Source organism: Drosophila miranda, chromosome XL, assembly GCF_003369915.1.
Source record: "Drosophila miranda strain MSH22 chromosome XL, D.miranda_PacBio2.1, whole genome shotgun sequence".
In the NCBI taxonomy this organism is placed as follows: domain Eukaryota; kingdom Metazoa; phylum Arthropoda; class Insecta; order Diptera; family Drosophilidae; genus Drosophila; species Drosophila miranda.
This window is the reverse complement of record NC_046673.1, coordinates 25,002,578-25,142,289: the sequence shown is the minus strand read 5'-3', so window position 1 is coordinate 25,142,289 and position 139,712 is coordinate 25,002,578. Positions and strand designations below refer to the sequence as shown.

Sequence of the window (139,712 nt, the reverse complement as noted above, 5' to 3'; positions counted from 1 at the left end):
CGGAGCTTCCTTATCAGTAATCCCGCACCCGATAAGCGGAGGGCGGTGCCGACCGCGCCTAAGAGGCGGCAAGGGTTTGCCGCTCTCGCATTCGTAATGAAGCCCAAGTGTCGTGTCTACGTCCAATCGGACAAACTTTCCGCAAGAAGCTACCATGGCATCCACAGGAGCGACAATGGAACTGGTTAAAATAGGAAGTTAATCCGTGACCATAATCGCGGCATAGCGCCACAGCATGCGGCTGCACCATTCCAACGATCCCCTCGCAGAATCTCCATTGAAGTGTCAGCTGTGCCACACATTGCTGCGCTCCCAGTCAGCGCAGGCCTGAGGGTGTTTCTGATGGCTATCGGTCTGGGCGTACTCTACCCCATAGCGACTTCACTTCGCCATATATTATATTCGTTTAAGAAATCGAAAATGGATGATAGCTTGAATCCGTAAATTCTATCTCTGACGGTGTTCCTACATAAATAATGTCAGACGGTGCTTCATGCTTCATGGACAACTGCAGCGATATCCGCTTCAGAAGCAGTCATCTTCATGGGACATTCCCTTTTTCGATCTTCCTGCCGATTAAAGGGTATTCAAAGTACGATCTTGACTTACAGTTGAGTCCCTGTTTCTGGTGGCGACAGTGGCTGTGCAAACAATGCCAATATAAATATTGTATAGTTTTTTAACATTTAACAATAAAAGCAACAACAATAACAATCGATAAGCATGCGATAACCGAGACAGTCAGAGGGACCGAAACCGAGACAGAGACAGATGCAGAAATCCACAATAAACAAACAATTACGGATGCAGTGTCGGACATATACTCGGACTCGCACTGAGAGTCTGTGGATCTGAGAGTCCCCCATCTTGGCCAGCCATCCGAGTCTTCCATCCTCCACCTTCACAGCCAGGGTACGCAGACTGTTGTTGCTGCAGCAGCAGCAGCAATTTTTGTGGCATTTTGCGTGGTGCACCCAGCGGGGAGTCAAAAATGTCCCACGACAAAAGTACCACAATGATAAGAGGTTTTAACAATGGTGGAGTCTAGCTGCAACAGGCAGAGCCAGTGCTACTTTTGGGGGCAGTCATATGAGGCATATCGCTCTTGGCTAAGAATGCCCTCGTCCTCCACTATGCTCTTCTTGTCTAAGGTAAACTAATTGCAGGCGGAGCTGATTAGTCATACGCCCTCATGTCGTCATGCAATGAGGCAGCAGCCACTGCGGCATCACCAACATTCTAGAGAGGAGAACAGGGACAGGTTGTGTGGCAGGGACAGCGGTAGTACAACAATGACATGCGGCAGCAACACGCGAGAAACATGGGGCAAACAAGACAAGAGGCCGCGGCCACTGCCGCTGGGATGCGACCGTTCAAATATTTGTTAAACTTGACACCAAACAAAAGAATTTAACCGAAAGGATTTGAATGAGCCCAAAACAAGGCGAACAATATAAGCTGCGTGGCCCTGGGGCATGGGGGATGGCTGGAATGCGAATGATAGGGAGAGAGAGAGACAACGAGGGCAGGTGCGGGTGGAGTTGCGGCTGGAGTTCCAAAGATAGGCAGCAGGTAGAGGACGCAGGAGGACGAGGAAGACAACGAGGTAGCAAATCAAACACAACAAATCGCCAGGCAAACACCAAAATCAAATTGTACGACAAAAGCAAACGATGGACGGAGCCGAGGCACAGACCCAGACACAGTGTGGCAAGGCCACTAAGAATACTGCCATAGAAACTCAATTTAATATTAGATCAACATTACGGAAATTAAAAAGAAAACAAGACAGAGCATTGCAAACTCAATTCAATTTTAGAACAACTTTACGGAAATGAAAAAGAAAACACAGAAAATACAGTGCATTGCATCTACAACAAATAAATATATCGGATTCGGGGAATTTTAGAAAAACTCTTTCACTACAAGCCATGGAATACCATTGCCTATCCATATTAATTCTCTGGCAACTATATTTTTAGCCACTGTGACTGAGTTGCCAGGGTCCCTCGTACCCAGTCGCCCAAGTGCTGACGCGCGCCGATCCTGGGCCGCAGTCGTACGGATCTGGAATGATCAGATCGGTGGCGAACAGTGTAGCGTGGAGTGGAGAGGAGCGGATCGGAGTCGGGATGGTGCCTAACCTAACGCAGTTATCAAAAGCGTTGAATAATGGCCGCGTTCGGCCTGCCTGCTAAATGAGCAACACGTTGCACGGCAGTCTTCTGAGGCTGCCTCTTCTGATGTCGTTTCTGCTGCTCTGCGGCTGCTGGTGGCTCGTTTTGTGGCGCTATCGCATTTGATCTCGTTTGCCGGTACATGGGATCGACAGCGACCCGCAGGCTCTGGGCACAGGATTATGTTAGGGTTAGGGAAAGAGAATGGGACAGAGACCGAGAAGATGGGTTTTCGGTGTCGAGCTCAGCCGTGTGCCTGTGTGTGAGCTAACAATGCCCATGATATCATTCATTTCTCATTTCGGTTTCATTCATTGAGCGCTTGGCCAAGTGTCGCCGATCGTCGTTGTGTCTGCCCTGTCTCCTGTCCAACCCCTGTTCGTCCGTCCAGTCTAATTTCATAATAAGAAACATCTTCAGGCACATAATAAATGAAAGCAGCCATGGGCAATGGCGCGCACTTCTTATATATTTTTTTGGTATTTTATTTCTTATTTATTTTTTTTTATTAGTCTTTTTTTATAGTTAACTGCCATGGAATTTCGGTGGAATGTCGGCTGTTTCCGGTTAGAGGTGTGCTGGCTCCTTTAACAGCGCGGTAGGTTGCTCGGTCTGGGCCTCAGTTGGATTACATATATTCTAACCAAATCATCAACCGAGGAGAGCAGTTCTCTCAGTTCTCCCTCCCGCAGATGAGGATGTGTGTCTAATCATTTGCATACTCCCTCTTAATTATCATCACCACCATGATCATCATAATCATTAGAATAATCGTCATCGTTTCGAATTCCCTAATTAATGTCTACCCGGATTCATTTCATTCATCATATGCCACATAGATCGATGCCGACGCCGTCCCCTTCGTTTTCGCATGCGAAGAGTTGTCTAAATATTTCCCCGTACAGACAACAGATTTGAATAAAAGGGTCGAGCGAGGTGATGTGGCATGGAATGGACGGCTGCCAAGAGAAAGGAGCACCAGAACGATCAGGCGGCGTCTGTTCACACGACGGCGAAGGCTGACGACGGTTTGATAGCCGTGGCCCTGGCATGGAGAGCAGAACATCCTTAGCTGAGTCCGATCCCAAGACAGAGACTGAGGCATCGTGTTGCTCAATGTGTTGAAACATGAATGAATCTTGTTCACAATTTGGCAACAACACGTTTAGCACGAAACGAAGGACGACAATGGCTCGAACTCTCCGGTCTCCGTTCTCTCTTCTCTCCGGTTTCCTTATTCTGGCCTTATTCCCAGATCCATTGTCAGCGGTCAACGAGAAGGGGCTGAGGCGAGGACTGGGACTGGGGCTGGAGTCTTTCCTTCCCTGGATCGGCGTCATCGCGTATACAAATTATTAGCAGTTGGTCCTCAGTCGTCGGTGTTCGGACCCCGGTTGCCGTTCGCTGGTTAGTAAAACATCATGTCGCTGTTAAGGGTAAAGTACCCGGCACTGGGTCAGACGGGGGCCCCAGAGAAGGAGCCAGCCTCTAAGTTTCAATTTGGAATAGCCGTAGCGTCAGTTTTTGACCCTGTCCCCTGACCGCTGCCCCCTATTCCCAATATTATTGGTGGCTGGTGGCGGCGGTCGAGCTCGGTCCGATCTGCCTAGAAGATTATCTGCTTATCTTGTCTTGTGCTCGTTTTGATCGACTGCTTATTCATGTTCTTGTTTTGGGGGCCCAGGAAAGGGTCAGATAGGGGACTCCGACGGGTGCCGTGCCTCATGAGAGAGTTCGAGTGGGGAACTCTGGCAGATAACTTTCTGTCAGGGCATCCCTCGTTCAGTGTGCTGTAAGGCTCCTGGCTCCTTCCGTTGTGTGTGTTCTATTTATACGCTTGATGTGACACTTGCTATTCAGTCTTCAGTTTCAAGCTTCAGTCGTCAGCTCGTCAGTGCCTGAGGGGTGGAATGGTGGGGCCTTGACATTGGTCATTGGTCGGTAAGTGGTTGCCGGTTAGTGGTTAGTGGTCAGTTCGACCAAGGGCCGTCTAATAAGAGATAGCCACTGCCTGTTAACACTTCGGCGAACCTCAAAATATGAAAACCGAAACCGACACCGAAACTGAAACCACAACCGAAGCGAGCCTGAATCGGAATCGGTGGACCTCACACCGATCCGAGGCTCCTGTCTCTGTCCTCTCCCTTTTGTTCCCCTAACGAGGTGTCCAGGGAATGATGTCGATGACGATGACGATATTCGAGACACTTTCTCTGTCGCTGCGGAGAGGTGATGAGTGAGAGTGAGACAAGGTGATACTCCTTCTTCTGCTCCTGCTCCTGCGCCTGCTGTTCCCCCGCGAAATGGACTCTCAACCTGAGTTGCCGATTGAATTTCACACGTGGCTTAGTGTCCGCCCGCATTAAGCACGCTTCATCGACCCACAGCCAAAGACAGAGACGGAAGCAGCCACAGAGATATAGAGACAGAGAGAGGGAGAGAGAGAGACAGAGAAAGAGTAAGAGTAAGAGAGAGAGAGGGGAGCAAGAGACACTGCGAACTAGGGAGTGTGGGAAGGAGATGGAGATAGTGTGGGCTGTTATGCAAATATGCCCCTAAGAAGACTCCGACTGCGGCCGAAACCGAGACCAAGACCGAGACATCGCCATCTTGGCAGGCTGATGGTTGATCTCGCGCCATCTTGGACGCTCCTCCACCATCACCACCTCCTCTAGCAGTAGTCTGGCAGCATTTGAGAATGGCCATGATGCCATTGTTCTGTGTTTCTGCTCTCTGGCTCATCCGATGGCATTCCACAGATTACGCAGTCAGAGAGAGAGAAAGAGCGAGAGCTTGCTCGAGAGAGGGGCAGGGATATATCCTGGCTTCCAACTTATTTTGGACCTCTGCGTATGAATGAGTTATTTCGGACTTAATCGCACCGTTTGCATCTTGGCCAACGACAAAAATGCCTTCTTCTTCGTTTTGGCCAGGTCTCTGGCTGTGACTCCAGCTTTGCCTCTGACTCTGACTCCGTCTCCAAGTTGGACTCCGTCGGTGTCTCTGGCCACGTTTTGTTTCAGCCTCTGCTGTCCTCCATTTGATTGAACTGCTCAATGAAATATGCAAATTTGTTGCCTCCGCTTAATCAACTGCAAGGCTACCTCAGTCTCAGTCTGAGATTTAACCAAGGCTTCAGCCTCGGCCTGAACATCAGCCTGCCCAAAGGTTTTTTTGTGCATCATCATCATCATCGCCGCCGCCGTCGTCGTCGTCTGCATTCGCCCCAACACATTTGAGGTCTTTTGTGGTCTTAAATATATCCTGCTGGTGGGTAAATTTTTCTCTTCTGCGCTTTGCGCCTTCTTTCCTCTTCACAGCGTGGTTTATCGGATCGCGGCGAGGGTAAGTCACGACTTTACCGCCAAGAAGCTTCAGTTGCACTTTTCTTAGTCCAGGTCCAGTTCCCACTTCGAATCCCAGTTGCAATTTGGCATTTGTACCCAGATGCACATACCTCCTGCCTATTATCCTGCAGAGTGCCAATTCTTAAGTACAACTAGGTAAAGCCGCCGTCGCCTCCGACCCGGAACGGGGCTTAACTCGCAGAACGCCGAGGGTATCAGGTGTTCGCCCCTCTACCGTGCCACCACACTCTAGGCCACCGCTTTAATTGAACTGTTCTTTCTCGCCGGCTAATTACACTTAATTGCCTTTGCTAACAAACGGAAAACTTCGCCACAGTTTGGCAACTCAATCAAGGCGCTATCACAATTGCAGCAGCAGCATTCGATCCATAGTGTCCATGTCCATCAAAAAGTGATTGAAATGCAGATGCTGGCTGAATCTGAATCGGAAACTGCGACTGAAATTGAGAGTGACATGCCATTGGCCTCTGGCCATTATCTAAGCAGCTCCGATCGGAGTCAACCTTGATGGATTCGACGTGGCTATGGACATCGACCCATCCACTCCCTATCTGAGATCCCCTGCCACGCCCCCTGACAAGCAATCCGTTTGAGTTGGGGGCTAGCGCCGGGCCAGGCCAATCCAGGCCCACCCCAGTCTCAGTTCCTAGTGTGTATTTCTTGTTCAATGCGTTCTTGACCAAAAGAGGGAGGACGAAGACTCGAATACCCTGCAGGGTAACAGTGGATATCTTGAGGAAAGTTTGCGGAGTTACTCGTACGGAAATTTCCAAAACAATAAATAAAGCGTTCTATAACTGTTTATATACTTATTTATTTCAAAGGATAAATACTGTGAATAAGGATTAGTTTGGTTGAATCTGCACGTAAATATACTAATGCAACTGTTAAAGACAGAAAGTGATTGCCTCTGTGTGGGACACGTTCTTGGAGAAAGTCGTAATACCCCCGTCCAGGGTATGCTGTGGTTATAGAGATGCAGATGCAGAAACAGATTCCGACAGCTGTAGCAGATTGCTGCTATCGATGCTGGCTTAATATTTGCGTTTGTGGCGTTAATTATGGGTTGAGCCGTTTCTTTGATTGTTTATTTGTTTGCAGGCTTCGACATGGACTTGTATTGAGTGTCGGATTCGTTGTTGCAGTTGTAGTCATACAATTGTGATGGTGCGGCCCCGGCCTGGTCGGTGTAATTCCGGTTCGTGCTATGATAATTATATTAATTTGCCATCGAATGAGCTGCAAGTGAGGTGCTGCCGCCGGAGTGCCAGTGCCAGAGGCAGGAGCTGCAGTTGACGTTGCATTGCTGCTGTTAGTATCAGTCTTGGTTATCAATTTCCAGCTCGTTCGACATGAGACATGGCAGGCAGCCGGCTGCCCAGCCACAGCCCCAGCCCCAGCTCCAACTTCAGTTGCCGTTCCATTACAAAACAATTGCGATTGAGGAAAATCAAATCCAATCAAACTCGGACGCAGAGGCAGCCGCAGAGATTCAGATACAGATGCAGAAATAGATACTGCTGTAGATGCAGATGGAGGTGGAGAGATACATGGCCCACACAGCTGACATGAGTATAATTACGAGAAATCAGACAGCGCCGAAGGAAACGCATATACAGATACATACTCGTGTTTTGTTGGACTGCATCTCCGAGTGCCGTTCTTTCGTTCCATAAATAAGGTAGAGGGGCGAATCAATGCTCGAACCAATTGTCAGGATATTCGATATAGTTATGCAGGATAGCCATGGGAAGTCTTGAGGGAAGCTTCTTAAGCAGTTCCCTATCCCGATTCCGATCCCAGTCCCCAAGACAGTCGAAGGCGCTGTCATAAAGACTTCAATGTGGGTATCAAAACGAGTACAGTGAGCAGCGGAGCATGATACAGATACAGATGCATGGACATAGCTTCAGATACAATACCTGCCAGTCTTCCGCCTGCACTCATGCACTTCTCCACTTCTTCACTCCCCCGGTTTTTCTGTTCCCTGCGTGTAAGACAAATGAGCACTCAATTATCGTATTTCTGCTTTGACTGCTGCTTCATGTGTCTTCGCATCTCAGAGCGTGTGTGTAGCTGTATCTGTAAATGTAGATGCATCTGTATTTGTGCGTACCTATCTCTGAGTGTGTGTGTATATATTGAGGTACAGAGCATGGCTAAAATCTCTAGAATCACATCAAAAGTTCCCATACAAGCTCATAAGGATCACTCAGTCCCAATACTTTTCTAATTTTTTTCGCATTTCGGGTGCAGTCCGTCACTACATGACAAGGGGCTACAGACCTATGATCAGTCGGGTGGTCCGCATTTATCGATAGCCTTGGTCAAGTCTCTGGTTTCTGAGCCTCTTTTTTGTCCCCGTCCTACATTGATGTTTCTGCCGGTCCCGGTCCCGGGCCCGGTTTGTCATTCAACCTCTGTGTGAGGCATCCTCTCTCTCTGTCCAGCAGATCTTCTCTACTCCGCCTCTTCACTCTTTAAGTAGCAAAATGCAGAATTATGAATCGGCATGTTTTAATGCGCGGGAGGTCTTGTAAGAAACTTGTATATGTTTGCACACAGATGCACAAAAGTAGTACGAGTGTGTGTACCTGTCGCTCAATTGTCGAGCCTTGGAGGAACCTGTTCGCCTTAGCCTTCCCCTTCGCCCGATCCGATCCCTCTGCGCCGCCGTTTGGCCACCCGTCAAATTCTGAATTAAATGTTGTGAAATTGTACACTTCACAACGAAAACACATCGTATCTGGGAAGATCGGGCGAGAAAGGAACTATCATTCTACATAATTATCATCTGGCTTGGGGTTTGCTGTCCTTGTTTTTTCTGTTTTGTTCTTTCTGCTGCAGTTAATGTCGTCTCACATTGTGTGGTCTCTTTCTCGTTCTGCCTCTCTGTGGCTCGTAGCTCAGTCACTTTCTCTGCCCCAAAGTGCAGCTGTAAGTGGCAGAAGCAGTGGCAACGCCATTGCTGGGCACAATTAATGGTTACACATTAATAAGAAGCGGCACGGGGGCCATCAACACTTAGAGTGCTTCCTTGTGTTCCATTCAGAGTGGCCCTACCCGTCATCATCCTGTGCCCCTGCCCCCGCCCACTACTTTTGCTGAACACCTCAGAAATGGATGTCATTCGACACTTTCTGCGGTCAAGTCCAATCAAATGTAGGCGCCATCGCCTCTGTCTCTGTATTCAACTCCGACTCCCGACATTAACTCCGGCATCGCATTACTTCCACACCAAATAGTTGAGCTCTGGTGCTGGTTCTGAAGCTAACACTGAGCTCTTGGGACCTCCTTCCCCCTGAGCCTATGAAAAGTAATAACTGTGGGAACTGGCAAGTTGATGGCGGTGGTTCCTCCTCATCATCGACGTCGGTATCGGCATGGGCAGCGACTCGTTCGCGCTTCATTGCCGTTTTATTGGTTGAAAATAAGTTAATAACATGGATGACGCCGAAAGAGGTAGAGTCAGATATCCTTTTGCTTCTGCTGGTGCTGGCGCGGCCCCTTCGGTATAACAATGCAACAATATTGCTTCACAGCTCCACAATTCTAAAGTTCGAAAAGGTTTCTTCAGCGGAAGCCCCTTTTCAGCAGCAAAACCAAACAGCCAAAGTATATCATCATAACCACCTTCCATCTGCAGCTCCAGCTCGAGGTTCAGTTCCCGCTTCTTCAAATGCAGTTCCATCCCCACCTTTAGCTCCTTTCCAATGGGTTAGGCGGTGGCGGTCTTCTACTTCTACTGCCGCCGCCGCCGCCTCGGGGCGATGCTGGGTCCGAGGATGGGGCTGTGGACGCCACAGACGCCGACACCGCCGATAATGATGAAGGTGTTGGCGATGATGATGCTGATGACGCGAATGAACCAAAGCCGAACTCTGCTGTTGCTCCTCCCCGGGTCCAGCTTCAGACCCTGCTCCTCGACTCAAAACCCCCTGTTGAATCTCCATTCCGGTTGAGGCGCCTACCGAATCCGCTACTGCCAAAGTATGTACAAAAGATACCAAGGGAGAGGGAATTGGGAATAAATACTTATTAAAATACTCGAAAAGTCTCCCCTGCTCGGCCGGTGTAGGGCATTCCTCGGGGCTGTGCGACTGGCGCCGGATCACGATGCGCCGCTAAATGGGATCAGTTTTGGTAACGAGTTAACGAGTTGATTTCACTCCAGCGATTGCCAGGCCGGGCCTCAAATGCGAACCGGATTAGCAGTTTGTTGTGTGCATCGTATACCCCTATCCATCCTCCACTCCAATGATTGTCTGAGTCTGCGTCTCTGTGTTTGCGGTGGCCATGGCCAATGTCTACACAACAAGGTGACGGCTTATAATGACGGGCCATGGCCAAGAACGTGAGCATGGCGATGGTATAGCCTGGTATGGGATGGGCTGTGTTGTGCTGGGAGGGCCGAGGATCGAGGATCGAATCGAATCGAGCTGAAGTTGAGGCGTTTGCACCTCCCATGGCAACTCAAACTACAGCTGCAACTCCAGCTTCCTTTTGTGGCTGTTCCTTTGATGCTTGCTCCACATGCATTCATCTTCTCCGTTTTCGGGGCTTTTTTGTTGAGGGGCGTTACCCAGTGATCATCACGCGTTTGCGCTCTCCTCTGTCTCTTCTTAATGGGTGTTATTTTGTTTGGCCGTAAATATTTTTGCAATGGGCGCTAATTAAGTTTGGCTCTTTCGGGGCTCTGATCCGCTGCATCCTTCGCACTTTGTTATGTGTGAAACTTTTAAACTTCGTTCGGTCGGCAAACATAAAAACCGCCGCGAAGTCCTCCGTATTTCAGTCACTCCTTTCCGCGCTTTCCGGCGCGTTCCCCTCCAAATTATCAGGCATTACAGCCCCACAACAGTCGCTTGACTGGCGGGCAGTCCGGCAGCCAGACAAAATCAATATTGGTGAGCTATTAATCTGGCGCTGCAATTGGTAAATGGCAAATTGCTCATCCGTAAAGCGTTCCGTGGCTGGGAATGAACTCTATGACAGCGGAAGAACAGAAACGGAGGCAAAAGCAGCGACAGCAGAGAGACTCCCTCCCAGTGCATGATGATGAGTAAAAAAAGGCTAAAGTCAAACATCGCACTGACACCGCAACAAATTTCATTGGGCGTAAAAAATTTGGTATTTTCGTGCTGCCTTTTATGACTCACTTTCAACGCTTGCCGTGGGTAGAGGTAGAGCCAGATACAGAGACAGAGGCGGTGAGCTTTTTAGTTGCTGTTTCAAATCGATTGGACAATAAATTAGCATTATGCGGTTACAGGCCGAAGACTGCCGTCACGAAAACTCGATCCCGGGACTCCAGCTCATTCGCTGAGCTGGCAGCGCGCGGCGGGTTCAAAGCTCCCTTCCGCTAACCGGGGGAGGTCTAGGCCTTATCAGCGGATAGTAGGTCCACTAGGTTAAACTTCTTATGTAAAGGGAAATGACGTTCACACTCCAAGCTCCTACAGAAACTGTTTCAGACAAGTTATTTGCCCCTTCTGATCAGCTGCAACCGTTTAGAACCGAGTTCCAGTGGAAATATAGGTCAAATGTCTTTTATTTCCGCCGTCGCATATCTTTTTGCCTGGGGGATCACAGGGAACACCTGTGTAACCTTGAACTTATGTCATGGTATACTTAATTCCATTAGCTGAAGCAACTTTCTTTAATTAATGTTTTAAGCGAATAGAACCTCCGATTCAACTGTCAGCACAACTGTCAAATTCAAATATAACTCCGTAATGCTCACATCTTTTAATTGCCATTTTAAGAACCCTATGATTCGTCTTTAGCATCATGTAAACTCCTTTAAACTCCTCCATGTAAACTCCTTTCCTCCAATTCAATGGTGGACTCTATCAACGCTTCCTTCGATTGGTTGCACAAATACTTTGATTTTTCCATGCGGAAAGCCCGTGCATCATTGTCATTGACATTTGAATTCACCCCCCACATGATCGGTATAAGTCTGTCAAAATATTACTCATCCGCCACCTTCATGCATTAGGCATTAGGGCCTTACACTAACCTTACACTGCCGGCATCAACAACAACGATAACGATTACGATAATAAAGTCGACCAACAAAGACGCCTGGCACAAAACCTTTTAAAGTAAATAACACTGCACCCCACCAGCGGAGTCCGGACGGAACTCGCCAATTGGACAAATCAACACGATAAGCGGAAGATCTACAGAAAAGACAATCCGTGCCAGGCCAAGTGATCGACACAATATTTTATAAATAGATTGGCCCAATCATGACAGTGGCTATCCGTCCATCCCACTGATCGGCTGTCCGTCTTCCCCACACATTTGCCATGAGCCGAGTATGGGGGGAGCGACGATGTCTCCGTCTCCGTCAATAGCACCCTCGCCGTCACTGTCTCATAGCCCATGAGTAACGATGAGAGCTCAATAACTATTCGATTGATCATGTTTTTGGCGCGCGGTAAAATTTAGACCAACCGCAAAATGCAGACTCCCCTCCCCAATCCCTCCGTTTTTGCTGCTCGGGCGAGCATCCGCATTCTGAGGCAAAGGTAAGGGCAGAGGCAGAGGCAGCGTGAAACTATTCATGAATGAATCCAAGTCGATTGTATCGGAGCGTGAGAACGAGCTTGTCTACGAGTTGTGTCGTCACTGAAGCAGACGTCGCGTATGAGTAATAATTCTTGTGAAATAACTGAACGGAAATAACTGAAATACATGAGAGCCGAGTGCGTATGTGTATATTCGCTTGTTTTGTGTGTTTGTAGGGGTGCAAAAACTTCGGAAGTGGGACGAACTGAAAATGCACTAGTATTGCTTCCTCTGTCCACGAGTGAAAGTCATACAGCCGGCAATAATTTTGTTTATCTGCGAGTGAGAGACGTTAGTTGAGAGCGAGTAGCAGAGAGCGGAACGACGCTCTCCGAGTAGGCAGACAGCTGTAGAGAGGGGTCTTATCAACAGCTGATCCAAAACACAGCCGGTGATCGATCATATTCGTACGTATACGTATATGTATGTATCTGTCATCGTGCATTTATGATAGTGGGAGAACAATGGAGCGAGAGCTAGAGAGAGGAGCACCAATTACCCTTCATGTTGAAATTGACCAAAACTCCCCCGCATAGGTTGTGTCCCAGTCGGAAGCCACTCAGAAGTGGCTTTTGAGCGCTTTTTATTTTCGCAGAGACTGCACACTCATAGCTAACGCTGTCTTACTCTCACAGAGAGGAGCACGGAGAGAGAGAGAGTGAGAGAGAGCGACTCGGACTGAGTTCTGGAGCCAGCCAGAGCGGTGGGGCCACTCTCCGCCTCCTCATTAGTATGCTCATAGTAACTGAAGAGTTCAGTTCGAAACACGTCCCCCCGTCCGTCTCGGTCTCTGGCGAAAACACAACGCCGACGACGAGAAAGCCACTCTCGGCATCGGTATTGGCATCGGCATCGAGCCATCAACTTCGACATCGAGCCATCGGGCAGTTCGATCGGATCGCCGGGGAATCAAATCAAATCAAAGCAGGCAGTCAAAGGCAGCGCGTCGAAACTTGGTGGCCCATCCACTTGAAGAGTATCTCGCAGATACAGATACAGATCAAAAATTAGGTTCTGCGTGCCGCGTTCCCAGTTACCAGTTACCCGCCTCACCTCTCGAATTACTATAAATACTATCCATTTTTTTTTTTTGGTTTATATTGCTTTGTGTTGACTCAGTTTTGCGTTGCATTCTCGAACTTTCCCCAAAACCACCGAAAAGTGACAAGATTCTGCTAGGGACATTTCTGCAGAATCTCCTTCACATATATATGTGTAAATGGTGAGTACTCGAAGCACAACATTCAGCTTTGCAACTTCTATATCTCTTCGGCTTCGGATTTGCGGAAGAATTTGCAGAAGGTGCAAAAGGAAAATAAAGATATAATCGTACAGGTCAGAGAGAGCGGAACTTGAGGTGCGTGCTTTGCCTTCTGATAAGTGGTGCAGGTGCGGGTGGGGGTGGTAGTGTTGGTGTACGAGCCGGTGAATATAGATGCATGCTGCACACAAATAAAAGGTCTTCCGAGTGCTGTGCTGTAATACAACGACTACGTGATGAAATGGCGGAAGTCGTGAGGGGAGTCGCGAAAGGGTCAACGAATATCTCCTTGTCAGGGTGTCCGCTTAAGACAGATTTCATTATGCATATGAATGTACATGCCTATGTACATGTGTATGGATGAATGACTAAATATACTTATCAAATGTTGCTGCTACCATAGATCGATCGCTGTGTTTGGTTTAATTATAACCGTTTTGTGTGAAATTCATTTAAACGTTCGGGAGGGGGTAGGAATTGTGGACTGTGGATTTGGCTTGATGAATGGGGGTTGGTGGTTGGGGGGCGATGCGTCAGTATCAAACGACAACGTTTAGGCTTGGATAGGGAAAGGGACAGCCACAAGCAAAAGCACCGAACGAGAGGGTGAGCGAATTTCACAAATGTTTGCAAAAGAATCGAAAGACAAAAAACGAAACCAAGTTCGTTGACCATGTAGCGTAGTGTAGATACAGGCACTGGGGTGTGTTTATGAGTGTGCGTATCGGAGTGTACATATGTATATGTATATGCCGACTGGGCCTACCCCACCACAGGCAATGATTCAGCCAGAAATTGTTTTTAATTTTAAATAATTATGTCAGCCAGATAAAGACAGCAACAAAAACGCCAATAGCAATAGCAAACACCACCAGTATTATTCACAAAGGCAAGCACGCTTCGGGTCACTAACAAATTTCGATTGTGTCTACCAGGGATTCCCAAACTCTGACAATCATGGCTAACTCTCTTTTCCTCTCTCCCCCTCTCGCTCTTATCTCTCCCTTTTCTCACCGCACCACTCTTCCAACACCCACAGACGACAGCTGCTTGCCCAATCGACCTCAGCAGCAGCAGCGATAGCCGAAAGAGCAAAACGGCCAACACGCGTGAAAGAGAAACAACGCTCGGGGAGAGCAGAAGTCGTCTCCACAGAATCGGCTCGCTGCTGACACTCGCCGTGCTCATGTACCAGTTGCAGCAGTTCGCCCACCCCGGCAGCGGTGGCATCGCAGCCGCCCCAACCCCTTCGCCATCGCTCAATGCCACATACCTTGCCCCACCACCAGACCTGCTAAAGCGCCTCCGAAAGCGGCACAATCTTGGCAATTTTCGGCAGCGCTTCCAGAGGGAGCTCAACGGCAGCATCACCCGTGTGGACTGGGAAAACACGTGCGGGGGCAACTGGACGGGACCTGAGGACTGGGTCCGTCCGGCCAAACGCTGCAAAAAGCGGCAGTTGGTGAGTTGAAGATCAGAATATTCCTGCATATTGAATGGACAAATTTTCAGTAGATCTTGTGAAAAATGTATTGGAACGATTTTGAATATCCAGAAACCAATTTAGTCATATTATAAAAATTAGTGATCCGAGTCCACTTAATTATATATATGTACATATATATAAATATACGAGAATATAGCATTGTAGTATTTTCTTCCATTATATAATTTCCGATCATACCCAGACGATTCATACTTGTGTAGTCATTGCCAATTGATTTGTTCCTTTTGGTTATAATAATGATCCGATCTGATCTAGATTCGGCAATCTGGTAGATATGGTCTCTCGCACACACTCTTTGTCGTTCAATGTTAGCGCCGTCTGACGGAGGAGAGACATACAGACTAGGTATCGGATATAAATGTAGAATCGCGGCCGTAGCAGCAACTCACAACGTTGCCCCTCGTTTTACTCTTAATTTGAGACAGAAGTATTAAGCTCGCTTCTCAAACTAATTATGGTATCCTTGCTCTCTTTAAGGTTATCCACGCTCTGCAGAACCATACGAGGAGCGAGCTGCGAAGCCTGCGGGCAGAGAACAAGGACACGGCCACCACTAAGGCCATCGATATCTCGCAGCAACGCAAGTGGGCTCTGCACAGTGGAACCTACAAGTTTCTGCCACGGCTCAACGCTAGTAGTCCCCAGGTAAGCTCGCACCATCATCATCAACAGTTGCCAGGGGCATTGATAAACCATTTAGGCCATTGGAATGAGAGGGGGAGGGGGAGAAGAAATGGTCACGTGAGAGCGGCCATTTCCCCGGGCTCGAGGCAGTGGCCAGCGGCAATTCCCGTGCGTAGGTGCAAACAGATCGTCACAAGTTCACGCGCGCTGCTGATCATATGAGTGGCATGAGAGGAATCGTGCGAAAGCTTCGACTGAACGGGCGAGGGGTGCTCTAATAGTTCGCCCCACCTCATGGATTTCCGTTTCATGGATTTTACTTGCTTTTCTACACCTGTATTTCCCACAACTCTTTGTGCAGAAAACTTTTCATCCTCACACATCGCACATCTCGTAAGTATTAGACAACGATTCGGCACGCCTCATTAACTTCCGATTTGCATTGGCAAACAACAACAGCACGACACCGATACACGGGCCAAAGATCTGCGAAAAAAAGGCAACAGTCCGAGCAATAACCACACCACACGAAGATTAAGAGAAAATTGAAGGCGTGCGCGCGATTTCGGCGATTGTTTATATGGTTGTATAAACACATCCGTCGTCCCGTACACATCCGTTATTCTATACGAGTATTCATATGTGAGTACTCATATGTGCATACATGCATACATATGTATATTTGTACATCCAATCCGGCCTTGATGAAGCGATCGCTCCTCACGTTTTATTAGAGCTCCCGGACTGACAGCCGGGGGACTGTAGATGGCACTGAGGCTGCGACTGCGTATGGGGCTCATTTCAAAGCGGCTAATTTCATGCACAAACAAAATAAAATAAAGCGGCATATCTTATTTACACTTTTGATAAGTCAACAACAACCTTAAGCGAAGACCATAGAAATTTTAAATCGGAATGGAAATCGATATCTGAATTGAAGCTCTACACGCAAGGAAGTTAAACAGAAATTATACATATGTATCTATTTATGTAACATAGCGGTAGAGGGGTAAGGGAAATATAAGTGTACAAACTGATGTAAGCCCCAAAATAAGAGTACTTTCCAAGAATACCCTGCTAGAGAAATCAAGACCGAAGGAATTTTCTCACTTATTGTGTATGGCTTAAAGTTATGGTATGAAATATCTAGTGTTCCAAATGCTTTGGAAATACTTCCAGCGATAAGCTTGTGAATAATAATTTCTCGGGATATATCGCGCCCTATGGGGGCCCCGTTATCAGAGAACTCCCAGCTCCCAAGGGCTGGGCGGAACGGGAGGCAGATCCATGTGAGATTGGCTCGGTTGCTGGGCCACGGTTCAAAGTGCTAATTTGGAGGAGGCTGTGCAAGACGGAATAATCTGCAGAGAACCAGATACGCGCAGTTCGCTTTGGCAGTTCCAATAAGATTTTATGACAGTCAGCGGGAGTAGAACCTTTGCCTACTGAACTTTGTCTCTGGGAGAGTTGGGCAGACTGCCACAAAAAAAGCGAGATCGCCGACTCATCTTAAGTCAGCGAAAAAGCTCAATTCAAGCCAGTTCAGGGTACAAAAAGCGACTCATTCAAGCTCACTCATCGTCCCAAAGTTGCCGCCTAAGCTTAGCCGCCAGCCTCTCGTTGTTCATTCATTGATTCATCGATCTCCTCATTCATTCATTTCCAGCTATGAGCAGGGTTTGCTTTCGCTGAAATTTCTCAATTGTCGTCACGGAAAGGGAAAAATAACCAAAATCTGTGCAACTTTACCCGACTTGAGTAAATAATTATCCAGAATTAATCTACAATTTACAACTGGCCTGCGTCAATGACTGAGTGGCCGCTCAATTGTGCCGACTAATTGTTGACAGTGGCGGCGGCCCAACCAAAGCCAAAACACAGGCCAACGCCGAACCCGAAACCAATCCAAACGGAAGGGAATGGAACCCGAAACGATGACGAAGGTGTCATGACTGATTGCAAAACTCTATTTATAGGCACCCTGCCCCAGTCCCATTCCCAGCAGGGGAAATACTCGCACACCCGTCGTAATATGAGTCTTATGACACTTGTATGCAGATATTACCAAGAAACGTACGACGGACGGCCTTTTGTCGTCACAAACTAGCGCGCGCGACTCACAGATATATTCGCACATACATATGTATGTATGTTTTCTGCTGATAGCAGAGCGTGATCAAGATCGGCGAACGTCAGCGCGGGGAGGAGGAAAAAGCTAACGATAATATGTACTGTAAATGACACACTCTTACAGGCAGCGTGTGTGGAAGATTGAGCGCGAGAGGGGCTGGAGAGCAAGACCGAGCGTACTGTGATTCATGCCAGCGAAGACCAGTCGTGTGGATTCCCCGAAACACGAGCGAGCGCGCACATGAATGAAACGAACGAGAGACGCCAGTCGAGCCGACGAGAGCGAAGTTAGTTAGCTGGCTGAGTTCAATCAACCCCGAGCTTTTATCAGGAATGCCTAAGGGGCGGGGTGGGGGCGGCAGCGATATTTTATCGGTATAAGAGATTTTCCTACCCATACTAACCTCCCTCTCCCCACCTCTTCTCTTGCAGCTCAACCTGCGCCACGTGCACCGAGATCTGCAGTTCTACGTGGGGGCCTTCAGCTACCTGCGCCACGCCCAGCTCCACTGGGACTATTCCAACACCCAGACCGAGAGTGTCATGTCCGCAGAACTGGGGCGCCTGCGCAAAAGCGCCCGCCGCGTACTTTGCAGTGTTGAGGTGGCCATCAACGCCACCAACCGTCTGTACGCCAGTAAGGGCAAAAAAAACAGCCGGCGGGCCGTGCCTCTTCTACACAGTAAGATCTTGAGCCGAGAGCTCATGGAGAAGCGCCTGCAACAATTTAAGACGCCACTCGTCCAGCTGCACCACGAGGCGGCACTGGCAGCCCGCTCCCTGCCCGCCGAGCAGCCCATCCAGTCCGTGCAGCTTGCCGTGGACGCACGCTTCGTCAAATTCGAGTACGTACAGTACTTGAACAACGCCTGGAAGATCCTTGCCAGACAGCGCAAGCAGCTCTGCCGGAATCAGAGACAAAGACAAGGCACCGCCCCTAGGCGGAGGCAGCCCAACCAGGGTCGGGGAAGGACACAGTCGAATTGAAGACCAAAGGAAGGAGAGAGCAGACAGAAAAAAACAGAACCAGAGAAAGAGAGGGAGCAACCAGAGAAACCTCCGCTCCATAACGAGGCTCATTCCACCATCCCAAGACATTTTTATTTATTTACCATTCGCTATTTATTAAATCAAAGTCACGAGTCACCAGTCACGAATCACAAATCACAAACGATCCAGTCACAGGCTATGAAAACTTGAATATGGAAAACCTAAGTCCCCGATCAAACAGAGACAACCATAGAGAGAAATATATACCTCCCTCCTCTACCACCTACGATTCTACTTACATATACATATACATATACATATACATATACATATACATATACATATACATATACATATACATATACATATACATATATGTACATATACATATATGTACATATACATATATGTACATATACATATATGTACATATACATATAGTATATCTAGATATATTGCATGCTTTTCCTTTTTTTTAATAGATCTAAGCCTCTTTGTATTATTTATTATGACAACTCCTAAGATCACCTTTTATCGATTACCAACCGTTTCCTTGTATTACGATGCTGTGATAATAGATGTAAAGCTCCATTCCAATGCAATATAACCGAACACATGCTGGCACTTACTTATGTACACCAATCAAAGCAATTAAATCCAACGGAACTTGTACGTCTCCCCTCTATATACGGACTAAATATCCGAAGAATGTATAGGCTATGTATTGTAAAGGATAGGATTTTTTTAAAATCATATTCAAATACAAGAAAAAATTAAAGTACAAAAACCGAAGCAGTTTTCCTGATAGGGATCCATCTTCCTCTTCATCGCCCCGTGTGGGCCCTCCTTCCAACTAATTGTCTGGCGCCATATCAATTACAGCGCTCACAAAGTAAGGGAATCCGTAATCCATTCCCGACACATTGCTCATACGCCGTGGAGCTGGACCATGGTCTCTCTACCTCTATGTTCTCGCTCTTGATCTAAGCGAAAGGGAGACATAAAAGTGTCCAAACAATTTCCTTTTACGACCATCTCCCCTCTGCGGCGGCTTTAATTGCAGTCGCAGTTACAGCCGAAGAAGGGAATTACGCGGCTTTTATAGACTTGTTCAAATATTTTATGAGACATATAATAATTCTTCGGCGTGGGTCATCCTAACTCACCTTTGTTTGGCCACAGCAACAGGCAAAAAGGGGGAAGGGAGGGGAAACACAATACCATTTTACGACAAGAAATTTTTGTCGCTTCTCTTGATACCTCACTCCTTACCAGTCCCTGTCCCTGTTCCTATTCCCATTCTCCATCTCCATTTAAAAATCCAGTCCTTATCACCAGGCAGAGATCTACTTGCGCACCTTCACTCGACTCTTGGCTCTCAGTTCTGGATATGATGTTTCCCTCCTCCACCTCCTTCTGCTGCTGCTGGGTCGCGGTTTCCCCGAGTACCCGAATCGGGCTTATCGCACACAATCAGCAATTGTCATTAATTTCGGACTCTGTGTACGTGCTCCGATTTGTCTGCTCAGCGCTTATTTTCCGTGTTCTTCCCCAGTGACTGATTCAACAATTTAATATGCCACAGATAGAGAGAGAGAGAGAGAGATCATTCTCAGCCTGGGCCCCCATTAAAGATGGTTATCGCCTTGATTTTATTGTGTCCTCTCCCTGCTGCAGCCTCTTTCACTCTGATCTCTGCCCTGATCTTGGCCAGGTCCAAGGCGCACATGCAACTATGCGCGATCCCATTCATGGCCTGGCATCTCCCTCGCTCCTGTGAAACTTTGCATGCAGCCAGCGTGCACATGGAATTCCCTTCCCGTTCGCTCCCTGGTGCAACCCTTCCGTTTGGTGGCTGCTCCATTCAGGTGCACGTAGCGCGCATCTATCTTGAGTTTAAATAGGTTTTTATTGGCCTGACCTTTATTAAATTGAAAATTATGTCTTTCTATGAGAAATGTTGAAATTTCTTCATCTCCAGCTTCGTTCTCCTTCTGCGCCGGCCATATTCGTTCAGGGGTTCATTTGGCTTTGCATAATTTGTAATTTTTTGGAAGGAGTAGAAACACGCAATATTAAATGTATGAAACTTTGAACATTCCTTAAATTATTTACTTTCTTTTTAAGAATATGCTGATATGTAGTTTTTTTGTATTATTTTCGGCTCCATAATTGTATATAATATTCAAAATATTCACAAAGGTACAGGCACTGTGATAGCTTAACCGTGCTGGGTATCCCACAAGTCGAGGCTGTTCGTGCTGTTCCGACTCAGTTCTCTGCCCCACCTGCCTCCTGCTGAATGAACTTTTGCGCCTGCCTCTGATCTAATCTAAATGTTCATTTTGTTTTTGTTTCGCATTTCAGTCTCCTCACTCTGCTCGTGGCGTGGCCGGTCACGTGCAGGGAGCTGTCCCCATAGAACGGTTTTTTGGTTCGGCTGCCTCCTCGTTCCTGGCCCCGGTCTAACTCGCCGACAATTAATTTAAAATATCTTATTTCATTTATGTTTTTCTTGTTTTCCCCCTGTATTTTTTATTCGTTTTTGTTTTTTTTAACTTGTATAAAAATACACACGGCAAGTATTTTTGAGTTATGTTTTCCGCTACAGATTTCTTTAGATAATGGCGTTACATTTATGTTCCCTGAGTGATCCCAAAAAAAAACTGTCAAAGAGCGAGGGCTTGTGCAATGAGCTGCCCGCCCACCAAGGAGGTGTTTCGTGTGGTTCCCCAGCATCAGCATTATCATTATTATCGCCTCATCATCATCGCGATTGCAAAACGATTTTCAGTGTCGTCTCCCCTTCTGCTGGGTTTTAGAGTTGGACTCTCCATTTCTCTCCGATTCTCCCACGGAGCTGGAACTGCTGGCTCAGCCATCCACAAGCAGCTTATGGGAATCGGCACCCCAAGGGGGGTGGATGGCTCTACTTAGGTGCTAAAATCTCTGTCGGTTCTTGCCCAAGCCTCAAGTCTCAGCAGTTTCTCCATTCACGGAATCGAGCACTCTATTTTCTGCTGCTTCTGCAGCTGCTCTTTTCCAATCCCCCACCTCTCTTGGATCCCCTCTCAGGGAATTAATATAATTGTTGAGATGCAAAATCCGAGGTTGATCTCGATCTTGCACTCGATTTGCTGACGCCATCGAAACGGCGATGGACGCAGGGAGAGGAAATTTCCAGCGAAAATAAAAACTTAGAGGAATATTTACCCTTGAGAGGAAGTAGGCTACCCCAAAATCCATTCCATAACCCCTGTATTATGAAATTTATTTTCTCGAGCTTAAGTATAGTTTTTCAAAGTAATGTTATTTTTATCTAGCTGTTAGTTGGAATGATTTCTCATATGAGCATAGCTACCATTTCTGCAATATTTTCAAATTACTTTCCCTAAAATTTAGCCTTTCATTGAACATCTGACCAAGGTCCGATTGGCCTGGAATCGGCACTGAAGTCAGCACCCGTCAAGGCGGCGCCTTGACCCAAATAAATTACGCTCACTTAACAATGAGCCAGCCCTTGTCCGGGTTTTGGCGTTTTCACACACCTCTCCCTCATCCCATTTGGCAGCGTTTTCCGCTTAATAAGGTCAAAAGGTGTTTTCAATTGCAAAATGGGAATCAATTGTACAGCGGGGGAATAGAAAAACTGCACTCGAAAACCGAGAAACAAAAAGTGAAAAAAATATGAAAGAGTCCCTTCGCACACAGATCAAAGAAGACGCGCCCACTTTACAATGCTAAACAAATAACGAACGACAATTGTATTTAATTCAGTAGGACAAAAGGGATATTGGGATAGGAGTATTTGCTACTTGGTATATGGTATATGAAGTGGTTGTGGATAGGGGCAGCTGGCCAGGACAATAAAGTGATCAGAGCCAGGACAATAAAGCATTTTTAATTGTCAATGAATTCTGTGGCAACGGCAGCGGCACTCTTGACCTTTTGCGGCTATTTGGGAAACAGTTGCCCCTTCCTTCCACTCTGTCTCCTGTCCTCCAGCGGCTGTGCGAAAAAGGTGGACACCACCCAAGTGAGAAGTCTATACGAAGCACACAATACGAGTGTTTCATCCGATTCTGGCGCGGCTTCTGGGTCTCAGTATGCGCAACAATGGAATCGTTATAATTAATGGCCATCCTGGCGCCAGACTATTGGGACACAGACTCCAGAGAGAGGGAGCAGTCAGAATGCAGGAGGCAGAAAAGAGAAGCCTCTCTGCGAGAACCAACACAGAAACATCGCAAGGAAAGAAACTTTGTATCTGATTCGGAGTCCCGTTCAGAGTCAGTCAGCGAGATAAAGCGATAGAGAGAGACACAGCAGAGAATTGCCGGAAAATTTATGAACGTGTGCCTGCTGTATCCTTACCAACCAGTGGACGGGGGCCCTTATCAGGCACCACGATCGGGGAGGCAAACAGAACAGAAGAGGGGAAGGAGAAGCAAGTCAATCAGTCAAACATGAAAGCAATCACTCAATGGGCACACACACGTAGCGGAGGGGTGGGGGTGAGAGTCTCCCGAGAGATGGAGAAGGAGAGAGAGAATCACAAGTGGCCCGACAAATATTGACCGAACCCCTTTAGGTCACAACAAGGACCCCGAGAGTCAAGAACTTCACAAAGGAGTGTGATGCACAAATATTTGGATATCAACTTTTCGTGCGGGATTATGGGCCATTGAAGACCATTCCTAACCGATCGGAACCGATCTGAACCGATCCGAATAATGAAGAATGCGGTATAGTTCTTGTGAACGTTTTTAGCCAGAGTGTCAGAGTGCCAGTGCCAATGCCAGTTATAGTCACAATGTCAAAGTCGTCTTTCTGTACATATGTAATCCTTGGCAGTTCATTAAACTGATGTTGACTCGACTCGAGTTAATTGGTTGCCCATTATGGGCCTGAGACTGGAGATGGAGTAAGAGATTCAGTTGGCCCTGGATCTGGTACGGACTGCAGCTGCACCTGACCGAGGCAAAGCACAGGCACAACTCTCCTCCGGCAATATTTGATTAACAAATCCCCACGACTGGCTAAGGCGAGGACCACAACTGGGGATGGGTTGGTATGGCCAAGTGTGGCGATCCCTGGCTAGCTGACGGACGGCAAAGACTAATTGTTGCTGACTAATATGACAAGGTTCTCATTCAATTAAAATATCCATATCTAGTGCAATTAGATGGCTGGACAAAAGTCCACATTGCGGCGACTCATTAAACTTGCACGAATTATTGCACGCACTTTGTCATACATTTTAATTTCCCTTTGCTGCAGCGGTAGCTCTGTCGTCGTACCCCAAGATCCTCAAGATCACGATTCAGTTTGAGCTTGCTTTTGGCCTGAAAAGGGGCTGCTTTGTAGCTACAACTAAATCGCAGACGCACCGTCAAACAGAGATCTTCGGAGATCTGTGCTATGTGGGCTCCACACACATTAGCAATTACGCTCATTACACTTAATTACAGAAAACTAGGAGTGCATGAAGATTTCCAGATGTGGACGGACGACTGGACTCCACTCCGAATGCGAATGCGAACATGAACCACAGCGAGAGCCAGAGCCGAGTCACAGCCCGAAAAAGACTTGGAAGCGGACCTGCCTCTGTTGGCATAACAGTGCCTGTGCTTGGATCTGGGCCCCTGTCTGGACCTCCGTCTCCGTCTGCGTTTGCGTCCGAGCTGTTGTCTTCATACAAGAGAGAGGATCACGAGCATGCAGAGCAAGTGAATTATTGCAGTCTCATTATGTGCGATGAGTTATGTATGGCGTATTGCTTTCGTCGTTGGAGTAGTCGTCGTCGTCAGCTCGTCAGCCCGTCAGCGTACCCATCGCCGCGTCTTGGAAAGTGCTCGTGTATCTGCATTGTAACATCCGAAACATTCGAGCCAGCAGACATACGACCGGCCATCTGTCAGGCCAGGCTCCGTACTGATCTGTGCTGTAGTACCGTCCCGTCCTCGGCGAAGAATGTAGTGTGATGGTCGCCTAAATCAAGCGTACTTAGCGAATGATTTACATTCCGAAAAACAGCAAACACACTGCTTTACGGTATGTGATGTTATGCGAGCAGCAACATCTACAACAGCAACCACACCTATGTGTGTGCGTATGCCCCACAACGCTGCAAGCAGTAGAGACAGCCACAGCAAGTGGTTAGAGCTCCACGAATCACGAGACCCACTACAGCTATAAAATTAGATACGCATTTCATTTGGCAACATTTAATATTATACGATTTATCTTGCAACTTTTATTCCACACAAAAACTATGACGCTCAAGTGAAAATTATATTGACAAGATACAAAAACAACGACTTTTTTCTATTAAAACTAGCAGTTTTTCCTCCACATAAGCGTTGCAGGCCCAGCGACCTTCCTCTGAGCAGCGATATACCACAGCGAACACACTGTGAGGCAAGCGATAATAAGCAGCAACGTCACGCGGGATGCGGAAAATGACAGAGGATGGTGGAAAACGGTGGAAGACGCACCGCTTAAGTCGGGGACGGGACGCTTCCTCGCATAAATATCACCAGCAATTACTCAGTCATAAGTCTGCCGCTCGCTCGTTTGCTGTCATGACATGAGTAACTCTGCTCTGGCAATGCCCGCTCTATAAGGCCAGCGCCGAGATCTCTCCTTTAATGCTCCTGCATCAACACACCCCAGACCTCCGCGCAAGCCCACCAGCCAGCCTTCCTCCTTGGAGTGTGCGCCCAACTTTGCCTCTGGGCGCTGCGAAACGGACATCGAGTCGGTGCTGAAGATGTGGCTAACGTTGAAGATGAAGATGAAGCTGGGTGATGTCGATGGCGATGGGGACTGCTCTTCGCTGTTCTGGTGTTGGTTTGGTAAATTTTTACAACTTTTATAAACAGTTTGGTGTGAGAGGCGGTAATTTGTTAAAGCTTCCTTACTTTTCAACACTCCAAAAAAAAGATAAAGAGGTAGAGGGATAGGGATAGGGAGAGAGAGAGAGGGAGAGTGAGAGAAAGAAAAATAGGAGCTTCATCTGCTTCTACTCATTTTGTTTGTGCTCTTGAGTGGTAGTCTGTTTTAAATCCTTGCGACTACTTTGTCTTGTTGATAAATCTGCATGGCCATCCATCTAGACGCATGCCAGTTCCACTAGGCAGTTCATCTTGATCATCTAACCATGTTGGGGATGATCATGAAAGAGCTGCCGTCTTAAGTAGATCTAACGTCATTCATAGCCAGGACTCGAGCACTTGCTTCCTCAAGACAAATCATACAAGGGTGACAGAATCTGACAGCGGGATAGACAATGGGGTTGGGGCTGGGGCTAAGGCTGAGGATCCTTCTTGTCCTGACTGCCGCGGGCCTTCCATCCATCCACCATCCTCTGCCCAGCCAAGGCTAAATAAAAAGGTTAAGCATCTTGAACAAATTTTAATTCGTATTTATTTATAGCCCGACTTCCGTTCCAGTTATTTATGTATTTGCAGAGTCCTGCTCTGTCTGACGTCATTGACTAGTGGGGAAGATGGAGCTGTGGAGGAGCCTATCAGAGCCAAAGTCCAGCTCCCATTCTCACTCATAAACAGTTGTGATAAGCCGAGCCCCAATCCCCGGCTGGCTCTGAGTCTGCCACGTACTCCTACCCTATGGGGCATAAGTGTCGTCATCGAGCTTGTTGTAGCTGTGGCTGCTGCCATAGAGTCAATAACCAGACAGCACCACGGCAACAAGTTGTTGTTTTTCGCGTCGTCAGCGTCTCCGTCATCGGTATTTGTACCCTTTCTGAGGGTATTTTTATGTAGTCCAGTTATGTATAGTACATAGTCTGTCTTCTTCAATGCTCCTCCTTTAATTTTAAATTTAGTGGAGGACGCTAAAATCGGAGGGGTATATCATACTGCTGTTATATTTTTTTCGATATTGTCGGATTGGATTATATCCCAAACCCTAATCAAAATCAGGTGCTTTCGAAGCCATCGGTCTGCAAGGGTATCTGACGAGTCGACCCCGAAGCGAACCTTCGTTTTCATGCTTTCTTTGATTTTCATGATCTTTATTTTTACTTTTTTGGCGCAAGAAACGACAAAATTTCAATGAATTTATCATACAATTTTGAGAAACTCTGGTGTTTTTCTCCGAAAAATTAAATGTGCAACTTGAGCTTGGGACGCAGTAGCTCATACCCTGAAGATGTGGCTGCTCTTGGTGGTGGAGATGGGCATATGGGGATGGAGATGGGCGCCTCCCGATGGCTAGAAAACGCCCGATAAAGATTGCCTTCCCAAGAGGTTTCTCAACCTGAATGGAATTTCCTCGGTACAAGCATAAATATACATATCCATGAAGCTGGGAATTTGCCAATTCGATAGGTCTAGAGAAAAAAATCACGTTTTTCCCCCGATCTGATTAATCAGTAGCGAACTAAGGTCTTAAAAAAGTCCCCATCCGCTAAGGGCATTTCCAATCTGAAAATAGTTGCCCTGGGGAACAGCTTTTTTAACCCAATCCTCTGAACGGTTTTTAGTTTCGTTTGATTTTTCTGAAGACTTTTTCAGTAATTCAGTTTTTCTTTTCGAGCAGTGGACTCTTGGACCTGAAATAGGTCCAAGACGAATACGAAGCTATGAACGTACGAATACGTAGCGTCTCCGGCTGAAGCTGGAGTTTTTTTATGATGGGAAACATTTTGTGTGGCGTTGCTGCCTAAATCATGTGAATGTGGCAACAACAAGTCTCGGACACATTTCCAATGTTAACTTTGTTGGTAGGCAAACATCATAAGCACCACCATCACCGTCCTCACACAATCATCATCGCGTACGTTGGGATCGCGGGATGGAGGGTAACCCATTCATGTACTCTGTCGTACTCTTCTGCGATCTTTTCTCTCGTCTTTTTGTTTTGCCTAATGACAAAAACTAATATTTTCTTCCTGTGACATATCTCTTTCGTGCATTGAAATTTACTTTTGTTTCGACTCGCTTTGCTTTGCTGAGAGTCTATTGCTGTTGTCGCTCCATTTAGCCCGGCCGCCGCTGCCGCTTCTTTGGGAGACACTCTGTCCGTTCCCGTTCTGTCTGGCCAGCAGAGCGAGGGAGAGCAGAAGAGAACGACGGCGCAGCATTTTATGGAAATTATTTGTTGCATTGCGCTGCTAATGTGTTAAAACAATATCTGGCCTGTCCGGGACGCGGGACGGGACGGAATGGTTCGGACTACGGCGGCCACGGCGGGGGCTGTCCGTAGTGTCCACTGTCCGCCTGCACATTTGCTTGCTTCTTTTGTGTGTGTTGTGTGAGAAAATATTTACACAAGCGGTGAGGCAGGGGCATGAGGCATGCCAGGGCAGTGCAGCGCAGCGCAAGGCGGCGGCCAGCTGTGTCATGGCACGCCCCTGCTGCCGCCCCGAGGGTTGCCTCTATCTACCTCTCCTATATCGCTCTCCTGCTTTGCAATTTGCGAGGCAACGACAACATGTCTAAAGTGTCTCAGGTCTTCATCTGCATCTCCGGCAGCGAGTGTAGGAGGATGACGTTGTAGTAGGACGGACCACCCAGCCGCAGACGCTGTGGCAGCCACCGACGGAGTCATACCGGCAGTTTGTCAGTTGTTCAATGCATCAATTAGCTCCTACTGAGCGAGGCTCATCCCAACTCATGGCCGTCAACTCTCAGATCTCGACTCTCGGATCTCACCTGCCCGCGCACCAGGTCTTTGCTTGTTTGGTCAACCGTCAGTGGTCAATCGTTCCCGTTGCTGCTGCTGTTGCTTTTGTTGTAATTGTTGCAGTTAAGGCTGCTGGAAATGCCATACAACATTGCAAATTGGGGGTAAACAATTTAAATTTGTTCCACAGGGCCCCACATATCGTATACGCAACGGTAAAAGGTCCTGAGTTTGTCTGATGAAATTGTGGTTTCCAGCCTGTTTTTGTTATGGGTTCCGTTTTTGGATTTTATTGCGACTGCAGGTTCGCGACTTTGGAAGTGATCGAAAATTTTAGATTCTTTCTGAAACGCATCAGAATAACCACACAACTTGTTCTCCATCCTAAAGAAAGTTTCCTGATTCTGATTCCTTTTCAAAATCAGATCCTGTCCCCCAAGTGACAAGAATCCTCCCAAGCAAAAGAAGCCCGAAATAAAACACCGTTAACACTTCCGTTGCTGGATCAACTCCGTGCTCGACAGCGACAGCGACACTGACACCGACAACGACTCCCTCCCATTGTCGATCAGGTGTTGTGTCCTCGTTGACATTGTTCTGCCCATTGTTGCTGGAGGAGCGAAACAAATATCAGGAAATGTCCTCATTTGTAAAAGAAGCAATGCTAGGTCAGAGCAATTGAATTGAATCGGTTCGGTTCGGCTTGGAAAGGATCGAGAATAGGGCAGAACATTGCCACACATGGCGTGAGAGCCAGCTGAACAGCACGGTAGAGCGATATAGTGCGAGGCAGGGAGAGGCCAGAGAGACACACAGCCGGAGAGAGAGTGAGAAATTGTCACTGCCAGCTGCGTTGCGTTCTTTCTTCCAATTTCTGTCTTCCTTTCTATCTTTGCGTGCTTCTTTTCCAGCGTTTTGTACTCCACCTTCTTCTCCTTCTCCAACCTACCCCTACCCCTACCCCTACCCCCACACAGCTCTTCCACGACCCATCTTGGCCTGGCTTGTTGTCTCAGTATTTGGCTTTGACTCTTGTCTTGTTTGCATTGTTCTTGCCATACAGATTTGATCAGTTTTTAATGAACTTCATTCATGTTTGAATGACTTTGATCAGTTCCGCTCCGCTCTGGCCTCACCTCTGTTCCGATCTCTCTCACTTGTTCTCTCACTGGTTCTCTCTTTCGTTGGCATCGTCTCGATTGACCTGCCAAACAACAGAAAAAACACGAACCTTTTGAACGCGTGCGGTGTGATCTTCCTCTGCTCCCTTCTTCTTGTTGTAAAAGGGAGGAGTAGGAGTAACAGTTGTAGGAGGAAGAGGAGCAGAATCAGCAGGCGCAGAAAATATATGAAGCAGATGTACATAACTCCAGGAATGGTAGAACCACCAAATCCATTTCGGTAGCGTATACGTAACATAGATAAAAAGCACACCGAAATCTATCGAAATGTATATATTGATTCTATATAGTATGTATATAAACACTGTATGCAGATGTCCCCCATTGATCAAGCAGCAGCTAATTCTCCCAGGAAACCGCATTTTAACGGCTTCCCCTCCATCAATTCTACGACGGACTCTTAAATCGCTTGTCCACGGATCAACGAGGCGTACTACAAAAACTATTTTCACCAAGAGCCGACAGTTCTTCCTCTTTCTCTTTAGAGAAGAAGAACAGCCACTTTAAGAGAGAGATAGGCACAGAGAGAGAGAGACAGAGAGAGATAGAAAGAGGTTGGGTTGATTGAGGGTCCTTCAAAGAGGGTACCAAAAACAAAAAGTCTGAGCCCAGAAAATTAAATGTGTCCCACATTATAGCAAAGGAGATGGAGAGAGGGCAGCAGCATAGAGGGGAAAATTATTCCGTATCCGATATGATATAGAAAAATTTATTATTTTACTTGTCAGAATTTGTGCAGCTCTGGCGATCGGACGATCAGGGGATCGGGGGATCGGGGCGATTCTGGAGGGTCGGAGATCTGTTAAGACGACAGTCGCTCATCATGATCGCTGCGATGATAATCGTTATTGAGGCACTCTTGCTTTGATCTGCAACAGAGTTGCGCCCAAGTCTAGGTCCGCTTAGGGCTCTTTTCATCTCATCTCATCGCGGACCTCTTCTATGAGGCCGCGGCTGCTCTATCTCTGGATCCCGTCCATGGACGAAGCAAGTGCAGTGTATTGTTGCCGCCAAAGTTGACGCTTTGTGTCATTGTTAAGTGTTGCGCCTTGTTTGTGCACCCTCAGAACAGAACCGAGGTGTGGGACCATGAAGAAAAAAAAATCAGCATCAGCATCGGAGTCCGAGTCCGAGTTATACTCCTCTGCTCTATTTCTATTTCTTTGATTTGTGATTAACGTCTCCCTGCTTGCGTGCGTGACTTTTATATGCATGTTCATGGAGAAGAGGAATCGGTTAAAGTAAGCGTCATGGGGCTTGGGGCATGAAGCATCCTTACCTAAAGACAAGAGGAGAGTAAATGTACGAAATGTACGGAAAATAAATGTACGAGTACACAGAAGACCAGTGATATAAAAGGTAATCCCAAAATTACCTAAAACTCGGAAATCTAGCTCAGACAGTATTTTAATATTTCATAAACAACGGAATCTTTCTACAAAATGCTCTTAAAGGCACGCTATCCCATGAATTACAAATTGCAATTCTGATTTGGATTTTAAAAACCTCAGAACAGAGAATCTTACCCGACGTTTTACGATATATTTTTACATGAAATATGCTACAAATTCTCCATGGCAATGTTCTTGGAACGAAATAACTTTAGATATTCATATGTATGCACATATATTTTTTAAGCCAACGGAATGCACACTCAAATGGCAAGACTTCATGTGAAGATATTGATGTACATAAACGAGAATACATGATTCTATCAATACTTAGCCCGTAAGATGAAGGGCAGGACTGCTCCCCATCCCATAAGTGTCTGGTAATTTTTCAAAACGAATTAAAGGCAATCCCGCTATGTCTAATACAAATATTCAAACCTTGACCGATCCAGGGGGGACGAAAAACATATATAGATGATGAATGAGAGAGGGTATTCCACTGGCGAGTCACGTTCTCAAGGTTGCATAAATCAAGTGACAGCGGTCGACGGTGTCTCTTCGCGGCTATGAGTTGAGTGTGTCACTGGCGCACCGAACACTGAACGGACTGAGCAGCGGACAGTGGGAAAAGGGCAAGATGCTGTGCCGGTGATTATGACGACAAACCATAAAATGCAGCGCAGGATGAGGAATAGCGTACGCGTCGCGAGTTATTCCGTGGCTTCCTGGAACAAGCCATGGGCCGTTCGGTCCTAGACCTAATCCATCCACATGCAGACTGCACCATGCAGCACCATCAACCGACCCGTCGTCAAGGAGTCCTGTGTACGAAATGCAAAACAATACCACCATAAAAAGGCCAGCAGCGCAAGTCGCCCATGTCCATGTCCGTGTCCGTGGCCAGGTCCGTGTTGGTCCGTGCGGAGAGAAAACGCAATAACCAAAACCGAAAACCGACAACCGAAAACCAAAACCAAGAAACCGAAGAGCAGGCCATATTGCATAGTCCATAGGCCATAGGCCATAGTCCCGTCCAGTCGCCGTCGTCACTCGTGACCGCTATAAATCGATGAAGTCATTGTGTGCGTGTGCAATCCTGTTCGCCAGTAGAGCGACAGAGAGAGGCTGAGTCTTCACCTTTTCCATTTCGAGTTTTATTTTTATTTTCGTACTTGGTTCGATTTTATTGCCACCTCATAAAAGTAGCATAAACATGTTAGTAGCCTTTTGCTACCGCTACTTAAGTTAGTTGCCAAACGCTGCTACCTCCCCTGGCCTGTACCTCTCCCTGTCACAGTCCCTATGCTCTTATTATTGTTTGTGCTGCTGAGAGATTTACGAATTTGTTGCACATTTTATTATGTGATTTGTGCCCTGTTGATTCGGCGTTTGTGATTTTTCCTCAGAAACAGCGTATAATACCCATGCGGAACTGCTCCCTGATCTGATTCTGAATCTGATGATCGTGTGTGTGCCCAGCGAACTCTGCTCCCCGCAGAACCAGAGCTCTGAAGTGTTCCACACCCACAGCTTCAGTACTTATCTATGACATTCTCGTATGTATCATAGGCGATCGTGCCACATAGAGATAAGATAAGAGACTTAAGGGTATTTCCAGTTCGACTTGAGTTCTAACCTTCCCCCTTCTCCAGCGCCAAATCCAGCTCCAGTTCCATCTTTCTCAGCTTTCTGGTTTGTATATGTTTTTTCTTGCTCTTTTCTCCCACCTCATCCGTGGTGGTTCGGTTCTCGTGAAGTTTTCATTCAGTGTCAAAGTGTAATAAAATATTACTCATGGCAATTAAAATTTTGTGCTGTGCTGTTCGCTCTGCACTGTTTTTATTTCCTCGCCTCTCCTCGGCTCGGCTCAAGTTCAATGTGCACAGAAGCCGCAGAGGTTTGTGGAGCCGCAAAGAGGGGCCAGGGCCCATTGCAGAGGGAAACAATTTTAAAAAATTAAAAAGTGTTTGTCGAGGTGCTCCACGAAAAACGAAATAAAATATAAGTTCAGAGCGAAACTCAGAGCGGTCACAGAGGAACTGGAGCTGGAGTTGGTACTGGAATGGAGTGCCGCTGCCAGCGACAGTTCAACGACATGTTTATTAAGTCATACGCAAAATTTGTTAGGCATGCCTTTGAGCAGACCGGAGTACGGACCGCAGACCAGACCGCTGCTTTTGAATGTCTGAGAACCCGCTGGCGAGATTTATGTAGCCGCACTCTATGAGATTACATAAATGCTCATTAAAATGTATGCTAATAAAAACAAGATATGTCCCACCGACAAGCACACAAATTATATAATTAAGAGGCTCCACGAAAAACGACAGCAGCCGTACCAGTGGCAGCAGCAGCGGCAGCGGAAAAAGTGATTTGCTAATTTCAAGTAGAACACGCACAAAAAATGAGCAGAGAGGCTCGATCAAAGTACTTACCGCACTCTCCAAATAATTACATACGTTACATATGTATTTTTCAGTAAATTAAGCACAATTCATTTAGAATAGCTCCCATATTTGATTGGTTTTATCGGCACTGCAAATTGAATTATCGTTGGCAGCACAAGTATCTATTTATATTATCTTAGAAATCCGAGATATTAGGTTCGCAATAGCCCGGCCATAGATGTGTTGTTTGTTTTGGTTCTGTCGCGCCGTGGCGGCTGCTGATAAGCTTAGATCATTTCCCATCTAACATCCATGCTCAAATTCTCGTCGGCTGCATTCAATCTTCAAAGAAGAGATCAGGCACTTATCGTGTAAATAACCATAGCCATTGAATCCGTGTGGGAGCCGGCCGAACCAGAGCCCTAGACAAAGCGCCGCCCGGTGCTATCGATACGTCAATATAAATAATAACAAATAATAGCCACAGCAAAAAATTTAAGTAACGAGGGGAACGTTGTGAGTTCCTGCTGCGACCGCAACTCTACATTTTACCCGGTACTTAGTCACTATGACTCTGTGTTCCTTTTGGATCCAGATTCGGCAATCTGGTTGCAATAGTCATACTCTATGATTGTGGGATTTTAATATTTTCGTATCTTCAAAATTGTGGCTGCCCCAGATTTTCGTCCTTTGTGGGGGCGGAAATTTTGAAAAAAAGACGTAACAGTGAGATCTAACAGAAGTGTGAATACCAAATCGGTTGCTCTAGCTTTAATAGTCTCTGAGATCTGTGGATGCCACCGATTTTCGTCCTTGGTAGGGACGGATGGGGGCGGGGCAAAGTTTTGAAATACACTTCGAACAGTGACATATCACAGAAGTGTGGATACATACATACATTTCGTTGCTCTAGATCTTATAGTCTCGTTGCACTATTCGCTCATAGGGACGTACAGACGGACGGACAGGCATAGCTCAATCAACTTGGCAATTGATGCTGATATATACTTCATGGCGTCGGAAACGCTTCCTTCGGGACGTTACACACATCCATTTTCACCAAAAATGTAATATACCCCTTTACTCATTTTGCGTAGCGGGTGTTATAAAAAGCCGAAACAGCACCAGCGGGAACAACAGCAATCACTGAAGTGTTTGTATAGGCAAATTGGATCACACGCGCAATTTGATAAATTAATTGAGCTGCTGTGCTCGAATTTCCTCGGCTGAGAGCTACTCGTATTTAATGGAATGTGTGATGGGATGTTGAGCGAGCAAGACATTAAAATTGCAGTGGGAGTGGAAGTGGAACTGGAGTTAGAATGAGAAATGGCAACGGAAATCAGGCCTGGCAAAGGGCAGAGCAAATTATTATCAATTAAGAGCCGTGTGAATGAAAATCGAATCGAAATGAAGATTGACAAATGTCGTGTCGCGCTAATTGATGCCAGCCCTTATATATAAATGCATACCAATTATGAATACGTTTAAAAGTAAGCTAATTGAAAGATAATTTAAGTGCTAATGATTTCATTAACTTTTGCTACTACATGGATAAAACAATAGTTAATTGCATTGAAATTAATTGAAAGCAAAGTTAGTTTAGATATCCTAGCCTTCAATGATCCAGTCTCTGGCGACTCTTATTGATCATCATTGGGTAATCGAACGTAATCGAACCGATGAGCTGTGAAAAGTAACTCCGTAATTGAGTTCCCACTTGACAGTCGCTCGATCGGGTAAAAAAAAGGAAACAGATACAGATAATATCCCGTTAATATACAGCACAGACAGACTCTGTTCTAAGCAGAGCACAGCGGCGAAGCGCAGGACGACCACAGGCTGGAAAGAGCACGGGATTCCAAGAAGCACAGGAAGGATAATAAAAATATAAAAAAAGATTGGGAATTTGTGAAATAAAAAGAAAGAAAGGAGCGCAAATGGCCAGACAATGGCAAAAAGTGGCACAGAATAAAGATACAAAATGCAGTTATCTTGCGAAAACCGTTCACGTCCACGCACACAAAGGTAGATCTTACGAAGCACACGAGAGATCCGACGAAATGATGGGTTATTAAATGTTGTTAATCTTTCGGCCATTCCAAGATCCGACACATATTCAAATTTCAGCCCAGGAGAAGAATGGAAAGAAGAGGTATAAGACAGGTAGAAGATGCAGGACTCTCTCACACACAGAACACACTCAGAAAGAGGCCTGTGTGTTACCACTATGGCAACCACCGTTATGACCAGGCCTAAACAATAGATCGCCGAACGCTGGAGAACGGCGAGTAGAGAACTCCGAACCCAAATACCGAACCCGAACATCGAACAACTTGAATATCGAGCCTCTTGGCATTTGCCTTTATTGTGAACGCTGTTTAAATATTTACCAAGTTTTACAGTATTTATGACAGCTAAAAATATAACAACACCTACTTACCCAAAAGGGCTCAAAGGTATGGCAGCCCACGGTCCATGTCCAGATCTCGGTACCAAGCCAGGAAGGGGACACTTGACACTAGACAGAGACAGAGCCAGAGCCTGAAACCTGGGCAAGGCCTTTTCTGGCAGGTCAGATTTAGCTTAGACTCTCTAAGCCAGACAACACCCAGACCGACATAAACCGTGAGCCAGCGACAGAGCCAGAAGGAGAGTTGAACTGCCTTTAGATCGATTGCAATCAATAAACGGCTTAGGCGGCATTATAATATTCGAGAAATGTTTTTGCACTACGGGTCCGTGCTAATCCATTGGCATGTCAACAGCATGCGGAAAACCGAGGGACAGGACCGTCCACTCCACAGTATGCCATGGACAACGGACAGCATACAGTACAGTGTACAGACTGCTTCCGATTGAGCTGAGCCAAGTAATCCGACTAGCCTGGCTATAAGCTGCCACTGAGCGCCCTAACCGGAGCTTGGCAATAAGCCAAGGCATTATAAAGTAAATTTGCCTAAATCCGCTTAAAACAAAGCGGGGACTTAACTGCCACCGAACTCGAATTCAAACTGGGACTCGGAATGCGACTTGTGACAAGTGTAGCTGTAGCAGTAGCCGTGTTTTAGTTAACCCTACGGATAAGCAGCTGCTTATCCTCGTCGATTAGCCTAAGACTCGCTGATGATGATGGTGACGTTAATGACAATGGTGCCAGTTGCTGCAGTTGGGCAAAAGTTTGATCAGCACAATGCCAACACCATATTCATTGACTAACTGCAGCTGATAGTAGAGTGGAAGAGTGGCAAGGCTGCCAGGTAAACAGGTGGTGGGGCTCGGAGCAGCTGCTCTTTAGCATTTCGCGTGCAATGGCTGCTTCCCAGCGAAGGGACTGAGGCGGATATAAAGATCCCAGAAGGGAGCATAGTTTGAAGTGCTAATACTTTAACGGCGCCGCTGGATATCATAAAAGTCAGTTCCAAAGGCGACCAAGGAGCGAAGCCGTAGGTAAAAACGATCACAGCTGACAGCTGACGGAACACATACCTCATATGTATTTATTAGCGTCAACAACAAAAGAATTTTCGTGTAAAATTATCGAGTTGATATAAATGAGATGAAAATTATTAATTATTCTATTATATTAAAATTCACTTGAAGAAAAATATATATTTATAGAAGTAACCAGTAGAAGTAGAAGTAGACAGTGGCCAGGATCCAGAGATATACCTAGGTGATTAAAATTACTTGTTTGTGCCTTCTAGGACCGATTAAAAGGGGAAATATCAACCAGCCCCACCAATACCATATATCCCTTGTCTAATATAGTACGATCACGTATAGTATGATCAAGTTTTCCACGAAAACTTTCACGTTTGCAGTGAGCTTGGCAAGTAAACTCATTCATCATTACCGAGGCGATCATCGTCCTTCAGCTGTGGTATTGAAATCTTCAGTAAGCCCGTTTCCCATTTCCCATTCAAAGAGTTATTCTTTAAGTTCAGATTTCATTCGTTTTATTGATCGATTTATTACGCTGCAAGCTTAGTCATAGCAGGGAGGTGGAGTTGTTCTATAAATATGAAAATCGATTTCAATATGTACTTACTTACGAAACATGCGTATATACGATCTATATATATACAATAAGGCAAGAGTAAAGGTAATGGGGGGATGAGGGCAAATAAGAACTAGTTAAGCAAAATGCGTACTATCAACACTCACGACTATATCACAGATGTCACACAAACTTAGCTACCAAAAAAAAATGGTTCCATATATCTATGCCTCTCTTCTAAAACTTTATGCCTAAACCTTTCACTATATATGTGTGCACACATATATATATATTATATCGCCTTATAATCTACGGGGTTACATAATTTAGAGCTTAGAACGATGCCACAAATAATGCAATTATAAATAGAGTCAAATAATACTTTCCAGTTAGGATGCCGAAAAAGATCTCAATGAGGAGAGGCTCTCTGGGGGTAAGGGATCTAGCGGTTGCTCCTTTGTGACTAGAACGGCAACTGCGGTATGTTTCCTATGGTATTTCTCCTACGAACTGCTTCGAAAAGTCCTCAAATCAAGCTGCAATTCTGGTTTCCGTTATTGCTTCACTAAATACTCAACGATGATGTATACAATATTTTCGGAATGGTCGGATGCTCAATACGGGCAGTTCGCGATGAAGAAAAGAGGTAGAGTGCCATAGGATGACATTCAAATACTTTACTATACTATACCATCTATAGATTTCGGTTGTGGTCGAAGTTTGAAATGGTGTTTAATTGGAGGATTGGTATCGGGGTATGGGTATGCTTCACGTGCGCTGCACGCGTCGCTGCGTCTGCTGTCTGCCTGCTGTCGCCGACTGCCGTTTACCGCGTCTGCCTCCAATGCTGGCGCTGCCGGTGCTGGTGCTGCTAGTGGACTCGGACTCCATCGTAGGCTTGGAGACTTCGTTGAAGTCCCTGCTATTGGAGTTTGAATTGGAGCTGGAACTGGTTCCACTCCATGATTGGCTGAAACTGCGACTTGCAGGCTGCTGTCTACTGGCTTGGCTCTGGCGCTCCCTCTGCTGTTTACGGGGCTGCTGCTTCTGGTGGGGCCGGTGGAGACGTTTCTTCTCTCGCTTGCCGTCGCGCCTGAGCAGCTGCCACATGGTGCGCAGGAACTCGTAGTAGTGGTACTTCACGAACCGCATGTCAATAGAGTCCGCCTCGTTGGCTGTTTTCATGGAACCGGTGATGGCTTCTGAAATGGGCCCAGGACCCCCAGCGCCCTTGCTGCGCAGTTTAAGGCGCTTGTTCATCTCAGTCCGTGAGATTTGCGGCAGCTGCACGCCAATGGATATGGATCCATTGGGGCTACTGCGCCGATGCTTCCGACGGGGGCTAGTCTGATTCACGGCCGTCTCTAGCTCGCAGAGAATGCGCCGGGAGCTGAGGAGCAGCTCCCTTAGCTCCCGTGCAGTGGTGGATTCGCGGGTTATAAAGCGCTGGTCCCAGCGGATCTGGAGTCGCCGCAGATAGGCGAAGCTGGCCACGTACGTTTGCATGTTGCGGTACCATCGCTTCAGGGCAATCTGCATGGAAGAAAGAGAAAGCAAAAGTAGAACGTCAGTCACAGATGGTCACAGCAGGAGAAGGAGCTAGGGGACAGATTGAACACTAGATTCTGCAGAATGGACACTACAAAATTGACTTACCGTGGAGTTGGACTTGAGCTTGGGCAGGAACTTGTAGTTTTGAGTGTGCAGTGACCACATGGTCATGTTCCGGATATCGATCACCGAGTCCTGGCTGCTGTTGAGTCCACGGTACTCCCGGAAGGCGTGGCGCTTCAGCTGATTGAAGCTCTACGGAAAAGAGAGGAGAGGAAAGGAGAATAATGTATTAGCTGGGAATGCAAGGGGATAATCTTGGCTACTAACTCACCTGCCTGGGTCGTAGGCGGCTAAAGCGATCCCCAGCCGAGGGATGGTAGGATCCTCCGCAGGGGTTGACCCACTCCAGAGCCGTGGTGCTCTCGTTGAAGTTTCGATAGTCAATCCAATTACTATTCCTCTTTCTGTGCCGCTTGCGCTGCGGCGAGGAAAAGCCGGATGAGCCAGAACCCACGGAGGTGGAACTGAGGTTGGGACTGAGACTGAGGCTGGGAGTGGCCATGCTGCTGGTGGTGGTGGTGCGGAGACGGGTGGCATCGATCACCGTGAGGCCGCCGCTGGCCGTCTGCATCGCCATGGTGTGGGCGGGTGCCGCGAGGAGCACGTTGAGCGCAAGAAGGAGGAGCAGGGAGATAAAGTGCGGCAGTTGGGAGCACATATCCGCATTGTCCTGCCGCACGGCTCTTGGACCTCGATAGACTCCGATCCTCGTCCTGGGTCCGTTGCTTTTCCAGTTCCCGTTCCGGGCCGTCGTGATGTCCTTAGCTGTGGTTGCAGCGCACTGCCAACCAACTGTGGGTGGATCCGAATCCGTTATTGTGATTAGGTCCGTGTTCGTGTCCGTATCGATCGTTGGCAGGCAGCACGACGGAGGAATTAGGTGAGAGCGGGAGGAAAAGAAAAAATACGCAAAATGAGTTTCGGGAATGCAATAAACTTCAGCCAGGGCCTGAGCGCCCAGCTGACGATCAGCCATCGGCGATCTGCGATCGACTCCGATTCGAGTCCTATTCCGACTACAAAAATCCTTCCAGAATGGGCTTCCTTCAGGGGAAGTGCAAATGCAACCTTTCGAGAACGTTAAGAATTTTGTTCGGCTTTTTTGACATTTTCTTTATTATTTTAAATTTTTGGCGCCTTTTATGGATTTGTTAGCTTTTCCAGGGCGAAATCTGGTCGAGAATAGGGGCAAACTTGTTAATTTAGACAACTAAATCGAGTGGAGTCTGATCGGGAGATCGGAGAACGGGGACCTGTAGCGAAAAACAGAGCGATGACCAAACGATAAGGAAGCTCGCTGGCGGGAAGCAAGGAAACAAAATCCCACCATTTATTTTTATTGAACACATTTCAAAACAGTTTTTTCCCAATATATTTTCTAGTCTGTCCGAAATAATGTTCAATATTTCTCAAATTGCCTTTTTATTCAACTGATTGGTCCTTTAGTATTTGCTGAATTATAATAAGAAAAACCTCGCAAAAAAATACCCAGTAAAATTGGATTATTATTAATTCGCATTGTGTTGCAGTTTAATAAAATGTAAATTTAAACTCTTCTATAGTTTCGAAGAAATCTGTCTAAACTAATATATTCTTGTTGCCAAATAATTGATAAACATAGTTTGAATTATTGATGTAATCAGAAAAAAATACACACACCGCATTATAGTTGAAACGTTTTTTTCAGTAAGGATTCCCGTTGATCCCTTGCAAATGTGCTCCGTTCTAGAATCAAAATCCGTTGGTAATCGTTTTCAATGTGGGGAGCACTGGCACTTGCAACACAACACTCAAAAAAATTAATCTCACACACCACTGCTGTGGAGGATGGTGTCAGTGTCTTGTTCTGGGACTGTTTCTTGACTGCTGGAGCTGATGAGCATCTGATCACTTCGCGGACACTTCTGATCACGTCCGAGTATGAAACCGAACTGAACCCAAAGTCGAGCTGAATTCGACCAGCTTTCTTTGTTGAGAGGCAGAGGCTGCTGCTGCGGCTGGGGCCGCTTCGAAGACAGCTTCGACCAACTCCAAAAGACCGAAACTGAAACTGAATTTGAAACTGAAGCGAACTGAGCGCTCAGTCGACGTCGATAGCTCTGTCGGCGTCGCAGTTGGTGTTTATGTGAAAAATGGACAAAAAGAAAAACGAACGGTACGCTGTTGTTGTGTCTCTGTCGCTCTGCCTGGCTAAGATCTGAGATCGAAAGATCCTCTGGCTTGGCCTGCCTGTGGTCCCCACCTGCACGATTGTCCGTGGCTGTGTGTGCATTTGTGTCTACCTGATCACTAGTTCGCTCGATCTGTCCCTTTCCCGCCGCCTGTCTGCCTTCTCTTTTGCTGGCCATATTGTCGCCATTACTACTCAGTTTTCCTACTCGTCCAATCCGGGCCACGGCCACTCACTCAAAGAGAGCGGGAGAGGGAAAGGCCTACCTGCTGCATATTCTGTGCCTTCCCCAAAGGATCTGTTTATACATATATCTCTTTCACACCGCTGTCCGTTAAGAGTCCTGAAAAGGACCGAATTTGAAAAGGAAGCAGTGGAGAATATAACTCAAAATATTCTAAAACTTTACGGCACATAATTTGTCTTCAAATCTATAAAACTGCGCTTTAACAGATATTATTCCTATTCGTGCTAAAAAAAAAATGAGAGCCCCCATATGTGTACATATACATATGTAATAGCATACAAATCAGAGAAGTAATTTCCATGCGATATCGCTTTTATACCAATCAATCAAAATTCTATACTTCTAGAGAAAAGATTATTCGTCTTTTATAGATAATTTCTTATAAAAATCTCTCTAATATAGTAACTATCAAGGAATTTCAGTCTTTTATAGAAGTGTTCAATAAATTAAGAAGTTTCGAGAACACTTCAGTTGTAATCTTTATTTGGGAACACTGATACTCCTCGACTGTTGTCTTGACCGAATCGAGAAATACCTATAAGACTGTCCTCCTGGCTGCCTTGGCCAGAAACTTTACAGAGAACGCCACCGCTCTATCAGAGCCAGAATTGTTGCACAGCTGGCGACTAGGTATGAGGGTCATTTATGGGTTGGTCTGCTGCTACCTAGGCCTCCCCCTTGTCAGACTCCGGACTCGGATCACTCCGCCTCCCCCTCCCCCGCCCCTGGCTTAAACAATTGACGGACTAATTAAATTGATTTTTCCCGCTTTGTTGGATGGCAGCACGGAATAATGGCAACATTGTCTTAGGCTCGAACAGCTGTTGGCTAAATCTGAGGCTGAAGTTGAGGCAGAAGAGACCTCGCAGATACTCGTAGCAGATATCAGACGGAGGAATGGATTGGCTTTGCGTCTAACCGTAAGTGGAAACGCTGGCAGCAGGAAGCAGCCGTATCTCGCAGCGGGGCCACTCGCCTTGATTTCGCCGCGCGCCACCGGCGCAGAACCCGGACAGGACTCACAGCGAGGGAAACGCATATATCAAGGTGGCAGCCACCTTTTGTGTGACTATGTCCTTTGGGAACTGCTTCGGTCGGGGCGGCAGCACAAACAGAAACAATTCGCACCCAAAAAAACAACTTCATCCGGGAATGTTGTTGGGAATGGGGTGTAGGTAGGGCTGTGGGTATGAGTTTGGTCAGAGGGGATCGTATCTCTATCGATGGACATGATTATTGCATTGATGAGCTCCTGCTGCTCCTGTCGGAACACACTCACACACACAGAGAAGACGCAGAGAACACGGAGAACACCGCAGGATGTCCTTTCTGTTTTACTTGCGATTCGTTCTGGACAACAAAAATATTTTGCTACAAAATTGAGTTGTTCGGTAAGGTCTGCGATCTCTCTATCTCTCTCTTTCTCTCTCTGAATGCATTGTGTCTTGTCATGGTGTAATTTTTTAGCGGCGTATCGAATGCTAAGGGTACGCTTTAATTGCCACAACGAACACCTCAGTCTCGATCTCGGTCTTAGGCTCGAACTCGGACAGCGAGCATCGATACGGCCGACTCTCAGTTGGCATCATTACATGCTGCTTAGCTCCTGTCCCTTTACCTCTGCCCCTACCCTGCCTTCCAATTGCATTGTTTTTGTGGGTGTGTGCAACAGACGGCAGCGTTGACTCAGTGGACGAGAAGGAGTGCGAGGTGTTAGTTTTTTCAGGGTAAGTTGTTGTGATGTTTTTTGATTATGCGTAAAATTGTTCGCTTTATCACGATTCCCCCTGTAAGTCCCTGTGTGTCGTATCTTTTCTTAGGCTAACGGTTAGTTAGTCGATTTGTTCGGTCGTTTATTTGCTTGTTTGTTTTCCGTACTCCTTTATCCTTTCATTGCTGCCGACCGTACTACCAAAATGCCCATGCAATTTCCATTCGTTATGGGCTTTATTAGAACAACAGTGTAGGGAGGAAAATGATCTTTGGGAAAGGAATCCTGAGGTATTTGGCAACCAAAAATGATCAGTATCTATATCCAAGTATATACAGATAGCCATAGGAAAAGGTGATTGAAGAATTCATCCGCTCTCCTTGATGAAAAATCAATCAAACTGATACACAAGTATGATCGTTCTAAAAATAGATCCATATTTCTGAACATCACAGCAATTTTGAATTCAAAACTAAGAACCTATAAACTGCCCAAAATAGGATCTTTGATTTTCAACAATGAAACTTTAAATCTTTAATCATTCTAAAATGTTTCGTGTTATAAAAGTCCATGCCCTCTAAGAATGTATCATCATAGATTTAAGTAAATATGTATATATATACATATGTATATATTGAGGAACAGTACCATTTTTTCGGCAAGGAGGGTACATTTGTTAAACCGGCAGGGAGCAGAAATACAGTTTTATTAATGCCGTTCACTATACAACAATTGGGTACATATACTTACATATATATATATACATATATGTATATACATATACAACAATACTTACATATGTACATAGGCGGCCTGACTGGGCACGCGCTCTGGAATCAACCCGGACGTGGCCAAGATATGTACTCTGATCTCTACAGGGTCAGACAGACTGGGAACAGAGTAGGAGGTCCCCAGCGTAAAAGTACGTTCTAATTTCTACCAAGATACCTTATCCCCGCGCGGGCAGTGCTTCTATACCTATCCCCTTCAATACCGTGTAAAATTCACCAGACGTGGCATCATTCATCGTAGGTATCTATATGTATAGAAATTTCTTGTAAGAGATCCCAGGCGAGCACTAAGTTATCACATCGTCCAGAGAAACTACTTAACATCCCACCTACATACAGCCTCTAATTAAGTCTATCAATGCTCCAGAAAGAAACTGATGGAAGGGCCTTTTTAAGGACCGCTCTTTAACTGCTCTGGGGCCTAGCTCCACTCCCCAGGAAAACGCTCAAAAGAAGAGCCCTGTCAGTTGTGAAGCCCATAATCCGAGTCTGTAGTCTGCTGGCGGGGAGCCCAAAGGGGCGGTGCACCGAGCTCTCCCAGAGCATATATTCGGGCCACCGTACATCCGAGTGCGTGTGTGAGCGGACGTGGGTTGGGGAGAGTGTATATGTGTGTGGTGTAACGATTGGCTCTGGGCCAATTGACCGACACGAACAGGTTCGACCAATCCGTGAGCCTCTCGCACGCTCGGCGAGAGCGTACATCGGTTGAGTGAAAGAGAGCAAGAGAGCGGCTGGTGGATTGAGTGAAGTGTTTGAGGGCACGAGGCAAGTGAGAGAACAGGTTCGGCTCGCGGAGCAAAGTCTTTTTATACCCGGTACCCAAAGAGTAAAGGGGTATATTAGGCTCCGTATGTACAATTGAGTTTATAAGGAGAAAGAGCTCGTGGCACTTCGAATGGCGCCTTCTGGCAAAGTGAACGAGATACATACATATAACCGAATGGAAATAGTTCGCATTTATTTGGCATTAAGTAGAAATAGAATGGAGGTGTGAAGATATACATATGTATATCGATAAGTTACATAATCCATTGCATACATACAATCTAAGTACTGGGTAGTATAGTGTCGCAGCACTTGTGCGGCGACTCTCAACGTTTCGACTGGTTTCATTCATAAATTTGTTGGCGGCTGCCACTGTCGCTGCTTCTGGTGCTGCCGCTGTTGCTGATGCCTCTGCTGAATGCTGACTCAATGGTGGGATTTTACAGTTAAGACCGCTTCAGCGGACTGACGCCATTGCCACGCGCATTGATCGCTCCTAACTGATCCGGTACGTTCCCCGATCCCCCACCCATCTATCTCATTTGAGACGATCCGATTACTTACCCCTTCAGCCGAAGCCTCCGAAGTGTGTGCAACGGTAAATGCGAGACAGCCCCAAGAATGGGAATATAATACCCCAGAACACGTATACACACAAATATGCTCACTCTCCCCCGCAGATCACGCGACAAGTACTCGACACTTGGCCCCACCGGCAATGACTCACCTAGGGCGAGCGGAACGTGCTCGAGTGAGTGCCCCGCTTGCACCGGCCTGGGGTGGGTCAGGGTTCCGTAGTTTTCCCGTTCTTACCGGGAGATTCCATGCCTAAGGTCTACGATAAGGTCTACGTAGTATGTGGGCGTGGGAAAAAGCGGGGACCTTCCCTTTGAGCTTTTGGGCATAAGGAGTTTCAACTAGTCGGACTTAAGTCCGAATCTCATGGGGTCTAGAGACCGACTTAGGCGATCGAGGTGCAGTCAGAGCCACATCCTGTAAAATGGGAGCTTCACAGATGTACGATTAAATAGTTTCATTTATTTGTATACTATTTATAAAAAAAAGCAGTAATATAACTAAGTATGCATAGTTGATCGAGCCTGCGAGGCTAAGATTATTTGTGTGTGCATGTGTGAGTGGGTGGCGTGTATAATATGTATATAAATAGAGCGATATAAATACGAATGGACATGCTGGGATTGAAATAAGACATAATTTAAATAAAATAAATAACTACGTAGGAGAAGATTGGATTTAAGTAGCTCCTTTTTAGCAGCTTTAAATAGACTTATATGGCATACTGGTAGGGGGCGTTTGTTGGTGCGGTTGTCGCTGCAGACGATTGATGGTGGCGGTTGCTTTTTGGTATTCTTGCTTCTTGGAACTTGAAGGAGGTCGATCCGACGGGAGGCCTGCTAAAATGCCTCCCGGATTTTAATGGAGGTCCTCTTCGTCACGCTGCTTTTCCAGCAGCACCTTGTATTTCTGCTGGACGACGGTCAGCAGCTTGATAGCCTCCAAGGTGACCCCGAATTTATGGTCTGGGTATGAGCTTGTGTAGGTATAGCTGGACATACTGCAAAGCTGGTTATTCATGGCTGTTTCTGCCATATAAAGGTTGTGGCTTAGCTTTTCTATGATATGCACGAAGGTGCAGTTGTAGCTGCTGTGCCCCTTGGTGACGTTCAACATCAGGTGGCGCACAATCATCAGGGCATCGGCAATCTTGGGCAGCTCCTCGCTGGCCTCCCCTACCTCAGCCTGATTCTCGTAGATAAACCTCTTAGTGTCATTGTCGAACTTGACTTTTTTGGTCTCCTCGTGCAACGGATGCGTTAGGTTAAGGCTGTGTAAGGAGTAGCCGTATATCGCACCGTTCAGCGTGACGCCATCCTCATTCCAATAGTAGTCCAACTATAAAGAGCAGGTATGTTAGCTTTCGCTCGCAGCACCGCATAGTCCTCCACTTACCCACTGGCTGAACAAACAGATGATGGCATCCATAGTCCTCTCGGCCACCTTCTTGGCATTGTCCAGACTTATCATCGTTGACATGGCGCTCTTGTGATACTGGCAGAGCAAAGTCGATGTTGGCTCGGGCGTCACTATGGTGATGTTCTTCCTATGCTCCAATGATTGTCGGTCCGCCGAGCGCTGGTGCACGTGGTGGCGGTGGGGCAGTATAAGGTGGCGACCGCTAAGACGGCGCGGCGCTGCCGATGTCCCCGTGGGCCAGCTCGCGGCAACTGTGAGCAGTAGAAGGACACCCAGGAGCCAGCACTTGACAAGAGCTGCAATCGAAATGAAAACAAAATCAGTTAGGCAAGGAATATAAATAAATTTTAGTTTAAAATTGTTATGAAATGTTCTAATTAGAGTTTTGTTAGGAGTCGCCTTTTGTAGGATCGCCTTTTAAGACATGACGATTTTTCCATTTAATTTCCATAGAATATTGTGAAACAAATTTATCTACATACATACATGCAGTTAAAGATAGAAGCACAGGTATACTACGGATATACACCCGCAGATACAGACTGGGCTGCGGATGTGTACAGTCTGGCGGGTTTTATGACGATCGTGATTCAGAAGTGATGAGGGAACACTTACACACTCTGCCAAATCGCACTGAACTTGACCCCGCATTGTGGACGGGCTTATTTGAGGACTGCTGGGGCTGGGGACTGTCCTGTGACAACAGTCTATCCTCGACATGGCTTACACTGGCACTGGGACTGTAGCTAGATCTGGACATTTTAGCGCACACACGGAGGGAAGCAAACACAATAAACAAGTGGCAGACAGTGGTATTGGCTATGCCGATGCACTGGGTCTCGAACTGAGTTGAATAGCACTGAGTTTGGATTGAGTAAGGTAGCGTTAGCTTGCACTTCGACTAAGAGTTGATGCTGATCTGAGGGTCGGGCTTCGATCTTATGTACTTGGCTCGACGAAATCTTTGAGTTAATGAAGAATTTAAGGCACATTGGCATTTTATATACCAGGCAAATTAGTATTATCGTCGCACGAAGTCAGCCGAGCGCGTGGCCGAGCGCGTGGCCGAGCCGCACGCACACACACTCACCGATCACTCGGCGCACAGCGTCCAGCAGCAACGTCTTCCCCAGATGACGGCAAAGCTTTCGCGCTTGCGCTTGTAATCGCCAGCCAATGGCGAGGCGCACAAGCAATTGCTTTCACACACATACACACTTCCCATGCAAGCACACACAGAGAAAAACATCGACATAACGCAGAATGTAAAACTTTTCGGCGATCGATCTTCTCCAGCAGCAGGTCAGTTTTCCCACATAATTCATTTCGAGACTGACTCACGAATCGCTGGAATCATAATCGCAATTCCCCGGATAGTTGCATATATTCCCCTTAATGTTGTGCGTGGTGCGGTTTTTCTCTTCTCTGTTTTCTTCCTGTCTTGCTGACCAGTGTGGCGAGTGCCGAGTGAAGACTGAAGGACGGAAAGGGAGAGTGGGAGTGGGAGCCAGAGAGTGTTTGTGTGGGACAGTAATGTATGCACGCAAGCTTCTTGGCCCTAACGGATGTCAAATTGAATTCTTGTCCCCCAATAACCTAGCCGACAAATCGGAAGTGAGGGCTTATGTGATGGGTTTAAGCCGAAAGCAATGCCTATCTAATTAAAATGCCTCGTATGTAGCTGTTTCGGGAATCACCTATTAGAACACAACCGATTTGTGGGTGATCTGACGCGCAACCGATGCAATCCATGTTTTAGTGGATCGAACTGGGGCTGCTTCCAAAGAATCACTATTACCAATTCGACTTGGCAATCATTAGCCCATCAACAGGGCTCAAGCAAAAGGCGGCCTCCGCTGTGCAGTGGACAATAACTTGAGCGTAAATATACATATGTAGGCTAGTGGAATATCAAAAAACTTTGGGAATTGTGGCACTTGTTGCTAATATTGTTGGTTTTTCTGTTGCTGCTCGTGTTGAATGTTACTGAATGTTGGTGTTTCTTGCCTTGACCGCGACGCGTCGTTCCGTAGGCATTTCCGATCGGATCGCTTAGAACGTGAGCGCAATGGAAACTGAAAGCCACCGAACAGGCAGCAGACAAAGAGCCAGACATTGGCCAAGGAAAATAGAGAGGCAGCAGTATAAATATAAGAGACATTCATTCCCCCACATCAGAGAGTCGCAAGCTGTCTCTTTCACTGCCCGCACTCTTCCACAATTACACACATGGACATGGACATGGACTAATGCAGACACTGAATGAGTTACTCATACGCATCGGTGACACGCGTCGATACAGTATTTGCGAAAAACCACTTGCAAGCAACGGCGGTGGCCCCCAGGGAGCAGTAACCATTGACGGGGGCAAAGCTTGATGCCAGAGACTTCCCTGTCGAATTGCGTACTTGACTCGCGGCTCCGACCTATGTATGCTGGCGACTTCCGTTTCATATAGCGGGGTGAATTCCTCGTCCCAGCTCTTATGAGCCCAGCTCAAGTTCCAAGTGCAGCAGCTGACGCAAGGGAGGCCCTCAGCGGGACATTTGGGCAGATCCAGAATCCAGATTTTTGGAATTGGGGATATTCTTAGTTGGGTTGGGAATATTTTTCGAGGGTTTTTCTCGCCCTGCTTGCCTGGGTATTTCATAATGGGTCCTTTTACAGATTACTGGAACGCGAGTAACCGTTTCATGGCAATTCTACTTCAAGTGCCTCTCTACAATACATGTTTTAATCGACTTGATATATTCTTTCCAAAGGAAGTACATAAATACATAAGGAAATATACCAGTATATAAGTGATAGCATAGGTGTCATGAGAGTTATGGTACTCTATTCATAGAGATGGCGGAAAGAACAGTGTTAAAGCCTTCGTATTCTTTTCTTTTGCAAGTGGGACAATCGGCGGCAATTTAAGGCAATTATAATCATCGGCTCACTATTTTCTGGATGTCTGTTATTTTTCATTTTCATAGAAGGTGCGAACCTTAGCTATGCACAAACCGCTCTCAATGCAAATCTGCAACGTCAGCAGAGCCGAGGGAGCTCCGTCTAACCCTAGTGGGTCTCCATTTAGAAATGAGCACCAATGGACGAGTGACGTGTCACGCATCCGCATCTCTCAGTATCAATAAAAACAAAAATAGCAGCAGCAGAACGGCGTGGAGCTGAACGGAAACCTCACTGAGGTTTATCTCAAGCAGGAACGGGGTTGTAATAGCTCATTCATCGCTCCGAGCCGAGCCAGACTACGGGTCGTCATCACGCCGAAGCTACTGCACCGATGCCACCGATGCAACCCCAACGCAAGAGGAAATGACGTGTGCCACAGCGGCGGATCTGTAGAGTGCCAGTTAGTCCCACAACCTACTGCTCCACATGCAACCGGCAATGATGACGGAACAGGAATCTACTACTACTACATCTACTTAAAAAAAATAATAATCCGAAATGGTGTTCACTTAACAAGAATTGGCTTGCGAAATATTGTTTCAATGGCTATGATGATCAGATTCTGATGATTGCAACATTTATGCGGCATACAAAACGCTGATACCATTTTCAATGTTTATCTTGAAACGTCACGGGCCAAGTTCCCCAGGCTTTTCTGAACCCAGTCGCCGCTGATTGTATGAAAATAAGCTATGACGCCATGGCACATAGTCGTAAAGCTTTGATTCTCGCTGTGAGAAAGTACACCGTGCAAAGAGCAGATTTCAATTGTCGTCACCTGAGGTCCCGGTCCCGCCCAACCAGTCTAACTGACCACAGACACTTGATTCTGGCTGTATGTCGAGTATTAGGCAGGGTAAATCACCGAGCAGCTTGCAAAGCCTCCTTTTGTTTGCCTTTCAGTTTAGATGCTCTCTCTCCGACGGATGAACGGTGGCCCCACTGCGTCATCGTCCATTCATGGGCAGCGATTAGGCTGAATCGAATGAAGGGGCATACTTATTTGTTTGGGCAGCGTATTATGAATGAATGGTACTGGGAAGCACCTGTGCCTTTTGCTGGGCCTGCAGCCGGGTTTGGGCCAAGATGAGGGCAGTGCTATTTTTGGCACTGCCGATCCCATTCTCCCGAGTCATCATGGAGACGCCGTAAACCCAACACCGAACACCGAAAAAAGAAGTGCGGCGCCCGCAAGCAAACATTCGACGCGGTGGACGAATTGGAGATAGACATGGGGTTCGAGGTGCGATGTTTGGTGTGACGCACTTAGGCTTCCACCGAACCGTGGTATAATCGTTTTCAGTTCCTGTTCACACTAAGCATACGCCACGTGGTACAGAGGTCAGGTCTGTACAGGTGCAGCAAATTGGGGTTTAAACTCACCTCAGGGAAGGCAATCGACGACGTCACCAAGCGGGCGATGCCACAGGCCCAAAGCAAAAGCTGAAAGAAAAAAGGGAATATCCGGGGTCTTAGTTAGCAGTCGTTGCTATCTATTAGCTATCTATTAGCATCGCATTAGCTATTCTATAACTACGGGCGATCGCAGCCAATTTCCAGGCTAAGTCTTTGATTTCAGTGGACTCTGTTTCCTATGTTATTTGCCGAAAATGTATTCCAATCGATCGAGGAAATTCTGTTTTGATCACAAACAGGTGCCACGTCCCGAATATATTTCTATATACAACGCAAAAAACTAGTCCCATATAGGGCCCATATAGCATTTATACACAAAGGTTACATGCATTTAGCCTGAAAGTATGCTAAAAACTTTCTCCTACGCACAGAGCTTTGGTTGAGCTTTTTTTCCCAAGGCACATTTCTGAGGCTTTGATTTATTTGTAGAGCTCTGCAAGATATGGAATCGCATATTTGTCAGCAGCATTGGCATGCCGACCGAAGTGGCACAACAACAACAGTCATCGACAACAACAGTGTGCCGGCACCTGTCGCTGTGAGGTGTTCCGAAAAACGTTCATTCTGAAGGCTTTTTATTGTGGCTTATTAGCGCCAGAGCTCTTGTATAACTGGGTCAATTCTGATTAATTAAGAGATAATCCGACGCAATACATCATAAGCGATATACAGCTGCAGGGCATTCTTGCTTATTCAGTCACAAGCATTAGTATGAAATTATGTACATATGTATGTACATATGCGTTACCAAAAATGCGCCTGGAATGCCAATCCTCCACTTAAGCAGGTCGTTGACCTTTCCTTTTCTACTTTGGAAGCTCTATAGAATGTTATCTGTAGACAATCCCGATTTTCGAAACGGACCAATTTGCTCTAGACAATGCATGGAACACCCCACGCAAAACTTTTCGGTTTCTCTCTATCTATCGCCGTGCACCACTTACTCTCATACGCTCTCTCTTCATCTGGCCGTCTCTGACTTTTGCTTATTTAAACACTTGGCTAGCCGGTGCTGCCGCCGGCATCGGCGTTTGTGGCACATGTTTACTCACCTTGACAGCTGGTGCGTTGTGTACAATCGCGTCACTCAATAGACGCCTTACCTGTGTAAGCAACAGGTATACCCACGGTAATTAAAAGCCGAAAGAAAATCACGAAAAATCCCCGAACGCAGAGGCCTTTTCAGCTTGAAATTGGTACGAGGCGGCGGCAAAAGCGAGGTGTCCAACCCAACCGGCGAGGTCGAGCGATGAAACAATAATGAACCCAGACAATCGCGGGCCGCTTCTCTATCTACTCTACAAGCCCATTAATATTCGCGTGCGATGGAATAATCGTTAATTCAGTAATAGAAAAGGACAAAAGGGAAGCAGAACAATGTCATCTTCAAAAAAATTCTTTTCTTTTTCTTTCGTTATAACTTATAAGTAATTAGTAAAACTATTAGTTTATCAATATTATGTGACTTTAAAATTATAAAAAAAACTCATGAAAATATACTAAAATCAAATGAAAAACTCTTCAATCGGCTTCTCCTTTGCCGACTCTTAGCAGCGCTTCTCTGTGGGGACGACCCAGAGGTTATGGCGAGCACAGGTTATGCAATTAGAGAATTGCAGCAAGGTACTGGGGCCCGGCGTCCACTGGGAATATAATCTTCGTGAAGAGTTCTCAAAGTCTCGCTCACCGCGGTATTTATGATGTGGTTATAATCACGACTTTTCGGTTTCAGGTGGAAGATAAACTTTCACACCATGAGAGCGCTGCTACTACCAGCGCCACTACAATTTTCTGCAGGCCATGTCGGCACAAGAAATATTTTACATGGTACTTGCCTGGTGGAAGTATCGGCTGCGGTGTGTGCTTTGGCTACCAAGCTGTGGGTGCGTGTCTCCGCTGTCCTACGGATGGTCCTATGTAAGGTCTACGCTCTAAAAACGAAGCTAAAAGCTGTTTAAAATAAGGTAAGGTTAATCAGGTTCGATGTCCAATCTGGATATGGTTCAGGCAGCCCCAGTCAGCGTTGCTACTCTAAAATTACCGAATCATATCGAAATCAACACGAGATCATATGGACTGGATGATGATGGCAGCAGCTGCAGGAAAAGACCAATACGACCAATAACGATAACATCGTCTAGAATGTGGCCTTGGTGGTTTTAGTTATTTAATAATGCTTAAACTTTTGGTAGGTTCAATTTTAGATTTGAATGAATTCATTGTTCCAATGATCCCGCTCTGAATTGTGTAATTAAGGTCATCTACATCTTTATTCTTAGCCGATAAAATTGCTCGCTCACTCATTCATTATTTTTGTAGTTGGAAATTATGTTTTGGAATACTCGTCTTTTGTTATGACAAAGTTACAGAATATATGAGGAAATAAAATCAATCCACTCAATTCGTCAACAGGTACTCGACCATTACCAATAGTCAGCAATTGCTCTAAGAAATCTTCAATTTTGCAATGCAACTCTCATGTTTGTTGTCAGCTGTACACTATAAATAGTGTATATGTAATTATAGATATAGATAGATAGATAGAAATATAGAATGATATAGACGATGAATGAATGATATATAGATATAAGAATTTTATTTATAATGGATAATTCATTTAAGTTTCTTAAATACTGACTTAACGAGGGGGAACGTTGTGAGTTGCCTCGGACTCCGCAACTCTACAGTTATACCCGATACTAAGTCAGTATGGATCTCCTCCGGCAGACGCCGCTAATATTAAACGACACGACAAAGAGTGCGTGCGAGAGAGACAGAAAATCAGTCTGAGCGTGACGTCGGGCGCTGCGTAGCCACTGCAAATTGATTTGTTCCTTTTGGCTATAAAAATTATCTGATCTGATCCAGATTCAGCAATCTGGTAGATATGGTCGTTATGATGATTCTGCGTTTTGGATGTAACAGATTTTCGTCCTTTGTGTGGGCGGAAGGGGGTGGGGCGAAATTCTGAGATATACGTTTTATAGTGAGATCTAACAGAAAGGCGGATACCAAATTTGGTTACTCTAGCCTTAATAGTCTCTGAGATTTGTGGATGCCCCAGATTTTCGTCCTTTGCGGGGGCGGAAGGGGGTGTGGCGAGATTTTGACACGAAACGGTCAAGGTCCGATATCACAGGAGTGTGGACACCAAATTTGGTTGCTCAAGCTTTTATGGGTTCTGAGATCCTTGAACTCATATTTTGCAATTGGCAAAAACCGACCATGAAACCTGTGTGTTAGAGAGAGACAGAGCGAGAAAGAATGAAATTGTTTTCTTGATTCTGGCTATAATAATTATACGATCTGGTTCAGATTTTGCACTCTAGAAGATATAGTCATCTTCTACGATTCTGCGTTTTTGGTTTTCTCGTATCTTTAAAATTGTGGATGCCACAGATTTTTGTCTTTTGTGGGGGCGGAAGTGGGCGGGGCGAAGTTTTGAAATACTTTTGTAGCAGTGACATATCACAGAAGTCTGGATCCAAAACATCGTTGCTCTAGCTCTTATAGTCTTTGAGCACTAAGCGCTGAAGGGGACGGACAGACGGACGGACAGACAGACAGGGCTCAATCGACTCGGCTATTGATGCTGATCAAGAATATATATTCTTTATGGGGTCGGAAACGATTCCTTCTGGACGTTACACACATCCACTTTTACCACAAATCTAATATACCCCAATACTCATTTTGAGTATCGGGTATAAAAACTGCTTTATTGCTTTGCTATTTGTTGTCTTTGTGGTAAAGCAATTTCTTTGGGCGTTCCCTTCTTGGAAATCCCACGAGTGCATTTTCCTCTGACATCTGCAATTCTTGCATGATTAGTTTCCGCCGAGCTCTTCTTGCTCGTCGCCAATCAACCCCTGGCAATAAGAGCCTGGTAGCTGATTAGCAAGCAACAGGACCCAGGTTCAGGTCTAGGACCAACGTCAAACTTGAGATGGGACTGGCCCAATGTGCGCCAATCGAAGCGTTAGAATTTCACGCTTGATATGCAGACTGGATTTTTGCCCTTCCTCAACGGCCCCCGGCCCGACGGCTCCTGGCCAGGTGAAAGTGGAAGTAGACGTGAATGTGCATGCGGATGTTCATGTGGCCGTCGCTGGCTGTCTGTCTGTTGTGGCCAGTCAAGCGTTGCATAAAGCGCATTAACATTTAATGCCTCTGTTATTGCCACTCGTAGGAAGCCCGGCCCGGCTGGATGGGTCTCGATAGCGACTGCTTAAATCGCTTTGCATGTTCAAGGCTGGGCTGGGAATGGGGTTGATGGATGGTTCATATATGACTCGCTTACAAAGACCGCCAGGCATGTGAAACTCTCTGCATTTGGCATGATTTAGTGACTAGACATGCCAGAGTCGGGTCATGGCAACGCACTCGCACTCGCACTCGAAGACAGAGCTAGAAATAAGACCAGCTTCAATCTGTACACATAAACTATTTATTTCAATATATATCAATACATATGTATGTATATAAGTGTATACATAGGTGTATATTCTTGGTATTGTTGGTGTGGTAAAGTACTCTCTCGCCTGGTTCACCACTTCCACCTTCTGCTTCTCACACTCCTTTTTCTGATGTCCTTCTCGATCCGCTGCCGCGAGATGCCTTCGGCCGTGGGGTGGGGTTACTGGGAGTTATATAACTTCTGCATGCACTATCTACAGAATATACAGAATATGTACATAAAATATTAGTGGTTGATTAGGTTAGCTTCGATTCAAAGATTTTCTTCGTGCCTTTTTTTCTATTGTTCCTTAGCTTGACATCCTTATGTGTCTTCAAATGATTGTTAGTCGTACAGTCGGTTGCATTTTGAAATTTTGACTTTTCCAAAAAAATCGACTACACTTAATCTCGACTCTCGATCTCCTTTGTTATCCTCCTGTCCTCTCTCGCTGCATTCTATGTACAGACGTGTTCCAGGAATTGGGGATTCCTGGGCTCTCCTCCGGTATTTACACAAGATATATTCATATCTCTCGATATATGTGGATATACATAGCTACTTTTATATAAGTATGTCTATAGATGTATATGCTTAGTACATGCATTCCTATACATCTCCTGTCCTGCATATAATCACTAGATTATGCGTGCCCACTTTTATCCCTAGACGACAAGCCAAAATAAAATTTAGTTAAGTCAAACATCCTGCTACCTTACTCGACTCATAGCATTGTATCTCAGTATCTCATAAAACTAATAATGCTCTTACGACAAACCATACAATCTTTCCTCTGACTCAACCGCACACAGAAGTTTGTGTGGAAATATTTAGGTATCTTTGGAATTTTCCTTTTCGTTTCGATTTTGTGTGGAATTCTGTGGACTCCAAATAACACTACTAAAGTACTTTAGTCGGTGGTAACCGCTCTCTTGGGTGTAGTCTTGGGCTTCACACACAAACGTACTGTGGATAAACATTATTAACAATTGAACAACGGTAATTACAATTGCACGACATCAACAACAGCAACAGATCACCAGCAACAATATCACCGAACACCGGAGGTGGAGAAGTGGAAACAGGGACGAGGGAGTAATAAAATTGCATAGCTGACTCCACCACGGCCCTGTTCCACTTCAATGCGTTTTCTAGCTGTGCCAGTCCGTTCCATTCATGCCAGTCCATGCCAGTGCATGCCAGTACGTTCCGTTGCATTCAGTTGGATTTAGTTCCACTCCAACCCGTTCCCGTTTAAGTTCCTTTCCGTTCCGTTCCTGTGGTATTACTGCTGATTTTGATGAACTTGGACTTAATGTATATTGTATAATGCATTATTATCTTGATACGATTACGAGTATTGTAGATACACATATACTGGTTTTCATATATATATCTATGCACATTCAATGCTAAATCAATCGAAAAAAATTGCACCCATATGGTGCTATCGAACATAGAGTATATGGTATATATAGTATACATATATACAACTATCAAAAATAGGACAAAAAGAACTGGAGTATTGCTTTGGCTTGACATTCAATTCTTTAGTTTTCTTTTAGTTGTTATTTTTTGATTAGCTCTGCACATCTGCAGAGTTAGTTTTAGTTTTCCCGAAGACAACCTCAGCCATCCTCCTTTTTGTTTTTTTTTTTTATTTATTATTTTTGGTTTTTTTTTTTTTTAATTTTGTTGTTTCTACGAGTATACACATTTATTGTAACACAAGTATAATGCAGATTGGATAGAGCAACGCGAACAACAGTTAGGAAGATGAGCAAAAAACATGGACTGCGACCAAGAAGAATCGCACTGACTTGTAAATAGTTTGAGATACTTCCATATGTCCGTGTATAATATATAAATATATGTATGTATATATACATATCTATGTATGTACATATATGTTTAGATATCTGTATATTCATGCTTTGTATAGATATAGATCGGTAAATATATCTGTATATGTATGTATATTCTGTTACTGTTCTCTCAACACACATTGAAAGTGAAAGTTAACTTTGGGTTACCGCATTGAGACACACACATGGAAATTGAAGTCTAAAATACATTCTGGGCACATCGAGATACATTTTGTTCAATATATTTTTTGTATATGCATATCTTTAAACATGTATGTATATGTATATATTGGTATGTGTATATTCATATGTACGTAGTTGCAACCCGATTCGAGCGCTTGCAATGTGGAAGATAACCTCTATATAACATTCATCTCTATCATTTCTTTATCATCCTGTGGGATGCCATTGACCAAATTGACAAGGCCAAATGCCATATATAGAAACACACTTGATTGATTGCAATATTGACTGATTGTTTGTTTGTTCATTCGTCTGTCCGTCCTTCCCATTCCATCCCCAAACTCTGTTTGGCAATGGGTACAATTGCAAATTTTCAATTTGAGTTTCTTCGTTAACTCATTTTCCAACTTCTTCTGGTGAAGATGTTTTGCCTCTCCTACTTCCTCTTATTCTGCATATTTTTTAGCTGCTGCTTCTGATTTGGTGTTAGCTTTAACTTTGCTTTGATATAGTAAATTTGTATAATTTTACATTAAATATTCAACCCGAACATTAACATTTAACTTCGATTTTCGTTTCGATTCGATTGGATTTAGTTGGGTATTTGTTGTTATTTGCCTTTGTGTAAGCTCAGATTGTACATACAAATTACATTTATTGTGTGGTTTACATTGACTAAAACTTTTGAGTCTGTAGACACTTATTCCTTATTCACTGCGGATATACATATCATATGCTTGAGTATATTCTGAATATGTGTGGGCATGTGTAGATATTTGTGTTATTGTTGTGTTATTGAGGGTACTGTTGGATTGCCTGCCAATCAGATGAGTTTTTATAGTTTTGTCTCTGGTTCCCTTGATTGTGTGTGATGCTTGTCTCGATTACAGCCGATTACGACCAACAAATGTGTGGCACAATAAATTTCTCGGTTGCAACCTGGACCCCAAATGGGGCTACTACAAAGAAAAGGGCATAATTCCCGAATACCAATGCATCGGTACAAAAAAAGACGACTCCTTATGCATATAAGAAAATATGTACATATGGGTGTCTGTTTCGTCTCAACGACTGCCGCTTCTGTCCTCCTTTGAATCGGTGGATCCCTCTTAAATTCCCTTTTCGTAAAAAAATATTTTGACATTCTCTGTTACTCTGTCACCTCCTCTTCATCTTTACCTTCCTCTAGCTCTGGACTTGAGTCCATGAAAAAATTTTCATTCTAGTTTCCGATTCTAGTTTCTCAAACTTCAATTGTATGCAAATATGTGAGAATAAATAAATATATTATCTTCTTTTTTGTCTTTATCTTTATGAGGGTTGTACTACAGTTATGCTTGTCTTGTCGGTTGTCCGATGAGGTCTGTCGTGTGTCGCATTCGATTGCGCTCCTTCCCTGTTGCTATCGCCATCCCTATTTCCTTATTTCAGTACTACTTTTCGTAGTGCTTATGAGTCCTTCATCCTGCTCCCTGATTTTTCGTGGTACTCACAAAACTCCCCTGCAGCGTTGCTTATTAGCTGCTTGTGACCGATTTCCTAACTGTGTATCGATCACTAATTGCCGGCTATCGCTATACTCTCGCTTCTCGTAAATCCTACCAATACCGATATCGTTAAAGTTACTTGTACCGTTAAAGTTACTTGTACTCTTATTGTTCACCATTATACTCTGTTACCGCTAGGACTAATGTTAATGGGTTTGAGCAGAAGTGTTACTGGATTGATGTGTGGGTGGGTACTGTACTGTACTGTGCTGTATGCAGTTACTGTTACTTTAAGTGTTTAAGTGTCTATTTTCTGTGTGTGTGTCATTGTCATTGCCGTTATTATCCCTGCTTGTATTACAATGAATCGCTTCTCTTACTCGTTACTCTTTACTCGTTACTCATTTGTGTGACTGTAAGTAATTCAGTTGCAACCAGTGCGAGTGCTATTCTAAGTGGGCACTGCTTGTGTTACTGTTATTGTTAGTTTTAGTGTTAGTGTTACTATTGCTTCATTTACTATTACTTGTACTATGCTTTTCAGTTAGTTATACTTTTACCGTTTTGGCATTATTTGCTACTTTGCTTAGTGTTAGTGTCAATGTTCGTGTGACTGAGTTTGTATCAGTTGTAATTAGTGTTAGAGGCACGGTTATTGTTCCAATACTCATTATTACTGTTCCACTTGCTGCACTTACTGTTAGGCATTCGTTTGTCTCACATATCTAGGTTCTCGTTCAGTTACTGTAAGTGATCTGTAAATATGTTTGACTGTCAGCTTATACAACTATGCTATTGTGACTGTTTGTCTATTACGATGAATGATTGGGTCGGGTCGTCACTGTCTCAATGGCTCGTGTTGGTTGGTATGTGAGTGATATACTTATGCACTTATACTAGTAACTAGTATGAACATAAATATTTTTCTGAAGAGATCTGTTATTAGAACTCTGCAGTGCCAATATGGCTGCTTCAGCTGCCGTAAATGTTAATCTTGATTATAAACTGTTCCAACTAGTATTGCATCTAATAAACTGTTCAATATAGTGTTTCAATTATTATTTACTCATCGAAAGAGTGTTCCATTTGCTGTAAATGATGTTCAAAATAGTAGTACGGCTCTCTGCCAAAACATTTAGATTGACGGTGACGGTGACAATGAAATTTGCGGGTACTCTTTTTGTTCGCTGCCTAACTGGTGTCTGGTGTTGAAGTTCGCTTTACCTGTCGGCTTCTTCCAATGGTTAACAAATGATACGAATATTTCCGGATCTCAGAGATACAAGTAGCTCGCTTCAAGAGAAAAATAGAGCAGAAGGAAAGAGGAAAACACGGAAAGAGGGAAAGACAGAGAGAGGTGAGTGCCATGCCCCACCAAATGGCTCCACACTCACCCTTTGCTGAAGGGCCAGGATCTGTTGGTGGGTCAGTCCCAGAGCTTTACTTGCCTCTGCGTCCCCCGACCTATTTCACGAATAGGTCCTTGAGTGTCGAACACAGCGACGCATCGCACGTGTCCTTCGAGTCATCCTCCTCGCCCTTGCTGAACCAGTTGAGAGTGGAGCGCATTGCCCGCCCGGCCTGCGACTGGGCGCCACTGCCCGCGGACCCCCGGCTGCGACGGGCTCCGGCCGGACTGCCGGTGGCGCTGTTTGACTCCTTGGGAACAGCCCCGCGGACCGCCGCCGATGTGGACGGTCCGCTAGAACCTCCGGCTCCGGCCATCCCGGCATTGGAGCTCTTGCGTAGGAAACCCTCGATCGCCGTGCCCAGCATGGTCGCGTCCACGATGTTCGCCTTGGTGGTGTCGGCCCAGCTCTTCTGCTTGCTGCGCGGCTTGAGCTTCGGTTTTCCGGAGTCTCCGCCGAGCGGGTCCTTCTTCTGCAGTCGCTCCAACATGTCCTTTGAGAGGGCCATGGCCGTGCTCTTGCTGCGCACACTTTTCTTGCGGGCCATCGGCTGGGGACGACTTGCCGGCTTGCCGAACCACCCGGATATGGCGGCAGAGCTGTTGTCCTGCGCCTCGCTCACCAACTGCTTGGCGTTGTTCAGGATCGAGACGTCGAAGCTGTTGGATCGTGTGGAGCGGCCTGCATTTGGATCTAGCAGTGAGCTGCTGCTTGCTGCGGCCGCCTGCCCCCCAGTGTGGGCCGTGGGCGTAGGCGTGGCACTAGTAGCGCGACCCCGGGCGGCGTTTTGGAACGTCTGGCTGAGAAACGGGCTGCTTCCAGCGGTGGCCGCTGAAGAGCTGGCACTGGCACTGGAGCTCCCCTCCGGCTCTGAGCGGTGCATGTCCATGGCAGAGCTGGTCAAAGAGCTGAAGATCCCAGCGATGTCCGTGCGGCTTCCAAGCAGGCCTACGCCACTGCCCGACTTCTTGCGGCGTGTCGAGGCCCTGGCCGACAACGGCGGCTGGGGCGAGATGCTCTTCTGCGATGAAGGCGCGTGCCCATGTCCGTGTGTTTGTGCCTGCGGATGCGGCTGCGGCGGTGGATGCGGATATTCAGAGGCCCGGCGAAAGCTGCTGGCCGGCTGCGGCTGGGGGCACTCCGAAAAGCGGCGGTTGGTGTAGCGCCTACCCGGGGCCGCGGTCCCGGCCTCGTCAACGGTCTGTACCTCACAGACCTTCTCATTGCTGGAGGTCCATAGCTTTAAACGGGCCTTTCGTGACTGCAAATATATGTCGTCCATAATGTCCAGCTGCAAGTTATGGATGCTGCCGATGGGGTCTGTAGAGGGAGGGCCCGTGTTGCTCTCCCGCCGTGAGTTGAGCACACGGCTGCTGCTGCAAAGAAACGAAACGAAATGTGGCAGCGTTAAAACTCAAATGATTGGGAAGCCTAACACGAAAATCGTGAAAACCCTCATTCATTCATAATCGGAATCGGAATCGAAATCCCCACAACACTAGATTACTGGAAGCACGTGTTATAGCTGAGAGACTTACCCATTGCTGCTCGGATAGGCGGCTACCGATTCACGGCGCGAACGTCCAAAGAGGGTGGTGGGCACCTTGGAGATGGTGACCACTGAGTGGCGACGTCCAGATGGGGCCGGCGCTTGTGAGAGGGTGGCGAGGAAGGCGGCCTCCTTGGGCGATGGACCGGATCCCTCGCCGCCGCGCTCGGACAGACGCCTCACCTGACTGGCGGTGATTCCATCGGTCACCTGCTGTGAGGGCAGCGAGTGCTTACGGGCCTCGCGCGGGTCCCGCCAAGGGGAGAGCAAATAGGGGTTCACGGGCGAGTCAATGTCCAGACTGGCGCGATTCGAAAAGGTTGTCTCTGAGCTGTCCTCCAGTTCCTCCGGCAAGTTGGACTCCTCCACTACAATCAAAGGCTCCGGCTTGCTGTGCACCTGCGGTGGCGGAGGCTGGTTCGGGTTGTTGCCGCCTGACCCTGAGCTGCCTCCATAACGATTGAATTGCGAACCACGTAAGCGCAGCGCATCTAAGGATAGCCGATAGCAGATCGTAGAGCGTATTTTGTTGATTAAAGGATCACTTACCCATTTTATACAATTTCTAAATTGACAGCCAGTGGAAAAACGTCTTCTGATGTCCTACCTGCAATTGAGAAAAAATGGTCATAGGATTAAGCATAGGATGATTGGATTGGATTGGATTCGAATTCTCGTCGAAGACCACAAATTTGACTAACATTTTCGTCTGCGTAGACCAGATATCCTGCTTTAGACAAAGTTGGGCTTTCTATTTCGATGCTCCGACGCACCGTCCGCGGTATGGAGCGTTAACCACGCAGTGAGAAATAAGAAGAGGTCTTACGCGTGTGTGGGTGTGTGTGCGTGGGAGATACATATGTAGGTGGAACACCGCTGGCGCCTCTCCTCCTGCTACTTATTGTTTTGGCCTACGAAATGGAAATGGCAGCAAAACCATGCATCAAAGTAATTAAAGTCACTGTCCAGGGACTTTTTGCTTCGTTAAGGATGACTTCCCCCATCGTCTGTCTGCCTGCCAGCTGCTGGGGACAGCACAACCATAATGAGCAAACAATTATGCAAAAGTTGAAATGAAATTTCACCATAACTCAGCTGCCACAAGAGGTTGTACTTTGCTGCTGGGTGGTTTGTTGTGGAGAGGAGGGGCGACCAGATGAAACCACAACGGCGGTGTGCAACGTCAACCACCACCGCAGTACAGCAGCGGAACTTTTCCTTTGAACGGAATCCTGCGGCATATCAGAGGTCTACTAACGATGACGGTGGCTACCTACACGTAGTTTGAATCTTGTCTACGATGTCTTGTCTTCGGATCACTGTGGCATCACTGGCCGGCTTAAGCTAGATGAAGAGAACCACTGAACTAGATCAAGATGCGGGTCTGAAATGTCATGCCGCCTATTTTATTGCCTAGAAACGAACGTTAAGGGTTAAGGGCGGAGTCCCACCGTTCAGTCGCGAAGTGGCAATGTTATGGCATTTAACAAGTGCTTATTGCATAAGGAGCGAAGAAAGCAGAAGTTTCGGAGTCTGAACGGAAGCCCCATTTGATCTGATTAGGCAGCCTGTGACATCAACAGGACTTGCATCGCTCCGTCCCCCGGCAATCGCCACTCGGCTGCATCTGAGGCCGGTCCGTGTCCGTTGACGAGGCAAGTTGTTGTCCCAAAGTCCCGAGCCGCAAGTCGCAAGTTCATTAAGCTTGTAAATTGGCAATCAACACCAAAGTTGTGGCTTTGTGTTGGAGTTAATTAGCCTTTCTATGCCACTGACAGGACAGCCACGGCGGATGGTTAGATGCGGTCCATGCCCTCGCATCGTTATCTTCTGGTCTCTGATCTGCGGTCGCCCTGGCCGCTGCTTCCTGTCCCCAAGAAAAATTTTAAGACTCAAGCTATTCAATTTGAAAGCCACATACATTTTTTAGCAATACGCGACTGCATATTGTAACTGTTATAACTATTTTAACAGTTTGTGGTTTTGAATGACAGTCGAACAGGGCTTTAAAGTATTTTGGTCAGTTAATTGCTGCATTTTGTCCACTGCAACCACTGCTGTTCACCTTTGAGAGGACCTGTCGCGTCCTATCGCGTCCTGCTTTGCACACGGAGCCGCCTTACTTGGATTTCTCGACGCTGCTTTATTAAAAATGTAGGCTCCTTTTCTGAGGAAACCCGAAACGAGTGGGTGGCCTGCTTTCCCTTGCTCAGAACTTTCAGAACTCTTTTCCTAGAAAAATTGAAAGAGCTGCCGTGGTCTGACAGACGGCAAACGAGCCTGATATGGGGATATGGGCGGACCGATAGTCCCGTTAACCAGAAACGTTTGCCAAAAATTTCAGTTTCAGCTGCCATTTCTGTCTCAATTCTGTCTCTGTCCGACTTTACGTGAGAGCAATTGAAGCCGAAACGAATCGGAACCAATCGAATCCTCTATTTTTGACCAATCAAATCGAGTTTGGAACTTTGACGAAATTATGGCAGCAAACGTGTGCCGCTCTAATGGAGAGATATTGAAAAATAGTAAAACGAGATGTACCCTTTCCTTTCTCCTCCGCTCTCTCTTGCTTGATTAGGGCAAGCTTTTTCCCCGACCACCCAAACCATATTGTGGCACTGCAAATACAGCCAGTTATATGGAAAATGTCAAAGAAATGTGCATTGAAAAGTACTCTTTTCCTCACATGGATGTTGATGGAAAATCGTATTGGATTAAGACTTGCTTGAAGCACGGGGGACATCACCAAACCAACATGTGGTTGAACTGAACAACATGAACAGCATGCAACATTTCTCTCTTGAACATATTTAGGAAAAATCAAATGACTTTTCAATTGGTGCCAAAACCGCTTGAAAACCTTTCCTCTCCCTCTCTTTTTGCGATGTGTGTATTTGGTTAGATGATTTGAGTATGTTCTTTTTCCAGCCCACCCCTCCTGTCCACCTCCCCCAATTTTGTGTGTGATTGATTGACTCAGTCTGGCCGTACAGACAGACGTGCATCCGCATCCTTAAATGAGAGTGGGAATGAAGTGGAGCAGACAGTCGATTGACAGATTGACTCTGTGTCTCACTGTGCATTCCCTGTCCCTGTCTCTGTTCATATCCTTTCATCAAGGACTAGCTCAATTTCAGTTAAGCTTTGTTTAATGGACTTTCACAAAAAGTTTACAAAGCACTTTGGCCAGAGAGCGAAATGGATGAACAAGAACAGGAACAGAACAGGAGCTCAAATCGGGAATTGGATGGAAGGTGCGCCTTAAAGTGTCCTCTTTCACAAGGAGCAACATCAACATCAGAATGTCACGCCTGATCCAAAAAAATCTAAAAAAACGAAAATCGGATGTGTAATTTTCACCGAACAACAAATAAGGCGCAAAGCAGCTTTGCCTTTGCCTTTTTCTGCGTAGCCCCGGTGCCATTTCCGCGCAGAACAAACCCATTTGGGCTCCATTAAACCGGTTTCCCACCAAAAGATTAAGCTGTCCTTTAGCTGCCAACCACAAATTTGGCTTTCTCTTCTTGGTACGAATGCAAAAAGCAAAGCTAATTGAAGCAGTTTTTTGATAAAGAAAATGTCAAGGGCTAACCGCACATTCAGCATTCAGTATTCATCCATCCACCATCAATGTCCAAATTCATATTTCGATTTGAATATGCTCCATATTTAAAAGTTGCTCGTTCAGACAAACTTTTTCGCTTTTCTCGTGCGACATCCTGACTAGAGACATAACAGCTTTTGCTAATGATTGCCATTGACAGGATTTACTTCGATATTTCGAGAACTCTCTCGCTTTCCCATCCTAACTATCGTGGCGAATGACTCTATCTTGTAGACTGCGGAATTTGAACCAGATCGTATAATTATTATAGCCAGAATGATGAAAACAATTTCGTTCTCTCTCGCTCTGTCTCTCTCTAACACACACGTATCATTGTCGGCTGTGCCTATTGCAAAAAGTGAGCGCCTAAATCTCAGAGACTATAAGAGCTAGAGCAACCAAATTTGGTATCCACACTTCTGTAATATCGAACCTGCACAAGTGCATTTGAAAATTTCGCTCCACCCTTTTCCGCCTCCACAAAAAACGAACATTTGTGGCATCCATAATATTGCAGATACGACAAAACTAAAAACGCACAATCATAAAGAATAACCATATCTACCAGATTGTCGAATTTGGATCAGATCGCATCATTATTATAGCCGAAAGTAACAAATCAATTTTCAGTGGCTACGCAGTGCCCGACGACATGTTCAGACACGTTTTCTGTCTTTCCCGCACGCACACATTTTCGCTCAATGTAGCCATACTGACTATGTATCGGGTATAAATGTAGAGTTGCGGTCGCAGCAGCAACTCACAACGTTCCCCTCGTTGATATCTAGAAGCAGGCGAAAGCGCATTTAAGCCCGACAGATGTGCACTTCTGTACGTGGCACAAAGAGAAATGGCGGCATGATTGTTGCTTTCATAGCTGACTTTGGCATCCAGTTTTGGAGTAAGCAGCAGCTGCATCTTGGCAACACAAGTGCCTGCAACACAGGCCGATGCCAGGAGATCAAAGCGCTCCAGGTGGAACTATTCAGAAAAATGAAACAAAAGCAGCGGGAGAACCAGTTGATCAGACCACAAGAGCAGGAGCAGCAACAGGACCAGGCAAAGGCAAGGTCAAAGTCAAAGTCACGGGCAAAAGATGACATGGACAGAAACTTGGAGGAGTTCCGGCTAGAGTAGCAGCAGCAGACTCATACGAATATTATATATTTAATTCGCTTGGTGGATAAGAGAAGGTCATGCCGATTGGCAGAGGATGGAAAAAAAGGTTACGTAAAGTATAGTTTACATTGAATAAAGTTAAATATTCTAAAGGCATGGCAAGGTGGGCCTCTGACCGGAGTAAGACATGATCCTGTGAGTGTATGTACATATATCAAGTGTACATATATCTCCAAGCAACATTCAGTGCAAATTCAAACGTCTTTTCCTCCGCCACTTCCTTTGTGTGTGCGGAAAAGTTATGAATTTCTAAAATATCCTCGAAACTTGTTGCACACGGTGCGCCTCCCACGACCGCCCGTTTGTTCGCAGCCCTCCTCGTTCGTTCGGATGGAGACCTGCGATGGAAACCAGCTTGTTTATGACGTGCATTTGAAATGCGGCCATTACATGCACTTGGACTTTGGCCATGGTCATGGTTACGGCTGTGGCATTTAATAGTCCATGAGCGGCCTGTACACTGCCTCCCCCCTCCCGCAGCCGACTGTCCCCGGGGGGAAGCGAGCTGAACTCCTTCAAGGGCGGGACCCCCGACTACGATTGTGCTGTGTTTCCTGCGATTCCGGTCCCAGCTCTCATCTTTGCTCTTCTCTCTCTCCATCTCTCGGTCTCATAGTCTGTGTGAGATGTTATCCTCCTGGAGCTGTTTCTTTTTTCTAGTTCCGCTGCAGTACCGACAATGATATCACTGTTAAAAACACCCACCCCCACCAGCACCCACACCCAGAACCACAGCCCCCTTTTTGTTGTAAGATTTTTTCAGTTTGCAGTTTTACATTCGTTCGAATACAAAGAAAAGGCAATTTATAACTAAAAAGTTGTCATTGAGAGCAGATACAGCTATAGTCGGGCGTGCGTACTGCATAATACATCAACGAGGCAACCGGAAACGGAAATGTCACACATTTGCAGCCGCTGGCAACATTGTGGGGCAGCAGCCACAGAGGCACCAACACCAGCAGCAGCAGCAGCAGCAGCATAAGGAGGAGAAGCTACTGCTGGGGGCTGTGGGGAGGCCTTCAGGAAGCGAAGCGAAAATAGCAATCAAAACTTAACTGAATTGCAGCACATGACGGTACCACCCTACACCCTGCCACCCAGGCCACTGTGCCGCGTGTTCCGTGCCCCCCGTGTATACAAAACCCCGCACGCCTGGGGCTGCCGTTGAGCGAATTAAAACATAAATGCATTTGCAACAGCAGCAGAATCAGCAGAAGCAGTGGGAGTGGCAGCAGGGGCAACACCATCATGACAAGGGGCAGTGCCAGGTCCAAGATGTAACGAGTCCCAACGAAGCTGAAATACTCTGCTGGGAGTGGGAGTGGGAGTGGGAGTGGTAGCTATAAGTGGGGAGTGGGGAGTGGGGAGTGGGGAATGGGCGTGCATCGTTGGTCCTAATGGAATCCAATCCAAGCGGACCAAGTGGAAATCCTGGAAAATCTGCATAGCTCTATAAAATCGGGCAAGAAAAAAAACGCTGGCTGCTCCCAACAACTGTAAAATTGCTACGTCCACTGCCATCTGCCCCCACTGTCCCACCAAATCCCGTGCCACGTGTGTGTGTGTGCATCCAGCTATCTCCCATTTATGTACTGCAATTGGAGCTGGGACTGGGCGATGGGAGAGGGTGATGAAAGCTTGGTCAGAGGACCCATACAAATTTGTTGTCTATTGAGCGAAGCGTTGGCGATGAACAAGTCCTGTTCTGGTGCTAAACCCCATGTGCCCCCCGACCTCCGTCCGTCCTTATTCCTGGGCCTGTTTCTGGTTCTGGGTCTCGTTCTCTTTCCCTGATCTGCCTATGCTGTTGCTTTTGCTTTTTCTTTGCTTCCAATTGAATCAGAATGAATTCAATTAAATTCGTATGTTGCTCATTGAACACCATAGATTATGGAAAAAATACAACTTTAATTTCCCAGAAAAGAATATTAGAAATCTGTCCTTCCCTCTGTCTGCCTATCTGTCTGTCCTTCTGGTTATGCCTCTCTGTTTGTTAATTAAATGTTGAAAGGTAATTAAAATGCAGCAAAGAAGGCCTGGAGCTGGGAACTGGGAATGGAAGAAGCTATGCACATAAGCTGATTATGAGGCTCCAAACAAAGGCAGAAATTCCTCTCGATCCTGGGATTGGAACTGCTGCGCCTGGACTTGGACTCACACATGGACATGGACTTTTGGATATGAACTAGGAAATGTTTCTAGGAGTGTTTCCAGGGAAACCATCTTTTGTCTTGTGCCTGCGCCAAACACAATGCAGCCGCCGCAGCAACGGCCAACAGCCAACAGCCAGTTTCTTGCAGTCAGAAACCAGGGAAAAATGCGGGGGATTCCAGAGGGGATTCTCAAGTCCGAGCCGGGCCTTGACCGAGGGATTTGCCATAAAAGTTTTCGAGATGCGTGCGGCTCTAATTTAATGGAATTTCCAATTGAATTGAATTTGGTTTAGATATGCCGCAAGGCCACCTACACGCGCCCCAAAAATATGTATGTGCTATAGAGAGGAGTTTACGTACATACTGGCATGCATATGTACGAGTATAAGCCGCAACCGCAATCGCACGACTATCCCTCTCTTTCTCTCTCTGCTTCTCTCGCTCGGTCGCTTTTACGATTATTACTACCGACGCGACGGACGGCCCACCTCTGAACCCCTGGCAAACTCTAATATCAGCAAAATGTGCAAAACTAATTAGCTTAGATAACTGAATCATAAACAACATCCTGCCACAAACAGTGCTAGCCTCACAGGGGCACAGCAGCCCAGTGCAACGTGTAAAAATGTTTCAAAAATTAACCGGAAATTATGGGGGCGACTAAAAGTTTCATCAAGTTGCGGTTGCCACTGACACTGCCGCTGGCCTTGCCACTAACACTGCCACTGCCACTGCATGAGCTGCAATGCCGGGGCATACGCGAAGACTGCGCTACTTTTTCCCAGGCACTCAGCAACAGCTGGGAACGGTTCTGGGATTGTATTGCTTTCAAATTTTTATACCCGATACTCAAAATGAGTATTGGGGTATATTAGATTTGTGGTGAAAATGGATGTGTGTAACGTCCAGAAGGAATCGTTTCCGACCCCACAAAGTATATATATTCTTGATCAGCATCAATAGCCGAGTCGATTGAGCCCTGTCTGTCCGTCTGTCTGTCCGTCTGTTCATCCCTATCATCGCCTAGTGCTCAAAGAGTATAAAAGCTAGAGCAACGACGTTTTATATCCGGACTTCTGTGATATGTCACTGCTACAAGTATATTTCAAAACTTTGCCCCGCCCCCACAAAGGGCGAAAATCTGTGGCATCCACAAATTTATAGATACGAGAAAACAGAAAACGCAGAATCGTAGAGGATGACCATATCTTCTAGATTGCAAAATCTGAACCAGATCGTATAATTATTATAGCCAGAATCAAGAAAACAATTTCACTCTTTCTCGCTCTGTCTCTCTCTAACACACAGGTTTCATGGTCGGTTTTTGCCAATTGCAAAATATGAGTTCAAGGATCTCAGAACCCATAAAAGCTTGAGCAACCAAATTTGGTGTCCACACTCCTGTGATATCGGACCTTGACCGTTTTGTGTTAAAATTTCGTCCCACCCCCTTCCGCCCCCACAAAAGACGAAAATCTGTTGCATCCACAATATTGCAGATTCGAGAAAACTAAAAACGCAGAATCATAGATAACGACCATATCTATCTGTTTGCTGAATCTGGATCAGATCGGATCATTTTTATAGCCAAAAGGAACAAATCAATTTGCACTGGCTACGCAGCGCCCGACGTCACGCTCAGACTGATTTTCTGTCTCTCTCGCACGCACTCTTTGTCGTGTCGTTTAATATTAGCGGCGTCTGCCGGAGGAGAGCCATACTGACTAAGTATTGGGTATAAATGTAGAGTTGCGGTGTCCGCAGCAACTCACAACGTTCCCCCTCGTTTACTCTTTAACGGTGAGCCAAGTGGGAAAGTCGGCACAAGTCGATGGCATTGGATTTGAGGAAGGAAAACGCTAATGTCTTGGGACAACCGTACCACTTTGACTGATTGGCCATTTTGCCATTCACGCGTTAACGTTAAATGATGCTCATGAAATGTATGTTTAAGATCAGAAATGCATGCGATTTCTTACAACGGATAAATTGTTCATATTATAAAAATACCAAATAAATAATATTTGCAGAACATATTTTCTTAACAATAAATACTCGTATGTATATTTGCGTATAGATTTTTAGCTTACAAAACTAGATCTACTCTAAAGGTCTCTAGTGAGAGATTTTTGATTGGCAATTTCAGATTAGATTTCATAAAAGGAATACTATTCCAGTAGCCAGTACTTCCAGGAATGTTTGAGCCTCCCTCTCGTAACATTCCCGGGGGTACAAATTATATGTATATGTTAAGGAGCTTCGATTGTCCAACCAATTTATTTCGAGGCATCGTTTCGACAGACAGACTTCGTGTCTACAATCTTCGTAAACAGATGAGACCGCTTTTTTGCAAGTGATGCTTGATTGGGTTTTTAAATTTCTTAACGTATTAACCTTTCAAGATTTTGTGTAAAAGTAATTAATGGCACTGTAGGCCAATAAAACGGCTATGTTATTTGATGCAGAAAACATGAATCGTTATATGGGCATTAAATATTCATGAAATCATTGGAAAATAATAATCCGAGGAGCATGCATGATTTATCATTCATAATGCCCGCTGTCTCTATATCTATCTCCCTCCTTCTTGCTAGCCCTTCCCTCTCTTTGACCTTCGGTTGCCTTTAATTAATTGCTTATTTAACAGAATTTGCCGGATCCGGAGTTGGAGCCGCACTGGCAATGGCAGGACCCTAAACCGGATCCGGGTCCATCATCGGGATAAACGGAGGCAACCGCAAAGCTTCCTCCTGTTTCGGATGTGGCACCTCCGCCCTCTTGCAACAGATTCTCTTTCTGTGCTGCGTCTTGGCCAGATTTGAGTTTAATTAAAGATTTGTTACATGTTTACCCCTGCAAGCGGTAGGGCGGAAGTGGTGCGGGTCCTTGAGTTCAAAAAATCCGCATCAGAAAATGCGAGAAGAGGAAATATTATTAGATTCCCATAAATAAAATAAATAATGCTAGAAATAGCCCCATCCTACTTTCCTTTGTCCCTGCACTATGCGGGTAAATAAGGAGAATGTAATTGCAAACGTACATGCCTACATATGTACATGAAACGGACACTATTTGGCGGGAGAAGGAGTGTTAGAATTAAGCAAGGCTACCAGAGGAGTGAGAGGGTTAACCTTATATTTTATATACCTTGGATTCGCCCGTGACCAAACCAGAGAAAGGAAGATTGTTTTCCAACACTCTATCTCATTATCTCGCTGGCTCAATTGTTTTTAGTGCGTAAACATAAATAAATTGTTGAATATTTCGCATGGCTTTTCCAGGGTTCTTGGAGAGAGCATCTCACACCCCACCACACCATCCGTCCGTTCCGTTCAGCTTGTCCCACTCTAGTCCCCACAGCCACGGCCCCAGCCATTTCCATGGCCTTCGCCTCTCTCTCGCTCTGCACCTTACACTTCCTCTTCCACTCCCTCTCCCACTCGAACTCCAAGTCCTCTCATGATGTGCTTTTAATGATTTATGGCAAGATTTAAAAAAAAAAGCCAAACGAAATAGAAAGAGAAACAGACGAAGAGGAAGAGGAAGAGTGAAAGAATTTCCAAAGCCCAACAAGAAAAAGGAAAGCATACTGTGGTTTGTCCCCCCTTGTGCTTCCGCTCTTTCCAACAAGCGGCCGCAAGTTTATTCAATTTGATTTGTTGCCCTCTACCGCCTCCGCCCACGCGCTGGCTTACGACTATTGTTATTAATTTTACGAAAGAATTTTTGGCTCTGCGGCATTAATAAGAAATAAGAGGACACGAATCGATAGTTAGCCAAAGAGAGTGAGAAAGAGAGAGAAGGGAAAGGCGACTTTTAATCCAATCAGAGATAGAGACATTAAACATTCAGTGGGAGGAAGGTAGATAACGCAGATAACAGATGAAGAGCTGATCAAGAGAGAGGAGCGGCACGACCTACATGCTCTGCCTATCACCTGTCAGCTTGTAACAGGATAAAGTGACACATTTAAGCAGGGCTGATTGCAGCACCTTAAGTTGGTTCTTCTATGCTGCTTTAGAGAGAAGAAGCACTCATATCCATATCCTCTGTCAAGGTAGGACAAACAAAAATATCCTAAATTGCAAAGTTGGCACTTGGTAGTGAATGTCGATCGCAGTATGTAAGCAAAGTGGATCGCAGCACCCTCTGACCCTCTGGGTAATCCCTGTTGCACTTGCACTTGCACTTGCATACAGTCCAGAGTCCAGTCTGAGGGGGAGGGAAGGAGAGATTAGCTACTGCTTGGAGCTGATCCAAATCAATGGCGTAATGCACAAAGTACAGAAATAAGCAGCAAGTTGCAAGCGAAAACAAAGAGTTATCCCAACGAGAAATACTGTGCTAAAGCGGACCCCAAAGTGGACATAAATTCCACTTAAACCCTCATTCCCCCAGTCAGTTGCTTTTTCATTAGCTTTTGGGGCGGCCAAAGGCGTTCCTCCCCACATCGGCCGCTCCTCCCTGTTTCGGTCTCTCTCTCTGTACGTGCGTCTCATGTGGCATGCCACTTGGTGCTCAACAAACACTTCAGCGGAGGGGCGTAGTGCAAAAATGAAACATTATGATGACAGTTGTGTGTGTGTGTATCCGTGTGTGGAGAGCACAAAAATTGAAATTGAGAATGGCAAAATAATGAATTGTAAATTGCTTCGCCACACACAACACACACATTCGCAGGCAACATCATGTGTATATATACATGTGTGTGTGTGTGTGTGTGTGTTTGTATGCATGTACATGTACGTATATTAAATTATTTATTATTCTGCGCAATAAAATCAAATAAAAAGAGTGCTCTCCGCCCTCTGTCTTCGCCGCTTTCCCTTTTCGAGCAACCTCCTCTGCAACTCGGCAGAGCGAAAATTTAAAAACTAAAATCGATTTCCGCTTGACAAATAACTTAAGTGGCAGTTTATATATATGTATATGTACATACATATGTGCACATACACACACACAAGTGCAGAGGCAGAGTGGGAAGAGAGCGTAAAGAGAGTGCCGGAGCCTTTAAAATATATTCCACACGATTAATTTTTGCGATCCATTAAAAAGATTTACTCAAATTGACAGAATCATCGTCGGAGGAGGAGCTGCCGCCCCGTAGACCGCCCGTCATCCGTCCGTCGGATGTCCTTGCTCTGTCCAGGGCCCAGGGCCTGTCCTCGAGCCACCCACACCCACACCCACACGCACACGCACACGCACACATGCGCATACACATACTTTAACACACATCCCATGGCCCTGGGCCGGCAATGAAAAAATGCTGCCCCCAGGGGCCGTGATGTTGGCTGTGAGTGTCTCAATTTGCATGCCGCAACCAGAGTAAGGGAGCGCGAGTGGAACACAGCATTAGGGGGCTGTATGGCAGGCAGGCAGAGCTAGGGAGGCAGGGATAGATGCCCATTAAATGCATGTAATCATAAATTCACACTCATTAAGAGATTTGTGGAGCAGTCGGCACGCAACACCAGAGAATCTGCAAATTGAATTTTCCCGAAATAGAATTACTGCGATTTAGATACCCTGCAAGGGCGGCCCACGCTCTCCTCATTTAAGAGTTTCAGCAATGCAGGATTATGCCAGGAAATAGAAGATATTGGGCTTTTCTGCTGTAAAAGAATCCTATGAATGGTTTCATCAACAGTAATACAAAATTTCCCATAGTTCCCCCCTCTCTCTCTCTCTCTCTCTCTCTCTCTCTCTCTCTCTCTCTCTCTCTCTCTCTCTCTCTCTCTCTCTCTCTCTCTCTCTCTCTCTCTCTCTCTCTCTCTCTCACTCTTTCGCGCCGGATTTCGATAAAATGACCAGTTAGTTAATGCCAATAAAGTGCTCATTATGTGCAAGTATTATTATGTATGCGCCCCCCGCCTCCTATGTGTATACCACTGACTCTATCTGTCGCGCTAACTGCATATACATATGTGTAAATATGTATGCATGTATAACACAAATGTATTAAGTGATTTCAAATTAGATCCGCTAAAGCGGTGGAGAGAGGCGGAATCGAACGAAATGGTAATGGTCATGCTCGTTCGTACATGTCCGTGCATTTCCGTCTGAATGTTTCCCAAGTTATGGATACCTCATCAAGCACTTATCGGTAAATGATTACAAAAGGCTCAAATCACATCGCTGGCAACCGAATAGATTCGCCCGAATTCGGTTGGGAAAGGACACCAATAAACCCCACCCGGAAGGTTGCATGCTAATGTATTTCTCAATGGGATGGGAAGGGACGCATTTTGCGGGCCCGATTAACGTGTCATTACACAGTTCTATGTTTAAAGAACGGAGCCAGCCTCAATTGTTTCTGAATTATCCCTTAAAGCTCCACACCACCCCATAATTAACCCGAATGAAAGGTAGAGCCACAGCCAAAGACCGCCTAGCGAAGATCTTGGAACTTCGAACAACACCAAACATCAAGCGAATGGCCAAATGCATTGGGAAAGATGGGCGTAATCTTGGCATGAACATTCCTCTGCAGCAGCTCTGTCGATTTTAGGGTAAATTAAGTTTTCCTCGTCGAGCCGATTTGAGACTTAACAAAAACTCCAGAGGGGAAATTTATCTATCCCGTGGTGCAGTAGCACCAACTGACAGCCTGACAAATTGAGAAACTTAAGAGGCCGCCACTTGGTGGTTTTCTGACTAGGGGATGGCATGTCGGATGTGGGATCTGTAGAATAGTTGGCCTGGACAGAACAGACGCATAACTTTTTAGTGCCAACAAAAACAAGGCCATTACATGTGGAAAGCTTTCTTCGGGACAGGGTAGGAAGTCCCGAAGCCATCCAATAAAACACAGCCACTGGCAGTGGCTCTCTCTCATTTTGTGTGCTATTAAAAAGCGTTGGCCAGCAAAAGCCGGCCAAAAATTGCACAATTAACCGAGCCGCGGCTGGCCATTAAATAAACATTAAGCACAGTTTCTGGAGGACACCCGGGAGTGGCTAGAAAGGAGCGGAATGGAGTGGAAGTGGGAGTGCGAGCGGAGCAGGTGTATGATGGTGGAGGTCGTAAGCCGCTTCAGTTCTAAGGCCCTGGCAATGAATTGGAGAGACATTTACAGGACGACCAGCACCAGAATGAGGAAGGTCCATATCCATATCCTTATTCCTACACCTAAAATGTATTTAATTCGTCTTGTAAGAGCTAGCTATCATCCGCATTTCTCCCAGCCCTCCAGCCCTCCAGCACTCCAGCCGACCTTGATCTTGATGCCAGTGTTATGTTTGTCATTGAGGCAGGAAAAAACGGATATGCGGAAAATGTAAAAAAATTTGCTGCAGTGTGGCCTTGACCCAATGCGTGGCATGGGACGAGGACGATGATAGAATCAGAACAAAATTTACCCATTTATCGCTTTGTCTCTTTTTTTTCTTTTATTTCCACTCCTTCTAGAGGGGTAGTTGCAGAAATCTGTTTTTTTCCATATTAATAAGAATACACTGAGCCGATTGCTTAAATCGATTGCATCACACAATTGCCCAGATCCAATCCGTGTCCGTGCGCGGTTCGGGTACCGATTCGAATTGCGATTTCTCCACCTTAAAGAGATTGCAACAGTGGGCCCCACTTGTTGCCACATTCTAACAAATATCTCTCTCTCTCTCTCTCTCTCTCTCTCTCTTTCTGTTTCCCCATAGCTGTCTCAAGTGACTCCAAGAGGGAGACTTAATGTGAGTATACATAATTACAGTGGAAATGTTTTCCTGGAGCTCACAGCACCCAGGCCCCAGCACGTGCTGAAATATTGTTGAATAGTTTGTTCTGCCTCTACTCCAAGACCCCTGCTGGTGCTGCCGACGCTGATAAATGCCTGCCCTCAAGAAGGGGCACAACAACTCGTTGAAACCATCAACTTTCAACGTCGATAAGTAGGCAATGGATTGTGATGGGAGTCAGTGAATGAGGAGATGCGACGGCGATGGAGCTGAAACTCGAGATGAATATGAAGCTGTAGATGGAGCTGTTGATAGAGCTGGAAAGCGATGAAGATGCACAAACTTGTTTGGCTCTTGATAACCACCTAGCCCCATGAACACGAGCACTCCTCATTCCACCACTACACCACTCCGCCCCCAACGCACGCATATGCTCTCTACAGCTTCGATGCCAAAAATAGCGCAAACAAATCGATATCCCATCGATGCTGTGCTCAGCAGCAAAGTCGAGCACTTTGACACTTTTGCGGGAGTATCTCCGGATTGGAGCTCCGGAGTTCGGAAAAACTGTTCAGGCTTCCAGCATGGCTTCTACGAAAGTGCTTTCGCTGGAGTTTAAGCCTCTAGCAAGTGCACCCCCTACTACCATGGCAATTACGATGGTCATTCTTGTCGACTAGAAGGCTATACTCGTACATGCCCTTTTTGTATGATGGCAGAAGGAAGAACCGTTTCCGACTCTCGAAAGGGGAAAGTGGAAAGCGGAAAGTGGCAATACTCTCAAGCAAGTGTCATCGCCTTAGAAGTGGAAACGCTTTACGAAAAACATAAGCGATTGAACTCATGTGTTTGACCTGTACCCAGATCAGTTTTTGTCAGTTTTTATTATCCTATTTTACAGAAGTTAACCTGACTGTTCGAACGTTAAGTACGGTGTGACGCTCTTCCTACTTCCGACGGGATTGCTGAGAGAATGGGTGACCGTTAAGATTTTAAAGATATGATAGTCCGAGAAGGCTTGATAGGTTGATACTCTCTTACAGGGCATTCTTGCTTCGGGGTTTTGGCCCTCTGGCTTACAGATGTTGTCCTGGCTGTCCTAGTTGTCCGCGGCATTGTCCTACTTATTGATATTGCAATTTGACCAACATAAATTCAACAAGAAACAGACACGGGGCGGAATGAGAGTTTATATGATGTTGTCCAAGTGCCACTTGTGTGGACAGGCGTCCAGAACAGGGGCAAAGCGGCAAGAAATGTGGCAGTGAGACTCCAGCTCAGGCATCGGCATTGGTTTCGACCACCGCAAAGGCCAAAACTGGGCCGAGTTGCCTCCTCTTGCGGCTGTTTATCTTGCGTGTGTTTTGTTGATTTTACCGATTTCTCTCGCTTTTCCAACCACCAGCAGCAGCACTCCCCTTGAGTCCCCTTTCTTTTGAGCCTTTGTTAATTTTTTTCCGTTGACGGCCATGGAAAATGTTATTTCGTTTTATTTCGTTTTCTGCTGGTGCGGTGCTGCTTTTACATCAGCCCGAGCTTGAAAAATAAAAGTTAATTTTCGCTTGTCGCTCTAAGCCAATTAGTGTGTCTGCCCCACCCCCAAAAAGAGGGGCGGGCAGGTTGGGAAGTGGGAGTGGGAATCTTCAGCGAACCAGAAAATAATAGAAACAACAGAAGCAGGAACGGAAGGAGCGAGGCAGAAAGGGATGTGGCGCATTGCAGCATTATACAAAATACATACAACAAAAAATAACACAGACTAATTGAGAAAACAAAAGTTGGTCGAAAGTACAACCTTTTTCTCTCGATTTATATAACTTTCGATATCTTCTTCTCATGGTCCTACTGTCTCTCATCTTTTTTGGAAGGATATTTTTAAACTTATTTTATTGATCCCTTAAAATAAGTACAAGGCCCCACACCAAAAAATAAATCTTCTGAAAGAACTTTCGTTTAGTATGGGACTCTCCTCCATCTGCATCTATCTCAATCTCCAGCATTCACCCCATCATCATCCATCCCATCATACTCATCGTCATCATCCTTGGTTGATCTCAGGGCATGATGAAGCAACCGCAGGAGCAGCAACAGCATCAGCATTAGCATCAGGCCGAGGCTAACCCAAAACCCATTTCCAACCAGCCCCAACAAGTCCCATACTATCCCATGCCTCCTTTCATCCTTCCCGAGCAAGAGACCCATCGATGCTCGAGGCCTCTCTTGAGTTGATTTAGTTTGCCTTGCCACCTCGTGGGGTGGTGGAGGTTTGTTGCGTTGCGAGAGGGACTAAAAAGTTTCCAAAAATATTTGCCTTTACCATTTTCTGGGGCTCCCAAAAACTTTGCTTATAAATTTCGATGATTGCAGAAGAGCGCGAGGCCAGACAGGCAGACATCTCCTCCAGCTCCAGCTGCCTAGAGTTGTATTTGTATTTTCATATTTGTTTAGGTGTGAGCAACAGCGAGAGGAGAGGTTTCCATAGAGCCAAAAGAAGGCCAAGGTGGGCCAGAGCGGGGGCAGAAAGTTCGAATTCGAAATGCTGATTTGAACTTGGGCCTGCAGCCTTAAAAATGTATCAGAGTTTGCCTTAACAAGTAGAGGGCACACATTCTAATTGGTACCTGCTGTACGTATACCCGATGATATGTTTGTTCTCGATTACCGATTTTTTTCAGTAAAAACAGCAATTTCGTCAATTTACGTATGTAATAAATTAACAACGACAATTGGCATGGAGACAATTGCGTAGGTACGTAATTGACACTCACAGAGAAAATGGCAAACAACGTCAACAAGTGCATCGAGCATTTACATCTCCTTCATTTCTTCGCCTTGCATACGAGTACGAGCCAAATATTTCGCTCATCCGAAAGTGCTGATTGTCAGATGGTGTGTGTTGCGAGTCAGAAAAAGTGCAACTACCTAAAATTGAAACACCACCAGAACAATTGAATAGCATGCTCATTGGCAGGGATCCAGATTCAAACCTGTCCATGCGCACATTGAGCATTCATGCTTCCAAATGACATTGTTTGGAGCAGCAGAAAATTCACAATTTAGCGGCAAATGATTTTCCAAGTCAGCTAGTATTCTATAAGTTTGAATACATTTCGTTCAGTAGCATCTTCCCGATACACTCTCTATGAAGACCAAATCCCTTTTTCCCCCTTAAAAAACTAAATTGTCTATCTCTGACTGTCTCTTGTAGCCCTGTCCCCCTTCCTTTTGTATCTCTTTCTCTTATCGCTGTATGCGAACTTTTCAAATAAATGTAAGGGCTGCTTGGGTTGAGGGAGAAGGTGGGTCGGTGGTTGGGACCCTAGAAAACCTGGAATCTTACTTAAGTACGCACTGAAGTAACAACATGATAATGGAGATAGTTTCCCCACTTCCGTCTCTTTCTATATTATCTCTATATTTTGCTTACCCTCAGTCACACTTGCCGTTTCTTTTTCACTTTCATTTCATTTCGTTTCGTTTTTATTTGACACACCTCGCCTCTGTCTACAGCAATTGAAGACAATTCTTTGCTCACTTGTTATACCCTTATGGTCGTATTGCAATTGTTAACCAGATACTTGAATTGCAGAAATGGAAGGCTTTAAAACTATTTAATTAAATATAATATCGGACATCAGACTGATTCTATTGAAACAATCTGGAACGACTGGGTATTTACTGTAGCAACTGAGGGTAGCGACTGCAATAACATTTCTTCCTTCTGGCTTTAATAATGATCCGATCTGTCCTTGATTCAGCATTCTTCTAGATATGGGGTCATTCGCTATGATTGGCGTGGCGTGGCGAAATTTGGAAAAAATTTGTTTTCTTTTTGTTTTTTTCTGTGGATCCGTGGATGCCCACATTTTCGTCCTTTGCGGGGGCGGAAGGGGGTGGGGCAAATTTTTGAAATACACTTGTGCAGGTTTCATATCAGAGAAGTGTGGATATTAAATTTGGTTGCTCTAGCTCTTACAGTCTCTGTGCACTAGGCGCTCATAGGGACGGACAGACGGACGGACGGACAGACAGACAGGGCTCAATCGACTCGGCTATTGATGCTGATCAAGAATATATATTCTTTATGGGGTCGGAAACGATTCCTTCTGGACGTTACACACATCCACTTTCACCACAATTCTAATATACCCCTATACTCATTTCGAGTATCGGGTATAACAAAGCCCCCATATATGTCATCGGGGGTAGTGACGCTGTCATCGATGTGTCAGCAGATGTATCATCGATGGCCCGTACTTCGGGGTAAGAAAAACTTATTTTTATGTTCAAAAGCAAACTTTAAAAATGTGTGTTTTTCTATGCTTTTACGAAGCTCATCTAAATTTGATAAAATGACTCGGATGACTCTATAGTACCGGTATATGTACATATGTAATTGCAATAGGCGGAACGGATCCTGCAAGAGTATCAACAATTACTCTCCCCGAAGCTAGACTTTCTTTCGAGCGACTTCTATTCTTGCTCTATCCGCTGCCTGCGCTTGTGTCGCTCCTTCTCCTTCTCCTGCTCCTACTTTTCCTTTCGTATCTCTCTTCTCTCGCGCCCCCTCCTACTTTTTCTATGGCACTGTATTGCTTGAATACTCCGTTAAGTTGAGTTTGTGTATCTGTTACGCGAGTTTCTATTTCTCATTGCCTTCTGTATCGTGTATCTTTTCCGAGTGTCGCCGAGTGTTTGTGCCTCTGTCTCTGTCTCGCTCTGTGTGTGTGTGTTTGTGTTCAAGTGTGTGTGAGATGAAGCAACGACATTGCCAAAGTTATTTCATAAGTTGTTGCCACAGCAGCAAACACATCCATGGGAGTGGCCGTGGCGGCGGCCTGGGTTTGGGTTTGGGGATTTAGTGGATTCTCCTCTGATAAAATTTTGCTCGAGGGCAAACACACACAAAAAGGTGTGGACACAAGACGGTAAGGGAAGAGGGGCAAGCCGCGTCAGTTGCCTTGTTAAAAAGGCAGAACGAGACAGTTTGGCATGCCCATTGTTGATTCGGAGAGCGACTAACTGTAAGCAACGACACGCAAAAGGCGCAACAGGCAGCCAAAAAGGAGGGAACGAAAAAAAAATCTCTCACTAAATAAAGAAGGACAGATCCAGTGATGGGAGAAACGGCGGGGGCCGGTGACTGTGTACGTGTCACAGCTTGTTGCTTTGCCAACTTTTTCTGCTTCTTCTTATCCTGCTTCTCTTTTACTTTCATTTGACAGAAGAGGAGAGACTTAAAGAGAGAGGGAGAGGCGAACGAGAGATTGCGGGACTGGATACACTGCACAAAAAGAGAAATGTGAAAAAATACAATAAACAGAAGAAAGAAAGAAATGAAAATGGAAAGAAAAAAGAATTTTTGATGGATTGCCCAAATGGCGAAAATTAGACAGGAAGGACCAAGAGAGAGAGAGAAAGAGTGACATGTGGACTGTGGAATGTAATTGCTGGAGTATCGGATTAACGGTCCTCATTCTCACTCTGTCTCTTCCTCCCCCCGTTCAACCCTATCACACCATGTGTCGAAGGACAGCAACAAAAAAATAAGAAAGATACATATTCTATTGAAGGGGCTATGCTATTAATACCCTTTTAGATCCATTTAGTTCTAAGAGAAGCTATATGATTTAGGAATGCTGTCGGTTTCGAAGGAACTGTAACTTCCAAAACATATGAATTTGCTTACATTGAAATATATTAAAAATACACTCTGAAGTGTCGGAATACGTTTCCTTTTTTGCATTGCAAACATCTAGTCAAATTATGAATGCACTTCTCTGCAAGGGTATCCCAGTGTCGTTGTCTTACCACAAAACTGCAGTAGCAGCAAAAACAGCTGCAGTAGCAATACCGACGGCAGGAGCAGTTTCTCATTACCCCCTATCACACTGTCCCCTCCCGCCATTCAGCAGACCGCCTGTCAAATAGCTGTCAAATTTGAGCTCAAATTAAACGGAAGGCGGTGGTCAGATGGACAGTACATGGAAAAGAAGGGGAGGGGAGCCTAACCACACGGTCTGGCAATTATTCCGTTTTGCATGGGAGTCCTGTTCCGCGCCCCTGGGCAGTGCGTGGATTCCATTTAATCGCATTAGGGCACCTAACCCCAACGGGCCATAAATTGTGTTTAAACATGTGCATTCGACCGCAGAAGCAGAGGCCAGGCTTCTATTACTCTCTCCTCTCTCTCTCTATCTGTTACCCTCGCAACTCCCTCTCCCTCTCCCTCTTCTGTGTCACTGTGTTTTAATTAGAACGTGGCAGAAATCAGTGCACCCGTTTTCTCTAGCAAACGCTCTCCCCGGTCACACGCCGTGTCAATTAAGTGTTTGCTTTTTTTTTCTTTAAGTGCAAGATGGCAAGGTGTATACATGCATACATACATATGTATGTATATGTACGTATGTTATAAAAGGTGGGTCATTGCCAGATTTTTGGATGTGTGTACCCTCGCGACGCGTCAATGCGTGACACAATGAGAGCAAGAAAGAGGATAAAACTGAGGATAGTGGAAATACCTCACCTTATAGAAGAGCACCTTGTGCACGACGGCGTCACGACGTCTGCCGGGAAGAAAGGAGAGCAAAGTGGAATGGAAACGACACCCTGCTCTGCTAATGTGAGAGTGGTGTGTGTGAAAGTGGCCTTCATTTATCGCGTTTCTTTAATGCGTGCCTGCACCTCTCGGGAGGGTCGCGTGCGAGGGTCGCTCCAGCCGTGGGGAAATTCTCTGCTTAAAAGCTCTCTGCTAGTGCCGGAGCACACCTCGTGCTTTTCTCTCTCTGTCACTCTTTATATTTATTCCCGTTATGTGGGGTTTATACATGCAATTTTTATGCGCCACCTGCCAGAGCTTAGGCACTACTTCGCCCCCAGACCACTCTACTTCCTCCGCGCTTGCACAAATAATTGCAACATATTAATACGTCTGCGGCCAAGACCCCTAAAGACGCTCAACCACGCCCACACCTGTAACGGCGCTTTCAATTTGTGGCAAGCAGTTAATAGCCTCCCCGCCCCCTCCCCAAGAAGATTCTGTGGGAATGGGAAATTGGGGAATGAGGAAAGAGAGAGAGCTATAAAAAGAAGTAGGAAGGGTAAGCCAAAAAAAGGAATACGATAAAAGAAATCGCTTGAAATTTAACAAGTTTTTCCTGGCCCAAGCCAAGAATACAAAGCCGAAGCATCTAGAAGGGAAAGGGACCCCGTCCCCACTTGAGTTTAAAATGAGCTTATTGGCTTTTAGAAGCTTCCTCCGCAACACCACCCACCCCATCCATTCACATCCCCTTGCAGTGTCCCGAAAAAAAACAACAGGATAGAAGACGAGTTCGATAACTGAAGATTTATATACTCTTGCACATATTGTCATTCGATTTGGATCCAATGATCTGATAATCCAGATAATCAGACACACCAGCCGATGATACTGATCATGAATATCCGTAACCTATGACATATGTACATCTGTGACTAAAACCATAATACCCGCTAGAAGGGCATGCCGACAGAGGGAAAGTAACGCTTGGCTAAAAATTTTGACGAGCTCAGCAATCTGAGCACGCATATGGCAGATGCCAGAGGTATATTGAAGCAAGAGGGCAAAGTAGTGGCAGAGGCAGATGCCAGAATTGGATGGATCCAGACCCAGTGCCAGGAATGGCAGGCAACATTGCATGGGCATGGCCCGAACACGTAGCTGGCCGCCTCACGTCACGTTATCCGTAACGTAATGAGATTTTGCGGCAGAATTGTGCATTGTGGCAACGCTTCATGCCACTGCCACCGCCCGTGTCCGTTTCCACCTCCCTGACCATGATAAACCACTACGATGCATGGCTTGGCATCTTCACTCTGCTCGAAGATAGCAGTGTTGTTAACTAGCTAACTACTAAGGTACATATGTACATACATCCTCATAACTGACTATACTACTTAGTGTACGTTACATCACTTTTTGTTGGAGTATTTACAGTATCTCGAGCATTAGTAGTACACTGCATTACCTTACGTTACATCCAAAATTTTACTATATCACAATACGTTTACATCACTTTACATCACCACATCACTTTACGTGGGATGAAAGCTCTATTTCCATGAACGTTTTCAATACAACTTTTCCACCGTAATGACTTACATTCGCTTTCAGTACAACCCCCAGGCAGTTCTGTGAATTTACTCAGCGCTAATGCGCTCAGCCCCAGACTAAAGTTAAAGCCTAATTACGTTAAAGCCAAAAGACGTTGACTAAGTAGCTGAGCGCCAGACGGAGACAGTAGACATGAGATAGAAATGGAAATGGAGACGGAGACGGAGACAAAATCCTGACCATCTTCTGGCAGACACCTTGTCCAAGTGGCCAGGCCACAGAAAGACTGGGCGACAGACAGTGAGAACTTATTCCAGCCCGCGTCAGAGGGCAACAATGAAGGGGCAGGAATAAGGACAGGATGAGAAGAGCTTGCCAAGCTGTGGCAGTCCATAAATTTATATCTGTCGGCAAATCTTGGCCCCAACTACGGCTTCGAGGCGGTGGCGGCGAAAACGTATCTGTTTATGCCTTGCTTCAGTTGTTGTTCTGGATGTTGGTAGAATACTAGGAGAGTATTGTTGGTCTGTGGCTTTGTTTGCTGTTGGTGTCTCCTTGGCATTGTTTCTGGATTGGCATTGTCACTGCCGTCGCCAGTGCCGTTGTCGTTCTCGTCCTTGTTGGTCTTCCACGTTAATTGTTTCACGTTTAAACTGCTGTGTCCGGAATCCGCACTCCGGCTTCGGATTGGCAATGGCAATGGAGTCGAATGAGACTGGAATAGTAAGGCGTAGCACTGGGACTGCGACTGAAAGTGAGGGTGCGGATGAGACGGGGAGCTCTATTAGTTTTAATTAAGCAGCTGAGCTGAGCGTCTGAGCTAACTAATTATAGTGAATGTATAGATAGATTTACACTGCGGGGAAAAAATGCTGCATCCGAAGCTTATTTTCCGAAAATGAATATATGTATATCTTTAAATGGGATTGCAAACAGGAAACTCTTGAATGAGTTTAAATAGATACATATAACAATATTTTAAGCTTTTAGTTCGGGAATATGGGTTGGATATTTTTTAAGGTTGGTATTCTCCTTCAATGAGTGTTTTGAATGCTGATTTCATTATGGACTATTAATCTCGAGTACACTGCTCTTGATCCCAGATCTTAGACGGAATGATTTTCGCCCAGTGTCTAAATGGAGAGCGGGCGATTCCCTGTCCATCTCGTCCTGTCCAGTTTTAATCATTATAATTAATGTGCGCTTGTTAATAACAATTAAATGCGCTTTTTTTTCTCCGTTCTTCCACTTGTTTGGTTCCTTGTGTTCCAATGCCAGCATCTTGGCGTTGAGCCGGGTCTGGTACTGGGACTTGGCTTTGGGATTGGGATTGGCATTGCCTGGCAACCCTGGCAGCACAATTAAGCATTAAATCAATACAATTAAAGCCTTGGACTTAAGCAAGTTACATTAAAAGTGGAGGGGGGAGGGGGGGAGGATTTGGAAGGGCAAGAGGGTGGGAAGGACGAGACAAAGGCAAACGGTCATATAAAAATAAACACAAAACAAAGAAATATTTCGAGAAGCCCAAAAAAACAGAGCATACAAAAAGAGAGAAGAGAAAATGACTCAAGAAAACTCCGTAGTGGTCGGCGACTGACGGAAAGTCGACGAGACGACACTCTGTTCCTTGGAAGACTGATGTAGCGACGATATAAATCGCATTCATGTTTATAAATCGACAGTAAATGGCTATAAGCAACTCTGATGGCGATCGATGATTCATCGAGGAAATGAGAAGTGTGTACGGGTAGAAGAGCAAAGCAGCTTGTGTTGATTTTCTTTTTATACCCGATACTGAAAGAGTATAGGGGTGTATTAGATTTGTGATGAAAATGGATGTGTGTAGGCCCCAGATGAAAGAATCTCCGACCCCATTAAGTTTATATATTCTTTATCAGCTTCAATAGGCGAGGCGATATAGCTGGGTCTGTCTTTCTGAATGAGCGCCTAGATATCAAAGTGTATTGAGGCTAGAGCAAACAATTTAATGCAGTGGCGGAAGGGACCAAGATAAACCGGCTGCTGTTATTGTGTGAATACAAGAAAAGAGACAGATATAACAAAAATTGTAAGAAATATAGAAACAGATAATATCTAATATAATATAATATGTATACATATCTCCCAAACGGCTCGAGCGATTTTTATGGAATAATTTTTTTGTCAACAAATCAATTTGTCCCTTTTGCCATCAGCGATACTACATATAAAATATATTGTATAAATTACAATAAGCTCACATACATACATATATACTGACTGAGTATCGGGTATAAAGGTAGTGCCGCGGCCCTTTCCACGGCTCACAACGTTCTCGCTCGTTATGTCAAAGGAAGAAAGCTACAGCGCAAGAGAGAGCGCAATGCGAAAGCTGGATTAAAACTTTTTCTAGGAACCAAAATTTAAGCCACACACAAGGATCCCATGCCGCTCTTCCCTTCCCTCCACTTCTGCTCCATCATCTTTGGCAACTAAATCCCCAGTGCGCGTCCCGCCTTTTATGACAAGCGATGTGGGCTTGGAGTCCAGGGTCTGGTGGGGGAGGAAAAATAAACGCAAATAAACGCACGTATTTCACAACTTTGCGCCACTTTCATTTTCATTTTGGCATTCCGCTTTTTTTTACCCCCTCTCAACCACTGCCAATAACGATGTTTCTGTTAGTAGCTGTCCTTTATTCTACTCTTCGCTTCTCTGTTAGCTCTTTCTTGTGGCCTGCTCAATGGCGGTTAGAGCGGGAACGAAATTTCGCTGCTAATGGAAAATAGTAATTACAATAATTTCCTTCTCTGTTTTGCGCGCTGTCCGCCGCCTTTTTGCATTATTTATTTGATTCCAGGTGAAAAAGGAAAAGGCGAGACAACAAACCTACTCATATAACAGAATGAATAACGGACTCCCGTCGGAGATAGATCGGGACGACGCGACGGAACTGTTCGTTTTAACTGTTGCTTCCTCACTGAGAGAGAAACGTATACGACGATTGATTGTGTGGAAATGTATCGTAATTTAAGATTAAATTTTAGCTTACTTGACACTTTAGCCTCGGCCTCTTCTTTCTTATGTTCTCTCTGCTTTTCCTGGGCTTATGCTATATTTTATTACTTTTAGTTATTTACTTTTTGCTTTGCTATGCTTCTCTCCTGAGGGGGAAAGAAGCAGAGAAAGAAAGAATGTTTAACGGGCAATTAATTCTTGGGAATCGAACGAACGACGGGAATGCTTTGATGCAGCTCGGCAGCGCTTTGGGCGAAGAGGAATGCAAGCCGGAATTGCGACGCCGGAAGGCGGATGGCAGAAGGCGGATGGCCGAAGGCAGATGAGAAAACTAGAGACTGCTGAAAGGTACAGTCTGCACTATTAAGTCTATGGTCTGTGTGCACACTGCCGGTGATTGTGGGCAATGCTTTGGGCAACATTGCTCGAAAAATTTAATAAATTACGATTCGATAAATTCGAAATTCGATGGCGCATTGCAACGATAATCAATTGGCGTACAAACTCACGGGTTGGTTATTAATTTGTCAAAGTCAAACCAAACATGAAATATGAAATCCAACCCGAACAGAGTCACTTCGTGCGTCCGAGTACCATATACCCATACGCCCCGAGGGCGATAAATACAAAATATTAAACTGGAAAATGCTGCGAAAATATCATCCTTAAAATGGCTTCCTCCCCCGCAATCAATTGAGAATGGATATGATTGCAAAAAACAAATGAACAAACAAAGAAACAATTTATATGACAGTTCTGTGGGAGGTTCAAAAGGACAGAAAGTCATAGCGGTAATATACGGAGGGAGTGGGAATGTGTATATGCCGTGTCGTACATATTAATTCCAATTTGCAACTCAATAATCGCCCCATTCCTGGAGCAATAAACTCAGTCAGAAATCCCAGCAAGGGCAAATAATTCTCCGTCTACGTCTCCGTCCGGAGTTTATGCATACATATATGTATACTTTTCTCAATTAAACTAAAGCGGAGGAATCTTTGTACATTTCCTGTCTAACCCCACCGGGAGACCCGTGGCACCCGTAACACCATAATGACGAAAAAAATAGGCAAGAACAACAATAAGGGGAGCCCTTAGAGCGGGACTGGAGCGATGCAATCAAATTTATGATTCTTCATGAATTTTACTTTCTTGTCACTTCGCATTTACCCGTAATTTATGCGCTGATAAAAATCGTAAAAAAAAAATTTAAAAAAAGTACGAGTACGTTTAGAACCTGGCTTGGCTTTACACGATTTCAATATTTGACACCACAGGGGGAAAGAGGCAGCAGTGTATTTCACAGCATTTTTTACGCTCACTTTTTAGGTGTTGGAACAGAAAAAAAAATAGGAAATGGTTGAGCAAAAAACACACAGTTTTACAAAACATTTAGAAGCTGCATTTTGTAGTACTATTTCGAGTCGATATATTAGTCTCGACTCGTCTCAAACAACACTTTTTTGCAAGAAGAAATTCGATTTACCTATAATGCCGAAACTCGGTGAATTTATGGTATTTTAGGTTGATTGTCGCTTGATTTTCAGTTTTCGATTTTATTGGGCCGATTCTCAGTTATTTTCGTGGAGTTTTTAGGTTGTTTTGGTTCGTCATACAGCGTCTCCGGATTCGGGAGTAGAGTCCAACTTGTTGTCGCGGTGCTGTTCAAAGCAGTGGTGGATGGATGCGTCGGAGCAGTAGCACAGGAGCGCCAGTGCCGTTATTGTGGCCAGCAGCAAGGACGATGAACACGAGAATGAAAGACCCGAATGACGTACGATGGCTACCATGGCAGCAGCAGCAGGCAGCAAGCAGCAGAAGCAGCAGCAGCAGAGCCGACGACCCACGAGGACCGCATCGGTGTCAATCTGGATGAAGAGTGGAGCTTGTGAAAGGGGGTGAGGGGGTTCGTTTTCGCTTTCACTAGTGCCTTTTGTCTTGGCTTTATAGCAAGATATATCGAATCGAATGGTAAGGCCAGCCGGGTTTCATTGATATCATCCATTCATACGTATGCCTGGCTGCCCCACCCAACCAACTTGTGCCTTAGCAGCTCTACTACCAACACACACTGTCACTTTTCTTCGTGCGAGTAAAAGTGCCGCTACGACTGAGGAAAGCTCCCGCTGGGCGGCGCCACCAATTAGAATATTTCTCGCAAATTAAGCAAACACGAAAAATCTAGCCAAAGTAAATAAAAGTTGGCAGCGCACTTTAATAAAGTTGACCACACCCCACGCCCACACACACACACACATGGGTTAGAGGGGCGTAGGTGGTAGATGGAGATGAAGGGTTTTTCATTAAGCAGATTTTGGAATTTTGCGCTTTGGGTCAACAAAAGTTTCAGCTCTTTGTTTTTCTTCTCTATGTTTTTTTAGATGAGCCTGTGAAAGGAGGAGGGGGAGAAGGGTGGACAGAGTGTATGCCTCAGGTGAGCGAAAGCTGGGAAAGTTTTCAATTTAAATGCAGATACCACCCGAGAGAGAAACAGCAGAGAAAACGGGAGAACTAAAGAGCTCTCTTGATCGAGAAAAGAGGATCGAGAAAAGTTTTTTCCGTGGCAAGTGGAAGTGAAGCTAAAGCGGCAAGGGCCGCGGGGCTCTACTTTCAGCTACCACATCCAGAGATCAAACAAATTTCTGTGGACTGCGGAGAGCTTATCCCGGCCGTAGCGTCGTTACACCGGTATTCAGTATTGCGAAATTGTGAAAAACACTTGTAACAGTTACCGGAGTCTGGATAAAAAAATGTAGTTTCTTTAGCTCTTATAGTTTCTGAGAACTGGGCGTCAATCACAGCGGACGGACAGACAGAATTTGTAGACTTAGTGGGATCCGAAAGTCTTGCCTCTGGGTGTTACACACATCTACATAAATCTAAATCGAATATACCCATATACTCTTTGTGTATCGGGTATAAATATAGCAGAAAAGAGTATAGAAGAGGCGGCAAAAGCATTATCAGAGAGTGCTTTCTCCGATCGCATCCCCAAAATAGAACAAAGAGTGGAGAAGCGACCGTCAGCAGAACGCTCCATCAGTGTGGATCTGATTTTATAATGGATTTGTTGTTCCTCAGCCGGCGCATATTTTTGGGCGACGGCAGTCACGAGGCGCCCCTCCACGGCGGCATCGTCGTCGACACACAGGGCATCATCCGCCGCGGTAAGTGTCCGTCTCAATCACTCTTTCTCTCTCTCTCTCTCTCTCACTCTTTTAACTTTTTAACCTTCTCCATTTACTTTACAGTGCTAAGATCTCCCCAAGAGGTCAATTCCTACCTGTACAACATCGAGTCCGAGGCCGTCTATGACTTCGGTGACCTGGTACTCATGCCCGGCCTTATCGACGCTAATGTCCACATCAATGAGCCAGGGCGGAAGGACTGGGAGGGCTTTGTGACGGCCACCAAGGCCGCTGCCGCTGGGGGCTTCACCACCATAATCGATCGTCCTTCCAACGCTTCGCCCCCAACCGTCAGTGTGGCGAGCCTCAAGGCCAAGACGGCTACGGCCCGTGGGAAGATCTACGTTGACGTGGGATTCTGGGGCGGCATCGTACCGGGCAACGGTGACCAACTGGCACCGCTGCTTGCAGCCGGTGTCATGGGGCTACAGTGCACCCTCTGCGGCTCAGCGCCTCCCGTCGGCGAGGAGTTCCCTTCCATAGACGGGGCACTATTGGAGGAGGTTCTGCAGCGGCTCGAAGCAGAGAACGAGGACGAGGGAGTTATTGCTGTGAGTAGTGGATCCAGTAACTCCCTCGGATTAATTCTCATATTCCCAGGTCCATGCCGAGCTGCCGCTCGCCGTCGACATTCCAGCAGACGATGACGCAACCAAGAAGTACGGCAGTTTCCTGGTCACCCGTCCGCCCGCCATGGAGGTGGCCGCGATGCAGCAGCTCAGCCGCCTGGCCCAGCGCTATCCCCGTCGCCGCCTGCACGCTCTCAACGTGAGCAGCGCCGAAGTCCTGGCCACGGCAGAGGCCTGCCAGCGAGCGGGCGGCCAGCTGACGGTGGAGACCTGCCCCCACTACCTGGCCCTCAGTGCGGAGGAGGTCCCCGAGTGCGGAACGGAGTTCAAGACGTGGCCACCCATTCGGGAGCGGTCCAACCAGGAGCGGCTGTGGCGGGCGCTGCGACCGGGCGGGGTCATCCGGATGATCGCCAGCGACCACTCCCCAGCCACACCCGGTGTCCGCTGCCTCACGGGCGGCCGGGGCCGTGGCAACTTCCTTAAGGCCTGGCCGGGCATCAACTCACTGCAGCTGTCGCTGCCCGTGGTGTGGACAGCAGGGGGCGGAAGAGGAGGAGCCCGTGATGACCTGCCGCTGTCCCTAGTGGATCTCCACCGCCTGATGTGCTGGCAGCCGGCGGAGCTGTGCGGCTTGAACAGGTTCAAGGGCCGCATCACTGAGGGCTACGACGGCGACTTCTGTATCTGGAGTCCCGAGGAGGAATTCACCGCCGCCCCGGAGGAGCTCTACACCGCCACCAAGGCCACGCCCTATGCGGGCCGCCGACTGCGAGGCGTGGTACATGCCACGGTGGTGCGTGGCCTGCATGTTTATCAGCAGTTCGAGGGCTTCGGGCAACCCCTAGGGAAGGTCCTGTTGCGGAAGAGCAGTCGTAAGGTGGTCAAGTTCGTTCGAATGTGATGAGGTGGACACGAGAGGAGGGGGTATGGATGCCCTAGGGCGCAGAAGGGTGTACGGTGTAAACTTTGTTAATCAAAATCATTAAGAGATTGGGCTGGAATCCTTCACGCTCCACGCTTGACTTACTCGCGTGTCTTGGCGTCTTGGCGTCTTGGCTGGAGATGAAGATGGAGACGGAGAGACGTGCAACAAGTTGTCGCGTGGCAACGCTGAGTAAACATGACACCAGGCACTGACCCCACATTCCCCCACCACCATGTGTGTACCCACCCCTCCGTCCCTGCCAAGCATATGGATGGCAGCTTAAGTTTGCTTGCCAGGCGTCAACTCAATTTCAATACTCTTCCCGAGGGGGTGGGTGCTTTTCTTTTGGCCAAATGTTCACCCATTTTTAGTTATTCTTGAGTGAAAAAAGGTACAGAAGACAACCTGATAATTTCTAAAATTGTTTTACAAATAAATAAGTACTTTACAAAATGAATTGCAATTTATTACGTACGTATATGCTGTGCTTCACTGGAAATCAATACAAGCATCAGAGCTCTGTAGTTAATATAACAAAATCTGAAGTCAAATTACTGAAACGATCGATTAGTAAGTGTATCTTTGTCTTCGTGATGGTTCTTTGTCGCGGTTCCTCTGCGTGTGCGTGCATGTTGTCTTAGAAAAGTGTGGGAGTGAGCTATGAGACGTGTTTACCTAAGGAAGGGTCTGGGGCAGTGGCTTTGGAAGAGGGCGCACTTTGGGATAAGGTATACGGTATGGATAGGTTTATGCCGTGATTTAGCTCAGTGAAGAGTGCACTCAGGAAGACAGAAAGAGGAAGAGAGAGAGAGATCAACGGCAGGGAGATTTTCGTAATGAACTGGCAGGCGGCTGTCAATCAAGGACGACGACCCACGCATAAACGGTCTCTGTTCTCCCGTTTTCCGGTGGCGGCGGCTCATGGCTCCGTGCTAACAAGCTATTGTCATCGAAAGGTAAGGTGCACTTCTGTTATGCAGAACACCGTAAAACCAACCATGATTTTAAAAACCCCTTCGGCTTCTTGATGTGCCGCAAGGCCCTCCTACTTCTCTGTCTGGTGACCGTGCGATTTTTTTTTGTTTTCCTTCACTTTACTCACTCTTTTGCTCTGTTTGTTTGCTTCCTGCCTATTCCTTGCGTCATGGACACCCACGCTCCGAGTACGGCTCGAACGGCAGCGTCTGCCGCTTGCGCGGCTTTATTTAACTTAACCCCAACACAGGGGTGTCCCATTTAACCCTAAAGCGGTCAGCTTCAAGTGGCTAAAGTGTAACAACTGGAAAAACAACTTGTTTTTCTCCAGGAATTCCTGGAGCTGTGAGCGTATGTATTTTTGTACGACATTTACAGGGAATTCCACTGACTGACTGGATAATGGTGTACATACAGTGGATGCGGAGAGGTTGTTCAATCTAAATAAGCTTAATAAAGTCAAAACAGACGTTGTCATAGACATCTGACAATTTCACAGCTCCATTTCTGTGAAAGCAGCTGTTTTCGATAGTTTTCGATGCAGAGGCAGTTCACTCTTTAATGCAAAATTTTGTTTGAGAAAGATGTACGGATGATAGAAGCACGTATCCCATATCAGGGTTAACGGCGCTGCTTTCCGCCTCACTTGCTATGAAGAAAGACAGCATGGAGGCGTGTCCATTTTTCGGCAATACTCGAGTTGGGGTGCAGCTTCCCCATTAAATAAATGCCACAAGCAGATCAAAATTTCCAAGTACATTTACCCCCGTGATGTAAATGGAGGTAAGCCACGCTTTTGAGTGTATTCCACCTGTCAGGGACAGACTAAGGCAGACCAGATTTAGCCACGCGGCGTATGCTGATGCTCAGTAGTAGTTCATCACGCATACGCCGTGCGCGCCCCCCTCCGCCAAGGAAACTTTTGTGAGAGCGGGTTAGGGGGACGGAGTAAAAGCGAATGGGAGAAAGGTATGCATGACGCATACGCAGTGCCACGTGAAACGGAATCTCCCATCCCGGGGGGCCAGGAGTGCAGCCAAGAGTAATAAAGACGTTACATGTTTTTACCTCCGACTTCAAGTAGGCTAGAATACATACACAAATACATTTTTGAATGGTACCCCCTCGGGTCGATCGTTCCTAGGGCAGGTACATACAATGCTGCAATTGTGCTTCATATTTATACATATGTATCTGCTAAATTATGCGAATACTTTTAGAAATGGAGATTTGAAGATCACATAAATTGTATTTTGATATGTACATATATCCTCTATCCATTCACCCCCTGAGAGACGCAAAAAGCACCGTAAAGTATGCAGTGCTACACAACGGGTTAACTTGCCCTTAACTGAGTGTGCGCAAGCGAGTCGGAAAGCAAGCGGCTTGCGCTCTCATACGACATAACTGTACGCTAAAGCGATAACGTAATGAAAGCAACAACATCACAGCGACGACAGTACAAGCAGCAGCTCGCCTTGTACGTATCCGAGCGATGATAGCTGTCCCGCTTTCACCTACACATGCCGCTTAGATATTTAAAAATATATTTTTACACCTCGTGTGTGTGCGTATGCGAGTTGTGTGATGCGGGAAAAAGGTGAGTAAGAAGAACGACGACGTCGGCGCTGACGCTGACTTTGACGTGGCGGCGATAACGTTGCTGCAGCACATAACAAAATTACGAAACAATTCGCCAAGAACTTAATGTGAGAGAGAGCCGGAGCCATAGAGAGCAAGAAAAATCCAATCATATGCTCGCTCAGCTGTAGCTCTGCTCAAGGTACATTGAATAGAAGGTAATGCCTTCCTCCTCGTCGCGAAACTTCGTGTGTATGCAACTCTCTCTCACTTTCTTTTTGTTACGCATTGATGCTTGCTTGCCTAATTCTGAAGTAGCTTCTATGGCTGCCTTCCCGTCTACATAATATACCTTGGTTTTGCAAAGCTACTCCCTCTGCTGCTGGTGACGTGTGTGCGGTGGGTCGACGTCGACGTCTCTGCCTCTGCCTCCGTCTCCGCATGGGCACCGGGCACACGGGCATGGGGCACAGTCATTGGCATCCCGTCAGTATTGCTTTTCAGCAAAACGAAGCGAGGCGGCAGCAGCGAGCAGACAGTCTTCCTCTCTAACAAAAAACCAACAAAACTATCGGCCATCAAAACAACAAATCTACCGTTCAAATAGTCGTCGCGTCACTGTCGACGCCGGTAGCAACAACAACGCTGAAAAGGTGACGAGTGCTAATCTAAAGAGAGAGAGAGAGAGAGAGACTGATAGAGAGGTGGCAAGCAGAAGAAGCAGATCTAAAAACAAATTTAAGCGCCAAAAGAGTGGCATTCTAACAGTAAAACAACAACAGCAAGAGCAGTATTTTGTATTTTTTTGGTTTCAGTGTGAGTGTCAGTGCCACCATGTGTTTGTGTGTGTAATTTTTGCGCTTTAAGCCTTTTCAAAATATTTTATTTGTGTACAAAATTAAGCAAGTAAATAATTATACATAGCTTTGCCGCTGCTCATATTCCATCTCGCTCTTGCTCTCTATTGCTCCCATAATGTGTGCATATATATTCGTGTATAATTGTATTGTAATCAAATACAAAATCTAAAAAAATAATACAAAAACTTGACGTAATCGCAAAAATGCAAAAAAAAAAATGTAACGAAAAGGAAGCGAAAAAGCAACAGGAAAAGAAACAATAACAACAAAGATTACTATGCTTCTGTGCTTCGCTCTCTATCTGCTTCGATTCCCCACTTGCACTGAAATGCCTTCTGCATTAGTGTAAACGAGACAGAGGGAAAACACACGCACACAGACTTTTTTGTACATGCATATGTGTGTTTTGTTTGCCGTTATGCAAAGATTTCATTGTTATTAGTCAGCAAAAGCAACAGCGAAAGCAACAATAAACATCAAAAGAGCGGGTAAGCGATAACCAGAAATATGTACCTGGGAATGCCCAGAGGGGGGAGAGGTCTGTAAAGAGACCTGCCATCGCGCTCCCATACATACGTAATTACATATGTTCATGCATACATTTGTTTGAAGCGTACGATCCTCAATGAACGCAGATGATCATTGGGTGCGTCAAGTGCATCAGAAGATCTCTTGGGCGGAATCCACTCTACGAATTATGACTTTGTGGGGCATCACTGCCCTGCGACATGCGACGATAAGACGATAGGAGCCCCCTGTTGGGACAGTCATTACCTTGGCACTGCACCATTGGAGTTTGAGAGCATTTTGCGCGGCATCCTCTCTACTGACTATATCTAACTGCTAACTAACTCTAAAATTTCGAGGAGCACTTAAGCGGTATACCCCGGAGTGTGCCTATGTAAAAAAGTATGTGGCGCAGATAACTGGTAGGTCGTTGGAGCCGTTATTACCTTAGTAGTGTGCTATTGCATCCTGAAACATGGGGAGTTACCGAATCGATCAAGGAAACATGTTGTACACTTCTTGCCCGGTACCGCCCTCCACCATCCTCCGTCAAGTACCAAGGCCTAATCTGTCGCTCAACGGGTTTCAGACCCATGCATAATTAACCAACAAACAACCACATTCTGAATAGCTGATAACGGTGGCCCCCATTCCCACTGATTACGCTCAAAACTCAGAATTGTCCGCGTGAGAGAGGGGTTAGGATAGGTAGAATACAGTAAGCGCCAGCTGTATTATCAAAACTGTTGGGGCGTTTTGATAATCCCGGGATAAGGCTTCGGTTTGGCTCCTTCTCATTCACATCACACTTATACCAAAGCTTAACAGCACCTGTCGTCAATTATTTGTTATCGCCCTACACCCACTCACTGTGGTCTTTTTCTTACACTTGCGGTCCTTGTTCTTCTTCGAAAGAGAACGCCTTTGTCCATGAGAATTACTGTTTTTTTTTTTTTGTTATTGCACATTCATTTAGTTTTAATTAATTCAGACAAACAAGCAGAAATACAGAGAGGGAAAGCAAAGAGTGAGAGATAAGAGTGCAGGAGGCGTGTGTGTGGTGAGGAGGCGGGATTGAATGCCCAACACTAACGCAAATGCGAAAAACGCAATGAAAACCGACTAAAAATAAATAATGCTGACGTCAATATTGCGTAGGAGCGTCAGAAGAAGAGAGGGCAAAGTAAGAGAGCGAGATGGAGCGAAGCTAAAATCAGAAACCAAAAACAAAATGCGAAAGTGATTGAAATTTATGGAAATGCAGCTACGGCTACTCTGCCGCCGTTCTGCTACTGCGTACGAGCAGGAGTAGTGGGTGCACCGACGCTTGAATCCCCTTACGCGGAGGCAACTTTCCGCAAAATGCATACATACATATGTATGTATGTACATTGAGAGTAAAAAGGTGACATATGTACACGCAAACAGGCAGAGTGTAGTCCAGCGGTTTTACTGTACTAAAGCCAAACCCAATTTCCCAGTGATGTCACCTGTTGTAAGACAGGTATCACCAAAAGCCATGAGTCAGTCGTAGTGGCAGACAGCGCGGCGTGGTTTTGAGCCACACAGAAAGGCAGGGTACCCCACAAGTGTCCTTCCCCCATCGAGAGTTCGAGCTGCGACGTAATTAATGGCAATTATTATATCACTAATCAAATGGATTTCCATTTGTAGTTCAGATTCCGTCGAGCCCGGCTGACAGTATTTCTAGAAATCGCACACACAGCGCCCTAGCATTGAAATCAGTCATTTGCAATTGCGGCTAGAACGAGTTGCTAACACTCACTTTGATAAATGCACTAATTAGTCATTAAGCCAAAGCTGTTACAGGCCCCGCTTTTATTTTTTGTGCGCCATTACGGACAGCAGTCACACATTGGGGTCCAGGTGTAGGCGCAGTCATCATTTGATTTGAAACATTGTCGCCAAATTTTTTTCCATGTGACGTCATATATTGCTCATAGGGTTTTTGCTGTTGCTAGTTTTTCCTGCATCTACATTTTCTGTAATTAAGCAAGTCAGGGATATAATAACTTGAATTACTTAGGTCTAACAAAAATACATCTGGCATCGGCAGATATGAGAAAATTATTACAGCAGTGAACCGAAACAGCGACTGGCATAGTGTGTGTTCCAGCCCGAGTAGCAGTCACAGTCACTGCTGTGCCATGCTGCTCATCACTATCTTTTCGATAAAAGTATTGCCGCAACGCGCTAGTGCTTTGCACGAAACGCATTAGGCAATTTATCGTCAAATCTCTCTGGTAGTTCTGGCAGTGAAGAAGCAGCGCGAGTGAGAGCGAGCAAGCAATACTGGGAATATTTTTGCGCAAAAACTGAGTTTATCAATAAATTGTTGTTAACAATAGCAATTTTTGAGCCGAGCGCGTGTGTCAGAATAACCTAAAGGCAAATTCAATGAAGTGGCCATCGAGTGGCGCCGCCGCCGCCTGATCAACGTGAGTGTCAGAGAGTGGCTCTCGTTGTGAAGAAAAAAGAACGTAAGCAGCAAAGAAGACAGAGCAGCAGCAACGATAACAACAGGCCTAGTGTGTGCTGCCAACTTGTCGAGCTGCCACCCCTCTCCCCTTCTGCAACCTTTGGCAGTACATAGTATTAACGCTTCTGTATTCTATTGAGCATTATTTAAAAAATGAAGTACCAAAAGCTGCTGGGTGTATATATGCTGTGAGCGAATCTATTTTCTGTGACGTGACGTGCGGAATAGTGAACATATTTTCAACAAGTTGCCAGCACAGCGTGCAACGCGCGCACACACACACACACACACACACACACACACACAAAAAACTTATACACAGAGCCCCCCAAAGAGAGGGAGAGCAGCAACAACAAGCGTATTTAGTGATGTCATCAGAAAGTAAGTTGATTTTTTTTTCTCCTCACTATGTTGTCATGACGTCATTTCACAAAAATACACAGAAGTGGGTGTTGTTGTTGCTGTGTCTCTATGGCAGAATTCAATTATCATTAACATCAGCATCAGCATTATCATCATCATCGTCTTGGGTGGACAAACAAAACAAAAGCCAACAGCAGTTAAAGAGCAGCTTCAGCGAGGCGAGGGGCAGTCCGTCCACCAGTCCATCAGTTTGTAGTTAAATAGTTAGTTTCTTGGTTAGTTGTTGCTGCAGTTGAACATACATATGTGGATATTAACAATATTGTAACTGAATATCTTGTCGGGCTCCCGCCTCTTGCAGTCGCCGTTCCGCTTAAGACGACTTCAAGCTGGCCAAATTGAAACGGAAACGGAAGCCAAACTGAAGCACTTGTCGGAGAGCGTAACGGTGCTGCTGAAAATCGCTAAAATGGACAACAGCATCGTCGTCGAGGAGAACGGCAATTCGGCGTCCAGCGGCAGCCTGGACCTCATCACAGCTGCGGCGCAGGCAGCGGCCGCAGTAGCTGCCGCAACGAGCGCCGCGCAGCAGCAGTCACAGAACCCACAGAGTACAACAGCGTCAACGGGCAACACAAATAATTCCGCTGGAACGGGCACCGTTCTGACCACGACGGCCAACTGCAATTTACAATACCCGATGCAGCCGCTGGCGCAGCACGGCCTGCAGGTGGGTGGCTTTCCACAGATTGCATCCCATCACAGAGGCGCTCTAATGGTTCCTTTCTCTTTGCCACCCTTTGCAGGTACAATCCGTGATACAGGCGAATCCATCGGGTGTCATACAGACAGCTGCCGGCACGCAGCAGCATCAGGCGCTAGCCGCCGCCGCCGCCACCGCCACAGCGATGCACAAGGCAGTGGGGGTTGTGTATGTGGCCAAGCCAGCCAACTCTACGGTGATCCACACGACAGCAAGCAATGCAGTGCAAGTGCTTAACAAAGTGCGTAGCTGGAGAACTTTGAACGGGGCCAGCAGCCTCTCTAATCTTCATATTCCACTCCATATCACAGATCCCTCCAACTTTTCCATGTAAGATCAAACCCGAACCGAACAGCCAGCACCAGGAGGACAGCGACGAGAGTTTGTCAGACGACGACTCGCAGCACCATCGGAGCGAGCTGACACGGAGGCCATCGTACAATAAGATCTTCACCGAGATCAGTGGACCTGATATGAGCGGTAAATCCTTGGGACGACACGACATGCCACGCTATCACTCGCTCACACACACACACATCTCTATCGCTCTGTTGTCTCTCCCTCCGTCCTTGAACACATGTAACCAACCGCCTGCCCAAACTCCGATCTTTCGCCATCGCACCACATGCACTGCATCGCGCTACATCGATCATTAATCGATCCGATAGAATCCTATTCCATATCTATACATACATATGTATAAAATATTGATTATGAATTTGTATATACATATGTAGATAGACTTATCTTCTCTACGTATTTCACTCATTTGCCCATTCATTCGCACTCGCTGACCAAACCCCATGTACCGTTAGAAGAGGCAGCCATACAAGAGTGAACCCGTAGCCCCCGTTAGTCTTGTGTCGCGCCATCTCTTTCTCCCCCGTTTCTTCATTATCGTTTAGTTGTTGTTGGATGTTGATGTTGTTGTTTAATCAAGAATCAAAATATAAATAAGAAGAGAGGAAGGAGAGCAAGCAACCAATCGCCCAACTGTAAATTCCTGTAAATATGTAACCACATCCCATGATTCCCATAACGCACAAACCTTGACACGGGAGCAGCAACAGAAACAGAATGAGATATGTTGTTGCTCTCGCTCCCACACTCACTTTATCGGTCTCTTTTTTTCGTTGTCGTTGTTGTTGTTGTGGTTGCTGTTGTTGCACACCCTGCCCCCACCCCCCACCCTTCCAAAAGGTATGGCTCTCCCGCTTCCTCAAGGTATATTAAACAGAAGAAACACGGCAGTCATGTTCTATTTCTCTCGGACTGTGGACGACCGCTGCCTTACACTTCTGTTTGATATACGAAACTCTTCTCGTCACCTCCTAACCCCCAACTAAAATCAAGGAATCAAATCCCAAGCCAACCTCTCGCTCTTGTGTACTTTCTCTATCTCACTCTTGACTAACTCCCCAATATCGCCCGCTCTCACACGCACTCACCCAACCACCTCTCAGACATAATCAACAACAAAAAGATTCAAAATTCAATTCAAAAATCTGCAACGAAAATCGCAATGGAAAATATGTTTTTCTTATAATTTTTATTGTTGTTTTTCTTATTGTTTTCTTTATGACTGCCTCCTCCTACTACTCCAAAAACTACTCTAAATTCAATTATGTCCAAAACAAAAACTGCGTGCATTTTCCAACCAACAACCGAAACAACAACTGCAACAACGAAAACAACAACAACCTCCCCCTCCAACAACCAACCAACAACAATTCCAACTATGAACCAAACCCAAAACCCCGATCGGTCGATCAGGCTCCTCGCTGCATTTGGGGTCCGATGGGGTGCTCGGCTCTCAGCTGGCGGCAGGCGGAGCGGGCGGCAACTCGGCGAACAGTCCACTACTGCACATGGCCCCGGACCCAGCCTACTATTTGTCCAATCGGATACCCTACAACACCAGTAATAACCAGAGCCGAGGCTCCGCCATTCTCTTCTCCATCCACATGTGAGACATTCCCACAGACAAAACTAATTATTTTTTCTTCCTCTTTTCCATTTGCATGTTCCAATTTCCATGTGGGAATCACAGACAACAGCGGGATAGCGGAGGATCAGACGCGCAAGCGGGAGATCAGACTGCAGAAGAACAGGGAGGCGGCAAGGGAGTGTCGGCGCAAGAAGAAGGAGTACATCAAGTGCCTGGAGAATCGCGTGGCGGTGCTAGAAAACCAAAACAAAGCGCTTATCGAGGAGCTCAAGTCGCTGAAAGAGCTCTATTGTCAGACCAAGAACGATTGAATGTGGCCTTGGCTGTGGCTGTGGTCATGGCGATGGCGATGGCAGCGACGGCAGCAGCCGCGGTGGCAATATCGACGTTCGAAGACGAGTCCCAATGGCGATGGCAATAGTCGGCCGCATATCATGATTTACATACGTATAGTAGAATTCTATATGTAATCGTACATATATACTATATAGTGCAATGATCATGTGCTTGTTAGGACAAGTACACTGTAGCGAACCGAACCGAACAGCCTGACAGAACAAACAGGCGAACGGCGACAGCGACACGAGCAGGACACAATGTAATTATGTTTATAATTTAAATTTTAATATTCTTTTTATGCTTTAGTTTACGCCTTAGTTTATTTGCTAATTTAACGGAACTGCAGTTTACCTATCCATGTCCCCTGTGCTTCTACATCCTATCTCACATATATATATATATATATATGTATATATTTACATATACATGAATATCTCTTTCTTTATTATGTAAGCTGCCGTCAGGCGATTGCCTTTCATCGTCGTTGGTGAATTTTGCCTTTTATTCGTATGCGTACGCATTGGTGTTTCTTCGGAAATCCCTATAATAATGGTACTCCCTCCATACGATGCTAATTCGTTTTCAGATTCTGTAGATCGATCGGCTGTTTGATGTTTTTTTAATGCATTTTAGGCTTTAAGCGGAGATACACCAGCGTCGTACTGTTTTTGATATTGCCTTTAAAAAAAAAAATAGATTAACCAATTGATAAACAGCTGATCGGACCAAACAGTTGTTTCGGATATTCTTCAGAGAATATTCCTTTCAGGAAGCGCCGCCCATACGTCTCCTTCAGCATTGGAATTGCTCCAGTGGCGAAAACCCATGCTCTTACGTGTGTCAATGTGAAGCGCCCAGTTTAAAATGATGCAAATGTATTGGAAATCCCATCCATGGCGGCAGCTTATTGTACTTGCAATTTTTTTTCTTACTTAATGCAAAATACGACAATTTGACTAGAAAAAGTGTTTAAATTTTTTAGAGAAATTATGTAAACTGATATAAACCCCCAACACACACAACACAGGCAGAAAAAGATAGGTAGATATTAAGAGAAATAGTTCTTAGCAAAATTGAGAACTTTCGCCTGTTTTTTTATATATATGTATCTACTACTATAAATGTGTGTGTGGAAAGAGAAAGAGCTGAGAAATGTAACATTAAAATTAAGTTTTAATCGGTTTAAAAGTTCTGTAAAGTACAGGGCAGATCGATCAATCAAACAGTCAGTCAGTCAACGTTAATGAATTATTGAGAATGTGTTGCATACTTTTTAACCGCTTCCCGCCGCCTCGCCCACTAGCCTCCCTAGCCAAGGCGACACCTAGAAGGATTTTCTCTGAAAAAAACCAATTTATATATATATATAAACCAAATTATATATACGAAATACGTAGTTAGCGAATATTTGTACACTATTTGTATTTGTGTATCGCACTCGGAGAGGGTGGAACGGGTGGACGGCAGAGCGGTGTCCCATTTCCGGATCGAGGAATACCATACATACATACAATATTTACATACTATAAAGCAAAACTCTCGTTATCTCTTGTGATCAACTCAGTTGTTGTTATGAAAATGATACAAAATGAAAAGAAATCGAAAACATTATTAAGTTGTATGGATGGATATGCATGCATGCAAGATGAAAGATCTGAAAATATGCAGATGGACTTTTTCACATGTACAATATCGAGTAGCGAAACAAATGGAAAATGGAAACAATGTCAAAGTAAAGTAAATGAATGCATACGTCAATGTATAGTACATTAAAGCTCTTTATGAAGATTATACACATACATGATGAATCTATATATATATATATCCGTATATATATATAAATATATATATATAAATATACATACATATATATCTATCTATATATATGTACGGATCTATATCTACTTATAGGTACCCATGTATATCTCTCTATTTTTGATGTCCAAATCAAAACTTCTGCAAATGAAAACAAAAAAACTTTAGGAAACAAAATCGAAACGAGAATTCAAGGAGCAACTTTTTTAGTAGGATCAAAAAGGACAAAGAAGAAGGAAGCAAGTGGAAGGAAAAGAAAGAAAAAACCGAAAAGTTGCATTCAACAAAGTAAAAAAATATTTTTATTGTCATTGCATAATTCTTAAGCTAGTAATATTAATATGTAAATCATAAGTGGCGAAAAAAAAATAAAAAATAAAAAATGAAAAAAAGAAGGAAACGCATGGAACGAAAAGGATAAAAGGATCACAGCCTAAAAGATGACAAATGTAAGGAATGTAGTAAATAAAAAAAAAGCGGAAACAGAAAGCCAGGCAGAATAGTACACAAATAAAAATGAAAAAAAACAAAAAAAATCAGTAGAAATTACAATATTGTTATAAATATTTGTCTCAATGAGAAAAAAACAAACAAAAACAAATGAAACAAACAAACAAAACAAAACCAACAAAGAAAATAGACAAAAAATCAATAAAAAGAACTAAAAAGATCAATTTTTATATTTATTTTATAATTATTTATTTATTTATCTATTTATAATGTGTTTGAACCAAGGGCGTAACCAAGGGGGCAAGGGGGCTTCAGCAAGCTTATTAGTAAACAAAAAAATGACTATTTACCACTGACCACTCAATTTTTTGTTTGCTCAAATATTTCTCTCAGTCTCACAGCATGACCTTTGGGTCAGGATAAGGCTAAGTGTGACCTAGGCTAGAAAATTAATTAGCAGCCCTCGTGGAAAAGCCTATATTTCCACTTTGCAAGTCTTCAGCTTAATTTCATCGGAAGTGACATTAAATTAAATCAGAAATTTGAAGCACCATTTCAACAACGAAGGAAATCAGAACGCTTTAGATGCATATTTGTATGTACTTAGCTGAGACGCATATAACATACATATGTAGGTTTATATGACATTCATAGAATCCACATAGGTGAAGACTTAATCAATTATCTGATTTATAGATGACTCGCATTTACTATATCTAAGCTGAGGTTCCATCTGTTTCTGCTAGTAATATGATATAGTAATAATTTCGTTCGAAATACGGAAAACAAGGGGTTTCTAGGTTGCCCAACATAATGTTTCTTCTAGATTCTAGATCGATTTACAATATCACGAAGAGCTTGTAGGAAATATGTTCCTATTTGTTTTGTCAGCTTTTATTGTCACCGATTTTCTTACTGATTGTATTGCATCTCCATCGTTCTGCAGCCCCATCATCTATCCTGCTCTAAGCCATGGGAAACTTCCGCATTGCTCTGTTCTACATCGGCATTTGCAGGCTGCACTGCAACGTTCCACATAGAAACGCTAAGCTTTTTAGCTCCGGTTGCCACGTTCTCTTAGTCCCACATTGCGGCACGACCATCCGACACGGATCCGTTTCACAGATTTAATTATAATTTTAAGTACTCACACACAATATATAGTACACACAGTAGCTACAAGATACAAATACGATGTACAGATAAACATACAAAAGTACGGTTAGATTCGAATGGCGAATTCAGAATTCAAATACGTGTAGATCAGTCCTTAATCGTTTCTGGGTTTTGGAGGGGCTCTGATCCCACCGCCTAGGAGATGAACAGATAAAGGAGGAACATGCCGAAACCGACGTAGTGGCTGAGGTAGCCCGCCTCCGACCAATGCCACACGAAGGACTCCAGCTCGCCGGCGGGACTGCCGTCCAGGTTGAGAGTTTCGTTGAGCAGCACGATGCCCAGATAGGCCAGGTGGAACATGGCCACCAGGGTGAAGATCAGATTGGTGAGCCTCACCAGCCAGCCCCAGCTGTTGGTCCAGCCACGACGTCGCGGGCAGCGGGAGAAGCAGCAGTGGTCGGGGCCCTTGCACTGACCGGCAGCCAGGCAGGCGTCGAAGAGTTTGGCCAGGTGGCGGCGGAGCAGTCGCTCGCTCTCGGCGAAGATGGCCAGAAAGAGCAGCACCATGTAGATGCGCAGATCCATACCGTGCAGCAGACTGGATACCACATACGTGCAGAGGACGGCCCAGAATGTGTGGCCCAGGTTGTGCTCCTTGAAGCCTCCGTAGATGTAGTGCTTGAGCCACTCGTGCATAGGGATATTCCAGCTGCGCACAAGGACGCTCAACGAGCGGGGCCACTCGATCTGCCAGGGCCGCGTCACCAGTGGCCCCAGTATTCTCTCGTCCAGCTCCTTGGAATCCTTAGATTCTCCGTCCAGGGTCTGCCCCGAGCTGACCAGCAGAGCCTGGGCCATAAAGCTTACGAAGTAGTGGCTGCTCCGGACGCCCAGCGCCTCCGTGTACATCAGGAGTAGGTGCGAGCCGCTGGCAATCTCGCCCAGGGCGTGGGCCAGGCAGTTGGAGACGGCCACCGCCAGCAGGCAGAGGAGCATGTTGAGCACCAGCTGGCGCAGCGTCGTCAGCCACTTGCCTCGTGCTACAAGGCACTCCACGTAGCGGCCATAGCTGATCCAGGGGCCGAGGGCACAGGTCGCGGGGCTGTAAATGTATCCAAGGTAGGCTAGGGGTCCTGGCATTCGAGGCACCTGTCCGCTGGCCAGGTCGAAGCCCAGCGAGATCAGCTTCATGTTGACCACCATCTGAACGCCCCGCAGCTGGGGCCAGTCACTGCGCTGCCTCCATATGGCCAGCTCGTACAGGAACTGGCTGCCAACGGTGAGCACGGCTATGCTGGTGGCCGCTCTCCTCCCGCTGTACACACGCACGAGCTGCAGCATAAGGTAGCCAAGGGCGCTCAGGATCAGCAGCAGACCCACGCGCTCGCCCAAGCGCTGCCCAAGCGTGGCGTACAGCAGGATCAGACCGGTTGTGGCGTGGATGAGGTGCAACGGAGCCACGATGATACTGTTCGCATCGCGTTGCGATACTCCAGCTGGCGGCAAGCGGCGCTTCCTGGCATAGAGGAGGCACAGCAGGCGGCCGACCAGACACAAGCCCAGCATAGGTGTCACGTACTTCGCTACTTGCAGCAGCGAAGGCTGCACGCAGGCCTCTATGTTCTGCAACAGTCGATCCATCACCAGGAAGTCCCTCGCCTCCGGCTTTGCATCACTGTATAAGTTATCCTGTTTGTGGCCAGAATGAAATCCGTAGTCGATATCATCGCCAGCATCCTCCCCAAACTCTGTGTAGTCGATGTCATATCCCTCGTCGTAGTAGCTGTAGTCCATGACTGGCTGCAGCTAGCTCCAGCGACCGGCAAACAGCTCGGGACGGTCAAAAGCGCATTGGAGAACTGCTGTCAAAACGACTTCTGCCGCCGTCTCGCGCTTATCGATGCTGTCGATAGCTGTCTGGCTGCTGTGCTAGATGTTTACATCGATGTTATCGATGTGTACACAGCAGATATCGATGTTTTTTCTCTATGCTGGCACAGTATATTCTGTGGTTAGTGATGCTGGGCTCTCTTTGAAATTGATATCTCGACTGGTTCTCGAGGTTCGGCTCGCACTAGTTCGATTAGAAAGAACATACATATCCATATGTAGTTTTATTGTGTAGCGCTTATTTTTGCTTGGAGGATTTGATTCATTGAAAACTTTCAAACTTCGTTAAATTTTTGGGAAAATTATCTGCTCAAAACGTGTGCTAGGCAGTGCTGCCAGAGTCAATATAAGCTATAAAATAAATAAGGTAAGCATTAGGCTAGGAGTAAATACACAAAAATAATAGCTAGCTTTGGGGTATATTGTTTTTATTTAAATTAGCTATAAATTAATTGGAAACACTACCGACTCAGGGCAGCTTCAAGAGTAGTTGCATTTATATTATGCTTCTTTTGATACTTTTGTATTTAATTACAAATTTTGCAAAATTGGAACGATGGGATTGGTTGAATTACTAAAAATGTTCACAAATTTTCACAATATCATCTGGTATTTTTAGCAGGCAGCATATTGTCTATGTAATATGGTCAACAAATGGACAGGAAAGAAATGCAACATTGGAACATCATGAAATTCACAAAAAACTAGTTCCGATACTTTTTATGCAACGCAAAATAGGTGATTGGGGTTGTGTTGTCACTGCAATCGAACTAGTTCCGCGTTGAACAAAACGTAAACCTTGCTTGCCTTCATATATAAACATATCTGCGAGAAAACGAACTTAAAAATGACCCGACATGCTCGCAACTGCACGGCCGGAGCCGTTTATACTTACAATGAAAAGAAACGCGACGCCGCCGAGTCGGGTTACGGAACGAATGCCCAACGCCTGGGCAAAGACTCTGTGAAGTCGTTCGACTGCTGTTCGCTAACGCTTCAGCCGTGCCGAAACCCTGTCATTACCAAACAGGGGTACCTGTTCGACAAGGAGGCGATCCTGCAGTACATCGTCACCAAGAAGAATGAGTACAGCCGTAAGCTAAAAGAGTTCGAGCGCCTGCGACGGGTCGAAGAGGAGGAGATCACCCAGGAGGCCAATTGCAAGCAGCAAGCCCGCATGGAACGGTTCGTGAATTCCGAGAAGCCCACCACAACACCTGCCCACAAGTCCAGCCCAGTCGAGCAGCCCGTCCTACCCGCGCCCAGCACTTCGGCAGCAGCCATAGCCGCCTCAGAGAATGGATCCATTTCGAACATGGCCAACGGAAACCAGAAGAAGCTGCCCGCCTTCTGGCTGCCCTCAGAATGCCCCAATGCCGGGGCAGCCAAGGCCAAGAAGCCTGATGCCACTATATACTGCCCTGTCTCCTCACAGCCGCTTAAGGTGAAGGACCTGATTGACGTGAAGTTCACACCGATCAAGGATGGCGACACAAAAAAGTCGCTGATTGCCAAGGAGGTGCGCTACATGTGTCCCATTACCCACGATGCGCTTAGCAACGCAGTGCCCTGCGCCGTCCTGCGACCAACGTAAGTTTAGACCAACATCGGGTTTACCTTCTTTGGCACTTTAATACGAACCTTTGTGTATCTTTGCAGCGGCGATGTCGTGACATTGGAGTGCGTGGATAAACTGATCCGGAAGGACATGGTTCACCCGCTCACCGATCGCAAGCTCAAGGAAAAAGACATAATTCCCCTGCAGCGCGTGAGTGGAGATCAGACATTTCCGATTCTATATATGTGGATATTTTATGTAACATTTTGTTTCACAGGGCGGCACTGGCTTCGCAACCACCAACGACAAGCTGTCGGCCAAGGAGCAGCGACCCATGTTACAGGTCTAAGGTCTTGTCTACTCAAAATTCAATTGATAAAATGTATGTTTAAAAATTAAGCCTAAATCACTTTAAATTATCATTTTCTAGAGTCCTTGCCTCAATATTACATTTTACTCAATTATGTATCGTATATATGTATGTAGTTTATGGATTCTGCGGTGATTCCTTCTAATACGTTAATCTTCAAGGGTATAGGAGACGGAGTAGTCCCCTATATTTGCATAATTTCCCCAAATCTGTAGACCATTAATGAAAGATCTACATTTAATTATTTCATTCATTAAAATCATTGAATAGGACTTGAATATCAATTTATATTAAATTGTAACCAAAAATACATACATAAACACATTGTGATGGACCTATTTCAGGCTGAGGTTCTTAAGCTGTAGTTAGGGGACCATTTTTCAATAGGTAGGGAGGAGCTTTTGCTAGGAGTCTTGGTGATACTATTAGTAAAGTATCATCCGTTCTAGCAGTACAAGCTGGCTGTTCTGGAGTTTTCTGGCACACAATGGACGAATGCTGACCACTGCATTTTACACAGACTAAATCGCGTTGGCAATAGTTGTGAGTGTGTCCAATTTTCTGACAACGATGGCACTAGACGACGGGGCCAGAGCGCTTCTGAGTTTAAATTTCCACTCGCTGGCCAGGAGGTGTTCGTTGTTATTTGGGTTTGGTTTCAATTGGACACTGAACATGTTGAATGGTTCTTGCGATCCGCGGCGTGTCATGCCGCGAACGAATGTGGCCACGTGTCCATGGCTGGCCAACATATCGGTGATGTAGTCGTTCTCCGTGGTATGGTGGAGATCTCTAATGACAATCCTGTACCCTCCCTCAGTCTGGAGTTGGTAGGTGTATGACGGCGTTATGTGCGCTACATCCCTGTAGTAGCGATGCAGTACCCTGTACGACTCCACATCACTGCACACGATGCGTAGCCCACCTGCTGAAGTTGTCTTGTCTCGCACTCGCGCCGGAATTTGCTCTGGTATGCCCAGGCTTTCTCGGATGAGTTCCCTGGGCTCCATGACCATCTCTTCGTCATCAGTTGGCACGTCCATGGTATTTTGTATTGGCTGTGCTTTGGGGGGATCTGACAAACTTTTTGGTTGCTTGATTATGAAATTGGTGAAATAGTGCCAGGGCCTAGGCCCTTTGTAATGACTTACGCAACTGATATTATTTAAATACTTGGTTTGACTTTTATTATGAATGTTCTTAGCACTTTCTTCGGTTCTTTGTATTGTTTTTGGTGAGTCTGATTTACTGCGCGGGGTAACGTGTTTCTACGTAGTTCCTTTTGTCTTTGGCCGTCGACTACTTATACGTCTGCCTTGCGCTGGCGGGATTGAGCGTGCTTCCGTGTAGGGCTCGCATTTCGCCGATTCGGCGATCGTGGGTTGATCTATCTATCTCCGACTGGGGCTCCCTATTTCGGCAACTCGGCGGTTTTGCCATTGGTGCTTGCCATTATTTTGATATTTTACATCCTCTCTTTTAAAATTGTAAGTTTAAACTTAAGTTTAGATAATAATGTATAGAATTAAGCATACAAAAAGGTGTAAAAAATATTAAATTTATTAATCAAGCGTATTTAAATCTTTTAGCGACTAGTGAATTAATTATAAGGTAAAACCTTGTGCCACTAGGAATATTAAAAGCATGTTTAGCATGTTTTTATCGAATTCTAAATCGGACATTTCCTCGTGGTACTGCAAGTACTTCTGGTCTCTTTTAGAGGAATTTTTATACCCCATACTCGAAATGAGTATAGGGGTATATTATATTTTTGTTGAAAATGGATGTGTGTAACGTCCAGAAGGAAGCGTTTCCGACTCCATAAAGTATATATATTCGACGACACGTTCAGGCTGATTTTCTGTCTCTTTCGCACACATTTGTTGTCGCTCAATGTTACACGCCGTCTCCCGGCGGAGAGCCATACTGACTAAGTATCGGGTATAAATGTAAACACAACGTTCCCCTTCGTTAAGTCTCGATTCCAGGTAATTGACAAATTTTAGTTATATATCGTGAACCGTCTTGAAGTTGAATATGTATATTTTTGCTTTTATATTGTCTTTCTCAAAGTTCCAATAACCACTGGCTTCGAATTTCCGTACCTATTCTCAATATCCTCTATAATTCGGATAAAATTTTATTTTGTCTGCTCCTCTAGTCTTCTGACTACGTCACTGGTCACTTAACCAGATTCAATCTCTAAAATGTCGGCTGCTGCCACCACCTGAGCTTAAGTAAGTTAAGTTAGCTTTGAAATACCTCTTTTATCTTTTTTCTCATTTAGCTGAGGATCTGTTGCTGCTGCTGATGGACCACATCTTAAAATTCAGATAAAAAACAATTATTCCTATTTTTGCGCCGCCACCCATTGGGAATCGCACCCAGCCCCCGAATTCACGATAAACTCTTCTTTTTTTTTTTTGGTTAAGGTATATAATAAATGTATATTGTATGTAATATATATAATGCAATTTGAAGAAGCTTTAAAGCTTAAAATTTGAAGTTGCATTATAAAGCCGCTCTTGGGGGTGGCCGTTTGTCCACTAAGCCGCCTGAACAGACTGCTTCTGCGAGGAGCTAATCTTGTCGCCGAGACTCAAGGCCATGCCCTGCGGAGAGAGAGAGAGAGAGAAAAAGAGCGAGCATGAAAAAGACATTTTGGATTCGGGCAGGCTTCTCCCATTCTTACCTGACTCTTGGCGCGTATGCGTATGTGGCCCGTCACCTTGGAATCGGGGTCATCCACGGGCTTCTCAATGCTCAAATTGGCCAAGGCATTCTCACCGAAGATGGATCTATGTAGGGGAGAAGGTTATGAATGTTTCGGATATCAGGAGACTTCACGGACTGCTGCCACACTCACTTGGCATACATGTTGGCAGCCATGAAGCCACACTGGCCGGAAAGGGCCTTCTCCGGTGTAAGGCACTTCATGTTCGTGCTCTTGAGCAGGTGCCTCAGATATTCGTGCAGGTCGGTGAAGCTCGTGTTGACGGTGACCTTGTTCTCCCACTCGAAGTCCTGCCACATTTGGCGGAACTCGGTGTCTGTGCAGCTGGCCGGAATGATGTAGTCCATAATGTCGATGTGTATGGTGTTCAGCACGACCACGTTCGTGTTAAGAGCAGTGTCGTACACTGGAAGGAGCAGGAGAAAAACATTCATTATGGGAGTCACTCCCACTACTACTGACACTCACCGATGTTGCCAAAGATAATGCCGTTCTCTGTGGAGGAGACCTTCACGTTGGCCTTGATGTTGCAGAAGTCGTGGGGAGCCAGCACAACCGGATGTGGACGCTCCACCAGCTTCAGATCGCCCAGCGTGGCCAGCTCTAATGTGCAGTTCTGCAGGGTGTCATCTACACAGAGGTAAAGAGAGATTAATAATACCCATCCTCACAACGCAAGGCATAGAAACTGCCATGACGAAGACTCACTTGTCTGGTTGACGATGAGGACGTCTAGGACAATGTCGTACTGGTTAACATTGACGTAGGCCTCGGCGTAGACCGGATCCGAGAAGCCCGTCAGCTGGGTGACCTTGTTGAGTTTATTGTTGGGCGATGAGATGTCGCTAAGCTGGGCCGTTTTGGTGCCGGCCAGAGCCTGGTTCAGACTGGATTCGAACACGTTCTCGCCCAGCTGATTATCGCGCCCATTGGAGAGCTGGGCGAAGAGGACCGGATCGTCTGGCTGGACCTTGGCGGTGGCGCGCTGCTTCTCCTTTAGAACGCGCTGGTCCTCGTCGTGCTGGGCATCGAGCATCTTGCCCAGGGCCTCTCGGCAGTAGTGCATGAACACGGAGACCGCCTCCGGGGTGCGTTCGCTCAGCGTGCGCAGGCAGATGAAGATGCGATCGGTGTCGTCGTTGGTGATAGGCTTGCTGGGGAACCCGGACTTGCCTAGGTGCAGGATAGAGCTCATGATTAGCATCACCCGCGTAGTCAGGCGGTTCTGAGCACTGGAGTCTGGCTGCAGCTCCACGTAGCGCAAGGCCAGCTTGGTCAGAGTGGCTGAAAGGGCGGCGCCAATGAAGAAATCGCCGTCCATCAAGTACTGTCGCAGCGGTGGACGCTTCTCCACCTTGGCCACCCTGTTAGAGCGATGGAAAAACGGAAAAGCGAGGGAATCTGTGAATTCAACCGTGACGAAGGGACTTCATTTCGGTTTGAAGACTACTTACGGGGCTAGGCTATAGGCACTTTGGGTGGCATAGGTGCCGTCGGAGGTGACCTTGTTGATGGCATTGGTTGTGCTGGTGGTGGTGCTGCTGCTGCCATTACCGGATACGCCTGCTGGATATCCCTGCTGCTGGCTTTGCTCCTCGGTTGGGTCTCCGGATAGGCGACGCTGCTCCGCTTCCACCATGGGTACGTCGCCCAGCGTCTGTTGGATAGCGTCAATCACTTCGATAATCTGCGGACCCTCCACATACTCGCCCAGGATCCACACGGCGGCACGGTGAATCTTCGATGACTTGATCTGGGGGAAGGCCTCGATGAGGTGCTCGATGATGAGACCGCTGAGGGCCGGGAACTTTTGGATGGCCTCGCGTATGAAGATGAGCACGTCGGCGGCGGCCAGCTCGTTGGTGTCCGAAAGGAACTCCACCAGGACGGGAATCACGGTCGCGGCCACGTCGGGGAACTTGATGGAGCACGTGTGCAAGGTGCGGACGAGCAGCTGCCGGTACTTGCCCGTATCCTCGTGCTCAACGTTGTGCGTTTTGGCCACTTCCTTCTTGAGCACCAGCACCATCTCGCCGATGTTGCGCGAATAGACCAGGTCCATAGCCAGGGCGAGGGCCTTGCGTCGCACCTCGATATCGGGGGCGGCCAGGACACGCAGCACGTCCATGACCAGGTCCTGCATGACCTTCTCCATGTTCTCGTTTTCTTTCATGGCAATCAGCCGGTCTAGGACAATAAGCTTAACGTTGTTGTCGCTTTCCTTGACGATCAGCTCGATGTAACAGCTGGCGGCGGCTTTGATGGCGGTGGGGGCCAGAGAAAGGGTGATGAGCGTGCCGGCGGACTCGTAGCGGACCGCGTTGGAGGATGAGTTAAGTAGGTTGTAGATGCACCGAATAAAGCGCGATCGCTCTGCGGGATTGGCATGGCACACCTTGTAGATGAGCTCAACAATAACCAGCTGCAGAATGTCACCAAAGCTGTGCACCTGGTCGATGCACGAGGCCAGGTAGTTGAGGGCGCGCTCTTGATCGGCGTGGAGCAGCATAAGGAAGGCGTTCCTTTTGCACGACATGTCCTGCTGGGTGTCCAGAAAGTTGGCGATCAGCTCCGGCCCATCCGGCACCAGCCAGTCGAAGTTCTTGTAAATTGTGAAGATGGCCAGGACTGCGTTGCGGCGCACGTACGAGTGACGGTGGTCCAGGCAAGCTCGGATAGCGGGCATCAGGGGCTCTAGCAGCTCGGGCTCCTTCAGCTTGCAGAGGAAACGCAGCGTGGAACCACGCAGGAACTCGTTCGGGTGTTGTAGGTCCTACAGTAAAGCGAAAAAACAACAGAAGATCAGCACAGTCACACAGATGGCATGCGCGGGGCCACGTTGCATGTTGCACGTTTAACTCACCTTTCGGTAGGCATCGCACACGAGAATCATCTCCTGCAGCAGCTTGCCGTCGCCCGATGTCTTTGGTACAATCTCCCAGAAGATGAGCAGCAGCTTCTTGATTGTATGGTCCTGCACGGGCAGCACGAATCGGATGATGGTCATGATCAGACCCGGGTAGCGTTCGCCGTTGAGCAGCAGCTTAATCACCTTCTTCAGCGTCTCGATCTTGTGGTTCGTGTCGCCCTTCTCCAAATCTTGCTTCAGCTGCATCTCGTTCGGGACCTCCAGGTCCGGCGAGTTGATTATCGTGTAGCACGGCACTTGGCTCATCCTGGCTAGCGTTTCCCGACTACTTGTCAAGTGTCAAGGGGGACGTTTTGTAGTTTCAGGAGACGTTACGTATTTTTCCTAGTTTTGATTTCGTTTTATGTGTTCTTCGTCCGGCTTGACGTGTCAATTCAGAGAATATACGACCTGACGTCACAAATTTTTAAAATATACCGTACAAATACTGATGAATTATTAGTATTCAAGTTCCACCATATTCCTCGTTTTTGATATTCGGTTTAATATTACTAGCTAGCAAGGACCCTCAGCTCTCGACTCATATTTTTATCCGATTATTAAATCGGTCTCCTGCAAGACTAGTTAAATTTAAGTTCTCATCTTTATTGCATTGCTTTTAAAATAAGGTTTAAGCAAAACCGGTCAACAACAATTTCCATTAAATTAATTTCAATACATGGTAACTACACCATAATTACACATTTGCTACATAGTAACTATATTTTCATGTAATTACCATTACCATTTCATGTAAATACCTGAAGGGGAAAAACCTCCGCTATCCACTTTTTGACATGCCTTTTTTCCTATATTTTTGAAAAAATATAGATTGGATGGCAAACGATCAGGCATTCGATGCTGATCACGAATTAGTGTTCGGAAAGGCCTGGGACTTGGCTCTTCCACACGATTTCTACATTAGTGAATTGGACAAGAGGGTGAGTTCATAACGCGTTTTAAAAAATTCTGGAAAATACTTTCAAAATATGATAAATATAAAGTTTGCAAGGTGTGTGAGCTAGACATGGTGGTAAGAAAATCAGACTTATCGATCAAATATGCCGTCTGACCCTCAGAAATATAACAAAATATACCGTCTCTATTTAAAAATATGTCGAAAGTATACTGACGAATTAACGTTATAATATACATACTCCTCGTTTTGGATATTCCGCCAAATGTTACTTGCTAGATAGATCTCTGAGGCCTGACCACATAATTTTATCCGCTTAATAAGTCAATTTCCTATTTGACTGATTTATTTTAAATACTTGCTTTTGTTGGATTTAGTCTAAAAACAGATTTGAGCGGAAAATGTCAAACAAAGGAAACGTAATAGAAAAGTCGTTCCTATTGCTCAATTTAGATATTCCGTTGAATAATGCTGACTAATTAAAGCCCTTAAGTCTGCCCACATAATTTTAGGCCATTGACGAATAAATGTTCTACAAGATTAGCTACTTTAGTACTTACTCAGTTTTATTGTATTGTGTCTAAGACAAGGTTAAAACAAAAAAGGTCAACAAAAAAACCAGCTGTTTTAAAACATAATTAATAAAGACTTTCTCAAATTTATATGTTCTAGACATATCATGCAAATGAATACTGTCTTGTATATACATATATCTCGTTCCCGATACCTATTCTTGGTCTCTGTAAGAAGAGAATAAGCTGCAAAATATCGTTGAAATAGCTTTAGAACAGAGACTGACTAGTTTCTGCATAAATTGGAGCTTGAAAGTGAGTGTGCAAAAAGGATTGTAAATGCAATCCATTGGAATTAGTGACGCACGGAAGTACGATTTAAGAGAACGAAAATGAAAAAAACATGCGTTTCGAAGTTTCTATACCCCTTGTCATTAAATAAACCTTGAAAAATTAAATCCTAATAAACATATCAAGACATCGATTATTTATGGACTTTTCATCGAGTAAAGTTATCAGTATATTTGTGCGATAGGCGGAACGTGAAATAGGTGATTTCGTCTATCGGTTACAGTGAACCGAATTAAAGGTTCCAATAAACCTGAAGTGACTCAAATTAGCTTGAAGCATGATTCAGTTCTCGCATTAATTATATATAGGGGACAAATGTACCCCTGTCAGTGTTTTAAAACACCGCTGTACTGAATCGAGGGGATGGGTTTGAACATATGTATGTTCCGACTGCAAGATACGGAGGCACAGCAACGTCTCCACTGAGCAATAGCATTAGATTGTGGTGCATTAATTGTCGGGCCTAATTCATGTTTGAACTCCACCTTTCTGTTATTCTGTAGAAAATGTGAAAGTCGATTACAGTGATTTTCCAGAACTGTGCTGATAGGTGCACTGAATGGCGGGTTGAATTCAAATTTGAATTCCTGCAAGTTTTCCAAAGATGTGTATAGAAGGAGGCTGGCGAGTAGTGCCCTCCCACCTGGCTGCAGATAGCCTCTGAGGGCATGATTCTGATAACAGAATATTTTTTTCTGGTAGAAAAACCCATTAGGGAGATTCCCGGCGGACTTCGAGGCCTTTCGACCTTGCCGGCGACACCCGGTTGCTGGGACAACTGTTGAAGGCAAGCAAATAATATAAGCTATGGTGCACGTATCAGGAATAATAAACAATCTAATTGACTTCGATCTACTTCTATACATATACACATACACTTACTCATATTGGCGTATCTGAAAAGATCCCCGACCAAGACTTCTCCTCTCAAACACAGCCCAACACACACTCACACGCCCCTACAGTGTGGCTTTTGTGATCTCGTTGAGCAGTCAATTCTATTAAGGTTTATTTATTATCCAACCAACCAACCACGCTACTACCTCCCGCCGATTCCCCCTTTAATTGAGGCACGGCCTGCATTTTAAGCAGACCGCAAATTTAAGTTGCTTTTCACATGAGTTGAGGGGATGTCTCTGTCTCCCCTTGATTGCACTCTGCCGGTGTGCCGGGGACGGGTGGTGATCCTATCCCGACACATCCCATGGAACAGGTTTTGTGCCTGTGGAAACAAATTGTTTGATAGCGAAACGAAACTACAAAAGAAAATGAAGCCAAGCTTTGGACTTTGGCGAGTTTGGGAATGCTCTTTCTTGGATATTGGAACAGGGAATAAAAATTTTATATGTGCATAGATGCCATTTCAGTACGGAAGAAGCCGTAGGGCGATTGGTGGATTGGAGTGTATTTTAGATATTTATTGTAATGCTCCGCAGGTGTCTTTAGGAAATAAACATACCCCCAGATGAGGAAAGTTGCGCTTGATTTATAGCTTGAGAAGGGAAGGGAGAAGGGGATTTTAAGGGGGTTTTAAAGCGTGCAATGATTGTGAGGTGGAGGGAAGGAGTCGGACAATGTGCAGCCATCAGTGTCAAAACCTACACAGCTAGAGGAACCCCCTGACAGTAAACGGAGATGACTTAAACTGCTGGGCGAAAGATTTACGACTAAATGGATTGTTGCTGTGAAGATAAAAGGCTGAACGGCTCTACGATTCAATCAGGAAATTTTAAATGAATTCTTGGAAATTTTAAGACCGCACACACAATGCATGCAGCAAAAAATCTCAGTGTTCAGTTATATAATTATGTATATAGTGCACCCCTCGCCATCGTGCCTTTCGCTAAAAAGTTTGTCATGATTTTTAGCACTAAGAAAGATCCAGAAGTATGTAAATACTTATATACTCGCCAAAGAACTATAGAGAATATATTGAGCCATCGATTATCTCAAGATATATCTGGTATATATGCTATATATATATATATCTACCAGTATGTATATCTTACGAGTATGTTTAGATGAATAATGATATTAATAATATTGGCTCAAACCCGTTTGGTTTGTTGCCCCTATCCAGAGGATAGGCCTCTGATGGTTTCTAGACCCCGTCAAGAGCCATTTTAACCCACACAACGTACCAACCTCCCCTTGGACTGGAGAGAGCCGGTCTGAGTGGGTGTCTTTATTTGCTTCCTCGGCTGTCGCTTCGCTCCCCAGAGGAGAGCAAACAGATCAGAATAAACAATTAGGTGAAGGCGAAAAAAAGAGCAAAAGCCGGACAAAAAGCGAGAGTGCGATATGGCTGATCGTCTGGGGTATAAAAGTGCAGGCCGGCCAGAGTTTTGCCACAGTCAAGTTTTGACGATGACTGCGACGACGAGTGAGACTTGGATGCTGCTCCTGGTAGCCACGCTTCTGTTGGTGCTTAGCACCAATGGAAGCCGGGCAGAGGAGCCCATATGTGAGCCAATCCCTGGGGAATCCCAGTCCCAAAAGCTAAGTTCTCTGTTCTGCAGATCGCCTGTGCGTGCCGAAGATATACCTGAAAGAATGCCAGCAGCTGCTGGCCGATCCCTCCGAGGCGGGTATCCGCATGGAGTGCGTGGCCGGGCGAGATCGGGTGGACTGCCTCGAGCTGATCGAGCAGCGTAAAGCTGATGTGCTGGCCACGGAGCCGGAGGACATGTATATAGCCTACCACCGCAAAAACGAAGACTATCGCGTCGTCTCCGAAATCCGCACGCAGCAGGACAAGGACGGTATGTCTATGTCTCAGGAATGTCTCAGGGATGTCTCAGGGGACAACACGACATCCCTGATCTGATCTATTTTATATTTGTCCATAGCTGACTTCCGCTACGAGGGCGTCATCCTGGTGAAGAAGACATCGCCTATTAAGACCCTTCAGCAGCTGCGTGGCGCCAAGTCCTGCCACACGGGCTTCGGACGCAACGTCGGCTACAAGATCCCCATTACGAAGTTAAAGAACACCCATGTGCTGAAGGTCTCCGCCGATCCGCAGATCTCCGCCACCGAACGGGAGCTCAAGTCCCTCTCCGAGTTCTTCTCGCAGTCCTGTCTCGTAGGCAACTACTCCGCACACCCGGAGACGGACCGCCTCCTCAAGAAAAAGTACTCGAATCTGTGTGCCCTCTGCGAGAACCCCGCCCAGTGCAACTATCCGGACAAGTTCAGCGGATACGACGGTGCCATCCGGTGCTTGGACAAAGGCCAGGGCGAGGTGGCCTTCACCAAGGTCCAGTACATCAAGAAGTACTTCGGCCTGCCCGGCGCAGCGCCCGGCGCAGCGCCCGCTGAGGGCAATGCCGCGGAGTTCGAGTATCTTTGCGAGGACGGCACCCGCCGGTCTATCACGGGACCCGCCTGCTCCTGGGCCCAGCGCCCCTGGAGCGGCTACATCTCCAACGAGCACGCTGTCCAGAGCACAGACCAACTGCACCAGCTGCAGACCCGTCTGGAGCGCTTCTTCGCCAACGGGTTACGGGCGCAGAACAAGGAGGCCGCCGCCCACCTGCTCATCCAGCCGAATGGCGTGTACCACAGCAAGCCGGCGGCCATCGATCCCAAGGTCTACCTAGAGCGGGCCGGCTATAAGGATGTAATCGAACGCGACGGCAGTGCCATCCGCAAGATCCGGCTGTGCGTCCAGCAGGATGCCGAGTTCTCCAAATGCGAGGCCCTCCATAGGGCAGCCTATGCCCGCGATGCCCGCCCAGAGCTGGAGTGTGTCCAGGCAGCGGACTGCGTCGAGGCGCTGGGCAAGGACAAGGCTGATCTGGTGATCCTTCCCGCTGCCAGTTATGCCGATGCCCGCCAGCACAAGCTGCAGCCCATCGTCTACGAGCAGCTCTCCGACGAAGATATCCTGGTGGCCGTGGCCCCACCTACCCTTAGCCGAGAAGCACTCCAGAAGACAGCTATGTAAGATTATCCTTTACCTGTCCGAAGTCCTCGACTAACTTTCTCTTGCTACAGAAACTACGACGCAGAGAACGAGCGGGCTCGACTCTCAGCCGCCTTCCTTAACAAGCGACGCGGCCAGGACGGATGCCGTATCTCCCCAAGCTCCGCGCAGGATCTGCTGATCGTCCCCGCCTCGAAGCTGGAGGAGCACAAGGATTGGCAATTGGTCTGCCCCGGACTGACGCGCAGCCCCGTCACCGATTACCGCGCATGCAACGTGGAGGTGCAGCTGCCACGCGCCATCTTCGTGCGCTCCGACAGCTCCTCCGTGGAGCAGGAGACGGTCAAGCATCTTTTCGCAACCATCTCGGACAAGTTCGGGGCCAGGGGTAAGCTGGTGGATGTATTCTCCTTGTTCGGGGAGTTCCAGGAGGGCCACAAGAACGTTCTCTTCGATGTGAGTGAATCCTCGATTAAATTTTAGCCCTCTCTTATCTGTAATCTTTTTGGGTCCTTGCAGGAAAATGCCGTCGAGCTAGCTACGCAGCTGAAGAACGACGTCCAGGATGAGCAGATTTACAGTGACCTCCAGTGCGATGGGAACAAGATTATCAAGCAGTGATATCCTTATCAAGCACTGATATCCATTCTCCAGGAGTGAACTTCCTCTCCAATCTACCCTTTGCATAAATAAAAATCTTTTTTTCTTGAATATTTTGCAACACATTCCATGGGTTTTAAATTGTTCAAGGTTTTTCAAGGGTTGAACCTTTGGTTTGCCTTGGAGATTTATTTCAATAGAGTGTTCCTGTTAATCAAAGACTTCCCATCCTTCCAGGGCTTACTTCAAGAGCTAAGGGAAAGTGATTCCGAAGTGTGCTCAATGTATACCACACATCTTTCCCTTTGGTCGATGAGACAATGACTTTGACTTTACACGAGACAAACATTTTCACTCGTCAAAATCACATCACAAAAATATCGTGAGGGTCGTCCAAAAACGGTTGTTGTACTTGAAAAAATGGATGCTGTGCGGGATTGGCTATTGCAATATTGTCATATGACATACCATGAGATAGATGCATCTTTAGGCATTAAAGGGGCCAAGATACATTTAACCGTGCATGACTTAAAAGGCAGCCTACGTACAATGCATTGCAATATGTAGGACTGTATATTGCAAATTTAAAATATGAGGATGTGATGTACTCATCGAGCGTTACAAGCAAATTTTCGCCTCCTGCAAAGTGCATTCAAAAATGTTTCGATTGTCGAAGAGATTCATGGATGATCATTTCAAGGGGAACCGAAGCATACTTTCAGGTTTCAGCGCCGTACTGTTTGATCACTTGATACCACATAACTTATGTAAAAACACTTCCTCCCTCCCTCTTCTTTAAAAACACTAATACCATTGATATTATTTGTTATTTTTTAGCTTATGTTCTAATTTTTCTTGTTCCCCGTTAATCAGTCGAATCTCTATCCTTTCCTGCATATACGCGTCATGCGGCAGCGTCGCTCAGTTGGTTATCTGCATGTAACGGTCTTGGTGTCAATTGATTCCTGATCTCTGATCCTCTTCCGTTTACATTTAAACACTGAAGTGTAATTGCAAAAAACGACAAGGAGTGATTTTCCAATACAGCAATTTCGGTTTTTAATTAATTAAAAAAAGACACATTTTATGTATTAATGGAACCAGCTACTTTATAATGTATATAATATATATATCATATCTATATGGTATATAGTTTCACATATCTGTGCTCGCGTTAAAATCGCCGGGGAAAATCGTACGTTTTTCAAAAATTGCTTCTGCCTAAGTTTTGGATTAGGGGATGGGTTTGGGGATATTATGTGTTTTATGGAGAACTTTTGAGAAGAAAATTCGTTGATCTACAAATTGCAGTTGAGTTTAGAAGAAGAAAAGACCTCATCCTATTCATCGGAGACGGCGCGTAGCTGCTGCTGCTGGTCCGTGGACGATGATTCGCCGCCGCTGGGGATCTCCTCTTCTTCGGAGTAGTCCTCGTCGTGGGTGTGGGTCACCACAGTGGGCGTCGAGGGGCGTGTGTGGACAATGGAGCTCTATGGGATAGATTCAATAGGAGAGATTCCATGTGGAAAAGGAATATTCTAGACACTTACAGCACGATGCAGATCCTTGGCATCCTTGGCGACTTGATCCTTGATGGCGTCCTTCATGTCATTGCCGGAGGTGCAGCGCGGTGCCTCCTCGATGGATGGAGCCGAGGGCGGCGGCTGGTGGGCCTGGTCGTGGGCCACCGTCGACTCGTGCGGCAGCAGCATGGCGGGAGCGCGGAACATGTACGAGAACGGGTAATAGATGAGGTTGAGCAGGGTGGCGGCGTATACGTCGGCGTACCGCACCACCTGACTGGAAAAGAAGGTCTGGCGGGAGCCGGAGCGGAAGAGCGAACCCATCATTCCGTAAGACATGTCCATCTTATGGGTCACGTCCCGTATGCACGTCCGCAGCTGAGAGATGTCCGGCTTTTCCTTGGCACTCGAGTCGAGGTCGCGGTAGAGGTCGCCAAGCTTGATGTCGAGGTTCTGTAGTTCCGCGAACAGCTGGCACTCGTCCGTCCACACGTGAAGCTCCCGCACTAGCTCCGGCACGATGAGGAAGGTGCGCCAGCCCCGGATCTTCTTCGACTTGAGGATGTCCCCGAAGATGTGGTCGCCTACGTAGAGCACATCCTTGCCCTTGGCGTTAATGAACTTGGTAAACAGCTCGCATGATCCGCCTGAGTACACCTGCCCTGGTTGTAGAGGCCCAATGTGTGTGCCGATCTTTAGTCCGCCCGTCTTCGTGTCCACCTGACGCAGCACGGTGCCCTCGTCGAAGAAGAGCGGCTTCCGTGCATCTACCACGATCACATCGAAGTAGCTCTTCCAGTCCCTGTGCGGTTCCTCCGGAGTGGCCCCGTGGGGGAAGTCGAACAGGTACGACATGATCTCGTTGGTGTAAGTGTAATCGCTGTTCGTGAGCATAAAGAGCTTTGCTCCGGACTCCCGAATGCGTGAGAGAACCGTTGGCAACCTTTCGTCTTTCTTCACATAGTGAGCCATGTTCTGGAAGATGGAGGCCAGATGGGTCAGAAATGGTCATGAGGTCCTGGGGGGTACTTACCTGAGTGGTTCGACGCTTGAGGTCACCATCGGAATGCACCCAGTCGACGGCACGACGCACGTCCTGGAAAATGGACTTGTACGTGAAAAGGAAATCGCCAGCTTTGATGCCGCGTTCCACGCTGAGAAAAGAGAACGGAGAAACGGAGACGAAAGAGAGAATAGAGCGAGCAGAGCATAGAAGATAGAAGGGAATATGGAATAAGGAGGATAAGGATGGAGGGCATGAAGCTTACCGCACAAATTCGTTGCTGTTGTTAAAAAAGTCCGTGAGACAGGCGAGCAGATAGGTCTCCGGCAGATTGAAGAGTGTGTTCAGGACATAGACACGCGACTCGTCCAGTTTGAGAAACTTATTGGGATACAGCTCGTATACCTGGTGGCTGTTCGGGAAGATATATTGTCCGTTAGGTAATCCGAACTGCCTTTTTCTATGGTTCCACTTACTGCTTTATGAATTCAAAGCCATGCACACAGACCAAGATATTGCCGTAGGCATCAACCTTCAGCAGATTGCCATAGAGCGTGTCAAACCAGAGACCGCGCACAGGGAACGTGGGATCGTACTCAAATTGCAGGATCTCCTTGGGATACCCCATCGACACGAGGCGCTCTTTGACCAGATTAAAGCCCAGCTGCTCGTACTGCGGAGACTTGTACTCTTCAAAGAGAAAGGGAAATGGAAACCAAAAAGGGGAAGATGCATCCATTCGTTCATTTGCCAGTGATATGAGAGGGGTATAAGTATAACCTTACCTGCCAGTGTGTAGTCCATGTCAAAGCCATAGTACTTGATGTTCTCCAGATGAAGGGATCTGTTCACGAATACTCTGCGGAGAGAAAAAGAGAGCCAAACAAAAAGGGAAAACATATTCAGAATTTGAGAATATTGTAGATGCATTTTCCTGCCCCCATTCAGCAACCGAGAAATTCAGCACAATTTGTTGCATACTCTCAGGCGCTGGGTAAGAAATAATACCAAGAATTCTTTTTCATATGTATAATCCGGGCGTGTGCCTGGGAATTTGAGCTGTTTTTGCAATTCAATTGCATTGCAATAGACCACTGAAAGAAAGGACGATAAAGTGCCATCTACAGGTTCACCGATTTGTTGAGTTTTTTAGTTTTTGTTTTTTTTTTTTTTCATGTGGAAAATTTGTATTTTATTGTAAACAAGTTTACTGCTACCTTTCGTGGCAAAGTTTTTGTTTTTGAGCAACAAAATAAAAATCATCAAATAATCATTATTTTTGAGTTTAATATTTTTGTTCCGAAATAATTATTATAATATAATTATTTATGGATTAATAGTTAATAAAAATTAATACAAATAATTATTATCACCGAAGAAACAGCTCCTTGAAACTTAAAGTTTTTATTGCGTGATTTTTAGAATAGAACATACACTGCCCAAAATCACACTTTTCCCCACTATTTCCACAAAGATTGATCCGTTTATATGTACATATTTCCATAGATAACTGATTAGTCTGATAACAAAGGCTTATCAATGCAATCAGGCCCACACGATCTATCAACCGATCATCGATCTATGTTTAGATCTGAGGGTCAGAGGTTTATCAGCCCTCGCCGCTGCTCGATGACTGGACCAATCTCTTGGCAAATGGCGTGTAAAAACGAACGCCAACTGTGGCAACAGGAAACGGACGATGGAAAGTGGCGTGAAAAGCATGCGACATTCAATTTTTAACTTTGTCGTTCCTCTTTGATGGTTCTCCTTTGACCTCCTGGCTCCACCGCTTAAGGCACTCACAAGCAAAATTCGCTGCGGCGGCTGTGGCTTCAGCGACTGCGGTTAGCAATTAATGTAAAAAAACTTGTTGTGGGCGGCCCCAGCGTTACGCCCGTTTCGACTATGGCTGCTGACAGACTGGCCTCCGGGCCAGGCTTTGCCACTGCTACGCCCATCGCCCATCGCCCGACGGGCCGAACGCAACCGCGTTTTTGCGGAAAAACTCATTAGCAGAGCGCGCGAGCTTAGATATGGGAAGATGTTTTCTGATACTCTCTCTCTCTCTCACGCGCGTCATCGTGTGGATGGTGGCAATCGAGAATTCAACTAATCGAATTACTATCGAGGATTCACTCGGGCAGGGATTGATCGATGTAAAGAATGAAGATACAGCATGCAAACCTTTTTTTACATGTCTCTCGCTGAAAGGGCATTCAAATATCGTTCTTTTTGGGTCTTTCCTCCTTTTCGCGAAATTCTTCCCTTTGATATTGGGGGCACTTTTTATGGCCCCCATATCTGGGGTTCTCTTCCTCTTCTCCTCTGCTCTATGCCGTATGGTGCGTTATTTATTCTGCTGCTGTCCCTTTTGGCAGTTCTGTTCTGCAGTTCACTTGAAAATTTGCCAAATAAGCGAAAAAGTTGCATCCTTTGTGTTGGGGTTCCCCTCCGCTGCGATGGAAAGACCTCTACCCATATTCGGAGTCTGATCTTACGAGTTTTTACGCTTTGTCTCTTTTTTAACCCAAATTCGAACAGAATGCATAAATCTCGAGGATAACAACAAACTCAGCACACCAAAAGTAAAGAGGGGGGGAAAGGTCATGGGTGGCCAGGGTCATCGCATAATTAATTTTTTCCAACAGCAGAAGCATCAGCGCTGCCAATTTTCACACACGCCAGACGCCAGAAGCGCGGACCAGGTCAGGAGAGTACTCCTTGAAAGTTATTTGAAATGGCCCACGTGTTGGCGACAGGCAAAGCTGAATCAGCATCGAGAGAAAAAGAGTTCGTTGAGGTTCTCCGAAACGTCATTTAAAAACCATTTTGAGTGCCATAACTTTTACGAGATACATAGATAAACGCTTAAGAGATACTTCAGTAGGTGTCTTGGAGATACAGATACACCCAAAAAGCGAAGACCATGGACAGGCAGAGTGACAGAGTTTATAGAAACGCTTTACACCTAACAGACTCGTAATCGTACTCGTACGAATGAAAATCTACGATGAATAAGAATAAGATTATTAGTAAGAGATTGCGGATGGCTATGAGACTATAAATAGAGCGTCATTAATAAACGAAATGCATAAAATGAATACAGCAAAAGCAGATCCAAATCGGATGCTCCGATTCTTTTGGCCAATTGTCGCCCCGAATCGCATCGCAGTCTCAATTAAGGCGTTCCCAAAAATAGACTATGCCGCAATGTCAATGTCATCTCTCGTTAATTCGCATTCGCGCCCCCTTTACCTGGGAGAAATGCAAAAAACCCTAGAAATAAGTACTCTACAGCTGTGTGCCCGCCCCACAGCGATAAATGATGGGGAAAGTAAATCCTCAATGGAATGGCACTCTCACACTGCGTACTATACAATATGTGCAACATTCATTTCGATTGAGTTTGTTTTTCCGAATCATTTGCATTGATAAGAGGGCAAATCGAGTGCGTCAAAAGAACTGCTGCTGTTTTCTTTTCTGTTTCTGCTTCGGTTTCTGCTGCTGATTGCAGATTGTTTTGTTCACTCAGCGATCGGTGATCAACGATCGACGATCAATATTTGTGATTTGATTCGCCCAGAGGTCAGTCATCATTCGTGTCTATCGGACTCGTGGATCGGTGCATTGATTGTATTTTGAAGGCTGATATGCACTGCACTGTACAGTGGAAGATCGGAGGAACAATCTGAAAGCTCTGCCCCTCACTTACGCATTCAGTGGCTGCTGTTGCATGCCACTTACTGCTGCTGCTGCTGCTTTTGTTGCTTTTGTTGCTGCTAACAAGGCCGTTTCCGTGTCAGTGTCGGTGTCAGCTGTCTTGGCCGTGCCACTGCCAGTGACATCTGTGGCATGCTGCTGCTTCTGCTGGTCATCCTGCTGCCTTAAGCCGCTGTCTCCCACTGTTTTTGCTGCATGCCAACTTCTTTCGCAGCAACAGCAGCAGCATCCACTGAGGCTGCAGAAACTGTACTCCAGATGACGGCTGTAGCTGTGGCTGTGGCTGTTGCTGTTGCTGTTGCTGTTCCTGTTGTTCATTGCGGAGGATCCTGGCTAAACGACAATCGCAATGAATAGTGGATGAGGGGAGGGGGACTGGGTGGGGACTGGGTTTGGACTGGGTTTGGACTGGGTTTGGACTGGGTTTGGACTGGGTTGATGTTTTCTATGAAAAGTGTTTGCGCATTTCTCTCTTTTCTGCACAGCTTTCATCTTCATTTCATTTCATTTGTTGTGCTGCTGTTGCTGCTGCCGAAAATGGGAATTTATGGCTGAAAGCTTATCGTATTCGACCCTTTCCTGTGGCCCGAAAGGAACGAGGAGAGGTCTTGCCCCGCCATCAAGGCTGTCAAGTGCTGCTGCTAGTTGCTTTATTTGCCACAAAGAGGGTCTGCTGTGAAACTGCTGCTGAAACTGCAACTGCAACAGCAACAGCGACAACAACAAAAATAGCAAAAGCAAAAGCATTAGTTTTGATTAGATTTACGCAATTGCTTGCCACCAGTAGTATGTGGCACCACCAGAACCCCCCTCCAGAAGGAGCAGTAGCAGGACGAGCATTGGCTGGAGGAGCAGCAGCAGCAACAGCAGCAGTGGCAGCATCACATAATGGTCATAGCTCGCTGTCATCCCAATCATCCCCCCTCCTCGAATCCCTAAGGGAATTTCTCAGGGCCGATTTCCTCGCTTGTAAAATCAAAATTCATATCATGCCAATGGCCGAATGCAAGTTTATCAATTTCTGTTGCCATTTCCCGCTTCCCGCGATTCCCGATTTCCTCACTCATTTTCCCCCACTCCCTTCTCAGACACGTCCAACGTACGCAACGGCGCCCCCGTCCCACGGCCCACGGCCCACGCCCCACGTCCACGCTTGCCCCATTGTATTTCATTGCTGTCGCTTCTATTTGCAACCCAGTCCGCGCATCATTGTCATCGTTCTCTCAACGCCCAACGTCTCGTAATGAGTGCAACAGTAGTTATGCCCCGATTGAGATTTTCAGCATCAAATTCACTGCTGACGTTGGCGCTGCTACGTGCCCCACATGCTCCTACCTCAGAGGGAGTGATGAGATTGCAGCAGCTGGTCAGAGAGTTAAAGCGCCCTTTTGTATGAGTCTCAAGTGCACCAGAAGGTATCTATGGCAGAACATTCGATTTGAAAAGAAAGAAGGACAGATCCGCAGCAAAAAGCACTCATCACGGACGAATTTTACCTCGAGCGGAAGAAAGGAAATTGTTTCCCAGTTAACAATTGAATTGGTCCCTCAACTAAATTCATGGAAATGTCGAGCATCCGCCGCTTAATACTCCATTCAGCTTTTATCAGAGAACAAGAGAGAAGAGAGCGTTGAAGCTGTCCATCAGTGCCTCTTGTTCAGGCGCAGCCATCCCTTAGAGCTCCAACGATGCTCCAGTCCATTGCTAATTGAATGGCCTTGGCCATAGGTAATCCCTGCCCCATCCCCTCATCCCCCCTCCACGCCACAAACCTCAATTCAATAACAAGGTCGTGGATGGCCAGGATCTGTGCTTAGAGCACTCTCTGTAGCTTGGACGCCAATTAAAATCGAAACATTGCTGCGAGGGCCCCCCAGCATCCAATCATCAAAGCCTCCGACAATCTCCAGCGGTCACAATTGTGGCGATAATTGAGTTAATAAGCATAACCACAAAACCAAATAGTCGTCGAGGAGCCCACGCACATGTGGATGGGCAGAGAGAGAGGGTGACCCTTTCGCACACACACACACACACACATGAGAGAACGTGGCACACAGCAGATGCGGGCAGAGCGTAACAAGAGCAGCAGATGCTTACACTAGACAACAGGAAACCCAGGGACTGGACTCTGTTTTCAGAATCCCTTCGGTGTGAAGGGATTTCCCCTCGTAGGTCCTTTCCTTGCCAGATCGGCGATGGATTGAGATTGTATTCAGATTCAAGGCCCCTTAAAGTTATATTTCCAGTTCCGTGATGTCGAGTGTAAGCAGAAGAGCAGTTGAGGAGCAATTCCCAGTTCACTTCCGACACGGGTTTACGCCTAATTAAAGCCCTAATTGGCACACACACACTTGCAACAGCGGCACAACAGCAGCAACAGACCTAAGAAGATGGAAGGTGCAGGATAGGGTAGAGTGAGAGTATACACGGAGATTGGGGATACCGAAGAGGATTCTTTTGGGGCACAGTACAATGAGAGCACACGGGGAAACACCAGCCCGAACCGCACTCGAAGCGAACACAAACTGAGGGGCAGCCACCATTTGCGGCATTCACCATCAAAACCCCAAAACGAACCTCAAAACGGAACCGCCACTAACGACCCATCATCCTCTCCGTTCTGTTCTCCGTCGTTTCATATACCGTTCCATCGCTAATATTCGTCCCCAAAATGGGGCTTAAGCGCCCCTCCCGCCGCCCTCTGTCATGCGTGTGACAATTCTTCGGCTTTCGCTTTCCCTAGTTTTTCGAGGGAATAAATATTAATAGTAAACACTTTCAATTTTTAGCCCGAGGGCCAGACATCGCGTGCGGCCTTGACGGAAGGGATCCGGAATGCGGAATGGGGGTCTCAATTTATTAAAGGCACTAAGGCATGTGAATCGCTGGCTCAATTGGGCAGCGCAGGCAGCCAGAGTGCATAAACCATACACACTGTTTTTCAAGTGTGTGTCCCCCATTCCTACATTCAATTCTAATGCGATTAATCCGGTTTTAGAAGTGCACTTCCATGGGGGGATTCCATATCCCCTAGCAGATTTAATATAGACGCAACCTTCGGATCACAGTTTAAAGTTCACATCGGCATGGCCCCCAGAATGTCCATTAGATCCCTTCGAATGGCACAGTCCTCCAGTGGACGCTCAAACAGAATCAGTGCCACTAGGATGTGGACCGTGCATCGAGGAACTCGTGTTGTTGCGGTCAACGACTCATGGATTCATTCAGAGTAAAAGTGATCCTTTTTCCTTTAAAGGAATAAAGTTTCCACTCAAACAATGCTCAATGCTCTTCTTGATCGTCTGGTGCTATTCTTTTGAGCACGCGTTAGCACCGCTTAGTAGAGCAGAGGATATGTGATTTGCATTTTAATGATGCAATGCCAAGGAGAGACTCGCATTCATAGTGTCAAGGCCAAAGACAAAGCCAAAGCCATAGCCATAGCCATAGCCATAGCCACACGCCGTATGCCACGCCCTCCAATCATGGACCTGTCAATTTGCATAAATGTCATAAACAAAAGAGGCGACCACGACGGCAACGGCAACAGCAACAGCAACGGGCAACATATTCAAGAGCGAAATGCCGAATTAAATATTACATTGACCATGAAATCGCCTGCTCCCTCCCTTACCATCCTCTACATCTGCATCACACATCTGTGTCTATACGATGATAAATCAGGTGAATATATTCTGAAACAAGTTTATATACAAGTACTTATGCAGATTTCATGTGACAAGTGACAATGTTTTTCCAATTTCCAATTTCCAATTGCGACAACAAATTTGTTTATTTCTTCATTAATCAAATAATTTTTCTTCCTAATCAAAACATAATCCTCAGGCTTTGGGCGGTGAAAAGTAGGCGCGGCTCAGCCCGCCCACACACAACGACACAGCCAGAATGGAAACGTCAGAGAAATACATATGTTTATATATCACCTATTAATTTAGATGCGAATCAGAATTTAATTGCAAGCTTTAGAAAGGAATCTCATCTACAATCTTCATCGAGGGATACGAGTATTCCATTCAGATCTCTGTGTTTTCAGTTTCAACTTCAACTTCGGTTTCGGTTCTTCTTTTTCTTTGTTGTTTTCATATGTTCCATTAATTGGAAAATGTTTGTTTGTTTCCAAAATCGATTTTCTAAGGTATCATCTGAAAAAGGGCTTCAGGGCTATTCTTCACGTGAGTCCTAGAGCAGTTTTGTGCAGAATATTTTCCAATTGCCAATTTATTCACGATACTTGTTTGTAATTCTCTTCCATCCATTGTGGGCGGTGGCCACAAGTAGGAGGAAGGGTCTTCCATGCAGCGAAATATATTATAAATGAAAAAGTTGCCGCAATTAAAGAGGAAACTGCATAAAACATAAATAAATATATATACCAGTGTGGCACTGGAGGAGGGTCCATGGGGGGACGTTGGACCCGAGGCAGACAAAAAATATTAAAATATATTTTTCTCATGTGAATTTCAATGGAATGCAAATTGCATTTATGTTTTTCTGCTGCTGCTGACGCTGCAGTTGAACCTGGCCCCAGGTCCTGCTCCTGCTCCTGCTACGACGCTCCATGTCGAGCTCCTGTCGACGTTCGCGGTGTTTCCGTTTCCGGCTACGCAATAAAAGTTGCCAACTACGTGACCCCACCCACCAATCCCAGAGTGCTGCAACAGGGAGGAAGAGGAAGGATATTTCTGATATAAGACAATCCTGATTCTGAGAGACAACCCAAAGGTGAAGTTGCCACAGACAGGTTCCCACGGAACGGAAGGAGGGAGGACATTGTTTGCATTCAAAAGTGCCAGAGGGAGGAGAAAATTGAGACTTCATGCTGCAGGTCACGTCTTGCGCCTGAGTTAAACCGTTATGTAAGAGGGGTTGGGGGTTGGAGGTTTGTGGTTGTGGCATAAATATGTCAATTCAATCTGTCAATGATTGAAATTATTGAGAGGTTGAAGAGGCGTCGGCAAGGCAGCCAATCAGTTCTGATTGGAGGCACAGATTAGGGGGCAGCGACTCATTAATGCAAATGTCACGTTGAAAGCCCCACAAATTTGCATTAATTGAGCAAAATACAAAAAAAAACAAAACAGAGGAAAACCCTCCCAAGAGGTGTGCAAGAGGTTGAGGGTTCGGAGGGGAAAGGTGTAAATAGCGACTGCAATTAGGCAGAATGCCAGACAGCTTTTGGGGCGAGTACATACATATCTCTATCTCTGCATCGGCATCTGTACTATCTGTAGCCAAGGACATGTTCATAACTGTGTAAACAGCCGATGGGCCTGTTAACAGACGCCCCCTGAATATTCCCTAGGCCACCTTGCCACCCTTGTGGCACTTCCTGCACGCTCAAAAGTATGCAACAAGAAATGCCCAATCGACAGGAGGAGAGTTTTCCTTCCGCCTTCGACACGAAATATTCTCTGTGCCTGATGGGAATCAGCTTCCTATCACCGCTAAGAATCACCAACTAAATCCAAATGATGATGAATCCACTGAAGAATAAGGCTGATAGGCTGATAACAGAAATATTGTACAGGGTATCATTATAGTAGATTCTACAACTGTTACCCAAAAGTGACTCAGGGAGAGATAAGAGCACTTGGATGATTCAATTCGAGGGGGGAGAGAGAGAGAGGGAGAGAGAGAGAGAGAGGGACAGTGAGTACTCACCTGTGACCCAGCTCCCGCTTGTGGCCATGGAAACTGGCGACCCCGTCGAGGCCCATCGCCGCCAGTCCATTCAAGACCGACTGATCCATGTCCGTCTCCCCAATAGTTTGTGTCCGCTCCCGTGTGGAAATTGTGGAACTGGAATGATTCTGCTGCTTCGGCTGCGGCATTTTCCGACGGAGGAGCAGGAAGTGCTCAAGAAGAATACCAAAAATTCGGCGCGGCGTCGCTGCTGCTTCTGATACGATAGCAAGAGAGTGTGCGGGAGGAGAGTGCGCGGCAGCAGACGGCAGACCTGATAAAGAGCGATAAAGATCTTATCAGGTGGCGGACGTCACGACGGCACAAACGGAAGAGAGTGAGGAGAAGAGAGGCTTGGAATGATCTCGTGCGTGGCAGAGTTTTCCCCACTGTCCGGCGTCGGAGGTCGGCTTATCACGGGCCGAACCACGATCGGAACAATTCCAGTAATAACAGAAACAAAAAGGAAAAACAATATCTCGGACTCGTTATGGGGCGTTTCGGCAAAGCGAACAATTTCAGTCAACGTTCGAATTTCAACTGAAAGTGCAATATAGAAATGGAGGAAGGAAGCGGTGGAAGAGGCCCCACCAGACCCAAGCACCGCCAACAGCACCAGTACCAGCAGAGCGAGTGCGAGAGAGCACCACATACAAAAGGTGTGTGTCATTTAAGGTATGGCATACCCACTCTCTCACTCTCTGTGTCACATTCAAATATAGCTGTAGCAAGATGGCAAGACTAAAAGATCCAATTCGAGAGTGCTCTCTTCGAGAATGCCTCACCCTATACAATATACACCTTTGCTCTGGCAAAGCAACTGGCGCAAACGCTCTCCGTCCGACTACCTAACTCTCCCTTTTAGCAACAGCAGAAGCAGCGCCGAAAGCTTTGCGCGCTCTCTCGTCCGCTCTCCCGCTCTAGCCACATGTCTATTGTATTGTATGCGCCCCGCTCTTGCTGACGATGTCAACGTCGACGACTGTCTTGTCGTCTCGTTGTTGTTGTCTTTGTTGTTGCTGTCCCGTTGTTTTGATGCCTTTTATGCAATAAACAAAAAATAAGCATTTTGCTACCTATTTAAGGCGCACTTTGGAACGGGCATGCTCTACGGGGCCTAAGATTGTGGATAGTCACGGTCACACGGTATAGATGTCATTATAAACGCATACTCTTGCAGAGGGTATTTATTTGGTGAGACTCAGACCTTACATTTTACTGCACTCACTGTACCCCCTGTGTATAGTATTTTATTGTACATCGTTTTGCAAGGGTATCTATCTTGCCGCCACGCTTGCACTCGAACACTCACTTGTGGCGACTGGCATACGCATACGAGGTACTAACCATGGAAATTTTAGTGTGTCAGGCAGAAAATGCTTGGCGAGAGCAGAAAGTGACTAAGAAATGGAATGGTAATGTGTGCTCACACATACATACATAAGCGTATTTGTGTTTGCATACGGTAATGCTGCCCACACGACTCCCTTCCTCAACAAATCATGAAATACAACAAGTTTCATAGATGCGTGGGATGGTTCGCGACTTGGCTAAGTGGAATTTTTGGAGTGAAACGAGATTCGGTTGCACAGATATCCCCCAGTTACAGTGCTCTTTAATGGGGCGGGGGAGGGGGGGGAGGGATCATAGATCCACGCACGCTCACTGTGTTTTTGTGTGTTTTTGATATGCAAATCGGGTTGACACCTTTTGACGGGCAGCCACACAGGCACTCAGTCAAGACAGTAGAAGCTCATTGTGGCAGACAACCCATCCTATACTAAGGCATGCCTGTCCTTCATGGCAACACTCACTGTACACACTCTACAGAGAGATACTCGCATAGATTTATGGAAATTAATTATGCGCCCAATTATAATATTGATGTTCGAGGCGTGTCCGAGTCCGTTCATAAATATTTCATCGGGAATTTGCATATTTACCTTCACTGTCGTTCATTCTCTCCATCTATCTCTCTCCTGCTCTTCTCACTCACTCATTTAACACCTTCAATCGGGACAGACTTCAAAGCGTTAAGGCGATCTTCCAAATTACAAATAGAACTCAATTACGTGTACATATACATATATGTACATATGTACATATATGCATATGTACATCTCAGTTATATGCATGTATTTCTCAGTTGCAGAAAACCTCTCTCTCTCTCTTTCTCACGCTTTGCTTTGCCGTGTGTCAATGTCAGATGAACACACAAAGAAAGAAATACAGATACACAGAAATGTACCTGTCTGCAGTTAGCTCTCGACCGCCTCAAGTGCGCCCCACTTAAAGCTGCATCGACGCCCCATAACAAGCCCCATTCAAACGGCCCCTCCATTCCGCACCACCCTACCACACAGCTCTCTTCCCCACTCTGCTCTGGTCGGTCCCTCTTGGAAAACCGGGTGATAATGGACACAGCGTCACAAAACATTGTAATCAGGAAAAACAAAAAAAATGCCAAAGAAAGGTCACCAATGATTTGGAAGCAGTGAATACCCCACTTGAGTACACAGCAATTAAGATTTTGTACTGAGTATATACGAGTGCGTTCCAGTCAAAGATATTTTCGTGATAAGCCACAAAACCACAAAAACCCACAAAAAACACTCTCTGGCAACACACGGACCATCCCATTGCGAGTAAACCCCACTATGAATTAAATTGTGATTGCCAAATCAAAGCTGTAACAAAACAAAATGGCCTGTCTGATATACCCTCTGGCTACTCCGTAGTCTGAGCCCACAGTAGTGGGCATCTCTATCAACAGCAGGTTGCCAAGTGAACGTACTACGAGTATTCGTACTCGTACGTTCCCGGCCTTCTGCTATGTTCTGTATGGATTAACTTGCGCCCCGTTCGCTGTCGTTGTCTAGCAGCGCACTGTTGCTGCTGTTTTTGTTGTTGGTGATTTGAGATAAGCTGATAAGCTATGGAAAACCGCTCGCGTCGGCATTGACCATGGAAGATAGGTCCGATCTCTCTCCCTCTCTTTCTGTCTTTATTTTTGTTGTACTCTCTCCATATCTTTGCAGAAATCTTAAATACACCGAGAGAAATGATTGGGACCGCTCATTATTTTAGAGCTTAATTTTTTGTTTGTGCTAAAAAATAATTTTTTTCCTTAGGAATATCCGTAAAGTAAACCCTAGAATTGATTTTTATTGTGGGATATTTTAAATATAGCTCCCTGTTTCAAAAAAAGCGTTAGATAGGGATATGATGTACATATATGTTGTAAAATACTTCGAGAAAAAAAAACCGATCAAATACATACTATACATATATGTATGTATGTATGTACATGTATGTAGGCAATTGACACTAGTAATCTTCAGGCACTCGTACGTTTAAAATTTCATTGCTGGAGCTTTTATTTTCACAGAAGTCCTATTCCTGACCTGCAGCAACCCGTCAATAGTTGAGTGGATGGTGCCCCAAAACAGTTCCCAAGTGGGTGGACTTACCTATGGGCCGCATGGCGGTAATACTTCTTCGGCAGGGCCGAGCTGGGGCCGGGCGTGTTCGGAGCCGAGTCGCTCATGTCGCACTGAAATTAAAGTTGGGGGAAATAGTAATCAATTCCTTTCAAATCTCCACGCTCGTGTACACACACACACACGAACACACACACACACACATGGATTTTGGGGAAAAGGGAGATGGCTGGGTGGCAATGCAGCAAAGGAAATCCATAACAGAACGAAAGGAGAGCAAAGAACAACAGGCAGCGGACAGACGGACGGACGGACAGACGGACCTGACTGACAGACATACAGACAGACAGACCTGCCTAACATAATTGGCAAAAGTTTAATGAGTTTTTGCTGTAGGTGATTGATATATTCGTTCTCTGTATTCCTCATTGCAGATGTGTGTTTCGCGTCGCTTTGTCTCTGTCTGTTGTGTACTTACTTGGTAGGGCAGGTCGCAATACTCCCGGGCGAACGCCTTGAAGGGGGCCGCCGGGCCAGCATCTTCGGGTGACGTGCCCTGCATCCTGCCTAAGCCGGCATAGGCACTCCTCCGGTTGCAATTCGGTATGCTTCTATCACTGATTATGTGTCGCAGCAGCAGGTCGCCGTAATGAGAAATTTCGACTGAAGGAGCTGTGCCTTTAGTTTTTCGGCTTCTTGTTAGTTGACGGAACTGCAAAGTGTTAGTTATACGGCGTAAGTTTCCCATTTTCCGGCGTAAGCATGAGTGGGTAGAGTGGATCGGGGGGATATAATGTGGTTTTTGTTTGTAGATTGCGTGCGTGTGTGTGTGAGAGGCAAACTAAAACAACTGCAGGCAGATGATGTGTGTGTGTATTTTCGAGATCAATCTATGCATCTCTCTCCTACATGGACAGAGCAGGCGGAAAAACGAAAGGCGAAAAGCGTGAGAGCAAGATGAATGATTTACATTGACAGCCTGAAAGTCGGCAAGGCTTTCTGGATGGCGTGCACCCGCCGCAGCAGCATCAGAGGCAGCGGCTGCGACAGCGGGTAATACGTTCATTTATCGTTTTTTTGTCGCCGTCGTTGCTGCTGCTGCTGTTTCTGCCGCCTCTGCTCATGGTGTCGTTGTTGCTGTTGCTGTCGCTGTCATTTTGCTGCGTAATTGAAGAGAAACAGGTTCACCATACCATTGAATTTATGAAGGGGATGGGGGTGGGGTGTGGTAAAGGAGAGGTCGGCAAACAAATCACATGACGCCGCCATCCGTCTCCCACCTTCCACTCTTAGGCGTGTGTATCGATCTGCCGCAGCGACAGGGGCGATGGGAAGAAGTAATGGAACGCGCGGCGGCAGAGCTCTAAAAATATGCCCGTGTCCATGGAATAGCAACAGCAACAGCAACAACAGCAATAGAGACGGCATGAGTCATCTCCTTCATACCTCTGGTAGCGAAGGGCAGGCGGGGGTGCTAGAGGAGTCTCAAACCGTACCTGGGGGAAGAGCACACTCCGGAGGCTGCTGCAGAACAAGTCTGTTCGAGTTATTTTTTTGGTTAATGTTTGATGATGCTATTATAGTTTGATGGTTCCAGCACTTTCGCAGTTGCACCTGCAATCACTCACGCACGTAGCGGCGCGACGCGTTTCATAACACACACTGAGTAAACTAAAGGAATGCCACGGACCGAGCGTGTTCTACAACTTTTCCAAAATTGCCAACGGCCGGGAAAAGATGCGTGTGTTGGTCCACTTTTTCCGCGTCTTATTTGCTCTGCTTGTTTGTCTGCTTTTAGAGTGCGGGCGGGGATTGATCGGCAGACCTTCGGTGCTTTGTTTTATCTACTTTGGTGCCGCTTTTGCTGGTCGACGTCGGACGTCGTTTTTCTGCTTTGCCGCCTGCCTTTTGACAGAGCATTTTTTCCTTAATTTTGCTTTCACTTGAATTTCGTTTACATTTTGGATTGCAATTCTGACATTTGCGGCGCAGGCGCCAGAACGAGGCTCGTTCTCTCGCCCTCTCTTTGCTGCTCTCTTTCCTATGCTTGCACACTAAAGCACACGAGATAACGGAATGGTAGAGACAGAGAAGTAGCGAAATCGCCGGCAAAAAAGCTCTCTGTTGTTTGTAAACAATGACGTGTCTGATTCGCAGCTGGCAGTGCTGTCCCTATGCCCTTTGGCGCTATCGCTGGAATTCAAAATATGTAGGAGGAATTCAAAATTTACTAAATAACCCATTCTACACAAAATGTTACCGTAAGATTGTTACTTCACGATACAGTTATTGGTTCTAACCACTTATCCACCAGTCGGTATCATGGGAGCTATGCTATATAGCCAATGTTATAAAATCTGATCGATTTCTATGGTTTGCACGATATTGCACGATATCGTAATATTTACAAAACCATCTAAAATTTACTTAAGAATACCTTGATCTTGAGATGTAAGCTTTTGTATAGCTTAAAAGAAATTTAAATAAGCAATACATTTACCGTAAAACATTCCTCCGCGCTGAAACTCGCCTCGCATCTTTTCACTCTCATACAATATGTACATATGTATGTACATACATATGTATGTATGTATGTACTTCTCGCCGATCATCTTAAGTTACAGCAAAGGTGCGGCAGTAAATTTAAGCGCTTTCAATGCTTTTAGCTTCAGCTTTTAACGGTTACAGCTTCCGCGTCTTTTGGCTCGTGCACTTCCTCTCCCGGGAAGGCCAAGTGGGAAGCTGGGTGGCGCTCCTGACTAGAGCAGTCCCCTCCTAAGCCAGAGCCTTACTTGGCCAATGACCACTGACCATCGCTATCGTCATCATCATCGTCATCATCTTCATCATCATCATCATCTTACGCAACGCTCTCTATCAGCTTGTGGCAAGGTGAATGGTGCACGCTGCACATTGCAGGTGGCTGCCTCTGACTCTGTGGGCTAGTGGCTTTTCAATAAACTGGCCATAAAAAAAAGGGGCCACATCCGACAAATCCGAACGCACCACATAGAGGGAGGGAGTTCGTTGCCTCTGCTCGGATCTCGGAACTTGGGGCTTGGGCACAGGGCTTGTTTGTCGCACT

At 46.0% G+C, this 139,712-nt stretch overlaps 11 protein-coding genes and 1 long non-coding RNA gene across 27 annotated transcripts; 5 read left to right on the top strand and 7 right to left on the bottom strand.

Annotated features, from left to right (window-relative positions):
- The first annotated feature begins 12,874 nt into the window (after nt 1-12,874).
- LOC108151612 lies at nt 12,875-18,945 on the top strand. The gene is made up of 4 exons (XM_017280309.2): nt 12,875-13,343; nt 14,422-14,844; nt 15,367-15,534; nt 18,076-18,945. The coding sequence occupies exons 1-4, from the start codon at nt 13,341-13,343 to the stop codon at nt 18,628-18,630; spliced, it is 1,149 nt and encodes a 382-aa protein (XP_017135798.1). The 5' UTR covers nt 12,875-13,340; the 3' UTR covers nt 18,631-18,945.
- An 18,234-nt stretch (nt 18,946-37,179) lies between these two features.
- LOC108164749 lies at nt 37,180-40,900 on the bottom strand. Of its 2 annotated transcripts, XM_017300646.2 has the most exons (4): nt 40,515-40,900; nt 39,129-39,649; nt 38,900-39,049; nt 37,180-38,776 (listed from the first exon to the last, which is right to left on the bottom strand). In XM_017300646.2, exons 1-4 carry the CDS (start codon nt 40,519-40,521, stop codon nt 38,012-38,014), a joined length of 1,443 nt encoding a protein of 480 aa, XP_017156135.1. In that variant the 5' UTR covers nt 40,522-40,900; the 3' UTR covers nt 37,180-38,011. The 2 variants fall into 2 exon arrangements, with proteins under 2 accessions (XP_017156135.1, XP_017156134.1); XM_017300645.2 differs by lacking the exon at nt 40,515-40,900 and having other exon boundaries at nt 39,129-40,507.
- Nucleotides 40,901-45,615: 4,715 nt separating this feature from the next.
- On the bottom strand, nt 45,616-47,299 carry LOC108165325. Its single transcript, XM_017301362.2, has 3 exons — nt 47,155-47,299; nt 46,516-46,835; nt 45,616-46,458 (listed from the first exon to the last, which is right to left on the bottom strand). The coding sequence occupies exons 1-3, from the start codon at nt 47,297-47,299 to the stop codon at nt 45,979-45,981; spliced, it is 945 nt and encodes a 314-aa protein (XP_017156851.1). The 3' UTR covers nt 45,616-45,978.
- Nucleotides 47,300-55,660: 8,361 nt separating this feature from the next.
- Nucleotides 55,661-89,372, bottom strand: LOC108160799 (mucin-19). Of its 2 annotated transcripts, XR_001775443.2 has the most exons (5): nt 89,050-89,371; nt 62,409-62,466; nt 61,849-62,350; nt 60,296-61,686; nt 55,661-60,194 (listed from the first exon to the last, which is right to left on the bottom strand). XR_001775443.2 is itself a non-coding variant. In XM_033394723.1 (4 exons), the coding sequence occupies exons 2-4, from the start codon at nt 62,410-62,412 to the stop codon at nt 60,366-60,368; spliced, it is 1,827 nt and encodes a 608-aa protein (XP_033250614.1). In that variant the 5' UTR covers nt 62,413-62,466; nt 89,050-89,372; the 3' UTR covers nt 55,661-60,365. The 2 variants fall into 2 exon arrangements, 1 of the variants encoding a protein (XP_033250614.1); XM_033394723.1 differs by having other exon boundaries at nt 55,661-61,686; nt 89,050-89,372.
- A 1,215-nt stretch (nt 89,373-90,587) lies between these two features.
- LOC108160816 (allantoinase) lies at nt 90,588-92,692 on the top strand. The gene is made up of 3 exons (XM_017295046.2): nt 90,588-90,730; nt 90,815-91,302; nt 91,352-92,692. Exons 1-3 carry the CDS (start codon nt 90,625-90,627, stop codon nt 92,222-92,224), a joined length of 1,467 nt encoding a protein of 488 aa, XP_017150535.1. The 5' UTR covers nt 90,588-90,624; the 3' UTR covers nt 92,225-92,692.
- Nucleotides 92,693-95,225: 2,533 nt separating this feature from the next.
- Nucleotides 95,226-103,842, top strand: LOC108160824 (cyclic AMP response element-binding protein B). 8 transcript variants are annotated; one of them, XM_017295076.2, is made up of 7 exons: nt 98,450-99,052; nt 99,115-99,297; nt 99,396-99,764; nt 99,841-100,038; nt 100,109-100,277; nt 101,571-101,717; nt 101,848-103,842. In XM_017295076.2, the coding sequence occupies exons 3-7, from the start codon at nt 99,504-99,506 to the stop codon at nt 102,054-102,056; spliced, it is 984 nt and encodes a 327-aa protein (XP_017150565.1). In that variant the 5' UTR covers nt 98,450-99,052; nt 99,115-99,297; nt 99,396-99,503; the 3' UTR covers nt 102,057-103,842. The 8 variants fall into 8 exon arrangements, with proteins under 8 accessions (XP_017150608.1, XP_017150591.1, XP_017150565.1 ...); XM_017295066.2 differs by having other exon boundaries at nt 99,115-99,309; XM_017295119.2 differs by lacking the exons at nt 98,450-99,052; nt 99,115-99,297 and adding an exon at nt 95,226-95,457.
- LOC117192608 lies at nt 97,979-98,328 on the bottom strand. The gene is made up of 2 exons (XR_004474389.1): nt 98,234-98,328; nt 97,979-98,174 (listed from the first exon to the last, which is right to left on the bottom strand). It is a non-coding gene; the product is annotated as an uncharacterized LOC117192608 (long non-coding RNA).
- A 1,620-nt stretch (nt 103,843-105,462) lies between the features above and the next one.
- On the bottom strand, nt 105,463-107,686 carry LOC108162839 (protein-serine O-palmitoleoyltransferase porcupine). Its single transcript, XM_017297783.2, has one exon. It carries the CDS (start codon nt 107,260-107,262, stop codon nt 105,661-105,663), a length of 1,602 nt encoding a protein of 533 aa, XP_017153272.1. The 5' UTR covers nt 107,263-107,686; the 3' UTR covers nt 105,463-105,660.
- A 413-nt stretch (nt 107,687-108,099) lies between these two features.
- LOC108162848 (nitric oxide synthase-interacting protein homolog) lies at nt 108,100-109,596 on the top strand. The gene is made up of 3 exons (XM_017297795.2): nt 108,100-108,948; nt 109,018-109,126; nt 109,194-109,596. The coding sequence occupies exons 1-3, from the start codon at nt 108,206-108,208 to the stop codon at nt 109,263-109,265; spliced, it is 924 nt and encodes a 307-aa protein (XP_017153284.1). The 5' UTR covers nt 108,100-108,205; the 3' UTR covers nt 109,266-109,596.
- A 2,119-nt stretch (nt 109,597-111,715) lies between these two features.
- Nucleotides 111,716-115,337, bottom strand: LOC108164027 (coatomer subunit beta). Its single transcript, XM_017299606.2, has 7 exons — nt 114,884-115,337; nt 113,475-114,793; nt 112,729-113,384; nt 112,489-112,650; nt 112,153-112,426; nt 111,979-112,084; nt 111,716-111,898 (listed from the first exon to the last, which is right to left on the bottom strand). The coding sequence occupies exons 1-7, from the start codon at nt 115,193-115,195 to the stop codon at nt 111,833-111,835; spliced, it is 2,895 nt and encodes a 964-aa protein (XP_017155095.1). The 5' UTR covers nt 115,196-115,337; the 3' UTR covers nt 111,716-111,832.
- Nucleotides 115,338-119,052: 3,715 nt separating this feature from the next.
- Nucleotides 119,053-121,360, top strand: LOC108164999 (transferrin). The gene is made up of 5 exons (XM_017301029.2): nt 119,053-119,171; nt 119,227-119,469; nt 119,557-120,652; nt 120,707-121,091; nt 121,155-121,360. The coding sequence occupies exons 1-5, from the start codon at nt 119,075-119,077 to the stop codon at nt 121,254-121,256; spliced, it is 1,923 nt and encodes a 640-aa protein (XP_017156518.1). The 5' UTR covers nt 119,053-119,074; the 3' UTR covers nt 121,257-121,360.
- Nucleotides 121,361-122,317: 957 nt separating this feature from the next.
- On the bottom strand, nt 122,318-138,583 carry LOC108161678 (cytosolic purine 5'-nucleotidase). 7 transcript variants are annotated; one of them, XM_033388586.1, is made up of 9 exons: nt 138,124-138,583; nt 136,658-136,740; nt 133,167-133,461; nt 124,547-124,620; nt 124,238-124,451; nt 124,027-124,173; nt 123,792-123,912; nt 122,786-123,733; nt 122,318-122,725 (listed from the first exon to the last, which is right to left on the bottom strand). In XM_033388586.1, exons 2-9 carry the CDS (start codon nt 136,668-136,670, stop codon nt 122,576-122,578), a joined length of 1,962 nt encoding a protein of 653 aa, XP_033244477.1. In that variant the 5' UTR covers nt 136,671-136,740; nt 138,124-138,583; the 3' UTR covers nt 122,318-122,575. The 7 variants fall into 7 exon arrangements, with proteins under 7 accessions (XP_033244477.1, XP_017151479.1, XP_017151500.1 ...); XM_017295990.2 differs by lacking the exon at nt 133,167-133,461 and adding an exon at nt 137,106-137,532 and having other exon boundaries at nt 138,124-138,582; XM_017296011.2 differs by lacking the exon at nt 133,167-133,461 and adding an exon at nt 137,106-137,339 and having other exon boundaries at nt 138,124-138,581.
- Nucleotides 138,584-139,712: the final 1,129 nt, after the last annotated feature.

Excerpts from the sequence above, each read along its gene's own strand:
- LOC108151612 (XM_017280309.2), top strand. Across the intron at positions 14,845-15,366 it reads GCTGCAAAAAGCGGCAGTTG|GTTATCCACGCTCTGCAGAA; the intron begins GTGAGTTGAAGA and ends GCTCTCTTTAAG. Across the intron at positions 15,535-18,075 it reads TCAACGCTAGTAGTCCCCAG|CTCAACCTGCGCCACGTGCA; the intron begins GTAAGCTCGCAC and ends CTTCTCTTGCAG.
- LOC108164749 (XM_017300645.2), bottom strand. The coding sequence starts at position 39,833 with ATGGCTGATCGTCAGCTGGGCGCTCAGGCCCTGGCTGAAGTTTATTGC. Across the intron at positions 39,050-39,128 it reads GCCGCCTACGACCCAGGCAG|AGCTTCAATCAGCTGAAGCG; the intron begins GTGAGTTAGTAG and ends TCTTTTCCGTAG. Across the intron at positions 38,777-38,899 it reads AGCTCAAGTCCAACTCCACG|ATTGCCCTGAAGCGATGGTA; the intron begins GTAAGTCAATTT and ends TCTTCCATGCAG.
- LOC108165325 (XM_017301362.2), bottom strand. The coding sequence starts at position 47,299 with ATGTCCAGATCTAGCTACAGTCCCAGTGCCAGTGTAAGCCATGTCGAG. Across the intron at positions 46,836-47,154 it reads AGTGCGATTTGGCAGAGTGT|CTCTTGTCAAGTGCTGGCTC; the intron begins GTAAGTGTTCCC and ends TTTCGATTGCAG. Across the intron at positions 46,459-46,515 it reads TCTGTTTGTTCAGCCAGTGG|TTGGACTACTATTGGAATGA; the intron begins GTAAGTGGAGGA and ends TGCTCTTTATAG.
- LOC108160799 (XM_033394723.1), bottom strand. Across the intron at positions 61,687-61,848 it reads GCCTATCCGAGCAGCAATGG|CAGCAGCCGTGTGCTCAACT; the intron begins GTAAGTCTCTCA and ends GTTTCTTTGCAG.
- LOC108160816 (XM_017295046.2), top strand. The coding sequence starts at position 90,625 with ATGGATTTGTTGTTCCTCAGCCGGCGCATATTTTTGGGCGACGGCAGT. Across the intron at positions 90,731-90,814 it reads ACAGGGCATCATCCGCCGCG|TGCTAAGATCTCCCCAAGAG; the intron begins GTAAGTGTCCGT and ends TTTACTTTACAG. Across the intron at positions 91,303-91,351 it reads AGGACGAGGGAGTTATTGCT|GTCCATGCCGAGCTGCCGCT; the intron begins GTGAGTAGTGGA and ends TCATATTCCCAG.
- LOC108160824 (XM_017295119.2), top strand. The coding sequence starts at position 99,504 with ATGGACAACAGCATCGTCGTCGAGGAGAACGGCAATTCGGCGTCCAGC. Across the intron at positions 99,765-99,840 it reads TGGCGCAGCACGGCCTGCAG|GTACAATCCGTGATACAGGC; the intron begins GTGGGTGGCTTT and ends CACCCTTTGCAG. Across the intron at positions 101,718-101,847 it reads TCGGATACCCTACAACACCA|ACAACAGCGGGATAGCGGAG; the intron begins GTAATAACCAGA and ends TGGGAATCACAG.
- LOC108162839 (XM_017297783.2), bottom strand. The coding sequence starts at position 107,262 with ATGGACTACAGCTACTACGACGAGGGATATGACATCGACTACACAGAG.
- LOC108162848 (XM_017297795.2), top strand. The coding sequence starts at position 108,206 with ATGACCCGACATGCTCGCAACTGCACGGCCGGAGCCGTTTATACTTAC. Across the intron at positions 108,949-109,017 it reads TGCGCCGTCCTGCGACCAAC|CGGCGATGTCGTGACATTGG; the intron begins GTAAGTTTAGAC and ends GTATCTTTGCAG. Across the intron at positions 109,127-109,193 it reads ACATAATTCCCCTGCAGCGC|GGCGGCACTGGCTTCGCAAC; the intron begins GTGAGTGGAGAT and ends TTTGTTTCACAG.
- LOC108164027 (XM_017299606.2), bottom strand. The coding sequence starts at position 115,195 with ATGAGCCAAGTGCCGTGCTACACGATAATCAACTCGCCGGACCTGGAG. Across the intron at positions 114,794-114,883 it reads TGTGCGATGCCTACCGAAAG|GACCTACAACACCCGAACGA; the intron begins GTGAGTTAAACG and ends GCTTTACTGTAG. Across the intron at positions 112,651-112,728 it reads CCTCATCGTCAACCAGACAA|ATGACACCCTGCAGAACTGC; the intron begins GTGAGTCTTCGT and ends ACCTCTGTGTAG.
- LOC108164999 (XM_017301029.2), top strand. The coding sequence starts at position 119,075 with ATGACTGCGACGACGAGTGAGACTTGGATGCTGCTCCTGGTAGCCACG. Across the intron at positions 119,172-119,226 it reads CCGGGCAGAGGAGCCCATAT|ATCGCCTGTGCGTGCCGAAG; the intron begins GTGAGCCAATCC and ends TCTGTTCTGCAG. Across the intron at positions 120,653-120,706 it reads GCACTCCAGAAGACAGCTAT|AAACTACGACGCAGAGAACG; the intron begins GTAAGATTATCC and ends CTCTTGCTACAG.
- LOC108161678 (XM_033388577.1), bottom strand. The coding sequence starts at position 133,194 with ATGGCCACAAGCGGGAGCTGGGTCACAG. Across the intron at positions 127,811-133,166 it reads AAGCGGGAGCTGGGTCACAG|GATCCTCCGCAATGAACAAC; the intron begins GTGAGTACTCAC and ends TCGTTTAGCCAG. Across the intron at positions 123,734-123,791 it reads TCAAGCGTCGAACCACTCAG|AACATGGCTCACTATGTGAA; the intron begins GTAAGTACCCCC and ends TCCATCTTCCAG.